The 144,179-nt window shown below is 42.2% G+C and overlaps 1 protein-coding gene across 1 annotated transcript; it reads right to left on the bottom strand.

Moving 5' to 3' along the window:
- Positions 1–14,454: 14,454 nt before the first annotated feature.
- Positions 14,455–113,742, bottom strand: LOC113175545 (protein transport protein Sec24D-like). Its single transcript, XM_077803116.1, is given in 4 exon segments — positions 14,455–15,504; positions 49,048–49,253; positions 49,380–49,513; positions 113,624–113,742. Coding segments are annotated over 4 exon segments (1,509 nt in total).
- Between the last annotated feature and the right edge of the window lie 30,437 nt (positions 113,743–144,179).

Raw genomic sequence — 144,179 nt, forward strand, 5'->3', positions numbered from 1 at the left:
CACCAACAAGGCCCAAACTTGGTGAGTATAATTACTCTAGAAAAACAATGAATCCTGTCTGGTATCAAAGAAATTAGCCCAAAATTAAATTTAACCATAAAACTATCTCTAACCCTAGCCATAACCCCAACCCAAAACCTAGATCTTTCCCTAAATTGTTTAGAGAACCGTGGTTAATACATGTCCCAAAAATGTCAAGCATAGTGGGGCCAGCAAACAGATGAATCCTGTGCAGTATCAAAGGCATCTGACTAAAAAATTTGGTTAGATATTTCAGTAAACAGGTATTTTCCTGATTTTTCATAGATTGCTCTTGGATTAAGATGAATTTTATGCTTCAGCTTAGGGCTATTTCAACAAGAAAGAAAAAATAAACCATAGACTGAGACCTGATTGAGTGTGTGAAGTTTCAAGCAGGAAGCACAAACCCTGTTCAATTTCCAGCTCGATTTCCTTTAACCCATATAGGTCAAAATGCAGTGAAACGTGAAAATACAAACTGTTCCTGCCAGACGGCCCAAATTTGGCAAGCATAGTTAGACTACGAAAAAGATGAATCATACCTTGTTTCAAAGAAACTAGACAAAAACTAACTCTAACCATAACACTACCTGTGACCCTATTCATTATACCAACACAATCCCCTGACACTAACCCTAACCTTTTTAGAAAACCATTGATACTTGGAGTCCCCAACATGGGGAGCATACTGGGCTAGCAAAGAGATGAATTTCTGTGCATTATTAAAGAAATCTGACAAAACAATTGCGGTAGGGAATTCAATAATAGGATATTTCCCTGTTTTCTTCTAGAGTGCTCTTGGATAAACTTGATTTTATTCTGTTTCAGCTTTGGGCCTCTACTAAAAGAAACAAATCAGACAATGCTAACTGAGAACTGATTGAGTATGTGAAGTTTCAAGTGGTTAGCACAAACCCAGTTTGATTTCCATCTGGATTTCCATTCACCCATATAGATCAAAATGCATTTATACCTTAAAATACAAATTGTTCCTGACAGTGAAAACTTGCACCTAGAAGGTCCAAATATGGTGAGCACATTTAGGCTAGATGATAGATGAATCCTGCCCAGTAGGAAAGAAATTGGCCCCAAACTAACTCTAACCCTAACACTATCTCTAAACCTAACCCTAACTATAACCTAACCCTAATGCTATCTATAAACTGATTAGAGAACCGTTGATTCTTGGAGTCCCAAAATTGTGGAGCTTGGTGAGGCCAGCAAACAGATGATTCCTGTGCAGTATCAAAGATATCTGACTAAATAATTTGGTTAGGTATTGCAGTAAATGGATTTTTTCCTTTTTTTTTAATACAGTGCTCTTGGAAATATTTATTTATGCATTCTTCATCTGAGGGTTATTTCAACAAGAAAGAAATAAGACAATGTGTACTGACACCTGATTGAGTTTGTGAAGTATCAAGTAGCAAGCAAAAACTCTGTTTGATTTCCAGCTTGATTTCCCTTCACCTGTATAAGTCAAAATGTGGTGAAAACTGAAAAAAAAAAAACACAATGTTTTTGACAGAGAACAGTTGCACCTAGAAGTACCAAACTTGATGAGCATAGTTATTTTAGGGAAAAGATGTATCCTGCCCAGTATCAAAGAAACCAGAAAAACTAACTCTAAACATAACACGAGCTTGTAACCCTAGTCCTAAAACTAAAAGAAAACCTGAAACTAAACCTAACCTGTTTAGAGACCCAGTGATTTTTGGAGTCTCCAACATGGAGAGACTAGTGGGCTAGCAAACAGAATAATTTCTGTGCCTTATCAAAGAAATCAGATTATAAAATTGGGGGAGAAATTTCAGTAACTGGGTATTTCCCTGTTTTCAAATAAAAAGCTCTGGAATAAACTTCTTTTTGTGTGCTTCACTTTTGGGCCTCTTCTAAGAGGAAAAAGTAGACAATGTGCATGGATAACTGATTGAGTGTGTGATGTTTTGATCAGTTAGCAAAAACCACGTTTGATTTCCAGTTGGATTTCATTAACCCAGATAGGTCAAAAGGCAGTGATACCAGATAATACAAACTGTTCCTGACATCAAACATTTGTACGTAGAAGGCTTGGCTTGCATAGTTATGATATGTAAAATTTTATTCCTGGCCAGTATCAAAGAAATTGGTCCAAAACTAACTATAACCATATGACTAGATCTAACCATAGCCTTAATCCTATCCCTATCCCTAAACTCTTTAGAAAACCATTGATCCTTGGAGGTAGAAAAATGTAGAACAGTGTGGGGCCAGCAAATAGATGAAGGATGTGCAGTATCAAAAAATCTTACCCTAGCCCTAACCCTAACCCTAACCCTAAGACTATCCCTAATTTTTTTAGAGAACCATTGATCCTAGGAATCCCAAAAGTGTGGAGCAGAGTGGGGCCAGCAAATATAGGAATCCTATTCAGTTTCAAAGAAATATGACTAAATAATTTGGTTAGGTATTTCAGTAAATGGGTATTTTTCTCTTTTTTTCTTAGAGTGTTCTCAGGTTAAGTTGTCTCTGCATGCTTCAGCTTAGGGCTACATCAACAAGAAATAAACAAGTCAAGGAATTCTGAAAACTGATTGAGTGTGTGAATTTCAAGCATCAAGCACAAGTCCTGTTCGGTTTCCATCTTGATTTCCATCATCTGCATAGGTAATAATGCAGTGAAACTGATAATACAAATCTGTTCCTGACAGCGAAAAATTGCACCTAGATTGCTTAAACATGGCAAGCATAGTTTGGATAGGTAAATGATGAATCCTACCCAATATCAAAAAACTAGAGTAAAACTAACTCTAACCATAACACAAGCTTTTGTAAGCTTAGCCCTAAATCTAACAGAAACCCTGACACTAACCCTAACTTCTTTAGAGAACCATTGACACTTGGAGTCCAAAACTTGGGGAACATAGTGGACTAGAAAAGAGATGAATTCATGCTCCATATCAAAGAAATCTGAGAAAAACAATTGGTTAGGAATTTCAGTAACTGTGTATTTCTAAGTTTTCTTATAGAGTGCTCTTGGATAAATTTGTATTTGTGTGCTTCAGCTTTGGGACTCTTCTAAAAGAAACAAACAAGACAAAGCTCATGGAAAACTGACTTAGTGTGTTAAATTTCAAGCAGCTAGCACAAACACTGTTTTGCAGCTCGATTTCCATTCACCCATATAGATCAAAATGCAGAAAATAAAAACTGTTCCTGCCAGTAAACAGATGCACCTAGAAGGCCTAAATTTGGTGAGCAGAGATAGGCTAGTTATAATTTGAATCCTGCACAATATCAAAGAAATTGGTCAAAAACAAACTCTAAACCTAACATTAGTTCTACCCCTAGTACTAACCCTAACCCTAAACCTAACACTATCCCTAAACTGTTTTGAGAACTATTGATCCTAGTACTCCAAAAAGTGTGAAGCTGAGTGGGGACAGCACACCAATGAATCATGTGCAGTATCAAAGACATCTGAAAAAAATAATTTGGTTAGGTATTTCAGTAAATGGGTATTTTCCTGTTTTTTCATAGAGTGCTCTCAGATTAGGTTATTTTTGTATGCTTAAGGTTAGGGCTACTTCAATGAGAAAGAAAAAAGACAATGCATTCTGAGACCTGATTAAGTGGGTGTAGTTTCAATCAGCAAGCACAAACCCTGTTCAATTTGCATCTTTATTTCCATTGACTCATATATGTCAAAATGCTGTGAAACCTGAAAATAGAAACTGTTCCTGACAGCAAAAAAAAGAAATTGAATCTGCTGCTATATTAGTAAATAGGTATTTTCCTGTTTTATTTTTTTTTCATAGAGTGCTCTCAGATTAAGTTTTTTTTTTTCATTCTTCAGCTTAGGTGTGCTTAAAAAAGAATGAAACAAGATAATGTATTCTGAGACCTGATTCAGTTTGTGAAATTTCAAGCAGCAATCACAAACCCTGTTCAAATTCCAGATGGAATTCCATTTCACTCATGTAGGTCAAAATGCTGTGAAACCTGAAAATACTGTTTCTGACAGCAAACACTTGCACCTGGATGGCCCAAACTTGGCAAACATAGTTAAGATAGATAAATGATGAATTCAGGCCAGTATCAAAGAAACTAGACAAAACTAACTCTAACCATAATACAAGATTGTAACCCTAGCCCTAAATCTAACAGAAACACTGACACTAACCCTAACCTACCTAGAGAACCATTGATTCTTGGAGTACCAAAATTGGGGAGCATAGTTTACTAACAAAGAGACAACTTCCTGTGCATTATCAATAAATCTTACCAAATAATTATGGGAGGAATTTCAGTAACTGGGTATTTTCCTGTTTCATTATAGAGTCCTCTTGGATCAAGTAGTTTTTGTGTGCTTTAGCTTTGGGCTTCCTCTACAAGAATGATACCAGACAATGCTCATGGAGAACTTATTGAGTGTGTAAAGTTTCAAGAAGCTAGGACAAATCCTTTTTTTTTAATTTTCAGCTGGATTTCTTAACACTCATATAGTTCAAAATGCAGTGGTACATGAAAATACAAACTGTTCCTGACAGTGAACAGTTTCACCTGGAAGACCCAAGCTAGGCAAGCATAGTTAGGTTAGGTAAATGATGACTCTTGCCCAATATAAAAAAAAAATTATCCCAAAACTAACTTTAATCCTAACACTAGACCTAAACATGTCCCTAAACCTACCCCTAACTCTAAAACTATCCCTAACACTATCCCTAATCTCTTTAGAGAACTGTTGATCGTAGGAGTCCAAAAAGTGTGGAGCACAGTTGTTCCAGCAAACAGATGAATCCTTTGAAGCATGAAAAACACGTAACTAAATAATTTGGTTAGGTATTTCAGTAAATGCGTATTTTTCTGTTTTTCATATAGTGCCCTCAGATTAAGTTGTTTTAACAGGCTTCAGCATAGTGCTACTTAAAAAAGAAAGAAAGAAGACAATGTATACTGAGACCTGATGGAGTGTGTGAAGTTTCAAATAGCAAGCACAAACCCTGTTTGATATCCAGCTCAATTTCCCTTCACTCTAATAGGTCAAAATGTAGTGAAACCTGAAAATAAAAACTGTTGCTGAGAGTGAACACTTGCACCTAGATGCCCTAAACTTGGAGAGCATATTTAGTATAGGAAAAAGATAAATACTGCCTAGTATCAAAGAAAGTAGACAAAAACTAACTCTAACCACAACACAAGATTGTAATCCTAGCCCTAAAACTAACACAAACACTGACCTTTACCATAACCTGTTTAGAGAACCATTGATCCTTGGATTTTCAATCTTGGGAAACCTAGTGGGCTAGGAAACAGTGGAATTCCTGTGCTTATCAAAGAAATATAAATAAACAATTGGGGAAGAAATTTCAGTAACTGTGTAATTCCCAGTTTTCTAATACAGTGCTCTTGGATAAACTTGGTTTTGTGTGCTTCAGCTTTGAGCCTCTTCTACAAGAAAAAAAGGCAATGTTGATTGAGAACTGATTGAGTGTGTGAAGTTTCAAGCACTTAGCACAAATCTGGTTTTATTTCCAACTGGATTTCCATTCACCCATATAGGTAAAAATGTAGTGATACCTAAAAGTACAAACTGTTCCTGACAGTGAACATTTGAACCCAGAATGCCCAAACTTTTTGAGCATACTTAGGCAAAAAACTTATGTAACAGCCCTGTATCAAAGAAATTGGCCTCAAACTAACTCTAACCCTAATACTATCTCTAACCCAAGCCAGAACCAAAACCTAACCCTACTACTACCCCTAAACTGTTTAGATAACTATTAATTCTAGAAGTTACAAAAGTGTGGAGCATAGTGGGGCCTGCAAAAAGATGAATCTTGTGCAGTAACAAAGACAACTGACTAAATTATTTGTTTAGGTTATTTCAGTGAATGTGTATTTTTCTGTTTTTTTTTTTCATATACTGTTCTTGAATTAAGTTGTTTTTGGATGCTTCAGCTTAGGGCTACTTCAACAAGAAACAAACAACACAATACATTCTGAGACCTGATTGAGTGTTTAAAGTTTCAAGCAGCAAGCACAAACCCTCTTTGATTTCCAGTTCAATTTCCATTCCCTCTTATATTAAAAAGGCAGTAAAAACTGAAAATATAAACTGTTCCAGAAGGTGAAGTCTTGAACTCTATGGCCTAAACTTGTCAAACATAGTTAGGATAGGTAAAAGATGAATCCTTCCCACTATCAAAAAAACTAGACAACAACTAACTCTAACCATAACACAAGCTTTTCCCTGGAGCCCTAAAACAAACACAAACCCTGAAATTAACCCTAAACCGTTTAGAGAACATTTGACCCTTGGAGTATCAAACTTGAGGAGACAAGTGTGATATCAAACAAATGAATTCCTGTGCCTTTTCAAAGAAATATGACCAAAGAGTTGAGGGAGGAAATTCAGTAACTATATATTTCCCTGTTTTCTTATAGAGTGCTCTTGAATAAACTGGTTTTTGTGTGCTTCACCTTTGGGCCTCTTCTACAAGAAACAAAGCAGACAATGAACATGGAGAATTGATTGAGTATGTAAAGTTTCAAGCATCTAGCAGAAACCCTGTTTGATTTCCAGGTAAATTCCCATTCACCCATATATGTCAAAAAGCAGTGATTACTGAAAACACAAACTTTTCCTGACAGGGAAGAGTTGAACATAGAAGACCCAAACATGATGAGCAAAGTTTATTTTGGTAAACATTGAATCCTGCCCAGTATAAAAGAAACTGGCTCCAAACCAACTCCAACCCTATCACTAGCTCTAACTACAGACCTAAACCTAACCATACCTCTAACCCTATCAATAAACTGTTTAGAGAACCATTGATTTTAGAAGTACCAAAAGTGTGAAGCAGAGTGGATCCAGAAAAATGATAAATCCTGAGCTGAATCAAACACATCTGACTAAATAATTTGGTTAGGTATTTCAGTAAATAGGTATGTTTCTGTTTTTTTTTTTTTTTCTTTTTTCCACAGAGAGTTCTAAGATTATTGTGTTTGCACGCTTCATCTTAGGGCTACTTCAATAGGAAAGAAACAAGACAATGCATTCTGAGACCTGATTGAATGTCTGAAGTTTCAAGCAGTATGCACAAATCCTGTTCAATATTCAGTTCAATTTCTATCACCTTTATAGGTCAAAATGCAGGGAAACCTGAAAATACACAGTTCTTGACAGCAAACACTTGCACCTAGATGGATCAAACTTTGCAAGCATAGTTTGGGTAGGTTAAAGATGATTCCTGCCAATTATCAGAGAAACTGGACAAAAACTGAATTTAACCATAACACAAGCTTGTAACATTAGCCTTAAAGTAACACAAACCCTGAAACTAACCCTAACCTATTTAGAGAACTATTAATTGGAGTCCCAAACGTGGGGAGCCTAGTGAGCTAGCTAACAGATGAATTCCTGCACCCTATAAAAAACTGACCAAACAATTGGGGGAGAAATTTCAGTAACTGGACATTTCTCTGTTTTCTTATAGAGTGCTATTGGATTAAACTTGTTTTTGTGTGCTTCAGCTTTGGGCCTCTTCTACAAAAAGCAAACCAGACAATATTCATGGAGAACTGACTGAGTGTTTAAAGTTTCAATCAGCTAGAACAAACCCTGTTAGATTTCCAGGTGAATTTCCATTAATTCATGTAAGTCAAAATGCAGGGATATCTGAAAATATACACTGTTCCTGACAGTGAACAGTTTTACCTCGAAGGCCAAAACTTAGTGAGCATTGTTAGGCTACGGAAAAAATGAACCTGACCAGTATAAAACGAATTAGAAAACCTAACTCTCAGACTCATGCTTATCTCTAACCCTAGCCCTAATCCTAAACCTATCACTAATTATCTCTAAACATTTTAGAGAACCATTGAACCAAGAAGTTCCAAAATTATGGAGCAGAGTGCAGTCAGTGAACAGCTGAATTCTGTGCAGTAGCAAAGACATCTGACTAAATAATTTGGTTAGGTATTTCAGAAAATATGTATTTCTCTGTATTTCATAGACTGTTCTTTGATTAATTTGTTTATGCATGCTTCAGCATAGAGCTACTTCAACAAGAAACAAAATGTATACTGAGACATGTATACTGAGTCAATGTATACTGAGACATGATTGAATGTGTGATGTTCCAAGCAGCAAGCACAAACAATGTTCGGAGCTAGTGTTAGGGTTAGAAATAATTTTGAGCTAATTTCTGAGCAGGATTCATCTTTTGCTTATGCTAAGTATGCTCGCCATGTTTGGGCCTTCTAGGTGCAACTGTTCACTCTCAGAAACCATTTGTATTTTCAGGTTTCACTGCATTTGGAACTCTATGCGTGAATGGGAATTAAACCTGAAGTAAAACAGGGTTTGTCTTAGCTACATAAAACTTCACACACTCAATAAATTCTCTGTGAGCATTGTCTGGTTTGATTCTTGTAGAAGAACCCCAAAAAGCACATATTAACAAGTTTATCCAAGAGCACTATATATATAAACTTGGAAATACCAATTTAATTATATTGCTTCCACAATTCTTTAGAGAGATTTCTTTGATAAAGTACAGGAATTCATCTATTTGCTATCCCATTAGACTCTCCAATTTTGGGACTCCAAGGATGAATGGTTCCCAAAACAAGTTTGGGTTATTGTCAGGGTTTGTGTTAGTTTTAGGACTAGGGTGAAAGTTTTGTAATGGTTAGAGGCAGTTTTTGTCTTGTTTCTTTGATACTGTGCAGGATTAATTTTTTCCTAAGCTAACTATGCTCTCCAATTTTGGACCTTCTAGGTGCAAATGTTCACTGTCAGAAAAAAATTTGAATTTTTAAGTTTCAGTGCATTTTGACTTATAAGCATTAATTGAAATCAAGCTGAAAATCAAATAGGTTCTGTATTTGCTGCTTGAAAGTTTACACTTTCAATCAGGTCTCAGTATGCATTGTCTTGTTTCTTTCTTGTTGAAGTAGCTCTAAGCTAAAGCACACAAAAACAACTATTTCCTGAGAGCAATCTATGAAAAAAGAGGAAAATACAAAATTAATGGAATACCTTACCAAATTATTTAGTCAGATATCTTTAATACATCACAGGATTAATCTGTTCTCTGGCCCCACTACGCTTCACACTTTTGGGACTCCTAGGGTCAATGGTTCCTTAAACAGCGTAGGGAGAGTGTTAGGGTTAAGTTCAGGATAAGGTTTAGGGTTAGAGCTAGTGTTAGGTTTAGAGTTAGATTTGGCTAATTTCCTTGACACTGGGCTGGATTCACATTTTACCTAGCCTAAATATGCTCGCAAAGTTTGGACATTCTAGGTGCAATGGTTTACTGTCACTAACAGTTTGTATGTTCAGGTATCACTGCATTATGACTGGAATGGCTGAATGGATATGTAGCTGGAAATCAAACAAGGTGTGAGCTAGCTGTTTGAAGCTTCACACACTCAAGTATAACTCATTGATCTGGTAGTCCCAAAAGTGTAGAACATAGTGAGGTCAGCAAACAGATGAATCCTTTGCAGTATCAAAGACATTTGATTACATAATTTGGTGAGTTATTTCAGTAAATTTGTATATGTTTGCTGTTATCATAGAGTGTACTCAGATTAAGTTATTTTTGCATGCTTCAGCTCTTTGGTACTTCAACAAAAAAGAATAATGAAAATGCATTATGAGACTTGATTGAGTGTGTGCAGTTTCAAGGAGTAAGCACAAACTCTGTTGATTTCCATCTTGGTATCCATCACCCATATAGACCAAATTGCAGTGAAACAAACAAACAAAAAAATACAAACTGTTCCTGACAGAGAGCACTTGAATCTACATGGGCCTAACTTGGCAAACATAATTAAGATAGGTAAAAAGTAAATCCTGTCCCGTATCAAAGAAACTAGACAAAAACTAACTCTAAACACAACACAAGCTAGTAACCTTAGACTTAAAACTAACACAAACCCTGATGCTAACCTCAACCTGTTTAGAGAACCATTGATCCTTGGAGTCCCAATATTGGGGAATCTAGTTGGCTACCAAACAGATGAACTCCTGCACCTTATCAAAAAAATCTGACCAAACAATAGAGGGAGGAATTTCAGTAACTTCTTTTTTTCTTCTTATCTTATATAGAGCTCTTGGATAAAATTGGTTTTGTGTGCTTCAGCTTTTGGCTTCTTCTACAAGAAAAAAAAAAAAAGATAATGCTTATGAAAAACTGATTGTGTGCATGGAGTTTCAAGCAGCTAGCACAAACCCTGCTTGATTGCCACCTCGATTTCCATTCACCCATATAGGTCAAAATGCATTGATACCTGAAAATACAAACTGTTCCTGAGAGCAAAGAGTTGCACCTGGAATGCCTGAACTTGGCGGGCAGAGTTACGCAATGGAAAAATGTGAAACCTGCCCAGTATCAACAAAATTAGGCCAAAATTAACTCTAACACTAATGATAAATCTACCCATCACACTAACCCTAATCCTAACACTACCTCTAAACTGTTTAGAGAAATGTTGATATGAACAGTTCCAAAAGTGTGGAGCATGTTGGGGTCTGCGAACATTTGAATCCTGTGCAATATCAAAAACATCTGACTAAATAAATTTGTTAGGTATTTCAGTAAATGAATATTTTCATCATTTTTTTCATAGAGTATTCTAGGATTATGTTGTTTTTGCATGTATCAGTTTAGGGCTGCTTCAACATGGAAGACAATGCAACCTGAGACCTGATTGAGTGTGTGAAGTTTCAAGCAGCAATCACAAATCATGTTCAATTTCCATATCCTGTATGGGTCATATTCCATATCCTGTATGGTGCTGTGAAACCTGAAAATACAAACTGTTCCTGATAGGAAACACTTGCACCTTGATGGCCCAACTTGGTGAGCGTAGTTAGGGTAGGTAACAGATGAATTCTGTCCACTATCAATGAGACTAGACAAAAACTAACTGTAACCATAATACAAGCTTATAACCTTAGCTCTAAAACTAACAAATCCTGACACTAACCCTAACCTTTTTAGAGAACCAGTTATCATTGGAGTTTCAAACATTGGGAAGCTTATGATATATGAAACAGATGAATTCCTGCCCTTTATTAAAGTAATCTGACCAAAAAATAAGGAGAGGAATTTCAGTAACTGGGTATATTCAGTTTTCTTGAAGGGTGTTCTTGGATAAACTTGTTTTGTGTGCTTCAGCTTTAGGCCTCTTGTACATAAAACAACTCAGACAATGCTCATTGACAACTGATTGAGTGTGTAAAGTTTCAAGCATCTAGAAACAAAACTTTTCAAATTCCAGCTCAATTTCCTTGACTCATATAGGCCAAATTGCAGTGAAACCTAAAAATACAACTGTTCCTGACAGCGAAGAGTTGCCCGTAGAAGGCATAATCCTGGTTAGCCTATTTAGGCTAGATACAAGTTGAATATTGCCCATTGTTAAAGAAATTGTTCCAAAACAAATACTAACCCTAACATTAGCTGTAAATCTTGCCCTAACGTTAACCATAATTCTTACCCTATTACTAAACTGTTGAACAAAACATTGATCCTAGTAGTTCCAAAAACATAGAGCATAGTGGGTTTAGCAAACAGATGAATCATTTGCAGTATCAAAGACATCTGACTAAATAATTTGGTTAGATATTTCAGTAAGTGTATATTTTTTCTGCTTTTATCATAGAGTCTTCTCAGATTAAGTTATTTTTGTATGCTTCATCTGTTTAGTACTTCAACAAGATAGAATCACAAAAATACATTCTGAGACATGATTGAGTGTGTGAATTTTCAAGGAATAAGCACAAACTCTGTTCGATTTCCATCTTGATATCCATCACCCTTATAGACCCAACTGCAATGAAACCTAAAAATACAAACTGTTCCTGACAGTGAACACTTGCACCTAGAGGGGCCTAACTTAGCAAGCATAATTAGGATAGGTAAAAGGTAAATCCTGCTCAGTAATAAAGAAACTAGGCAAAAACTCACTCTAACCATAACACAAGTCTATAACCTTAGACCAAAACTAAAACAAACCCTGACACTAAATGTAAACTGTTTAGAGAACCATTGACCCTTGGAGTCCCAATCTTGGGGAACCTAGTGGGCTATTAAACAGATGAACTCCTTTACCTTATCACAAAAATCTTACCAAAAAATAGAGGGAAGAATTACAATAATTGCTTATTTCCCTGTTTTCTTATACAGTGCTCTTGGATAAACTTGTTTTTGTGTGCTTCCGGTTTGGGCTTCTTCTACAAGAAAAAAAAAAAAAAAAAACAGACAATGCTTATGGAGATCTGAGTGTGTGTGTGTGTGTGTGTGTGTGTGTGTGTGTGTGTGTAGTTTCAAACAGAGAGAAAAAAAACCCTGTTTGATTTCCACCTGGTTTCCATTCCCCCATATGGGTCAAAGTGCATTGATAACTGAAAATAAAAACTGTTCCTGACAGTGAACAGTTTCACCTAGAATGCTTAAACATGGCATGAATAGTTAGGCTAGGTAAACTATGAAACTTGCCCATTATCAAAGAAATTAGCCCAAAACTAACACTAACCCTAATACTACATCTAACCCTAGCCTTAACAGTAATGGCAATCCTAATCCTATCTTTAAACTGTTTATAGAACCATTTATCCTAGGAGTTCTAAAAGGATGGAACATAGTTGGGCCAGAAAACAGATGAATCTTGTGCAGTATCAAACACATCTGACTAAATAATTTTATTAGGTATTACAGTAAGTGTATTTTTCTGCTTTTATCATACAGTGTTCTCAGATTAAGTTGTCTTTGCATGCTTCAGATTTTTTATACTTCAACAAGAAAGAAACAAGACAATGCTTTCTGAGACCTGATTGAGTGTGTAAAGTTTCAAGCAGGAAACACAAACCCTATTGGATTTCCATATTTATTTCCATCATCTGTATTTGTCAAAATGCAGTGAAACTTGAAAATACAAACTTTTCCTGACAGTGAATACTGGCACATAGATGGCCAAACTTGGTGAGCAGAATTAGGATAGGTAAAAGAAGAATCTTGCCCATTATCAAAGAAACTAGATAAAAACTAGTTCTCACCATAACACAAGATTGTAACCTCTGCCATAAAAATAACACAAATCTGAAACTAACCCTAACCTGTTTAGATAATAATTAACCCTTGGAATCACAAGCATGGAGAACCTTGTGGGCTAACAAGCAGATGTATTCCTTCCCCTTATCAAAATAATTTGACCAAACAATTGGGGAAGGAATTTCAGTAGCTTGGTATTTCCATATTGGCTTAGAGAGTGCTCTTGGAAAATCTTGTTTCTGTGTGCTTCTGCTTTTGTTCTCTTCTACAAGAAAAAAAAAAACAGACAATGATTATGGAGAACTGATAGAGTGTGTAAAATTTCAAGCAGCTAGCACAAACCCTGTTTGATTTCCAGCTTGAATTCCATTCACCCACATAGGTTAAAATGCATTGATACCTGAAAATACAAACTGTTCCTGACAGAAAAGAGTTGCACCTAGAAGGCCCAAACTTGGCGAGCATAGTTAGGCAAGGGAAAAGGTGAAACCTCTCCAGTATCAAAGAAGTTAGGCCAAAAGGAACTCTAACCCTAACACTAAATCTACCCGTAGCTCTAACCATAACCCTAACCCTATACCTAAACTGTTTAGAGATATGTTGATTCGAGCAGTGCCAAAAGTGTGGACCATAGTGGGGCCATCAAACAGATGAATCCTGTGAAATATCAAAAATATCTGACTAAATAATTTTGTTAGGTATTTCAGTAAATGAATATTTTCTTGTTTTTTAATAGAATATTGTTGGATTTAGTTGTTTTGCATGCATCAGTTTAGGGCTGCTTAAAAATGAAAGAAACAAAGCAATGCATGCTGAGACCTGATTGAGTCTGTGATGTTTCAATCAGCAAGCACAGACCCTGTTGGATTTCCATCACGTGTATGGGTTAAAATCCTGTGAAACCTGAAAATACAACCTGTTCCTGACAGGAAACCCTTGCACCTAGGTGGCCCAAATTTGACAAGCATAAACTTGTTTTGAGGGGGCACAGAGCACCAGGATTGAACTTCCCCTGCTCCAGCCCAGAGGCTCTGCAAAGGTGAACTGCCCATTCTTGTGTGGGTTCAGGAAGTGGTGGGTGGGCTCCTCAAGGGCTCACCCCCACAACAAGGGGCAACACCCATTGTTTTTCCTTCCTTGTGAGTCTACTGGGGTACATGGTCTTATGGAGTGGGACAGAATGTGGAAATGGTCACACGGGCCTCCCCAGCTTCCCAGGTGCCCTCTCAGTAGAAGGCATGGCTCGCTCAAGTCGCCCATATGTGACCACATCAGCCACCTCCAGGTCCTGTCCTTAAAATAAACCACAGTAGGTGCGATGGGCCAGTGTTCACCCAGATGCACGCTGGAGGCAGCAGGCTGTTCATTAGTTCAGTTTACCTCAGTTTCACGCCTTCATGGAATACGGCCTCTTCTGCTGGATAACACCCATGATCATCCAGAGCTGTTGAGAGTGTGGGCTTCCCACCTCAGGCAGCACAGTCATATCTGTACTGACATGTGCAAAAGATGGCACATTAAAAATCCCTTGGATCAGCTATAGTGGGCTGCTCACTCCCAACCACAAGAACATGTTCACAGCGTTGGCCAGAAGGAAGATCCCTCCTTCTGAGAGGCGGGACTCGGAGCAGCGGACAGCAGCAGGTAAGGCTGTGCTCTTGACATCCAAGGTGTGGATTGGCAGGAACTGTGGGTAGAAGAAGAGCTGGGAGTCGGCCACTCCCATGGTCATGACCACCTGCCTCTGGAAGGCCCGCTCTTCCGTAGGGGTGTCTGGTCTGCTGAGCAGCACACAGCTTTTCAACAGGGAGTTCATGTACACCGGCAATATCTTCATGGAGTCTGGTAGAATGAGCTGGCACTCTGCAGACGGGCTGGCACAGTTCTTGCGATAACACACCAACATGTGTGCAGTCTGATTAACTAGGATTTCCTGGATGACTTTCAAAGGCTGGTGTAGAACTTCTTTAAAAGCTGACTTGGCAAAGAAGTTGATGAGGGCATCCGTCTCACAGCTCTTGTAAAGATCTGCTAGCTGGGAGCTGCAGTTTAAGCCGAGGTTGTGAATCCGAAGTCTCCGCTGACCCCCGATGGTGGTGTAAAGCACAGCACACTGGATCAGGGCACCACTGTCCTCACTGAGTCTGTCGTCATGCTTGAACTCCACCGTCACAGCCTTGTCACAGTCCAGGGCAGCCATCTCCACGTCTGTGGTGTTGTTCATGAAGACCCCACCAAAGAAGTCTGTGGCTCTGAAACCTGTGCTGGTCCACACCCACATGATGGCATCAAAGCCTATTTTCTTCTCCACGTCACTTCTGAGGTCATTCAGGAACTGCTGGCTATCCAAGTGCATCTGGAAATTGCTGTACTTGTAAAGAGTTCTCCCGGTGAGCAGAGGAACAAGGCCCAAGGAGGCCACATCCACATGGATAAACTTGTTTTATGTGCTTCAGCTTTAGGCCTCTTGTACATAAAACAAATCAGAAAATGCTCATGGACAACTGATTGAGTGTGTGAAGTTTCAAGCAGCTAGAACAAAAACTTTTCAAATTCCAGATCTATTCTCACCTCCCATATAGGTCAAATTGCAGTGAAACCTGAAAATACAACTGTTCCTCACAGTGAAGAGTTTCACGTTGAAGGCACAATTATGGCGAGCATATTTAGTCTAGGTACAAGTTGAATATTACCCAGTGTCAAAGAAAATGGCCAGAAACAAACTATAACCCTAACATTAGCTGTAAACCTTGCCCTAACCCTAACTGTAATTCTTATCCTATTACTAAACTGTTGAAAGAAAACATTGATTCAAGTAGTTCCAAAAACGTAGAGCATAGTTAGGCAGCAAACAGATGAATCCATTGCAGTATCAATGACATCTGAAAAAATAATTTGGTTAGGTATTTCAGCAAATGTGTATTTTGCTGCTTTTATCATAGAGGGATCTCAGATTAACTTATTTTGCATGCTTCAGCTCTTTGGTACTTCAACAAGAAAGAATCACGAAAATGCATTCTGAAACCTGATTGAGTGTATAAAATTTTAAGGAGTAAGCACAAACTCTTCCATCTTGATATCCATCACTTTTATAGGCCCAATTGCAGTGAAACCTAAAAATACAAACTGTTCCTGACAGCAAACACTTGCACCTAGATGGGCCTAACTTTGCAAGCATAAATACGAAAGGTAAAAGGTAAATTCTTCCCAAATATCAAGGAAACTAGACAAAAACTAACTCTATCCATAATTCAAGCATGTTACCTTAGATCTAAAACTAACACATACCCTGACACTAAACATAACCTGTTTAGAGACACATTGGTCCTTGGAGTCCCAATCTTTGGGAACCTAGTGGGCTATCAAATAGATGAACTCCTGCACCTTATCAAAAAAAAAAAAAACCTGACCAAATAATACAGGGAAAAATTTCAATAACTGCTTATTTCCCTGTTTTCTTATACAGTACTCTTGGATAAACTTGTTTTTTGTGTGCTTCAGGTTTTGGCCCTTTCTATAAGGTAAACAACAAACAAACAAACAAACAAAAAACAGACAATGCTTATGGGGAACTGATTGTGTGTGTGTGTGTGTAGTTTCAAGCAGGTAGCAGAAACCCTGTTTGATTTCCACCTGGATTTCCATTCACCCATGTAGGTCATGGTGAATTGTGAAAATACAAACTGTTCCTGACAGCGAACAGTTTCACCTAGAATGACTAAACATGGCAAGAATAGTTAGGCTAGGTAAATGATGAAACCTGCCCATAATCAAAGAAATTAGCCTAAAACTAATAGTAACCTGAACACTAAATCCAACCCTAGCCCTAATTCTAACCCCAACCTTAACCCTATCCCTAAACTGTTTAGGGAACTGTTGATCCTAGGAGTTCCAAAATGGTGGAGCATAGCGGGTCCAGCAAACAGATGAATCCTGTGTAGTATCTAAGACATCTGACTAAATAATTTGGTTAGGCGTTTCAGTAAATGTGTATTTTCCTGCTTTTATCATAGAGTGTTCTCAGATTAAGCTGCTTTCAATGCTTCAACTTTTTTCTACTTTAACCAGAAAGAAACAAGTCAATGCTTTCTGAGATATGATTGAATGTGTGAAGTTTCATGCAGCAACCATAAACACTATTGGATTTCCATCTCTATTTCCATCACCTGTATTTGTCAAAATGCAATTAATCCTGAAAATACAAACTTTTCCTGACTGTGAATACTGGCACATAGATGTCCCAAACTTGGTGAGCATAGTTAGAATATGGAAAAGATGGATCCTTCCCAGTATCAAAGAAACTAGGAAAAAAAAAACTAACTCTAACCATAACACAAGTTTTTAACCTTTGCCCTAATACTAACACAAACCTGACACTAACTCTAACCAGTTTAGAGAATCATTGACCCTTGGAATCCCAAACTTGGGGAACTTAGTGGGATAACAAGCAGATGTATTCCTGCCCCTTATCAAAAAAAATCTGACAAAACAACTGGGGGAGGAATTTCAGTAACTTGGTATTTCCATGTTGTCTTAGAGAGTGCTCTTGAAAAAATCTTGTTTCTGTGTGCTTCCACTTTGGGTCTCTTCTACAAGAAAAAAAAATACAGACAATGATTACAGAGAACTGACAGAGTGTGTGAACTTTCAAGCAGCTAGCAGAAATCATGTTTGATTTCCAACTGTATTTGCATTCACCCATATAGGTCAAAATGCATTGATACCTGAAAATACAAATTATTCCTGAGAGTGAAGTGTTACACACAGAAGGCCCAATGTTGTCGAGTATAGTTAGGCAAGGGAAAATGTGAAACCTGTTGAGTATCAAAGAAATTAGGCCAAAACTAACTATAACACTAACCATAAATCTACCCATAGCCCTAAACCTAAACCTAACCCTAACACTATCCCTAAAATATTTAGACAACTGTTGATACGAGCACTCTCAATAGTTTGGAGCATAGTGAGGCCAGCAAACACATAAAACCTGTGCAATATCAAAAACATTCTACTAAGTAATTTTGTTAGGTATATCAGTAAATGAATATTTTCCTGTTTTTTTTTTTTCATAGAGTATTCTCAAATTAAGTTGTTTTTGCATGCATCAGCTTAGGGGTGTTTCATATGAAAGTAACAAGGCAATGCATCCTGAGACCTGTTTGAGTCTGTGAAGTTTCAAGCAGGATGCACAAACACTGTTCAATTTCCATCATCTGTATGGGTCAAAATGCTGTGAAACCTGAAAATACAAACTGTTCCTGATAGAAAAACAAACTTGCACCTAGATGGCCCAAACTTGGTAAGCATAGTTAGAATAGGTAACAAATAAATCCTGCCCAGTATCAAAGACACTAGACCAAAACTTACTCTAATCATAACCCAAGCTTGTACCTTATCTCTAAAACTAACACAAATCCTGACACTACCCCTAACCTGTTTAGAGAAGCATTTATCATTGGAGGTTCAAACTTTGGGGAGCTAGTGATCTATCAAATAGCTGAATTCTTGTGCTTTATTAAAGAAATCTGACAAAAAATTATGGGAAGAATGTCAGTAACTGGGAATTTTCTGTTTTCTTGTAGAGCGTTCTTAGATAAACTTGTTTTGTGTGCTTTAGCTTTAGGCCTCTTCTACATTAAACAAATCAGACAATGCTCAAAGACAACTTATTGAGTGTGTGAAGTTTCAAGCAGCTAGAACAAACACTTTTCAATTTCCAGCTCAGTTTCCATCACCCATATAGGTCAAATTGCAGTGAAACCTAAAAATAAACTGTTCCTGACATTGAAGAGTTGCATGTAGAAGGAACAATCTTGGTAAGCATATTTAGCCTAGGTACAAGTTGAATATTACCCAGTGTCCAAAAAAGGCTCAAAAAAAAAAAAAAAAAAAAAAAACCTCTAACCCTAACTTTAGCTGTAAACCTTGCCCTAACCCTAATGGTAACTCTTACCCTATTAGTAAACTGTTGAAACAAATATTGATCCTAGTGTGATAGTAGGAGCAAATGTGACTCTATGTTGTTTTATGATTTCATCGTGTAAAACAACCATGCCAAGTAGAAGAGTCATGGCTGGGGCAAGATATTCTTTTCCTTTTGCTATAGAAACCTTAAAGAACACAAAATTACCTAATGGGATATTTTTTCTGTAACTAGGGTAATGGTGCCCTATTTCTGTAACTGGGGTGTCTGGGCTAACTCTCATTGGTTAGGCTTCCCTCTGCTTGACTGCACTGTCTCACAACCTGGCTTGCTTGCATTGGCTAGACCCCCTGAACATCCTTTTGTGATTTTCAGGCTTATAATGAGTGCCCTTGCAATTGTTCAGGGCTGATCAGGGGAATAGCTTTATGTTCTGGTCAGTGGCTACTGGTGTGCTTCAAAAAAGTCTTGATTGATTATACGTGAGTGGTCTGGAAGTCAGTTTATGAAACCCTGGGAGGAAGTTTTAACTATAACATCTGGGGGCTCACCCTGGATTCATTTATTCCCTACCCTCAACCCAAATTAGCCTCTAACAACGGTCCTTTGGATCTTGTTCCTGGAGTAGAGGGGAGCTCCTGAGAGACATTCCTCAGCCTCACTCTGAGGATGCCTCCAATCCATTCTAGGACGCTCTGGAAAGACTCCTGCTGGCCTGTCAGTTCTGTTGAGTGGACTCTTCGTGAGGAAAAAGGTCATATTGGATGCAGTCACTTACATCTTCCCCAGGACAGGACGAGACGTTGTCACTGTCTCCCTGGAGGTCTCCCTGTGTGACCTCATCTCTCTGTATCTGAGGCCCACTGGAGGATTCCCTGGGAGGCCTCATCTGTCTGGGTGCAGGACAAGATGTGGTCTGTGCCCCATAAGAGGTCTTCTTGTGTGACCTCAGCGATTGTTGCTTGTCCTGTGTCTGTTCTGCTGTTTGTCATTTCTCCAGTGTCTTCTGCTTTTTGTCATTTGTCCAGTGTCAGTTCACCAGCCTTTTGTTCTGTTTGCGTGGTCTCTGCCCCATTAGAGGTCTCCCTTTGTGGTCTCAGCGATTGTTGCTTGTCCTGTATCTGTTCTGCTGTTTGTCGTTTCTCCAGAGTCTTCTTGCTGTTTGTCATTTGTTCTGTGTCTGTTTGCTGGCCGTTTGTCTTGTGTTAATCTGTCCATGTATTGTGTGTGGGCCCTTTTCTTGTTCTCATAACTGCTCTTCTTTCACCAGGACTCCTTTGCTCCACTGACATCATGGGACAAGAAAGCGCTACAGAGATCTCTACCTGGACACCTTTAATTGTTTTCTTAACAATTTTCAGGACTTTCTCTGTTGGTTTGTTTTGTGTTCTATGTTAATTTCTACCTCAGTTTGTTTCTATTGGGTAAAAATGGTTAAAACAGTTATAACTGTGCTCACTATAGCTTGCATTAAAATGTAAAGTGCTGCCAACTGGACTAAAAGAATTGTCAAAAGTAAAAGCTAAAGGTAAAAAGAAAAAAGCATTCTAGAGATTGTCTTCATTTAGGAACTGGGTCAGGTGGCCAACTGGGTAAATCATGTCAGTTCCTATACAGGATAGATTAAAACTAAAGTGTTTTATAAGATTACTATTCCTAAATTGTATAACAAAAAGCATAATTTTGTCTAGAAAATTTAGCTTTTGCCTCTCAGTATTTGCAAGCATGTATAACTCCCAACTATTAAAAAAAATCTAAAGATTTTTCAATGTCAAGATAAAAGTTGGTGGCTGCTATCCAAGAAACCAGAAAAACCAGTTGAGAATGGTACCCGAACCTGGGGGACTCTCCCAAGGAGACCATTGAAGCTGCATCTTTGGGAAGTTCCTCCAGGGAGAAATAAGCCCCCTTCATTTGTCTATGTTCCCTCAACTATTTTCAGTTTTCATGAACAGGACCACCTCAGGAAAAAGGTCAGAAACCTTTTAAAATTCTATATTTGTTAAACTTCTAATTTTGATCCATTATTCCTAGGTTAATATGCTTTTCTGATTACACTCTGCTTTATTCTAAGGCCAATTTACAAGGGTTAACTCTCAATCTAATAGGTTTTTTTTAAAAAATAAGCTACAAGGCTTTTGTTTGTCTGTTTGCTTTGTGTGGGTGCACCTGTGTACTGTCTGTCTACATGTATTGCCATGTTTACATATATTTGGTAGAGAAAAATGACATATGAGCCCATAAATTAACATTTTTAAAAAATGGATCCAAATATATTGGTTAATATAATTTAAAAGGTTCAATTTAAATTGGGAAATAAATAAAAGTACAAATGTCTTTAAAGTTACTAATGCACAGTTTTGTTTCCAGATGATTAAACAGCTATTAAAATGTTAATGTCTATAAAGTGTCTGACATCCATTGTCTCTAAAATTTTTATTGAACAACACACAAAAGATTACTAATACTATTCAATGCACTTGTCTGATACATTGTTTTTTAAAATAAGATATGTAAATTTTATCTAAACGTATATGAAACTAATCAAGGATGTGTTTGTTAGAGACATCTAATTAGTTTACAAAGCTAAAATGCTAACTGTTAAATATAATATCAAGTACTCTTAACTCCTCAAATTCCATAAGGTAAAAGAGTTAAACAATGTTGGTGTTTTCATAAATTGGTAAACTAAAACAAATTTGAAATTATTTTGTGTTATTATAAAAACAGGGTTATTATAAATTACAAAGTCCCAAAAGGTATAATTCTACATACAAAAGTCAAGCGATTTCAACTGTATTTCAACTAAAGTACTGTAAATAACAAATATTTCATCTTATTAAAATGGTAATTTATCTAAATTCAAAAATTTATAAGGGTTATTTCAAGGTACAAACAAAAAAGGATCTATGGTTTAAAAATTATTAAACAGTTCTAAAAATAAAAATATATTTAATAAAAAACGTTTCCAGGTAAAAAAGCCTTTATGTGGTAAAATATCTAAGTAAATAACAAAAGTGTCTAATTAAGTAATATAAAGGTCTATAAATAAAAGACAAATATTAATAGGTTTATATGTAACTAAGTTGGTTATATATGTAACACAAATATTTAAAACTATTCAAGGTAGTTTCCTAAGGACAAATAATAATGTACTGATATATTTATATGTTACAATGACACAAACTTCGAAAAATATTAATTACATTATTTCTGCTAAATTTTATTCCCTAGAACAAGTAATCTTGGAGAAATTAAGGTTTGTCCTTCTGTGGCCAAACAACAACTGTTATTTTAAAGTATTGTCCTACATTACAAAGTCTAGATTTTCCTTTAAATGCTAACCTTGGTTAATAAAAAAAATCAATAAAAGTGTGGTACATTACTCTTCTTTACAGTTCAAATTTGTTCTTATCTTTCAGGTATAAAAGTCTTTAAGGTAAAAGGTTTAAATAAACATTTTATCAAGCTTGTATTATCCAAACTAAAGTTGTCTGAAATGGTAATTTAAACTTATAAAGATAATAAATTTTACTGGGGATTTATTTATATTATTTTATGTTTTGTAACAAAATTTTATGTTACCTTTTACACTAAAATATAAAATTTTATTTTATTTTTTTTTAAAGAGAGAGTGAGAGAGGAGAGAGAGAGAGAGAGAGAGAGAGAGAGAGAGAGAGAGAGAGAGAATTTTTTAATATTTATTTTTTAGTTCTCGGCAGACACAACATCTTTGTTGGTATGTGGTGCTGAGGATCGAACCCGAGCCGCACGCATGCCAGGCGAGCGCGCTACCGCTGAGCCACATCTCCAGCCCCTAAAATATAAAATTTAAAAAAAAATATTTTAAAAAGTAATGGGAGACTTATCTATTTGATTTAAAAAATCACGGATAAAAAAATGTTAAGGGCTCTCAGCCTTTCCTTAATTACTGTTTCAGATGCATGTCATATTGTGATAGCTAACATTCATACTGAGTCAGAAAACAATATATGTAAACTTTATAAAATGAGATCTAAAAAGAAAGACACAGATTATCTTTAGAACTAAAACACTTTACCTAAGATTGTGAAGAGCATTGCATTACCTGAGAGAAGGCTGTGCCTCCCACCTTTCAGCATGTCAAATTAACTTCAAGTAGGCCAGATTTCAGTTAATTTAAAGTTACATTCAAAGATTAATTTATTGGAAAGATTACTGTGATCTCCAATAGAAAATATAATGTATTACTCAGGCAAGGATCAAAATTATATACAACCAAAATATGTTTTTACTACTGTTAATTTCACTTTGTATTTTCATTATAACTAAAAATAGTTACCACTACACTTAGAGCAACCAAGAGACCTTTACCCTGACAGTGTTTGATAAAACACAAAGAGAGAGAGAGAGAGAGAGAGAGAGAGAGAGAGAGAGAGAGAGAGAGAGGAAAAAAGAGGGAAAAAGTGAGAGGGTGAATGAGAGAAAGTGAAAGAAAAAGGAGAGAGCAAGAGAGAAGGAACTGGAAAGAGAGAGATTTGATAGCCAAAATCTAATGGGGTCTCTGGGTCTGCAAGCTGCCTTGTTGGTGTACAGTGATTGCATCAAACAGTAGATGCTAAGATGTCATATTCTGCCTTCAGGCAGATCTTCAGCATTACATAAATTAATAAATAAAATAAGAAATTTTTTGTCTTCTTTTTTTTTATTGGTTGTTCAAAACATTAGAAAGATTGCAGAATCACATTGGTTACACATCCACATTTTTACATAATGCCATATTAGTAACTGTTGTATTCTGCTACCTTTCCTATCCTCTACTATCCCCCCTCCCCTCCCCACACATCTTCTCTCTCTAACCCATCTACATTAAAGTTAAAGCCCAGCATTCTTTCTTTAAATCTGGTAAAACTGACTTTCTGGATGTTTAAGGCCAAATTTAATTATTAAGTTTATAATAAAGGGGCCAAAGAAACCAATATTTGGCTCTTGCCCTCTAAGTCAGCCTGAACCCAGGACAGGGGAAAAAGCTTTGAAACTCCAGGCCACATAACCTCCCGATAAGGGAGATTAATGAGACCTCTGGAGAACAGAAAATCAATGAGTGTACATGCTGCAAAAGAGGAGGGTCATTGAAAAAGCTAGACATGCCTGATGCTTCCAAGGGAAGCCGTATGGTCATCAAGACCTTGACCCATCCTAATGCAGATGACACAAACAGAGCTAAAATTCTGCTCACAAGTTCCCCAAGAGTGTTCTCCAAGGAAACTCAGCTGACTCTTACCAATAGATAGGAACAAGGTCAGTTTTACCAGCTTGGTCTTAAACAACTAACAAAAACAGTTAAAACCAAAGCACAGTCATTCCTGGATATTTAAAAAGAAAAAAAAAAGTTATTTTAATGTAACTTAAAATGTACACTAGTGTTAGCATACCCCAAAATAAGTAAGTGGAAACAACAAAAGAAAAATTCTTAGGCAAAATGCCTGATAACTATCAATAAAAAACTGCCAGAAGTTTTGTCAGTTTAAGGCCTACAGATCTTCCTAACTTCCTACACAGGTAGATGTAATCAATGTTTATTAATATAATTATCTATCCCTAAGTAACAAAGGAATCTTTACTGAACACAGAGGTCATGCCAAAAAGGTATTTTTACCAAAGTCAGATGACATTAACTTATTTAACTAAATGTTGTGTCTACATTCCTGAAAATTCTGACAATGTTAAAGATTTATGTTCCCTAAAAAAAGTGCCTTATTAGGCTTTGTTAGGCCTTGTTATGGGGACAATTTCTCAGGTATTCCACCTCCTGGTAAACCATTATTAATTTCTTACATTTTCATGATATTCATGGACAGATTCCAGATGCTAAAACTGATATTTTTTATTAATCTTAGTTCAGCACTCATGTCTTTTTGTTTCTCTCATAGAAGTTCCCACCCAGGTGAATTTACATCCTGTTCTTCCTGAACCAGATTTTTTACCATGGACTTCTTGACCCACTCAGTTTCTAAAAAGGGACTCCAAACTGCTTGCCCACTGCACTTCACCCCCTTTCAGCTGGAAGTGTCAAGAACGGTCATCACCCTTTTCCCTTATGGCAATTGGAGTTCCCTAATATTAGAGGAAAACTTATGGTCAATATAGATGTTCGCCAATATGTCTATCTCAGAAGGACATAACTGAAAAACGACTCCCAAGATTACACTGGGTGATCTCCCAGAAAGAGACACTTGCTTCCACAACCCAGATTTTAAAAGGAACAACTCCCTGTTCACCAAAAATTGTGCTTCCCGGGTCCCACTTTGAACTCCTTGATTAAATCTCCAAACTGTCAATAACTCTAAACTATGTAACCTACTATTTTGATGGAGTAAAGGAAATAGAACACCTGGACTTACTAAAACGTCAGGCCCCACTGATTTATCAACATAGACTGGCTACCCCCATTTTAGTTCCCCTCCTGGCTGGTATCTACAGCTTTGGGAAACTTTATTACAGGCTCTAAAAATTTTAAGTCCCTCAGACGTCAAATAGATATAAATTTAAACTTCAGGTAATTGGTTCTAAAACCTATTTCTTGGTCCCTTTCTTTGACTACCATCATTTCACTGGGGTTGGGCCCCAAGTTCTTCTCCTCATTGGTATTACTCTAGGACCCTGCCACTTAAAAACCCTCCTAAATCATACAAAAGATTGTAGGTGAGGTCAGATTTATGGTCTTGCGAGCACAATAAAGTCCCTTAGACACAGGAGGACAAAAAAGAAACTGAGGCCTAATGATGTGCAAGATTGACATCAAACCTACTAAGACCAGTGGGGAATGTGATAGTAGGAGCAAATGAGACTCCATTTTGTTTCATAATTTCATCCTGTGAAACAGCCATGCCAAGTAGAAGAGACATGGCTGGGGCAAGATGTTCTTTTTCTTTTGCTATGGAAACCTTTAAGAACACAAAACTACCTAATGGGGTATTGTTTCTGTAACTAGGATAACGGGGCTCTGTTTCTGTAACTGGGGTGATTGGGATAACTGTGATTGGTTAGGCTTCCCTCCACTTGACTGCTCTGTCCAGCTTCTGGAACCTGACTTGCTTGCATTGGCTAGAACCCCTGAACTTCCCTTTTATGGTTTTCAGGCTTATCAGGAGTGCCCTTGCAATTGATCAGGGCTAATCAGGGGAACAGATTTAAGTTCTGGTCAGCCGCCACCGGAGTGCTTCAATAAAGCTTGATTCGATTATACATGAGTGGTCTGGGAGTCAGTTTATAAAATCCTGGAATGAAGCTTTAACTATAACACTAGTAGCTCCAAAAATATAAAGCATAGTGGCATTAGTAAACATATGAATCCTTTGCAGTATCAAAGACATCTGACTAAATAATTTGGTTATGTATTTCAGTAAATGTGTATTTTCCTGCTTTTATCATAGAGTATTCTCAGATTAAGTTGTTTTTGCATGCTTCAGCTCTTTGGTACTTCAACAAGAAAGAATCACAAAAAAGGATTGTGAGACCAGATTGAGTGTGTGAAGTTTCAAGGAATAAGAACAAACTCTGTTCAATGTCCATCTTCATATCCATCACCTGTATAGACCAAATTGCAGTGAAATCTAAAAATGCAAACTGTTCCTGACAGTGAACACTTGCACCTAGATGGGAATAACTTACCAAGAATAACTAGGATAGGTAAAAGGTAAATCCTACCCAGTATCAAATAAACTGGACAAAAATTAACTCTAACCATAACACAAGCCTCTAACCTTAGACCTAAAACTAACACAAACCCTGACAGAAACCCTAACCTGGGTTTAGAGAACAATTGACCCATGGAGTCCCAATCTTGGGAAACTTATTGGGCTATCATAAAGATGAACTCCTGCACCTTATCAAAAAATCTGATCAAACAATAGAGGAAGGAATTTCAATAACTCCTTATTTTCCTCTTTTCTTATACAATGCTCTTGGATAAACTTGTTTTTGTGTGCTTCAAGTTGTGGCTTCCTCTACAAGAAAAAAAAAAAAAAAAAACAGACAATGCTTATGGAGATCTGAGTGTGTGTGTGTAGTTTCAAGCAGGTAGGAAAAACCCTGTTTGATTTTCACCTGGATTTCCATTCACCTATATAGGTCAAAATGCATTGCTACCTGAAAATAAAAACTGTTCCTGACAGAGAACAGTTTTACCTAGAATGCCTAAACATGGCAAGAATAGTTAGGCTAGGTAAATTATGAAACCTGCCCATAGTCAAAGAAATTAGCCTCAAACTAACACTAACCCTAACAGTATATCTAACCCTAGCCCTAACACTAACTGCAATCCTAACCCTAACCCTAAACTATTTAGAGAACTGTTGATTCTAGGAGTTCCAAAAGGGTGGAGCAGAGTGGGGCCAGCAAACTGATGAATCCTGTGCAGTGTCAAAGACATCTGACTAAATAATTTGGTTAGGTATTTCAGTAATTGTGTATTTTCCTGCTTTTATCATACAGTGATAAAATTTATGATATTTTATCATACTTAGATTAAGTTGTTTTCCATTCTTCAGCTTTTTTCTACTTTAACAAGAAAGAAACAAGACAATGAATTCTGAGACCTGATTGAGTGTGTAAAGTTTCAAGCAGCAACCATAAACAATATTGGATTTTCATCTCTACTTCCATCACCTGTATTTGTCAAAATGCAGTTAAACCTGAAAATACAAACTTTTCCTGACAGGGAATACTTGCACATAGATAGCCGAAACTTGGCAAGCATAGTTAGGATAGGTAAAAGATGAATCCTGCCAAGTATCAAAAGAACTAGAAAAAAATCAACTCTAACCATAACACAAGTTTTTAACCTTTGCCCTAAAACTAACACAAACCTGACACTAACCCTAACTTGTCTAGAGATTCATTGACCCTTGTAATTCCAAACATGGGGAACCTAGTGAGCTAACAAGCAGATATATTCCTTCCCTTATAAAAAAAAAAAAAATCTGACCAAACCATTGTGGGAGGAATTTCAGTAATTTGGTATTTCCATGTTGTCTTAAAGAGTGCTCTTGGAAAAACTTGTTTCTGTATGCTTCCACTTTGGCCCTCTTCTACAAGAAAACAACAGACAATGATGACAGAGAACTGATAGAGTTTGTGAATTTTCAAGCAGCTAGCACAAACCATGTTTGATTTCCAGCTGGATTTGCATTCACCCATACAGATCAAAATGCATTAATACCTGAAAATACAAACTGTTTCTGACAGTGAAAAGTTGCACCTAGGGCTGGGGATGTGGCTCAAGCGGTAGCGCGCTCGCCTGGCATGCGTGCGGCCCGGGTTCGATCCTCAGCACCACATACTAACAAAGATGTTGTGTCCGCCGAGAACTAAAAAATAAATATTAAAAAGTCTCTCTGTCTGTCTCTCTCTCCTCTCTCACTCTCTCTTTAAAAAAAAAAAAAGTTGCACCTAGAAGGCCCAAACTTGGCGAGCATATTAGACAAGGGAAAAGGTGAAATCTGCCCAGTACCAAAGAAATTAGGCTAAAACTAACTCTAACCCTAACACTAAATCTACCCATACACCTAACCCTAAACATAACCCTATCTGTAAACTGTTTACAGAAATGTAGATGTGAGCAGACCCAAAATTGTGGAGCATAATGGAGCCATCAAACAGATGAATCATGTGCAATATCAAAAAACAACTGATTAAATAATTTTGTTAGGTATTTTGGTGAATGAATATTTTCCTGTTTTTTCACAGAATATTCTCAGATTAAGTTGTTTTTGCATGCATCAGCATAGGGCTACTTAAACATGAATGAAATAAGGCAATGCATCCTGAGAACTAATTGAGTGAGTGAAGTTTCAATCACAAGCCAGTTTCAATCAGGAAGCTTAAACCCTGTTGGATTTCTGTCATGTGTATAGGTCAAAATCCTGTGAAACCTGAAAATACAAACTGTTTCTGACAGGAAACACTTGCACCTAGATGGCCTAAAGTTGGCAAGCAGAGTTAGGATACGTAAGAGATTAATCCTGCCCAGTATCAAGGAAACTAGACAAAAACTAACTCTAACCATAACACAAGCTTGTACCTTAGCTCTAAAACTAACACAAATCCTGACACTATCCCTAAGCTGTTGAGTGAACTATTTATCATTGGAGTTTAAAAATTTGGGATGATGAATTCCTGTGTTTATCAAAGAAATTTGACCAAAAAAATAGGGAAGAATTTCAGTAACTGGGTATTTTATGTTTTTTTTTTTTCTTGGTAGAGTGTTCTTAGGTAAATTTGTGATTCAGCTTTGAGCCTCTTCTAGTGGAAACAAATCAGACAATGCTCATGGAGAACTGATTGAATGTGTGAAGTTTCAAGCAGCTACCACAAACCCTGTTTGATTTTCAGGTGGATTTCCATTCACCCAAAAGTCAAAATGCAGTGATAACTAAAAATACAAACTGTTCCTGACATTGAACATTTGCACCGAGAAGGCCCATACCTGATGAGCATATTTAGGATAGGTAAAACATGAATCCTGCCCAGTATCAAAGAAAGTAGCCCAAAACTAACTCAAACGCTAACACTAGCTGTAACCCTGGCCTTAACCCTAACCCTAACCATAAGGCTATCCCTAAACTGTTGAGAGAATCATTGATTCTAGGAACCTCAAAAGTATGGAGCATAGTGGGGCCAGTAAACAGATGGTTTCTCTGCAGAATCAAAGAAATCTGACTAAATATTTTGGTTACATATTTCATTTTTTTTTAAATAAAGAGAGAGTGAGAGAGGAGAGAGAGAGAATTTTTAATAATTATTTTTTAGTTCTCGGTGGACACAACATCTTTGTTAGTATTGGTTACATATTTCAATAAATGGATTTTTTTCCTTGCTTTTTCAAAGAGTGATCTCAGATACAGTCGTTTTTTCATGCTTTAGCTTGGGGGCTACTTCAACAAGAAAGAAACAATACAATACATTCTGAGAACTGATTTAGGGTGTGACGTTTCAAGAAACAAGCTAAAACCCTGTTTGATTTTGAGCTCAATTTCCATTCACCTATAAAAGTCAAAATGCAGGGAAACCTGAAAATGCAAACTGTTCCTGACAGTGAATAATTGCACATAGATGGCATAAACTTGGTCAGCATAGTTAGGATAGGTAAAAGTTGAATCCTGCCCAGTATCAACGAAGGTATATAAAAACTAACTCTAACTATAAAACCAGTTTGTAACCCTAGCCCTCAAACTAACACACAGTCTGACACTAAACCTAACCTGTTTTGAGAACAATTGATACTTGGCATTCCGAATACGGGGAGCATAGTGAGCTAGTACAAGATAAATTCCTGTGCCAAATCAAAGAATTCTGACCAAACAATTGAAGGAGGAATTCAACAACTGGGTATTTCCCTGTTTTCTTATAGACTGCTCTTGGATAAACTTTTTATTATGTGCTTCAGCTTTTGGCATTTTCTGCAAGAAACAATCCATACAATGCTAATGAAGAACTGATAGAGTGTGTGAAGTTTCAAGCTGCCAGCATAAATTTTTTGCTTTCCATCTAGATTTCCATTCACCCACATAAGTCAAAATGCAGTGATACCTGAAAATACAAACTGTTCCTGATAGGGAACAGTTGGACCTAGAAGGACCAAAATTGACAACCATATTTAGGCTATGTACAAGTTGAATTCTGCCTAGTATCAAAGAAATTGGCTCAAAAATAACTCTAACCCTAACACTAGTTCTAACCCTAATCCTAACCCTAAATCTATCCCTAAACTGTTTAGAGAATCATTGATCCTAGGAGACCCAAAAGTGTGAAGCAGAGCTGGGCCAGCAAACAGATGCATCCTGTGAAATATCAAGGACATCTGACTAGATAATTTGGTTAGATATTTTATTAAATTGGTATTTCCTCTTTTTATATTCATAGAGGGTTTAGATTAATTTTTTTTTCATTATTCAGTTCTTTGCTACTTTAATAAGAAAGAATAAAGACAATGCATTCTGAGACTTGATGAGTGTGTGAAGTTTCAAGCAGCAAGCACAAACCCTGTTTGATTTCCATTCACCCATATAGGTCATAATGCAGTGAAACCTGAAAATACAAATTGTTTCTGAAAGCGAACACTTGCATGTAGATTCTCCAAACTTGGAGAGTATAGTAAAGATAGGTAAACAATGAATGTTGCCTAGTATCAAAGAAATTAGACAAAAACTAATTCTAACCATAACAAAAGCTTGTCACCCTAGCCCTAGAGCTAACACAAACCCTGAAAGTATCCCTAACCTGTTTAGAGTACCATTGATCCTTGGAATCAAAATTGGTGCAACTAGTGTGCTAGAGAACAAATGAATTCCTGTGCCTATCAAAGAAATCTAACTGAACAATTGAAGAAGCAATTTCAGTAACTGGGTATTTCCCTGTTTTCTTGTAGAGAGTTCTTGTGTGTTTTTTTGTGCTTCAAATTTGGGCTTCTTCTACAAGAAACAAACTCAATTACTGAGAACTGATTGAGTGTATGATCTTTCAAGCTACTAGCACAAACCCTGTTAGATTTTCAGGTGAATAACAATTCACCCATATATGTGAAAATGCATTGATAACTGAGAATACAAACTGTTCCTGAGAGTGAACAGTTGAACCTAGAAGGCCAAAATTTGGTTAGCATAGTTAGGCTAGGGAAAAGATGAATCCTGCCTAGTATCAAAGAAATTAAAGCAAAACTAGCTCTAAAACTAAAACTCACTCTAACCCTAACCCTAAAACTAACACTATCTCTAATTTGTTTAGAGAACCATGGATCCTAGGAAACCCAAAAGTGTGGATCAGAGTGGGGCCAGCAAACAGATGACACCTATGCATTATCAAAGACATCTGACTAAATAATTAGGTTAGGTCTTTCAGTAAATGTGTATTTTCCTCTTTTTTCATAGAGTGTTTTCTGATTAAGTTGTTTTTCCATGTTTTACCTTAGGGCCACTTCAACAAAAAAGAAAAAAATAAACAATGCATTCTGAGACCTGATTTCGTGTTTGAAGTTTCAAGAAGCAAGCTAAAACCCTGTTCGATTTCAAGATTTCAAGCTCAATTTCCATTCACTGATATAGGTCAAAATGCAAGGAAACCTAAAAATACAAACTGTTCCTGACAGTGAATATTTGCACCTGTATTGCATAAACTTGACAAGCATAGTTAGGTTAGGTAAAAGTTGAATCCTGCCCAGTATCAAAGAAACTATACACAAACTAACTCTGACCATAAAACCAGTTTTTAACCGTAGCCCTAAAATTAACACACAACTTGACACTAAACCTAACCTGTTTAGAGAATAAATGATACTTGGTGTCCCAAATATGGGGAGTATAGTTACCAGCACACAGATGAATTCCTGTGCTGAATCAAAGAATTCTGACCAAACAATGAGGGAGGAATTCGATAACTGTGTATTTCCCTATATTGATATAGAGTGCTCGTGGATAAACTTGTTTTTATGTGCTTCAGCTTTAGGCTTCTTCCACCAAAACAAACCATACAATGCTAATAAAGAAGTGATAGAGCCTGTGAAGTTTCAAGCAGCCAGCATAAACCCTGTTTAATTTCCATTCACCCAAATAGGTCAAAATGCAGTGATACCTGAAAATACAAACTGTTTCTGACAGTGAACACTTGCAGCTACATGGCTCAAACTTGGCAAGCATAGTTTGGATAGGGAAAAGATGAATCCTACCCAGTATCAAAGAAACTAGACACAAACTAACTCTAACCATAACACAATATTTTCACCCTAGCAATAAACCTAACACAAACCCTGGTACAAACCCTAACCTATTCAGAGAACCATTGATCCTTGGAGTCCCAAAATTGGGGAGACAAGTGGCCTAGCAAACAGATGAATTCCTGCACCATATCAAAGATATCTGATTAAAAATTGGGGTAGGAATTTCAATAACTGGGTATTTTCTTGTTTTCTTATAGAGTGCTCTTGGATAAACTTATTTTTGTGTGCTTCAGCTTTGGACCTCTTCAACTAGAAAGAAACCATACAATTCTCATGGAGAAGTGATTGAGTGTATGAAGTTTCAAGCAGTTAGCCAAAAACCCTGTTTAATATCCAGGTGGATTTCCATTCACCCATATAGGTTAAAAATCAGTGATTCCTGAAAACACAAACTGTCCCTGATAGCAAACAGTTCACTTAGAAGTCCCAAACATTGTGAGCATATTTAGGCTAGGTAAAAGATGAAACTTGCCTAGTATCAAAGAAGTTATCCCAAAACTAACTTTAACCCTACCACTATCTCTAACCCCAGACCTAACCCTACTCTTAACCTTAACACTTAATCTTAAATCTTTAGGGAACCATTGATTCTCAGAGTCCACAAAGTGTGGAGCAGAGTCCGGCCCACAAACAGATGAATTCTGTGCAGTATGAAAGACATCTGACTAAATAATAAGGTTAGGTATTTCAGTAAGTGGGTACTTATCTGTTTTTTAATAGAGTGCTCATGGAAAAGGTCGTTTATGCATGCTTCAGCTTAGGACTACTTCAACAAGAAAGAAAGAACACAATGCTTTCGGAGACCTGATTGAGTTTATGGAGTTTCAAGCAGCAAGCACAAACCTTTTTCGATTTCCAGCTCAATTTCCATTCATGCGTATAGGTCATAATGCAGTGAAACCTGAAAATACAAACTGTTCTAACTGGGAACACTCTCACCTAGATGGCTGTAAATTGGCAAGCATAGTTAGGATATATAAAATATTAACCCTGATCTTTATCATCAAAACTAGACAAAAACTAACTCTAAGCATAACACAAGCTTGTAACCGTACCCCTAAAAATAACACAAACCCAGACACTAAAATGGTTCTCAAAACAGGTTAAACCTTAATCTGTTTAGAGAACCATTGATCCTTGGAGTCCCAAACATGGGGAGACTAGTGGGCTATCAAACACCTGAATTCCTGCATCTGGTCAAAAAAATTTTACCAAACAATTGGGGGAGGAATTTTAGTAACTGGGTATTTTCCTGTTTTCTTATAGAGTGCTCTTGTATAAACTTTTTTTTGTGTGCTCCAGCTTTGGGTCTCTTCCACAAGAAACATCCAGAACAATGCACATGGAGAACTGATTGAGTGTGTGAAGTTTCAAACAGCTAGTGCAAACACTGTTTGAGTTCCAGCTGGATTTTCATTCATTAATATAGGTCAAAATGATACCTAAAAAGACAAACCATTCCTGACATATAACAGTTGCACCCAGAAAGACCAAACTGGGTGAGCATAGTTAGGCTAGGTACAAGTTGAATCTTGTCCAGTATCCAAGAAATTATCCCAAAACTAGCTGTAACCCTAACTCTAGATCTAACCCTAACACTAACCCTATCCCTATACCTAAACTCTTTAGAGAACCATTGATCCTAGGAATGCAGAAAGTGTGGAGCAGAGTGGAGCCAGCAAACAGATAAATGCTGTGCAGTATGAAAGACATCTGACTAAATAATATGGTTAAGTATTTCATTAAATTGCTACTTTTCTGTTTTTCATAGAGTGCTCTCTGATTAAGTTGTTTTTGCATGCTTCAGCTTAGGGCTACTTCAACAAGAAAGAAGAAAGAATGAATTCTGATACCTCAATGAGTGTGTGAAGTTTCAAGCAACAATCACAAACCCTGTTTAATTTCCAGCTCGATTTTCATTCATCCATATAAGTAAAAATGCAGTGAAACATGAAAATACAAACTGTTCCTGACAGCAAAATCTTGCATCTAGATGGCCCAAATTGTCAAGCATAGTAAGGATAGTTAAAATATGAATCCAGCCCAGTATCAAAGAAACCAGACTAAAACTAACTCTTACGATAACACAAGCTTTCACCCTAGACCTAAATCTAAAACAAACTCTGACACTAACCATAACCTGTTTAAAGAACAATTGTTCCTTGGAGTCCCAACCTTGGGGAACCTAATGTGATAGAATACACATGAATTTCTATGCTTGATAAAAGAAATCGGACCAAACAATTGGGGTAGGAATATCAGTAACTGCATATTTTTCTGTTTTCTTAAACTCTTTCTTTGTGTTCTTAAGCTTTGGGTTTCTTCTATTAGAAAAAAGAAAACAGACAAAGCTCATGAAACATGGATTGAGTGTGTGAAGTTTCAATCAGGTAGCACAAACCTTGTTAGATTTCCAGGTAGATTTCCATTCTCCCATATAGGTCAAAATGCAGTGACACCTGAAATTACAAACTGAACCTGATAAGGAACAATTGCACCTAGAAGGTGCAAACGTGGTGATCATATTTAGGAGAGGTAAAATTCAAATCCTGCCCAGTATCAAAGAAATTATCCCAAAACTCACTATAACCCTAACACTAGTTTTAACCCAAGTCTTAATCCTAACCCTATCCTGAAAGTGTTTAGAAAACCGTTGATCTTAATAGTCCCAAAAGTTTGGAGCTTAGTGGGGACAGCAAACAGATGAATCCTGTGCAGTATCAAAGACTTCTTACTAACCAATTTGGTTATATATTTGAGTAAATGGGTATTTTTCTGTTTTTTCATAGACTGCTTTTGCAAAAAGTTGTTTCTGCATACGTCAGTGTAGGGATATTTTAAAAAGAAAGAAGCAAGACAATGAATATTGAGACATGATTGAGTGTGTTAAGTTTCAATCAACAAGCACAAACCGTCATTGATGTCCAGCTCAATTTTCATTCACCCATAGAGGTCATACTGCAATGAAACTGAAAATACAACTATTCCTGACAGAGTACACTTGAACCTAGAAGACCCAAACATGGCGACCATAGTTAGGCTAGATAAAAGACGAATCTTTCCCAGTATCAAAGGATCTAGAAAAAAACTAACTCTAAGAATAACATTAAATATCACTGTAGCTCTAAAACTAACACAAACCCTGACACTTACCCTAAACTGTATAGAGAACCATTGTTCCATGGACTCGCAAACTTGGGGAGGCTAGTGGGCTAGAGAACACATGAATTTCTGCACTTTATCAAAGAATTATGATAAAAAAAATGGGGGAGAAATTTCAGTAGCTGGGTATTTCCCTGTTTTCTTAAAGATTGTTCTTGGAAAGACATGTTTTTTGTGCTTCAGCTTTGGGCTTCTTCTACAAGAAACAAACCACACAATGCTCATAGACAACTGATTGAATGTGAGAAGTTTTAAGCAACTACCACAAACCCTGTTTGATTTTCAGGTGGATTTCCATTCACCCAAAAGTCAAAATGCAGTGATAACTAAAAATACAAACTGTTCCTGACATTGAACATTTGCACCGAGAAGGCCCATACCTGATGAGCATATTTAGGATAGGTAAAACATGAATCCTGCCCAGTATCAAGGAAAGTAGCCCAAAACTAACTCAAACGCTAACACTAGCTGTAACCCTTGCACTAACCCTAAGCCTTACCCTAAAGCTATCCCTAAACTGTTTAGAGAACCATTGATCAACCCCAAAAGTATGGAGCATAGTGGGGCCAGTAAACAGATGGTTTCTCTGCAGAATCAAAGAAATCTGACTAAATATTTCGGTTACATATTTCAGTAAATGGATATTTTCCTGGCTTTTTCAAAGAGTGATCTCAGATACAGTTGTTTTTGCATGCTTTATCTTGGGGCTACATCAACAAGAAAGAAATAATACAATGCATTCTGAGACCTTATTTAGGGTGTGTAGTTTCTAGAAGCAAGCTAAAATACTGTTTGATTTCGAGCTCAATTTCCATTAACCCATAAAAGTCAAAATGCAGGGAAACCTGAAAATGCAAACTGTTCCTGACAGTGAAAACTTGCACCTAGATGGCCTAAGCTTGGCCAGCATAATTAGGATAGGTAAAAGTTAAATCCTGCCCAGTATCAAAGAAAATATACAAAAACTAACTCTAACCATAAAGCCAGTTTGTAACACTAGCCCTAAAACTAACACACAACCTAACACTAAACCTAACCTGTTTTGACAAAAATTGACACTTGGCATCCCAAATATGGGGACCATAGTGAGCTAGCAAACAGATGAATTCCTGTGCAGAATCAAAAAATTCTATCCAAACATTTAGGGGAGAAATACAATAACTGGGTATTTCCCTGTTGTCTTATAGACTGCTCTTGGATAAACTTGGTTTTATGTGCTTCAGCTTTGGGCCTTTTCTACAAGATACAATCCATAAAATACTAATGAAGAACTCATAAAATGTGTGAAGTTTCAAGAAGCCAGCATAAACAATTTTTGATTTCCATCTAAATTTCCATTCACCCATATAGGTCAAAATGCAGTGATACCTGAAAATACAAACTGTTCCTGACAGTGAACACTTGCTCCTAAATGGTTAAAACTTGGCGAGCATAGTTTGGATAGGAAAAAGATGAATCCTACCCAGTATCAAAGAAACTAGATGCAAACTAACTCAACCATAATACAAGATTTTCACATTAGCAATAAACGTAAGACAAACCCTGACACAAACCCTAACCTCTTCAGAGAACCATTGATCCTTGGAGTCCCAAACTTGGGGAGACTAATGGCCTAGCAAACAGATAAATTTCTGCACCATATCAAAGATATCTGATTAAAAATTGGGAGAGGAATTTCAGTAACTGGTATATTCTTGTTTTCTTATAGAGTGCTCTTGGATAAATTTATTTTTGTGTGCTTCAGCTTTGGACCTCTTCAACAAGAAATAAACCAGACAATTCTCATGGAGAAGTGATTGTGTTTGTGAAGTGTCAATCAGCTAGCACAAACCCTGTTTGATGTCCAAATGGATTTCCATTCTCCCATGTAGGGTAAAAATCAGTGATGCATGGAAATACAAACTGTTCCTGATAGGAAACACTTGCATTTATAAGTCCCAAATGTGGCGACCACAGTTAGGCTAGGGGAAAGATGAAACCTGCTCAGTATCAAAAAAATTAGCCCAAAATCAACTTTAACCCTACCACTCGCTCTTACCATAGAACTAACCCTACCCTCAACCCTAACACTATATCTAAACTATTTAGAGAACCTTTGATTCTCAGAGTCCAACATTTGTAAAGCATAATCTGGCCCACAAACAGATGAATCCTCTCTAGTGTCAAAGACTTCTGACAAAATAATTTAGTTAGGTATTGCAGTGTGTATTTATCTGTTTTTTAATAGAGTGCTCATGGAAAAAGTTATTTTTGCATGCTTTAGCTTAGGGCTACTTCAATAAGAAAGAAACAACACAATGCATTTCGAGACCTGATTGAGTGTGTGAAGTTTCAAGCAGCAAGCAAAAACCCTTTTCAATTTCAGATTGATTTCTTTTCACCCATGAGAGTCAAAATGCAGTGATATCTGAAAATACAAACTGTTCTTGACAGCGAACACTTGCACCTAGAAGGCCAAAACTTGGTGATCATAGTTAGGCTAGGTTAAAGATGAATCCTTCCCAGTACGATAGAAACAAGCCAAATTGAACTCTAACCATGACTCAAACTGTCACCCTAGCCTATATAGAGAAACATTTTTCCTTGGAGTCCTAATCTTAGGTAGCCTAGTGTGCTGGGAAACCAATCAATTCCTGCACATTATCAAAGAAATATGACGAAAAATTTTGGATACTTTTCAGTAACTATGTATTTCCCTGTTTTCTTATAGACTGCTCTTTAATAAACTTGTGTTTGTGTGCTTTAGCTTTGAACTTCTTCTACAAGAAACAAACCAGAGAATGCTCATTGAGAATAGCTTAATTGTGTGAAGTTTCAAGCAGCTTGCACAAACTCTGTTTGATTTCAGGCTTGATTTCCATTAACCTGTATATTTCCAAATGCATTGAAACCTGAAAATACAAAATGTTCCTGAAAGCTAACACTGACACCCAGAAGGCCCTAACTTAGTGAACATAGTTATCCTACGTAAAAGTGGAACCATTCCCATTAACACAGAAACTAGACAAATACTAACTCTAAGCATAACACAAGCTGTCACCCTAGCTGTAAAATTACCACAAATGCTGACAGTAACCCTAACCTTTTTAGAGAACCATTGATCCTTCGAGTCAATACTTTGGAAGCCTAGTAAGCTACCAAGAATATGAAATCCTGCACATTATCAAAGACATCTGACCAAACATTGGGGGCAAAATTTCAGTAACTGGGCATTTCCCTTTTTTCTTATAGAGTGCTCTTGTTTAAACTTTTTTGTGTGCTTCATCTTTGGCCTTCATCTTCAAGAAAAGTACCAGGCAATGCTCATGGAGAACTGATTGAGTGTGTCAAGTTTCAAATAGCTAGCACAAACACTGTTTGAATTCAAGCTCAATTCCCATTCACCCATATATTTCCAAATGCAATGAAACTTGAAAATTCAAATTGTTCCTGACAGTGAATGCTTGCACCTAGAAGGCTCAAACATGGCAAGCATAGTTAAGCTAGGTAAATGATGAAACTTGTCAAGTATCCAGGAAATTAGCCAAAAAGTAACTCTAACCTTAACACTAGATCTAACCCAGCAATACAACTATTAATAACCATACAACTAAATAACCATACAACTATTCCTAAACTATTTAGAGAACCACTGATCCTAGGAGTCTCAAAAGTGTGGAGCATAATGGGGCCAGCAAACTGATAAATCCTGTGCAGTATAAAAGAAATATTAATAAATAATTTTGTTAGGTATTTCAGTAAATGGGTATTTTTCTGATTTTTTATAGAGAGCTCTCAAATAACATTGTTTTTTAATACTTCATCTGAGGGCTGCTTCAACAAGAAGAAAACAATATCATGCATACTGAGACCTGATTAAGTGTGTGAAATTTCAAGCAGCTATCAAAAACCTTTTTTGATTTCAGTCTGGTTTCCAATTCATCCATATAGGTCCAAATGCAGTGAAACCTGAAAATACAAAAAGGTCCTGACAGCGAACACTTGGGCCTAGAAGTCCCAAACTTGTCGAGCATAATTAGGCTAGATAAAAGAAGAATCATGCCCAGTATCAAGGAAACTAGACAAAAACTAAATCTAACCATAACACAAGTTTGTAATCCTAGTTGTAAAACTAACACAAACCCTGACACTCACTGTAACCTGTTTAGAGAACCATTATCCTTGGAGTACCAAACTTGGATAGCCTATTGAGATAGAAAACAGATGAATTTGTGCTCCTTGCCAAAGAAATCTTGCCAAACAATTGGGTGATGAATTTCCATAATTGGTTATTTTCTTGTTTTCATATAGAGTGCTCTTGGATAAACTCGTTTTCATGTGCTTCAGCCTTGGGCATCTTCTACAAGAAACAAACCACACAATGATCATGGAAAAGTGATTGAATGTGCGAAGTTTCAAACATCTAGCACAGACCCTGTTTGATTTCCAGCTACATTTCCATTCACCTATATAGGTCAAAATGAAGTGATAACTGAAAATACAAACTGTTCCTGACAGTGAACACTTGTATCTACAAGGACCAAACTTGGTGAGAATAGTTAGGAAATGTAAAAGTTGAAATCTGCCCAGTATCCAAGATTTTGGCCCAAAACCAACTCTAACCCAAACAATAGCTCTTACCCTAACCCTAACCCTAACAGTAACCCTAACCCTATCCATAAACTGTTGAGAGAACCGTTGATACTAGGAGTCCAAAAAGTTTGGAGTAGAGTGGAGCTATCAAACAGATGAAGGCTGTGCACTATCAAAGATACCTGACTAAATAATTTGGTTAGGTATTTCAGTAATGTATATTTTCCTATTTTTTTCATAGAGGGCTCTCAGAGTAAGTGGTATATTCTTGGTTCAGCTTAGGGATACTTCAACAAGAATGAAATAAGACAATGCACTCTGAGACCTGATTGAGTGTGTGAAGTTTCAGCAGCAATCACAAACACTGTTCAATGACCAGCTCGAATTCCATCACCCTTATAGGTCAAAATGCAGTGAAACATGAAAGTACAAACTGTTCCTCACAGTGATCACTTGAACCTCTATAACCCAAATTTGGGGAGCATCCTTAGGATAGGTAATAAATCAATCCTTCCCAATATCAATGAAACTTTGTAAAAACCAACTCTAACCATAACACAAGTTTGTAACACTAGCCCTAAAACTAACACAAACCCTGAACCTCACACTAACCTATTTAGAGAATCTTTGGTCCTTGGAGTCTCAAGCTCCAGGAGGCAGGTATTTTACTATCAAACAGATGAATTCCTGTGCCTTATCAAAGAAATCTGAGGAAACGATTGGCTGAGGAATTTCAGTAACTGGTTATTTCCCTGTTTTCCTATACAGTGCTTTTGGACAAAGTTATTTTTGTGTGATTCAACTTTGGGACTCTTCAAAAAGGAAAAAAAAAACAGACAAAATGCATGGAGAATTCATTGAGTCTGTGAAGTTTCAAGCAGCTAGCACAAACCCTGTTTGATGTCCAGCTGGATTTCCATTCACCAAATAAGTCAAAATGCAGTGATACCTGAAAATTCAAACTATTCCTGGCAATGAAGAGTTGCACCTACAATTCAAAATTTGGAGAGCATCGTTAGGCTAGGAAAACTATGAAACCTACCAAGTATCAAAGAAATTATCCCAAAACTAACTGTAACTCTAACACTAGATCTAACCAAAGCCTGAAAACTAACTCTAACCCTAACACTATAGGTATACTCCTTAGAGAACCATTGATTCTAGGAGTCCGAAAAGTGTGGAACATAGTGCGGCCAGTAAACAGATGAATCCTGTGCTGTATAAAAAATATCTGACTAAATAATTAGGTTAGGCATTTCAGTAAATATGTATGTCCTGTTTTTCATAGAGTGTTCTTGGATTAACTTGTTTTTGCATTTTTCAGCTTAGGGCTACTTCAACAAGAAAGAAACAAGGCAATGCATACTGAGACATGATTGAGTGTGTAAAGTCACAATGATCAAGCATAAACCCTGTTTGATTTCCAGCTTGATTTACATTCACCTGTATAGGTCAAAATGCAGTGAAAGTTGAAAATACAAACTGTTTCTGACAGCCAACACTTGCACCTAGTAGGCCCAAACTTTGCGAGCATTGTTAGGCAATAAAAAAGTGGAATCCTACCCAGTACCCCAAAAATTGGCCCAAAACTAACTCTAACCCTAACACTATCTCTATCCCAAGCCCTATCCCTAACACTAACCGTAACCGTATCCCTAAACTCTTTAGAGAACTGTTGATCCTAGGAGTCCGGAAAGTGTGGAATTGTGTTGGGCCATCAATCAGATGAATCCTGTGCAGTATCAAAGACATCTGACTAAATAATTTGATTAGGTATTCCAATAAATTGGTATTTTTTGGTTTTTCCATAGAGTGCTTTCATATTAACTTGTTTTTGCACTAAAACCTGAAAAAAAACAAACTGTTCCTGAAAGCAAACACTTGCATCTACTTGGCCCTGACTTGGCGAGCATAGTTACAAAAGGTAAAAAATGAATACTGTCCAGTATCAAAGAAATTGGTCCAAAACTAAATCAAAACCTAACACTAGCTCTAAACTTAGCCATAACCCCAACCCAAACCAAAACCATAGCTATAACTCTAAGCCTAACCCAAACACTCTCTATAACCTGTTGAGAGACTCATTGATCCGAGGAGTCTGAAAAGAGTGGAGCAGTGTGGGGACAGCAAACAGATGAATCCTGTATAGTATCAAAGACATCTGACTTAATAATTTACTTAGGTATTTCAATAAATGGTTTTTCTCCAGCTTTTTATAGATTGTTCGTGGTGTAAGTTGTTTTTGCATGCTTCATCTTAGGACTACTTCAACAATAAAGAAAGAAGGAAATGCATTCTGAGACCTGATTTAGTGTGTGAAGTTTCAAGAAGCAAGCAAAAACTCTATTTGATTTGCTGCTCAATTTCCATTCACCCGTATACGTCAAAATGCAGTGAAACCCTAAAATTCAAACTGTTCCTAACTGCAAATACTTACACCTAGATGGCCCTAAATTGGCGAGCATAGTAGGGAAAATAAAAAAGTGAATCCTGCACAGTATCAAAGAAACTAGACAAAAACTAACTCTAAGCATAACTGAAGTTTTAACCCTAGCCCTGAAACTAACACAAACCCTGACCAAACCAAAACCTGTGTACAGAATCATTGATACTTGGATTTGCAAACATGAGGAGCATAGTGGGCTAGCAAACAGATGAATTCCTGTGTCCATCTTATGAAGGAAATCCGACAAAATAATTGGTGGAGGAATTTCAGTAAATGGTTATTTTCATGTTTTCTTGTAGAGTGCTCTTGGATAACCTTTTTTTTTTTTTCTGTGTGTGTGTGCTTCTGCTTTGGGCCTCTTCTAAAAAAATAAACCAGAAAATGCTCACAAAGAACTAATTGAGTGTATGAAGCGAGCATTGTTAGGCAAGAAAACAGTGGAATCCTACCTAGTACCCAAAAAATTGGCCCAAAACTAACTCTAACCCTAACACTATCTCTATCCCAAGCCCTATCCCTAACACTAACCCTAACTGTATCCCTAAACTCTTTAGAGAACTGTTGATCCTAGGAGTCCGGAAAGTGTGGAATCGTTTTGGGCCAGCAATCAGATGAATCCAGCTGGATTTACATTCACCTATATAGGTCAAAATGCACTGATATCTGAAAATACAAATTGTTCCTGACATTAAAAGTTGCACCTGGAAGGCCCAAATTAAGTGAGCCTGGTTAGAACAGGCAAAAGTTTAATCCTGTCCAGTATCAAAAAAATTGGTCCAAAACTAACTCTAACTCTAACACGAGCTCTCACCCTAGCTGTAACCCTAACCCTAACCCTAACCATGTCCATAAACTGTTTAGAGCACCATTTATTCTAGGAGTCCAAAAAGTGTGGAGCAGAGTGGGGCCATCAAACAGATGAATCCTGTGCAGTATCAAACACATCTGACTAAATAATTTGTTTAGGTATTTCAGTAAATGGGTATTTTCCAGTTTTTTTTTTTTTTAACAGAGTGTTCTCAGATTAAGTTGTTTTTGCATGCTTCAGCTTAGGACTACTTCAACAACAAAAAACAAGAAAATGCATTCTGAGACCCGATTTGGTGTTTGAAATTTCAAGAAGCAAACAAAAACCCTGCTCGATTTGCTGCTCGATTTCCATTAACCCATATAGGTCAAAATGCAGAGAAACCTGAAATGTCAAACTGTTCTGGACTGCAAACACTTTCACCTAGATGGCCCTAACTTGGCGAGCATAGTTAGGATAGGTACAAAATGAATTCTGCCCAGTATCAAAAAAAAAAAAAAAAAAAAAAAAAAGCTAGACAAAAACCAACTCTAAGCATAAGAGATGGTTTTAACCTTAGCCCTAAAACTAACACAAACCCTGACCCTAACCCTAACCTGTGTAGAGAACCATTGATACTTGGAGTCCCAAACATGGGGATCATACTGGGCTATAAAATACATGAATTCCTGCACCTTATCAAAGAAATGTGAACAAACAATTAGGGGAGAAACTTCAGTAACTTGTTATTTCCCTGTTTTCTTATTCAGTTCTCTTGGATAAACCTGTTTTTGTGTGCTTCAGCTTTGGGTATCTTCTACAAGAAACAAACCACACAATGCTCATGAAGAGGTGACTGAATGTTTGAAGTATCAAGTAGCTAGTAAAAATTCTGTTTGATTTCTAGTTGAATTTCCATTCACCTATAGATGTCAAAATGCAGTGATACCTGAAAATATAAGTGTTCCTGAAAGCGAACAATAGCATCTAGAAGGCCCAAACTTGGCAAGCACAGTTAATCTAGGTAAAACTTGAATCCCACCCAACATCAAAGAAATTGGCCCCAAACTAAATCTAACCTTCACACTGGCTCTAACCCTAGCCCAAACCCTAACCCTACCTCTATCCCTAAACTGTATAGAGAAACATTGATTCTAGGAGTGTGAAAACTGTGGAGTAGAGTGGGTCCAGCGAACAGATGAATGCTGCGAAATATCAAAGACATCTGACTTAATAACTTGGTTAGGTATTTCATTAAATGATTGTTTTCCTGTTTTTTTTTTTTTTTCATAGAGTGCTCTCAGATTAAGTTGTTTTGCATGCTTCAGGTTAGGGCTACTACAAGAAGAAAGAAAAAAGAAAATGCATTCTGACACCTGATTTAGTGTGTGAAGTTTCAAGCAGCAAACACATAACATGTTATATTTTCTAGCTTGATTTCCATTCACCAGTATAGGTCAAAATGCAGTGAAATGCGAAAATACAAAGTGGTCCAGCAGCAAACAATTGCACATAGATGGCCCAAAATTGGCGAGAATAATTAGGAAAAGAAAAAGATGAATCCTTCCCCATATCAAAGAAACTAGAAAAAAACTATCTCTACCCACAACAAAACTTAGTAACCCCAGCCCTAAAACTAACACAAACCCTTACTCTAACCCTCTTGTGTTTAAAGAACCATTGATACTCGGAGTCCCAAACATAGGGACCACAGGGGGAAAGCAAACAGATGAATTCCTGAACCTTATCAAAGATCTGATCAAACAATTGGTGGGGGAATTTCAGTAAATGGTTATTTCCCTGATTTTTTATAGTGTGCTCTTGGATAAACTTTTTTTTGTGTATGCTTCAGCTTTGGGTGTCATCTAAAAGAAACAAACCAGACAATGCTCATGGAAAACCTATTGATGGTGTGAAGTTTCAATTAGCTAACACAAACCCTGTTTGATTTCCATCTTGATTTTCATTCACACGTATAGTTCTAAATGTAGTGAAACTTGAAAATACAAACTCTTCATGACAGGAAAAAGTTGCACCTAGAAGGCCCAACTTGGTGAGCATCATTAGGCTAGGTAAAAGATGAATCCTGCGCAGTAGCAAAGAAATTAGCCCCAAATGAATGCTAACCCTAACACTAGCCCTAACCCTAGCCCTCACCCTAAACCTAACACTAAAACTATCCCTTAACTGTTTAGAGAACTGTTAACTTTAGGAGTACAAAAAGTGTGGAGCAGAGTTGGGCCAGCAAACCGATTAATCCTGTGCAGTATCAAAGACATCTGACTAAATAATTTGGTTGGTATTTCAGTAAATGGGTATTTTTTTTTTTCATGGAGTGCTCTCGGATTACGTTGATTTTGCATGCTTCACCTCAGGGCTACTTCAACAAGAAAGAAACAAGAAAATGCAAACTGAGACCTCATTGACTGAGAATTTTCAAGTGGCAAGAGAAGACCCTGTTTTATTTCCAGCTTGATTTCCATTCACCAGAATAGGTCAAAATGCAGTGAAACCTGAAAATATAAACTGTTCCTGAGAGTGAACAATTGCACCTAGTTTGCCCAAACTTGGCAAGCGTAGTAAGGATAAGTAAAAGATAAATCCTGCCGAGTAACAAAGAAACTATACAAAAACTAACTGTAAGCATAACACAGGCTTGTAATGCTATCCTTAAAACTAACGCAAACCCTGACAGTAACCCTAATCTGTTTAGAGAACTATTTATACTTGGATTCCCATACTTGGGGAGACTAGTGGACCATCAAACAGATGAAATCGTGTGCCTTATCAAAGAAATCTGACAAAACGATTGGAGGAGGTATTTCAGAAACTGGGTATTTCCCTGTTTTCTTATATAGTGTTCTTGGATAAAGTTGTTCTTGTGTGCTTTAGCATTGGGCTTCTTCTAAAGAAACAAAGAAGACAATGCTCATGGCGTACTGATTGAGTGTGTGAAGTTTGAAATAGCTAGCACAAACCCTGTTTGATTTCTAGCAGGATTTCCATTCACTCATATAGGTGAAAATGCAGTGATGCCTGAAAATACAAACTGTTCATGAGAGCGAACAGTTGTACCCAGAATGCCCAAACTTGGCGAGAACAGCTAAGCTGGGGAAAAGAAGAAACCTGCTCAGTATCAAACAAATTAGCCCCCAACTAACTATAAACCTAACACTAGCTCTGACCCTCGCCCTAACCATATCACTAATCCCAACCCTATCTCTAAACTGTTGAGAGAACCTGTGATCCTAGGAGTCCCAAAAGTGTGGAGAATAGTGGGGTCAGCAAACAGATGAATCCTGTGCTGTATCAAAGACATCTGACTAAATAATTTTGTTTAGTATTTTAGTAAATGGGGATTTTCCTGTTTTTTCATAGAGTGTTCTCAGATTAAGTTGTTTTTGCATCCTTCAGCTTAGGGCTACTTCAACAAGAAAGAAACAAGACAATGCATTCTGAGGTTGATTGAGTGTGTGAAGTTTCAAGCACCAGTCACAAAACCTGTTAGATTTCCATCTCAATTTCCATTCAGCCCTATCTGTAACAATGCAGTGAAACCTGAAAATACAAAATTTTTGAAAAAAAAAAAAAAAAAAAACACTTTCACCTAGAAGGTCCAAATTTGGTGAGCACAATTAGGCTAGGTAAGTGTTGAATCCTGCCGAGTATCAAAGAAAATAGAGAAAAAAAAGATACTAACTCTAACCATAACATAAGCTGTAACCCTATCCCTAAAACTTATACAAACCCTGACACTTACCCTAACCTCTTTAGAGAACCAATGATCCTTGGAGTTCCAAAATTGGGGGAGACTTGTGGCTAGCAAACAGATAAATTCCTTTGCATTATCAAAGAAATCTGACAAAAGATTAGGGGAGAAATTACAATAACTGTGTATTTCCCTGTTTTCTTACAGAGTGCTCTTGGATAAATTCGTTTTTTTTTGTGCTTCAGCTTTGGGCTTCTTGGACAAGAAAAAAAAAAAAAACAGATACTTCTCACAGAGAACTGATTGAGTGTTTGAAATTTCAAGCACCTAGCATAAAACTGTTTTATTTCCAACTGGATTTCAATTCACCCATGTAAGTCAAAATGCAGTTATAAATGAAAATATAAACTGTTACTGACAGCAAACACTTGCACATAAAAGCCCCAAACTTGGAGAGCATAATTAGGCTAGGTAAAAGATAAATCCTGCACAGTATCCAAGAAATTTTCCCAAAACTATCTATAACCCTAAGCCTAGTTCTAACCCTAGACATAACCCTAAAACTGTCTTTAAACTATTTCGAGAACCTTTGATCCTAGGAGTCCCAAAATTGTGGAGAATATTTGGGACAGAAAACAGATAAATTCTGTGCAGTGTCAAAGACATCTGATGAACTTGTTTTTGTGTGCTTCAGTTTTTTGTCTCTTTTCCAAGAAAGAAGTGAGAAAATGCTCGCAGAAAACTGATTGAGTATATTAAATTTCAAGAAGCATGCACAAAGTGTGTTTGATTTCCAGATGGATTTCCATTTACCCATATAAGGAAAAATGCAGTGATACCTGAAAATAAAAACTGTTCCTGATAGGAAAGAGTTGCACCTAGAAGGCCCAAACTTGGTGAGCATAGTTAGGCTATGTACAATTATATCCTGCACAGTATCAAAGAAATAGGCTCAAAAATATCTCTAACCATAACATTAGCTCTAACTCCAACCCTCATCCTAACCCTAACCATAATACTATTCCTAAACTGTTTAGAGAATCATTGATAGTAGGAGTCCCAAAAGTGTGGAGCAGAGTTGGGCCAGCAAAAGATAAATCCTTTGCATTATAAAAGACATCAGACGAGACCCAACATGGCCGCTGGCGAAGAGGCAGCACATTCAATGCCTCCGTGGTAAGGGGATCAGAGAGACTCATTAATACACCCACATGCGTCAGGCTGAGAAACTTCAAGCAAAATTCCACTGTAAGGAGACCTACCGGGAACTAGTAAGTTTAATTGGAGGTGTCAGCTTGTCACAGACTACTGAATCTCGGCAACGCAGAGCAGGGGCACAGCCCCGCCAGCCGCTGCCAAATGGCTGCTGCTCACACGTAGCAGCAATCTTAGGAACAGACGCTGCCTGCCTGGGCCCACACCTGCCCGGCTCCATGATCCACCACCGGCTGCTGCCAGGTGGCTGCAGCCCACACATTGCAGCGAACGTAGGAGCGGACACTGACCACCTGGGCCCCCGCCGCCCGGCTCTGTGAACCACAGCCGGCCGTGGCTCACACGTAGCAGAAATCTTAGGAACAGGCCCTGCCTGCCTGGGCCCACACCGGCCCGGCTCCGTGATCCACCACCGGCCGCTGCCAGCTGGCTGCAGCCCACACGTTGTAGTGAACGTAGGAGCAGACATTGACTGCCTGGGCCACGCCGCCCGGCTCTGTGAACCGCCGCCGACCGCCGCCCACATGCTGCAATAAACTTAGGAACGGGCGCTGCCTGCCAGGGCCCACGCCCGCCGCGGCTCTGTGAACCGCCTCCACTGGCGCCAAGAAGCCACTGCCTACACCCTTGCAGTGAGTAGGGGAGCGGGCACTGCCTGCTCAGCCCCAGCTTGCCCGACGACTCTGTGAACCTCCTCTGGTGGTTTGGAGCTGCCAGCCCAGTGCTGCAAACGACCCCTGACCACCTCTGTGAAAGGCCCCGCCCACGCGGCGAACAGCAGGAGTGGAGAATCGCCCAGTCCAGGAGGAAGAACTGCTGAACAGTGATTGACTCCCGCCTACTGAGATGAGAAACTTGGCCCGGTAGGCGTAGCTCCATCTACTGGAAGAGCAGTTAATCAAACTCTAGGACTACATTCATAATTCTTTTTTTTGCTGTTTTTTAAATGTTTTTTTAATCCATCTTATTTTATTTTATTCTATTTTTATTCATTTTTCATTTCTACTGTTATTATTATTTTTCTTTAAATTCTTTTAAATTTTCTATTTTTTCTTTCCTACTTTTCTCCTGCCTTTACATTTCTTTTCAATTTCTTATTCCCCCTTCCTTGAATTCTACCTGCTTACTCTCATTCTCTTTAGTGACTTCTTCCCATCCCTTCTAATACCTTTCCTCCCAAGCATCAAAAAATTTATAGGAGTAAACAGTAACTCAGCAGTCAAACAGAACAAGAAACAATATGAACAGCATGAAAAAGCAAGGAAGAAAAGGAGTGCAAACAATGCAGGGCAGCCTAAATATTCAGGAGGATATAGAGTCACCAGAAAAATGGTCATATAAAGAAGTCATGGAACTCCTGAGACAGATGGAACGGAACCTTAAAGAGGATACGAGACAGCAAATTCAAGCAGCGAAAGAACACATTGAGAATGAATTACATAAACAGATAAAAGAAGAAGTTAAGCATCTTTATCAGGAGATAGAGATTATAAAAAAGAATCAAACAATGATCTTAGAAATGAGGATAATTATAAACCAAATTATAAACTCAAATGAGAGTATCATTAATAGAGTGGAGCAAGTAGAAGCCAGAACGTCAGATAATGAAGACAAAATATATCATCTGGAAAAGAGTCTAGCCAACTCAGATAGGCTGGTTAAAAATCACGAGAGAAACCTACAAGAGATATGTGATAATATAAAAAAAACAAATTTAAGAGTCATTGGGATAGAGGAAGGGATAGAGATTCAAACCAGGGGAATGAGTAATCTACTAGATGAAATAATTGCAGAAAATGTTCCAGAAATAAAAAAGGAAACAGATATACAAATTGTAGATGCATACAGGACACCGAGCATACAAAATCACAGTAGACCAACGCCAAGACACATTGTTATGAAGATATCCAATATACAGAACAAAGAGAAAATATTAAAAGCCACAAGAGAAAAGAGAAAGATTACATTCAGGGGTAAACTAATAAGGTTAACAACGGACTTTTCAACTCAGACGCTGAAAGCGAGAAGATCCTGGAACAACATATTTCAAACACTGAAAGACAATGGATGCCAACCAAGAATTCTGTACCCAGCAAAATTAAGCTTCAGATATGACAACGAAATAAAAATCTTTCACGATAAACAAAAACTAAAAGAATTTGTAGCCAGAAAACCAGCGTTTCAAAGCATCTTGAGCAAAACACTTCACGAGAAAGAAATGGAAAACAATAACCAAAGCCAACAGTGGGAAGTACCTCGGTAAAGACAGACGGAGGGGGGAAAGCTAATCATGGAGAAAAAAACCAAATTTAAAAAAAAAAAGAGAGATAAATAATCAAACATGGCTGGAAATACAAACCACATATCAATAGTAACTCTAAACATTAATGGCTTAAACACTCCAATAAAGCGACATAGGCTATTAACATGGATTAAAAAAACAAATCCAACAATATGCTGCCTCCAAGAGACACACCTGACTGGAAAAGACATACACAGGCTGAAGGTGAAAGGATGAGAAAAAATATACCACGCACATGGTCCTTGTAAGCAAGCAGGGGTGGCCATCCTCATATCGAATAAAATTGACTTCAAGACTAAGTTAATCGAAAGGGATAAGGAAGGACATTATATACTGTTAAAAGGAACCATTAAACAACAAGATATAATAATTATCAATATTTATGCACCAAATAATGGTGCTGTGAAGTACATAAGACAAATTCTCCTCAAGTTCAAGAATCAAATAGATCACAACACAATAATTATGGGTGACTTCAACACACCTCTCTCACCATTGGACAGATCCTCCAAGCAAAAGTTGAATAAAGAAACTATAGAACTCAATACCACAATTAATAACCTAGACTTAACTGACATATATAGAATATACCAACCATCATCGAATGGATATACTTTTTTCTCAGCAGCACATGGATCCTTCTCAAAAATAGACTATATATTATGCCATAGGGCAACCCTAAATAAATATAAATGGGTGGAGATTATAGAATGCATTTTATCTGATCATAATAGATTGAAACTGGAAATTAATGATAAAAGAAGGAAGGGAAAATCCAATATCACATGGAAAATGAACAATATGTTAATGAATGATCAAGGGGTTACAGAAGACATAAAGGAGGAAATCAAAAAATTCTTAGAGATAAATGAAAATTCAGACACAACCTATTGGAATCTATGGGACACAATGAAAGCAGTTTTAAGAGGGAAATTCATCGCCTGGAGGTCATTCCTCAAAAAAAGAAAAAAACCAACAAATAAATGAGCTCACAATTCATCTCAAAGCCGTAGAAAAGGAAGAGCAAAACAACAGCAAATGTAGCAGAAGGCAAGAAATAATTAAAATCAGAGTGGAAATCAACGAAATTGAAACAAAAGAAAGTATTGAAAAAATTAACAAAACTAAAAGTTGGTTCTTTGAAAAAATAAACAAGATTGACAGACCCTTAGACATGCTAACGAAGAGAAGAAGAGAGAGAACTCAAATTACTAACATAAGGGATGAAAAAAGCAATATCACAACAGACGCCACAGAAATACAGAAGACAATTAGAAATTATTTTGAAAACCTATATTCCAATAAAATAGAAGATAGTGAAGACATCGATAACTTTCTTAAGACATATGACTTCCCCAGACTGAGTCAGGAGGACACACAAGATTTGAACAGACCAATATCAATGGATGAAATTGAAGAAGTAATCAAAAGACTACCAACCAAGAAAAGCCCAGGACCAGATGGGTATACAGCGGAGTTTTACAAAACCTTTAAAGAAGAATTAATACCAATACTTTTCAAGTTATTTCAGGAAATAGAAAAAGAGGGAGTTCTTCCAAATTCATTCTATGAGGCCAACATCACATTGATTCTGAAACCAGACAAAGACACTTCAAAGAAAGAAAACTACAGACCAATATCTCTGATGAACCTAGATGCAAAAATCCTCAATAAAATTCTGGCGAATCGGATACAAAGACACATCAAAAAAATTGTGCACTATGATCAAGTAGGATTCATCCCTGGGATGCAGGGATGGTTCAATATATGGAAATCAATAAATGTTATTCACCATATCAATAGACTTAAAGATAAGAACCATATGATCATCTCGATAGATGCAGAAAAAGCATTCGACAAAGTACAGCATCCCTTCATGTTCAAAACATTAGAAAAACTAGGGATAACAGGAACTTACCTTGATATTGTAAAAGCTATCTTGCTAAGCACCAGGCTAGCATCATTCTGAATGGAGAAAAATTGGAGGCATTCCCTCTAAAATCTGGAACAAGATAGGGATGCCCTTTATCAACACTTCTATTCAATATAGTTCTCAAAACACTGGCCAGAGCAATTAGACAAACTAAAGAAATTAAAGGCATAAAAATTGGAAAAGAAGAACTTAAATTATCACTATTTGCAGATGACATGATTCTATACATAGAAGACCCAAAAGGGTCTACAAAAAAACTACTAGAACTAATAAATTAATTTGGCAAAGTGGCAGGATATAAAATCAACACGTACAAATCAAAGGCATTTCTGTATATCAGTGACAAAACTTCTGAAACAGAAATGAGGAAAAACACTCCATTCACAATATCCTCAAAAAAAAAAATAGTTGGGAATCAACCTAACAAAAGAGGTGAAAGATTTATACAATGAAAACTACAGAACCCTAAAAAGAGAAGTTGAAGAAGATCTTAGAAGATGGAAAGATATACCCTGTTCATGGATAGGCAGAACTAACATCATCAAAATGGCGATATTACCAAAAGTCCTCTGTAGGTTAAATGCAATGCCAATCAAAATTCAATGGCATTTCTTGTAGAAATAGATAAAGCAATCATGAAATTCATATGGAAAAATAAAAGACCCAGAATAGCAAAAGCAATTCTGATCAGGAAGTGTGAATCAGGTGGTATAGCAATACCAGATTTTAAACTATACTACAGAGCAATAGTAGCAAAAACAGCATGGTACTGGTACCAAAACAGGCGGGTGGACCAATGGTACAGAATAGAGGATACAGAGACTAATCCACAAAGTTAAAGGGGCTAAAAGCTTGCAATGGAGGAAGGATAGCATCTTCAACAAATGCTGTTGGGAAAACTGGAAATCCATATGGAACAAAATGAAACTGAATCCCCTCCTCTCACCTTGTACAAAAGTGAGCTCAAAATGGATCAAGGACCTTGATATCAAATCAGAGACTCTGCTTATGATAGAAGAAAAAGTTGGCTACGATCTACATATTGTGGGATCAGTCTCCAAATTCCTTAACAGGACACCCATAGCACAAGAGTTAACAGCAAGAATCAACAAATGGGACTTACTTAAACTAAAAAGTTTTTTCACAGCAAGAGAAACAATAAGAGAAGTAAATCGGGAGCCTACATCATGGGAACAAATTTTTACTCCTCACACTTCAGACAGAGCCTTAATATCCAGAGTATACAAAGAACTCAAAAAATTAGACAATAAGACAACAAATACCCCAATCAACAAATGGGCCAAGGACCTGAACAGACACTTCTCAGAGGAGGACATACAATCAATCAACAAATACATGAAAAAATGCTCACCATCTCTAGCAGTCAGAGAAATGCAAATCAAAACTACCCTAAGATACCATCTCACTCCAGTAAGATTGGCAGCCATTATGAAGTCAAACAATAACAAGTGCTGGAGAGGATGTGGGGAAAGGGGTACTCTTGTACATTGCTGGTGGGACTTCAAATTGGTTCAGCCAATTTGGAAAGCAGTATGGAGATTCCTGGGAAAGCTGGGAATGGAACCACCATTTGACCCAGTTATTGCCCTTCTTGGTCTATTCCCTGAAGACCTTAAGAGAGCGTACTACAGGGATACTGCCACATCGATGTTCACAGCAGCACAATTCACAATAGCTAGACTGTGGAACCAACCCAGATGCCCTTCAATGGATGAATGGATTGAAAAAATGTGGCAGTTATACACCATGGAGTATTACGCAGCACTAAAAAATGACAGAATCATGGAATTTGCAGGGAAATGGATGGCACTAGAGCAGATTATGCTTAGTGAAGCCAGCCAATCCCTAAAAAACAAATACCAAATGTCTTCTTTGATATAATGAGAGCAACTAAGAATAGAGCAGGGAGGAAGAGCAGGAAGAAAAGATTGATATTAAACAGAGACACGAGATGGGAGGGAAAGAGAGAGAAAAGGGGAATTGCAGGGAAATGGAAAGAGACCCTCATTGTTATAAAAAACTACATAAAAGAGGTTGTGAGGGGAATTGGAAGAAAAAACAAGGAGAGAAATGAATTACAGTAGATGGGATAGAAAGAGAAGATGGGGCAGGGGAGGGGGATAGTAGAGGATAGGAAAGGTAGCAGAATACAACAGTTACTAGTATGGCATTATGTAAAAAGGTGAATGTGTAACGGATGTGATTCTGCAATCTGTATTTGGGGTAAAAATGGGAGTTCATAACTCACTTGAAACTAATGTTTGAAATATGATATGTCAAGAGCTTTGTAAGGTTTTGAACAACCAATAATTTTTTTTAAAAGAAAACTTTTAATTTTAATTTTGATAAAAGTTTCATACAAAGCAAGAAATATACAAATAGGAAAAGTTGTATATATATGGGTGTATTGGCAGAGGTTTATACAAATCACAATCACTTGATAATAAATTCCAGAATTTAGAATACCATTCATAATCTTGTTTCTTTGAGAACAATTCTGTGAACTTTCAATTATTTTCACAATTAAAACATTTTACTAAAAAAAAAGACATCAGACTATATAATATAGTTAGGTATTTCAGTAAGTGGGTATTATCTTGTTTTATCATATAATGCTCTTAGGTAAAGCTATTTTGCATGGTTCAGCTAAGGGCTACTTCAACAAGAAAGATATAAGATAATGCATAATAAAATCTGATTCAATGTGTGAGGTTTCAGGCAGTAAGCAAAAACCCTGTTCATATTTCACCTCAATTTTCATTTACCTGTATAAGTCAAAAGGAAGTGAAACCTGAAAATACAAATTGTTCCTGACAGCAAACAGTGGCACCTAGAAGGCCCATGCTTGGTGAGCATAGTAAGGCTAGGTAAAAGATAAATCCTGCCCAGTATCAAAGAACCTAGACAAAAACTAAGTCTAACCATAACACAAGTATTCATCCCAGCCTTAAAACTAACACAAATCATTATGCTAACACTAACCTGTTTAGAAAAGCAGTGATTCTTAGGAGACACAAATATGGGGAGCCTAGTGGTCGAGCAAACAGTTGAATTCCTGGGCATTATCAAAGAAATCTGACAAAAGATTTGGGGGAGAAATTTCAGTAGCTGGGTATTTCCCAGTTTCTATAGAGTGCTCTTGGATAAACTTGATTTTGTGTGCTTCTGCTTTTGTATTCATCTACAAGACACAAACCAGACAATGCTCATAGACATCTGATTGCATGCGTAAAGTTTCAAGCAGCTAGGACAAATGCTGTTTGATTTCCATTCACCCATAAAGGTCATAATGCAGTGATACCTGAAAACACAAACTGTTCCTGATAGAGAACAGTTTCACTTAATAGGCCCAAAATTGGCAAGCATAGTAAGACTAGGTAAAAGATGAATCCTGCCCAGCATCAATGAAATTAGCTACAAACTAACTATAACCATAACATTAGTTCTAACTCTAGCCCTGACCCTAACCCTATGCCTGAACTCTTTAGAGAATCTTTGATACTAGGAGTCACAAAAATGTAGAGCATAATAGGGCCAGCACACAGTTGAATCCTGTGCAGTGTCAAAGAGATCTGACGAAATAATTTTTGTTATGTATTAAAGTAAATGGGTATTTTGCTGTTTTTACATAGAGTGCTCTTGGATAAAGTTGTTTATGCATACTTTAGCTAAGAGCTATTTCACGAAGAAAGAAACAAGACAATGCATACTAAGACCTGATTGAGTATGTGAAGTTTCAAGCAGCAAGTCCAAACCCTGTTCATATTTAGTCTCAATTTCCATTCAAAAATATCAGTCAAAATGCTGTGAACCTGAAAATACAAACTGTTCTTGACAGACAACATGTGCACCTAGAAGGCTCAAACTTGTCACGTATAATTATGCTAGAGAAAAGATGAATCTTTTTCAGTTTCAAAGAAACTAATCAAAAACTAATTCTAACCATAACAAAATCTCTAATCCTAGCCCTAATACTAACACAAACCTGACACTAACCCTAACCTTTTAGAGAACCATTGATCCTTGGAATCCCAAACTTGAGGAGACTAATGGGCTAGCAAACAGATGAATTCCTCGACATTATCAAAGAAATCTGCCCAAAGAATTAGGGGAGGAATTTCATAAACTTTGTATTTCCCTGTTTTCTTACAGAGTGTTCTTGGATAAACTTGTTTTGTGTGCTTCAGCTTTGGGCTTCTTCAACAAAAAACAATATGGACAATGCTCACAAAGTACTGATTGAGTGTGTATAGTTTCAAGTAGGAAGCACAAACCCTGTTCTAATTCTACCTTGATTTTTATTCACCAGTGTAGGTCAAAATGCAGTGAAACCTGAAAATACAAACTGTTACTGATAGAGAACAATTGCACTTAGAAGGCCCAATAGTGGCAAGCATAGTTGTACTAGGTAAATAATAAATCTTGCACAGTATCAAAGAAACTAGAAAAAACTAACTCTAACTAAAACACAAGCTGTCAGCCTTGCCCTAAAACTAACACAAATGCTGACACTAACCCTAACCTGTTTAGAGAACCATTGATCCTTGGATTACCAAATTTGGGGAGCCTAGTGGGCTAGCAAACAGATGAATTCCTTCAAATTATCAAAGAAATCTGACCAAAGAATTAGGGGAGAACTTACAGTAACTGGGTATTTTCCTGTTTTCTTATAGTGTGCACTTGGATACACTTGTTTTTGTGTGTTTCTGCTGTGTGCCACAGATACAAGAAACAATCCAGACAATGCTGATTGATAACTGAGTGTGTGAAGTTTTAAGCAGGTAGCAAAAGACCTCTATTATTTCCAGCTGGATTTCCATTAATTCATATAAGTCAAATGCAGTGGTACCTAAAAATAAAAATTCTTGCTGACATGGAACAATTGCACCTATAAGGCCCAAAATTGGCAAACATCCTTAGGCAAGAAAAAATATGAATTATGCCTTGTATCAAAGAAATTAGCCTAAAACTAACTCTAAATCTAACACTAGATCTACCCCTAAACCCAACCCTAACACTAACCCTAACCCTAAACTTATCCCTAAATTGTTTAGAGAACCATTGACCAAGGAGTCTTAAAATTGTGGAGCATAGTGGGGCCAGCAAACAAGAAACCTATGCTGTATCAAAGACATCTGACTAGATAATTAGGTCATGTATTTCAGTAAATGGGTACTTTTCTGTTTTTTCATAGAGTTCTCTCAGATTAAGTTGTTTCTGCATGCTTCAGATTAGGGCTACTTCAACAAGAAGGAAACAATACAACTCATACTGAGACCTGATTCAGTGTGTGAAGTTTCAAGCAGCAACTACAATCCCTGTTAAATTTCAAGCTCGATTTTCATTCACACATATAAGTCAAAAGGCAGAGGAAACTGAATATTTAATCTGTTCCTGACAGCGAACACTTGCACCTAGAAGGTCCAAATTGGAAAGCATATTTCACATAGGTAAAAGATGAATTCTACTCAGTACCAAAGGAACAAGAATATAACTAAATCTAACCATAGCATAAGATGTCACCCTAGACCTAAAACAAGCACACACCCTGACACTAACCCTAACTTCTTTTGAGAATCATTGATACTTTTATTACCAAAAATTGGGAGGCTAGTGGGCTAGCAAAAAGATGAATTCCTTCACATTATCAAAGAAATCTGACCAAAGAATTAGGGGAGGAATTACAGTAACTGGGTATTTCCATGTTAACTTGTTGAGTGGTATTAGATAAACTTGTTTTAGTGTGCTTCAACTTTTGGCTTCTTTTACAAGAAAAAAAAATAGACAATGCTCATGAAGAACTGATGGAGTGTGTGAAGTTTCCAGAAGCTAGCACAAACTCTAAATTCCAGCTGGATTTCCACTCACTTATATAGGTCAAAATTCAATGATATCTGAAAATAAAAAATGTTCCTGACAGTGAACAGTTGCACTTAGAAGGCCCAAACTTGGCGATCACAGTTAGACTAGATAAGTGATGAATCCTGCCCAATATCAAAGAAATTACCTCAAAACTAATTCTGACCCTAACACTAGCTATATCCCTAGCTCTAACCCTAACCTGGCTAGAGAAGTTTTGATCCTAGGAGTCCCAAAAGTCTGGAGCATAGTGGCGCCTGCAAACACATGAATCCTGTGTAGTATCAAAGACATCTGACTAAATAATTTGTTTAGGTATTTTAATAAATTGGTATTTTCCTGTTTTTTTTTTCACAGAGTGCCCTCAGAGAACATAATTTTGCATGCTTCAGCTTAGGACTACTTCAACAAGAAAGAAAAAAGACAATGAGAACTGATTGAGTGTGTGAAGTATCAAGCCACAAGCACAAACCCGGTTTAATTTCCAGCTCTATTTCCATTCACTCATATAGGTCAAAATGAAATGAAACCTGAAAGTACAAACTAATCTTTACATCAAACACTTGCACCGTGAAGGCCCAAATTGGTGAGCATAGTTAGGCTAGGTAAAATGTAAATCCTGCCCAGTATAAAAGAAACTAGAGAAAAATTAACTCTAACCATAACACAAGCTCTCACCCTAGCACTGAAACTAACACAAACCCTGACACTAACCCTAACCTGTTCAGAGAACCATTAATCCTTGGAGTCCAAAATTTGAGGAGCCTAGTGGGCTAGCTGACAGATCAATTCTTGTGCATTATCAAAGATATCTAACCAAAGATTTAGTGAAGGAATTATAGAAACTGGGTATTTCCCTGTTTTCTTATGGAGTGCTCTTGGATAAACTTTTTTTTTGTGTGTGTGTGTGTGTGTGTGCGCGCTTCAGCTTTAGCTTTTTCTACAAGAAATGAAGCCTAAAATTCTCAAGGAGAATTGTTCGAGTGTGTGAAGTTTCAAGGAGCTAGCCCAAACCCTGTTTGATATCCAGCTCTATTTCCATATTTCCCATATATGTCAAAATGTAGTGAAACCTGAAAATAGAAACTGTTCCTGACAGCAAACACTTGCACCTAGGAGTGTCTGAACATAGTTAGGATAGGTAAAATGTGAATCCTGCCCAGTATCAAGGAAACTAGACAAAAACTAACTCTAACCATAACACAAGCTGTCACCCTAGCCATAAAACTAACACAAACCCTAACACTATCACTAACCTGTTTATAGAACCATTGGTCCTTGAAGTCCCAAAGTTAGAGAGTCTAGTGAGATAACAAACAGATGATTTCCTGTGTCTTATCAAAGAAATATGAGCAAACAATTGGGGGTGAAATTTAAGTAACTGGGTATTTCCCTGTTTTCTTTTTTTTTTTTTTCTTTTATTATTTTTTTTTATTGGTCGTTCATAACATTACATAGTTCTTAATACATCATATTACACGGTTTGATTCAAGTGGATTATGAACTCCCGCTTTTACCCCATATACAAATTGCTGTATCACATCAGTTACCCTTCCATTGATTGACATATTGCCTTTCTAGTGTCTGATGTATTCTGCTGTCTGTCCTATTGTCTACTATTCCCCCTCCCCTCCCTTCCCCTCCCCTCCCCTTTTCTCTCTCTACCCCTTCTACTGTAAATCATTTCTTCCATTTGTATTCTCTTGTTTTACCCCTCCTTTCCTCTTATATGACATTTTGTATAACCCTGAGGATCGCCTTCCATTTCCATGCAATTTCCCTTCTCACTCCCTTTCCCTCCCACCTCTCATCCCTGTTTACTGTAAATATTCTTCTCAAGCTCTTCGTCCCTACCCTGTCCTTGTTTACACCCCTTATATCAAAGGAGTCATTTGGTATTTGTTTTTTAAAGATTGACTAGCTTCACTTAGCATAATCTGCTCTAATGCCATCCATTTCCCTCCAAATTCTATGATTTTGTCATTTTTTAATGCAGAGTAATACTCCATAGTGTATAAATGCCACATTTTTTTATCCATTCATCTATTGAAGGGCATCTAGGCTGGTTCCACAGTCTTGCTATCGTGAATTGAGCTGCTATGAACATCGATGTAGCAGTGTCCCTGTAGCATGCTCTTGTTAGGGCTTTAGGGAATAGACCGAGAAGGGGAATAGCTGGGTCAAATGGTGGTTCCATTCCCAGCTTTCCGAGAAATCTCCATACTGCTTTCCAAATTGGCTGAACCAATTTGCAGTCCCACCAGCAATGAACAAGAGTGCCCTTTTCCCCACATCCTCGCCAGCACTTACTGTTGTCTGACTTCCTAATGGCTGCCAGTCTTACTGGAGTGAGATGGTATCTTAGGGTAGTTTTGATTTGCATTTCTCTGACTGCTAGCGATGGTGAGCACTTTTTCATGTACTTGTTGATTGATTGTATGTCCTCCTCTGAGAAGTGTCTGTTCAGGTCCTTGGCCCATTTATTGATTGGGTTATTTGTTATCTTATTGTCTAATTTTTTGAGTTCTTTGTATATTCTGGTTATTAGGGCTCTATCTGAAGTGTGTGGAGTAAAGATTTGTTCCCAGGATGTAGGCTCCCTGTTTATCTCTCTTATTGTTTCTTTTGCTGAGAAAAAACTTTTTAGTTTCAGTAAGTCCCATTTGTTGATTCTATTTGTTAACTCTAGCGCTATGGGTGTCCTATTGAGGAATTTGGAGCCCGATCCCACAGCATGTAGATCATAACCAACTTTTTCTTCTATCAGATGCCGTGTCTCTGATTTAATATCAAGCTCCTTGATCCATTTTGAGTTAACTTTTGTGCACGGCGAAAGATAGGGATTCAGATTCATTTTGGTGAAAATGGATTTCCAGTTTTCCCAGCACCATTTGTTGAAGATGCTATCCTTCCTCCATTGCATGCTTTTAGCCCCTTTATCAAATATAAGATAGTTGTAGTTTTGTGGATTGGTTACTGTGTCCTCTATTCTGTACCATTGGTCCACCCACCTGTTTTGGTACCAGTACCATGCTGTTTTTGTTACTATTGCTCTGTAGTATAGTTTGAAGTCTGGTATTGCTATACCGCCTGATTCACACTTCCTGCTTAGTATTGTTTTTGCTATTCTGGGTCTTTTATTATTCCATATGAATTTCATGATTCTTTTATCGATTTCTACAAGATATGCTGTTGGGATTTTGATTGGCATTGCATTGAACTTATAGAGAACTTTTGGTAATATCGCCATTTTGATGATGTTAGTTCTGCCTATCCATGAGCAGGGTATGTTTTTCCATCTTCTAAGGTCTTCTTCTATGTCTTTCTTTAGGGTTCTGTAATTTTCATTGTATAAATCTTTCACCTCTTTTGTTAGGTTGATTCCCAAGTATTTTATTTTTTGGGGTGATATTGTGAATGGAGTAGTTGTCCTCATTTCCGTTTCAGAGGATTTGTCGCTGATATACAGGAATGCCTTTGATTTATGCGTGTTGATCTTATATCCTGCCACTTTGCTGAATTCATTTATTAGCTCTAATAGCTTCTTTGTAGACACTTTTGGGTCTGCTAGGTATAGAATCATATCTGCAAATAGTGATAATTTAAGTTCTTCTTTTCCTATTTTTATGCCTTTAATTTCTTTTGACTGTCTAATTGCTCTGGCCAGTGTTTCGAGGACTATGTTGAACAGAAGTGGTGAGAGAGGGCATCCCTGTCTTGTACCAGATCTTAGAGGGAATGCCTTCAATTTTTCTCCATTCAAAATGATGCTGGCCTGTAGTTTATCATAGATTGCTTTTACAATGTTGAGGTATGATCCTGTTATCCCTAATTTTTCTAGCGTTTTGAACATAAAGGGATGCTGTACTTTGTCGAATGCTTTTTCTGCATCTATTGAGATGATCATATGGTTCTTATTTTTAAGTTTATTGATGTGGTGAATAACATTTATTGATTTCCGTATATTAAACCAGCCTTGCATCCCAGGGATGAATCCTACTTGATCATGGTGTATAATTTTTTTGATATGTATTTGAATCCGATTCGCCAGAATTTTATTTGAGGATTTTTGCGTCAAGGTTCATTAGAGATATTGGTCTGTAGTTTTCCTTCTTTGATGTGTCTTTGTCTGGTTTCGGAATCAGGGTGATGTTGGCCTCGTAGAATGAATTTGGAAGTTCTCCCTCTTTTTCTATTTCCTGAAATAGCTTGAAAAGTATTGGTGTTAGTTCCTCTTTAAAGGTTTTGTAAAACTCTGCTGTATACCCATCCGGTCCTGGGCTTTTCTTAGTTGGTAGTCTTTTGATGGTTTCTTCTATTTCCTCTATTGTTATTGGTCTGTTTAGGTTGTCTATATCCTCCTGGCTCAATCTGGGCAGATCATAGGACTCAAGGAATTTATCTATGCCTTCACTATCTTCTATTTTATTGGAGTATAAGGATTCAAAGTAATTTCTGATTATCTTCTGTATTTCTGAAGTGTCTGTTGTGATATTGCCTTTTTCATCCCGTATGCTAGTAATTTGGGTTCTCTCTCTTCTTCTCTTTGTTAGCATGGCTAAGGGTCTGTCAATTTTATTTATTTTTTCAAAGAACCAGCTTTTAGTTTTGTCAATTTTTTCAATTGTTTCTTTTGTTTCAATTTCATTAATTTCAGCTCTGATTTTAATTATTTCTTGCCTTCTACTTCTTTTGCTGTTGTTTTGCTCTCCTTTTTCTAGGATTTTGAGATGAAGTATGAGATCATTTATTTGTTGGTTTTATCTTTTTTTGAGGAATGAACTCCAAGCAATGAATTTTCCTCTTAGAACTGCTTTCAATGTCTCCCATAGATTCCGATATGTTGTGTCTGTGTTTTCATTTAACTCTAGGAATTTTTTAATTTCCTCCTTGATGTCTTCTAAAACCCATTGATCACTCAGCAACCTATTGTTCATTCTCCAGGTGATGCTTGCTTTTTCCTTTCTTCTTTTATCATTGATTTTCAGTTTCATTCCATTATGATCAGATAAGATGCATGGTATTATCTCTAGCCCTTTGTATTGTCTAAGAGTTGCCCTGTGACATAGTATATGGTCTATTCTTGAGAAGGTTCCATGTGCTGCTGAGAAAAAAGTGTAGCTACTTGATGTTGGGTGGTATAGTCTATATATGTCAATTAAGTCTAGGTTTTTAATTGTGTTATTGAGTTCTATAGTTTCCTTATTTAACTTTTGTTTGGAAGATCTGTCCAGTGGTGAGAGAGGTGTGTTGAAGTCTCCCATGATTATTGTATGTTGGTCTATTAGACTCTTGAACTTGAGAAGAGTTTGCTTGATGAATACAGCTGCACCATTATTTGGGGCATATATATTTATGATTGTTATGTCTTGTTGGTGTATGGTTCCCTTGAGCAGTATGAAGTGTCCTTCTATATCCCTTTTGATTAGCTTTGGCTTGAAATCTACTTTATTAGATATGAGTATGGACACTCCTGCTTGTTTCCGCGGTCCATATGAGTGATATGATTTTTCCCAACCTTTCACCTTCAGTCTATGTATATCTTTTCCTATCAAATGCGTCTCCTGTAGACAGCATATTGTTGGGTCTTGTTTTTTGATCCATTCTACTAGCCTGTGTCTCTTAATTGGTGAGTTTAAGCCATTAATATTTAGGGTTATTATTGTGATATGGTTTGTTCTTCTATCCATATTTGATTATTGATGTTACTAAACCTGATTTGTTATCCTCTTTGACTACTTTCCCCCCTTTACTGTCCTACCTCCCATTGTTGGTTTTCAATGTTATTTTCCATTTCCTCTTCCTGTAATGTTTTGCCAAGGATTTTTTGAAGAGATGGTTTTCTAGCTGCGAATTCTTTTAACTTTTGTTTATTGTGGAAGGTTTTAATTTCATCTTCTAACCTGAAGCTTAATTTCGCCGGATACACGATTCTTGGTTGGAGCCCATTATCTTTCAGTGTTTGAAATATGTTATTCCAGGATCTTCTAGCTTTCAGAGTCTGTGTTGAGAGATCAGCTGTTATCCTGATTGGTTTACCCCTAAATGTAATCTGCTTTCTTTCTCTTGCAGCTTTTAAAATTCTCTCCTTATTCTGTATGTTGGACATCTTCATTATAATGTGTCTAGGTGTGGATCTCTTATGATTTTGCACATTTGGCGTCCTGTAGGCTTCTAGGATTTGGGATTCTGTCTCAATCTTCAATTCTGGGAAGTTTTCTCGTATTATTTCACTGAATAGACTGTTTATTCCTTTGGAATGGAGCTCTGTGCCTTCCTGTATCCCAATGACTCTTAAATTTGGTCTTTTGATATTGTCCCATAATTCTTGGATGTTCTGCTCATGGTTTCTTAGCAGACTTGCTGAGCTGTCTATGTTCTTTTCCAGTTGAAATACTTTGTCTTCATTGTCTGATGTTCTATCTTCTAAGTGATCTACTCTGCTGGTAGTATTCTCAATTGAGTTTTTAAGTTGGTTTATTGTTTCCTGCATTTCTAGAATTTCAATTTGTTTGTTTTTTATTACCTCTATCTCCCTGTGAAATTGATCTTTTACTTCCTGGATTTGTTTGTCAATGTGATCTTTCATTGTCTGATTTTGCTGTCTCATGTCTTCCTTGAGACTCCAGATCATCTGAAGCATATATATCCTGAACTCTTTATCTGATATTCCATCTGTTGCAGCTATTACCTCTTCTAAAGTTGAGTTGACCTGCATTGCTTGTGGTCCTTTCTTTCCTTGTCTTTTCATACTGCTCGCGTTTCTTTCTGCTTGGTGCAACTGTTGTGTTTTGAAATTTACCCCCTATTTATTTATGTTGCTCTTGTATACTTGAAAAGTCTCCCTTGCAGGTGCGGGTGGCGGCTGTGCCCCTACTCCAATTGGGGTGACGTGTCTACCACGCTGGCGGCTCTCTGGGCCTGTTCCGGGAGTGGAAGGCGGCTCTGCTCTGTCCCTATTCCAATTGGGGTGTCGTGACTACAATGCTGGCAGGTCGCTGGTCCTGTTCTGGGCGTGGGCGGTGGGCTTGGCTGGCGGGATTCCACCTAATGGCAGTCCCTAACCTCCCTGCTTGCTAATTAATGGCTTCTCTGAGGCGCCACGCCTTCTGTAGCTGCGGGGCAGGCCGCGCAAATCAGTTGGCCTGGATCTCCGGGGTCCTGCTGCTGGCTGTTTTGATGTTGCAAGCTGTTGCAGAGTGGTGGTGTATTCTTCAGCTTTCCCGGATGGTGTCCGCTGACTGCCTGGATGGAGTGTCCGCTGTTTTGATGTTGCACTCTGAAGGAGAGTGGCGGTATATCCTTCAGCTTTCCCGGATGGTGGCCGCTGACTGCCTCGGTGGAGTGTCCGCTGTGGGGGATGGGACTGTACCGCTTCCTTCCCCTTCTGAGATCCCGTGCTCGGCCCAAGGGTCCGTGTGGGCTTGGCTGGTGGGATTCCACCTAATGGCCTTCCCTAACCTCCCTGCTTGCCAATTAATGGCTTCACTGAGGCGCCACGCCTTCTGTAGCCGCAGGGCAGGCCACGCGAATCAGTTGGCCTGGATCTCCGGGGCCCTGCTGCAGGCTGCTGGGATCCCTGGCACTCTATCACTTTGATTTTTTCTGCTTGCCCCTCCCCCAGCGCTGGCTAGCCAAGTTTCGTTTTGGCTGCTACTGGGAGGAGGGGTTGGAGGTCAGGTGTGTCTGGTTTCCCCCTAGTCTTTATGGAGGCTCAGCTTGATACTCCCTCTCCCGGCAAGCCTAGGAGAGATTTTATGCGAATTCCCGCTGTCTGGGGGGTGAGCTGAATGACACCAACCTGTTTTGATGTCGCACTCTGAAGGAGAGTGGCGGTGTATCCTTCAGCTTTCCCGGATGGTGGCCGCTGACTGCCTCGGTGGAGTGTCCGCTGTGGGGGATGGGACTGTACCGCTTCCTTCCCCTTCTGAGATCCCGTGCTCAGCCCAAGGGTCCGTGTGGGCTTGGCTGGTGGGATTCCACCTAATCTCCCTGTTTTCTTATAGAATGCTCTTGGAAAAACTTGTTTTTCTGTGTTTCAGCTTTAGGCTATTCTGCAAGAAACAATTCAGACAATGCTCATGGATAACTGATTGAGTGTATTTTAAGCAGGTATCAAAAGACCTGTATAATTTCCAGCTGGATTTTCATTCACCCATATAGGTCAAATACAGTGGTACCTAACAATAAAATTGTTCCTGATATGGAACCATTGCACCTAGATGGCCCAAATTTGGTGAACGTCCTCAGGCTAGGAAAAACATGAATTATGCCCAGTATCAAAAAAATTATCCCCAAACTAACTCTAAACTTAACACTAGATCTAAGCCTAACCCTATCCCTAACCCTAACCCTAACCCTATCCCTAAACTGTTTATAGAACTGTTGACCAAGAAGTCCCAAAACTGTGGTGCATAGTGGGCCAGGCAAGCAGATGAATCCAGTGCTCTATCAAAGACATCTGACTAAATAATTTGATTAGGTATTTCAGTAAATGGGTATTTTATGATTTTTTTTTTCATAGAGTGGTGTCAGATTAAGTTGTTTTTGCATGCTTCAGATTATGGATACTTCATCAAGAAAGAAATAATACAATGCATACTGAGACCTGATTCAGTGTGTGAAGATTCAAACATCAAACACAAATTTTGTTCAATTTCTAGCTTGATTTCCATTCACCCATTTAGGTAAAAAATGCAGTGATACCTGAAAATACAAACGGTTCCTGACAGCGAAGAGTCGCACCTAGAAGACTCAAACTTGGTGTGCATAGATAGGCTAGGAAAAGTTTAATTCTGCCTAGTATCAAGAAAACTAGACAAAAACTATCTCTATCCATAATACAAGCTTTAACCCTAGCCCTAAAACAAAGACAAACGCTGACAATTACCCTTACCTGTATAGAGAACCATTGTTCCATGGAGTCCCAAACTTGGGGAGACTTTTGGGCTAGTGAATAGACAAATTATCCCAAAACAAACACTAATCCTAAAATTAGATCTAATGCTAGCCCTAAGCCTAAGCCTAACTCTAACCCTATCCCTAAACTCATTAGAGAACCATTGATCATCAGAGTCCCCAAAGTATGGAACACAGTGAGTCCTGCAAACAGATGAATCCAGTGCTGCATCAAAGACATCTGACTAAATAATTTTTATAACTATTTCATTAAATGGGTATTTTCTTCTGTTATCATAGAGTACTCTTAGAACAAGTTGTTTTGCGTGCTTCAGCTTAGGGCTACTTCAAGAAGAAAGAAACAATACAATGTATACAGAAACCTGATTGAGTGTGTGAAGTTTCAAACAGCAAGAACAAACCCTGTTTGATTTCTAGATGATGTCCATTCACCCATATAGGTCAAAATGCAGTGAAACCCGAAAACACAAACCCTTCCTGACAGCAAACAGTTAAACCTAGAGGGATAAAACTTGGTGAGCAGATTTAGGCTAGGGAGTAGATGAATTCTGACAAGTATCACAGAAATTAGCCCCAAACTAACTCTAATTTTAACACTACTTTTAACCTAGCCCTAAGCCTAAGTGTAAATCTAACCCTATCCCTAAACATTTTAGAGACCATTGTTACAAGGATTCCCAAAAGTGTGGAGCATAGTAGGGCCAACAAACAGATGAATCCTGTGCTGTAACAAAGACATTTGACTAAGTAATTTGGTTAGATATTTCAGTACATGGGTATTTTCCTATTTTTTTCCTAGAGTGCTCTCGGATTACTGCTTTTTTTTTTTTTTTTTTTTTTGCATGCTTCAGCTTTGGGCTACATCAACAAGAAAGAAACAAGATAATGAATACAGAGAAATAATTAAGGGTGAAGTTTCAATCAGCAAGCACAAACCATGTTTGATTTCCAGCACAATTTCCATTCACCCACATAAGTCAAATTGCAGTGAAACCTGAAAATACAAGATGTTACTGACAGTGAAAACTTGCACCTAGAAGGCTCAAAATGGCGAGCATATTTAGGCTTGGCAATAGATAAATCCTGTCTAGTATTAAAGAAAATAGACAAAAAGTACTTCTAACCATAACACAAGATGTAACCCAAGCCCAAAATCTAACACACACCCTGACACTAAAACTAACCTGTATAGAGAACCTTTGATTCTTGGAATCCCAAACGTGAGGAGCCTAGTGGACTTGCAAAAAGATGAATGTCTGTGTGCTGTCAAAATAAACTGAATAAAGAATTAGAGGAGTAATTACAGTAACTTGGTATTTTCTTGTTTTCTTATAGAGTGCCCTTGGATATACTTATTTTTGTGTACTTCAGCTTTGTGCTTCTTCTACAAGAAACAAACAAGACAATGCTCATAGAGAACTGATTGAGGTATGTGAAGTTTCAAGCGGCTATGGCAAATCCTATTTGATTTACACCTAGATTTACATTCACCCATATAGGTCAAAATGTAGTGATACCTGAAAATACAAACTGTTCTTGACAGTGAACAGTTGCACTAAGAAGGACCAAATTTGGTGAACATAGTTAGGATAGGTAAAATATGAATCATTTCCAGTATAAAATAAATTTGCCCCAAACTAACTCTAAACATAACACTAGCTCTAACCCTAGCCCTTACCCTAACCTTAACCCTAACACTATCCCTAAACTGATTAGAGAACAATTGATCCTAGGAGTCCCCAAAGTGTGGAGCATAGTGGGGCCAGCAAACAGATGAATGCTGTGCTGTATCAAAGACATTTGACTAAATAATGTGTTTAGGTATTTCAGTAAATTGGTATGTCCTTTTTTTTTTTTTCATAGAGTGCTCTAGGATTAACTTGTTTATGCATGCTTCCCCTTGGCCTACTCAATAAGAAAGAAACAAGACAATGCATCCTGACTCCTGATTGAGTGTATGAAGTATCAAACAGCAAGCACAAAAACTGTTCAATTTCAGGCTCAATTTTCCTTCACCTGTACAAGTCAAAATGCAGTGAACCCTGAAAATACAAACTGTGCCTGATAGTGAACACTTACACATAGAAGGTTGAAATGTGGTGAGCATAGTTAGGTTATGTAAAAGATCAATCCTACCCAGTACCACAGAAATTAGTGAAAAATGAACTCTAACACTAAAACTACTTTTAACCCTAACTCTATCCCTAAACTCTTTAGAGAACCATTGATCTTAGGAGTCCCAAAAGTGTGCAATATAGTGGGGCCAGCAAAGAGATGAATCCTGTGATATAACAAAGACATCTGACTAAATAATTTGCTTATGTATTTCAGTAAATTGATATTTTCTTGTTTTTTCATAAAGTGCTCTCGAATTAAGGTGTTCTTTGCATGCTTCAGCTTGGCTACTTCAACAAGAATAAAACAAGACAGTTCAAATGAGACCTAATTGAGTGTGTGAAGTATCAAGCAACAAGCACACACCCTGTTTGATTTCCATCTCGATTTCCATACACCGATATAGGTCAAAGTGCAGTGAAACCTGAAAATACAAAATGTTCCATCTACTCGTGCATGGATGGTTCAAACATGTTGAGCATAGTTAGGATAGGTAAAAGATGAATTCTACTCAGAATCAAAAACCTAGAGAAAAACTAACACTAACGATAACACAAGATGTCACCCTAGCCCGAAAATAACATAAACCCTGACACTAACGATAAAGTTTTTAGAGAACCATTGATATTTGGAATGCCAAAATTGAAGAGCCTAGAAAGCTAGCAAACAGATGAATTGAATTGCCTTATAATAGAAATATGACCAAACAATTGGGGCAGGAATTTCAGAAACTGGGAATTTTCCTGTGTTCTTATACAGTGCCCTTGGATAAACTTTTTTTGTGTGTGCTTCAGCTTTGGGCTTCTTCTACAAGAAACAAACCAGACAATGCTCACAGAGAACTGATTGAATGGGTGATGTTTCAAGTGGCTAGCACAAACCCTCTTTCATTTCCAGCTGTATTTTCATTCCCCCATAGTGGTCAAAATGCAGTAATACCTGAAAACACAAACTGTTCCTGACAGTGAGCAGTTGCACCTAGAAAGACCAAACTTGGCTATCATAGTTAGGCTAGGTAACAGATCAATTCTGCCCAAAGAAATTAGCTTAAAACTAACTCTAACACTAATACTAGCTCTAAGCCTAGCCCTAACCCTAACCATAACCATAATCCTATTCCTAAACTGAATAGAGATATGTTGATCCTAAGAGTCTGAAAAGTTTGGAGCATACTGGGGCCAGGAAACAGTTGAATTCTGTGCAGTATCCAAGACCTCTGACTAAATAATTTGATTAGGTATTTCAGTAAATGGATATTTTGCTTTTTTTCATGATGGACTCTCAGAAAAAAAAAATGTTTTTGCATGCTTCAGCTTAGGGTAACTTCAACAAGAAAGAAACAAGAAAACGTATATGGAGATCTGATTGAGTGTGTCAAGTTGCAAGCAGCAAGCACAAACCCTGTTCAACTCCCAGCCCAATTTTCCTAACCCATGTACATCAAAATGCATTAAAACCTGAAAATACAAACTATTCCTAACAATGAATACTTGCATCTAGAAGGCGCAAACTTGGACAACATAGTTAGACTAGGAAAAATATGAATGCTGCCCAGTATAAAAGAAACTAGACAGAAACTAACTCTTTAGATACAAAAGCTCTCACTCTAGCTTTAAAACTAAAAAAAAAAAAAAAAACCCTTAAATTAACCTTAACCCCTTTAGAGAACAATTGCTCCTTAGAATCACAAACTTTGTGAGCCTATTTGGCTAGCAAACAGATGAATTCCTCCACATTATCATAGAAATCTGACCAAAAAATTAGGAAATGAATTAGAGTAACTGGTTATGTCCCTGCTTTCTTATAGAGTGCTCTTGAATAAATTTGTTTTTGTGTGCTTCAGTTTTGAGCTTCTCCCACTAAAAACAAACCAGACAATTCTCATGGAGAACTGATTTAATGTGTGAATTTTCAAGTGGCTAGCACAAACACTGTTTGATTTTCAGCTGGCTTTTCATTCACCCACATAGGTCAAAATTCAGTGATACCTGAAAATACAAATACAAATGGTTCCTGACAGTGAACAGTTTCACCTAGAATTACCAAACATAGTGACAATAGTTAGGCAAGTTGAATGATGAATCCTGCGCAGTATCAAAAAATTAGCAGAAAATTAACTGTAACCCTAACACTATCTCTAACCCTGGACCTAACCCTAACCCTAACAGTAATTGTATCCCTAAACTGATCAAAGAACCATTGATCCTAGGAGTCCCAAAGTGTAGAGCTTAGTAAACCCAGCAAATAGATGAAACCTGTGCAGTACCAATATTGGGGAACCAAATATGACTTGAGTACCGATCATTACTGCCAAGTATCAACAACATTGGGTAAAAAAAAAAAAAAATGTTTGCTGTGATTTCAGTAAACTCAAAGTTCTGTGGAAGCTAAGCAAACACCTTCAAATAAAAGTTTTTTTTTTTTTTTTTTTTTTTTTTTTTTTTTTTTTTTCTCTTGGCTGAGAAGTGCCTCTGATTAGGGCTATTTCAACAGGGAAAAAAACATAGATATCACACTGAGAATTAATTGAGTGTGTCAAGTTTCAAGAAGCTAGAAGAAAACGTGTTTGATTTAGATTTACAACTGCATCTATCTCTATATGGGAAAAGGAAGTGAAACCTAAAAATTCAAAGTATTCCTGCAAAAGGACGGTCCAACCTAGAAGAATGAAATTTGGGGGCAAGTGAGACTGGAGTACCGATCATTCCTTCCAAATGTCAACAAGATTGGGTGAAAAAATATTGGCTGATATTTGAGAAAACTAGAAGTTTTTTGGAAGGTTGGCAAACACTTTCAAATGAAAGTTTTTTCTTTCTTTCCTTCTATTAGATCTATTTCAACATGGAACAAAGCAGATAGAGCACACTGAGAACTAATTGAATGTGTCAAGGTTGAAGCAGCTAGCCCAAACCATGTATGATTTAGAGTTTCAACTGTATCTATCCCTATAGATGGGAGCCATGTGCGACTGGAGTACAGATCATTTTAGAAATGTATCAACAAGATCAAGTGAAAGAATATTTGCTGAGATTTCAGTAAAATCAGAGTTCTGTGGAAGCTTGGAAAATGCTTTATAATGAAAGTTTTTATTCCATGGCTGACAAGTGCCTCTGCTTAGGGCTACTTCAACAGGAAGATAGCATAGAGAGCACACTGAGAATTAATTGAATGTGTCAGGCTTCAAGCAGATAGCACAAAATTTGTTTGATTTCGAGTTCCAATTCCCAAAGAGAAAAATAAAGTGACACATAAAAATTCAATGTGATCCTACAAATGAACACGTCAACCTAGAAGAAAGAAATTTGGGGAGCCAAGTGCTACTGGAGTAGCATTCATTACTGCCAAATATTAATGAGATCGGGTGAAAAAATATTTGCTGAGTTTTCAGTAAACTCAGAGATCTGTGGATGATTGGCAAAAGCTTTCAAATGAAAGTGTTTTTTTTTTTTCCCTTGGCTGCCAATTGCCTCTGCTTAAGGCTAGTGCAATAGGAACAAAGCATAGAGAGTACACTGAGAAAAAATTGAGTGTGTCATGTTTCAAGCAGGTACAACAAACCATGTTTGATTTAGAATTCCAACTGCATCTATCCCTTTAGGGGAAAATGAAGAGAAACCTAAAAATTTAAAGTGTTCCTGAAAACGAATGTTTCAACCTAGAAGAATGAATTTTGGGAGGCCAAGTGCAAATGGAGTTCCAATATTTCCTGCCATGTATCAACAGGATCGGGTGAAAAAATATTTGCTGAGAAATAAGTAATCTCCGAGTTCTGAGGACTTGGCAAATGCTTTCAAATAAATGTTTTTATTTCTTGGCTGACCACTGCCTCTAATTAAGGCTACTTCAACAGGGAACAAAGCATAGAGAACACACTGAGAACTAATTGATTTTGTCAGGTTTCAAGCAGATAGCAAAATCTGTGTTTGATTTTGAGATTCAATCCCTATAGGGAAATACGAAGTGAAACCTAAAAATTCAATGTGTTCCTGCAAATGAAAGCTTCAACCTAGAATGAAATTTGGGGGGACAGTGCTACTGGAGTACCAAGCATTTCTTCCAAATATCAACAAGATTGAGTGAAAAAATATTTTCTGAGTTTTCAGTAAACTCATAGATCTGTGGAAGCTTGGCAAACACTTTCAAATGAAAGTGTTTTTTCCTCCCTATTCTTAGGGCTACTTCCACAGGGAGCAAAGCAGAGAGAGTACACTGAGAACTAATTTACTGTGTCAAGTTTCAATCAGTTTGCACAAAGCGTGTTTGATTTAGAGTTCCAAATTCATCTATCCCTATAGGGGAAATGGAAGTGAAACCTGAAAATTCATAGAGTTCCTGCAAATGAATGCTTCAACATAGAAGAACGAAATTTGAGGGGCCAAGTGCGACTGGAGTACTGATCATTACTGCCTAGTACCAAGAAGATTGAGTGAAAAAAAATATTTGCTGAGATTTCAGTAACCTCAGAGTTTTGTGGAAGCTTGGAAAATGCTTTCAAATGAAAGTGATTTTTCCTTGGCTTACAAGTGCCTCTGCTTAGTGCTATTTAAACAGGGAACACTGAGAATTAATTAATGAACACTGAGAATTAATTGAGTGTGTCTATTTTAAGCAGCTAGCACAAACCATATTTGATTTAGAGTTCCAAATGCATTTATCCGTATAGAGGAAAATGAAATGAAACCTAAAAATTCAACATATTCCTGGAAACGATCACTTCAACCTAAAAAAAAAAATTGGGGGACAAAATGAGACTGGACTACCAATCATTTCTGCCATGTATCCACAATATTGGGATAAAAAAAATATTTGCTGAGATTTCAGTAAACTCATAGATCTGTGGAAGCGTGTGAAATGCTTTCAAATGAGAGTGTTTTTATTTTTTATTTTTTTTTGCCTCCCCTTAGATATACTTCTACAGGGAAAAAGCATAGAGAGCATTCTGAGAACTAATTGAGTGTGTTCAAATTCCAAGCAGCTAACAAAACCTTGTTTGATTTAGAGGTCCAACTGCATCTCTCCGTACAAAGAAAAATGAAGTGATACCTAAAAATTCAAAGTGTTCCTAAAAACAAATGCTTCAACCTAGTTGAACAAAATTTGGGGGGCCAAGTGAGACTGGAGTACTGATAATTCCTGCCAAGTATAAACAATATTGGATGAAAAAATATTTGCTGAGATTTCAGTAAACTCGGAGTTCTGTAGAAGCTTGACAAATGTTTTCAAATGAAAGTTTATTTTTCTTGGCTGAAAATTGCCTCTTCTTATGGATATTTCAACAGGGAATAAAGCATAGAGAACACAGTGAGAATTGATTCAGTGTGTCAAGTTTCAAGTAGGTTGCACAAACCGTGTTTATTTCCAACTGCATCTATCCCTATATGGGAAGAGGAAGTGAAACCTAAAAATTCAAAGTGTTCCTGCAAATGTACTCTTCAACCCAGAAGATCAAATTTTGGGGGCCAAGTGCGACTGGTGTACTGATCATTCTATCCAAGTATCAACAAGTTCAGGTGAAAAAATATTTGCTGAGCTCTCAGTAATGTCAGAGTTCTGTGGAAGGTGGGCAAAAGCTTTCAAATGAAAGTATTTATTCTTGCCTCTGCTTAGGGCAACTTCAAGAGGGAACAAAGTAGAGAGAGTGCACTGAGAGCTAATTGAGTGTGTCAAGTTTCTTCCAGCTAGCCCAAACCGTGTTTGATTTAGAGTTCCAAATGTATCTATCCCTATATAGGAAAATGAGTGAAACCTAAAAATTCAACGTGTTCCTCCAAACGAACAGTTCAACCTAGTAGAAAGAAATTTGGTAGGCCAAGTGCTACTTGAGTATGGATCATTCCTCCCACAGATTAACAAGTTCTGGTGAAAAAATTAATTGCTGAGATTTCAGTAAATTCGAAGTTGTGTGGAAGCTTGGCAATTGCTTTCAAATGAAAGTGTTTTTTCCTTGCCTCAGCTTATGGCTACTTCAACAGGGTCCAAAGCATAGTGAGGACACTGAGATCTAATTGATTGTATCAAGTTTCAAGCAGCTAGTTAAAACCCTGTTTGATTTAGAGTTCGTACTTCATATATCCCTAAAGGGGAAAACGAAGTGAAACCTAAAAATTGAAAGTGGTCCTGCAAATGAACGTTTCAACCTAGAAGAACAAAATTTGGGGGCCAAGAGTGACTGGACTACCGATCCTTCCTGCCAAGTATCAACAATAACAGATTAAAAAATATTTACTGAGATTTCATTAAACTCAGAGTTCTGTGGAAGCTTGGCAAAAGCTTTCATATGAAATTTTTTTTCCCTTGGCTGACAATTGACTGCTTAGGGCTATTTCAACAAGAACAAATGTATAGAGAGTGCACTAGAATTAACTGAATGTGTCAAATTTCAAGGAGGTAGCACAACCATGTTTGATTTAGTGTTCCAATTACATCTATCCCTATAGGGAAAATGAAATGAAACCTAAAAATTGAAAGTGTTCCTGTAAATGAATGCTTCAACCTAGAAGAATAAAATTTGGGGGCCCAAGAGCGACTGGAATACCAATAATTCCTGCCAAGTACCAACAAGATGGGGTAAAAAGAAATATTTGCTGATTTATCAGTAAACTCTGCAGATTCTTGGTAAATGCTTTCATATTAATATTTTCTTTTTCTGTGCCTCTATTTAGGGCTACTTCAAAAGAGAACAAAGCATATAGAGTACACTGAGAACTAATTGAGTGTGTCAAGTTTACATCAGCTAGTACAAACCGTGTTGGATTTAGATCCCTATATGGGATAACAAAGTGAAACCTAAAAGTTCAAAGTGTTCCTGCAAATGAACACTTCGAACTAGAAGTACGAAATTTGGGTGTCCATGTGTGACTGGATTACCGATCATTCCTGCCAAGTATCAACAAGATCATGTCAGAAAATATTTGCTCAGATTTCAGAAAACTGAGAGTTCTGTGGAAGCTTGGCAAACACTTTCAAATGAATGTGTTTGTTGTTGTTGTTGTTGTTGTTTGTTTTTCCTCAGCTTAGGGCTACTTAAAGGATGCAAAGCATAGAGAGCACACTAACTACTAATTGAATGTGTCCAGTTTCACGCATCTAGCACAAATGGTGTTTGATTTATAGTTCCAACTGCATCATTTCTATATGGAAAAATGAAATGAAACCTAAAAATTATCAGTGTTCTTGCAAAAGAATGCTTGAACCTAGAAGAACAAAATTTCGTGGGCCTAGTGTGACTTGAGTACCAATCATTCCTGCTAAGTATCAGCAAGATCAGGTGAAAAAATATTTGCTGAGATTTCTGTAAACATGGAGTTCTGTGGAAGGTTGGCAAATGCTTTCAAATGAAAGTGTTTTTTTTTTTCTTGCCTCTGTTTATGGCTACTACAACAGTGAACAAAGCAGAGAGAGTGCACTGAGAACTAATTGAGTGTGTTAAGTTTTAAGCAGCTCGCACCAACCGTGTTTGATTTAGAGTTCCAGCTGCATCTATCCCTATAGGGGAAAATGAAGTGTAACCGAAAAAATTATATTTTTTTCTGCAAAACGATGCTTCAACCTAGAAGAAAGAAATTTGAAGGGCCATTGGTGACTGGATTACAGATAATTCCTGCCAAGAATCAGCAAGATCCAGTGAAATATATTTGCTGAGAATTCAGTAAATCTGAGTTCTGTGTTAGCTTGGCAAAGGCTTTCAAATGAAAGTGTTTTTCCCCTGGCTGACAAGTGCCTCTGCTTATGGCTATTTTATCAGAAAACAAAGCTTAGAGAGTGCACTGAGAACTAATTGAGTGTATTGAGTTTCAAGCATCTAGCACAAACTGTGTTTTATTTAGTGTTCCAACTGCATCTATACGTATAGGGAAAAACGAAATGAAACCTAAAAATTCAAAGAGTTCCTGAAAATGAATGCTTCAACCTAGAAGAATGAAATTTGGGGTGGCCAAGTGCAACTAGAGTACAGATCATTACTCATACAAATCAACAATATCAACTTGGAGTTCTGTAGAAGCTTGGCAATCACTTTCAATGTAAGTGTTTTTTTTTTTCTTTTTTTCCTTTCCTCAGCTTAGGGATACTTCAACAGGGAACAAAACGTAAAGAGGACACTGAGAACTAATTGAGTTTGTTAAGTTTCAAGCAGCAGCTAAAACCTGTTTAATTTAGAGTACCAACTGCATCTATCCCTAAAGCAAAAAAAGGAGTGAAACCTAAAAATTCAAAGTGTTAACTGCAAACGAACGCTTCAACCTAGAAGAACGAAATTTGGGGGAACAAGTGTGATGGGAGTACTGATGATTGCTGCCAAGTATCAACAAGTTCAGGTGAAAAAATATTTGCTGAGATTTCAGTAAACTCAGAGTTCTGTGGAAGCTTGGCAAATGCTTTCAAATGAAAGTTTATTTTTTTTCTTTTGCTGACAATTGCCTCTGCTTAGGGCTATTTCAACAGGGAAGAAAGCATAGAGAGCTCACTGAGAATTAATTGAGGGTGTCATATTTCAAAGAGCTAGAACAACAATGTTTGATTTAAAGTTCCAACAGCATCTATCCCTATAGGAAAAAAAGAAGTGAAACTTAAAAATTTAAAGTGTTCCTGCAAACAAATGCTTCAACCTAGAAGAATGAAATTTGGGGGACCAAGTGAAACTGGAGGACTGATCATTCCTGCCAAGTATCAACAAATTCAGTAAAGAAATATTTGCTGAGATTTAAGTAAAATCGGTGTTCTGTGGAATCTTGGTAAAGTTTTTCAAGTGAAAGTGTTTTTTATGCTTGCCTCTGCTTAGGGCTTCTTCATCAGGCACAAAGCTTAGAAATCTCACTGATAACTAATTTAGGGTGTCAAGTTTCAGGCAGTTAGAACAAACCATGTTCCATAGGAGTTCCAACTGCATCTGTTCCTACAGGGGAAAAAAATTGAAACCTAATAATTCAAAGTGTTCCTGCAAACAAATGCTTCAAAAGGGGAAACCTATTCCTAGATGGGAAAATAAATTTAAACCTAATAATTCAAAGTGTTCCTGCAAACAAATGCTTCAACATAGAAGAATGAAATTTGGGATTCCAAGTGACACTGGAGTACCAATCACTCCTGCCAAGTGTCAACGAGATTAGGTTATATATATATATATATATATATATATATATATATATACACTGAGATTTCAGTAAACCCCGACTTCTGTGGAAGCTAGGCAAACACCTTCAAATTAAAGGTTTTTTTTTTCCTTTCTTCTGCTTAGGGCTACTTCAACAGAGAACAAAGTACAGAGAGTGCTCTGAGAACTAATTGAATGTGTCAAGTTTCAAGCACCTAGTACAAATAGTGTTTGACTTAGATTTCAAACTGCATGTATTCCTATAGGGGATAAGGAAGTAAAACCTAAAAATTCAAAGTGTTCCTGCAAACAAATGCTTCAACATAGAATAATAAAATTTGGGGGCCAAGTGCGACTGGAGTACCAATCATTCCTGCCAAGTATTAACAGGATTAGGTGAAAAAGTTTTGCTGAGGTTTCTGTAAACTCAGAATTCTGTGGAAGCTTGGCAAAGGCTTTCAAGTGAAAATGTTTTTTCCTTGCATCTTCTTAGGGCTACTTTACCAGAAAACAAAGCATAGAGAGGACACTTAGAAAAAAATGAGTATGTCAAGTTTCAAGCAGCTAGCACAAAATGTGTTTGACTTACAGTTTAAAAAGAATCTATCTCTATAGAGGAAAATGAAGAGAAACCCCTAAAAGTTAAAACTCTTTCTGCATAGGAATGCTTCAACTTAGAAGAATGAAATTTGGGGTGCCAAGTGAGACTGGAACACTTATCATTCCTGCCAAGTAGCAACAAGTTCTGGTGAAAAAATATTTGCTAAGAATTCACTAAACTTTGAGTTACCTGGAAGATTGGAAATCACTTTCAAAATAAAGTGTTTTTGTCTTGCCTCAGCTTAGGGCTACCTCAACAGGGAATGACATAGAGAGAGTACACTGAGACCTTATTGACTGTGTCAAGTTTCAAGTAGGTAGCACAAACTGATTTTGATTTAGAGTCCCAAATGAATGTATTCCTATAGGAGAAAACAAATTGAAACCTAAAAAATCAAAGGAAGGCTTCATCTTAGAAGAACAAAATTTGGGCCAACAAGGGCGACTGGAGTAATAAATATTCCTGCCATGTATCAACAAATATGGTGAAAAAAAATATTTGCTGATATATCAGTAAACTCGGAATTCTGTGGATGCTTGGAAAACTTTTCAAATGAAACTTTTGTTTTCTTCTCTGACAAATCCCTCTGCTGAGGGCTATTTCAAGAGGGAAAAATGCATAAAGAGCACATGAAGAATTAATTGAGTGCATCAATTTTTTTTATTGGTTGTTCAAAACCTTACACGGCTCTTGACATATCATATTTCAGACATTAGTTTCAAGTGAGTTATGAACTCCCATTTTTACCCCAAATACAGATTGCAGAATCACATCAGTTACACATTCACCTTTTTACATAATGCCCTATTAGTAACTGTTGTATTCTGCTACCTTTCCTATCCTCTACTATCCCCCCTCCCCTCCCCTCCCATCTTCTCTCTCTATCCCATCTACTGTAATTCATTTCTCTCCTTGTTTTTTCTTCCAATTCCCCTCACAACCTCTTTTATGTAGTTTTTTTTTTTTTTAACAATGAGTGTCTCTTTCCATTTCCATGCAATTCCCCTTTTCTCTCTCTCTCCCTCCCATCTCGTGTCTCTGTTTAATATCAATCTTTTCTTCCTGCTCTTTCTCCCTGCTCTATTCTTAGTTGCTCTCATAATCGGGAGCCTACATCATAGGAACAAATTTTTACTCCTCACACTTCAGACAGAGCCTTAATATCCAGAGTATACAAAGAACTCAAAAAATTAGACAATAAGACAACAAATACCCCAATCAACAAATGGGCCAAGGACCTGAACAGACACTTCTCAGAGGAGGACATACAATCAATCAACAAATACATGAAAAAATGCTCACCATCTCTAGCAGTCAGAGAAATGCAAATCAAAACTACCCTAAGATACCATCTCACTCCAGTAAGATTGGCAGCCATTATGAAGTCAAACAATAACAAGTGCTGGAGAGGATGTGGGGAAAAGGGTACTCTTGTACATTGCTGGTGGGACTGCAAATTGGTTCAGCCAATTTGGAAAGCAGTATGGAGATTCCTGGGAAAGCTGGGAATGGAAACACCATTTGACCCAGTTATTGCCCTTCTTGGTCTATTCCCTGAAGACCTTAAGAGAGGGTACTACAGGGATACTGCCACATCGATGTTCATAGCAGCACAATTCACAATAGCTAGACTGTGGAACCAACCCAGATGCCCTTCAATGGATGAATGGATTAAAAAAATGTGGCAGTTATACACCATGGAGTATTACGCAGCTCTAAAGAATGACAAATTCATGGAATTTGCAGGGAAATGGATGGCACTAGAGCAGATTATGCTTAGTGAAGCCAGCCAATCCCTAAAAAACAAATACCAAATGTCTTCTTTGAGTGCATCAATTTTTAAGCAGCTAGCACAAACAGTGATTGACTTAGAGTAAACCTGCATCTATCCCTATAGGCGAAAATGAAGTGAAACCTAAATATTCAGTCTTCTTACAAAGGAAGGCTTCAACTTAGAAGAAAAGAATTTGGGAAGCAGAGGGCAACTGGATTACTCATCATTCCTGCCAAGTATCAACAAGATCAGGTGAAAAAATATTTGCTGAGATTTCAGTAAACTCGGAGTTCTATGGAAGCTTGGCAAACACTTTCAAATGAAAATGTTTTTGCCATGCCTCTGCTCCAGGCTATTTCAAAAGAGAACAAAGCATAGAGAGGGCACTGATAACTAATTTAGTGTGTCAAGTTCAAAGCATGTGTCACAAACCGTGTTTGATTTAGATTTCCAACTTCATCTATCCCTATAGGGGAAAATGAAGTGAAACCTAAAAATGAAAACTGTTTCTGCAAAGGAACGCCTCAACTTAGAAGAATAAAATTAGGGGGTCCAAGTGTGAGTGGAGCACTGATATTCCTGCCAAATATCAACAAGGTTGGGTGAAAAAAATATTTGCTGAGATTTCAGTATACTTGGAGTTCTGTGGAAACTTGAAAAAAACGTTCAAATGAAAGTAATTTTTCCTTGACTCTGCTTAGGGCTGCTTCAATAGGGAATAAAGTAGAGAGAGTGCAATTAGAACTAATTGACTGTGTCACGCTTCATGCAGCTAGCACAAACCATGTTTTATTTAGAGTTCCATCTACATCTATCTGTATAAGGGAAAAAGAAGTGAAACCTAAAAAATCAACATGTTCCTGCAAACGAACGCTTCAACCTAGAAGAATGAACTTTGAGGGGCCAAGTGTGACTGAAGTACTGATCATTCCTGCCATGTATCAACAAGGATGGTAAAAAAAAATGCTGAGATTCATTCAATTCAGAGTTCTATGGAAGCTTCCCAAATGCTTTCAAATTAAAGTTTTTTTTTTTTTTTCCTTTTCTCTCCTTATGGCTACTTCAACAGGGAACAAAGCATTGAGAGCACACTGAGATAAAATTGAGTTTGTCAAGTTTTAAGCAGCTAGCAAAAATTATGTTTAAATTAGAGTTCCAAATGCATGTATCCCTATAGGGGAAAACAAAGTGAAACCTAAAATTTCAAAGTGTTCATGCAAACGAATGCTAAAACCTAGAAGGACAAAATTTGGGGTTCCAAGCATGACTTGAGTACCAACCATTCCTGCCAAGTATCAAGAAGACTGGATGAAAAATATTTGCTGAAATTTCAGTAAACTCGGAGTTCAGTGGAAGCTTGGCAAACACTTTCAAATGAAAGTGTTTTTTCCTGGCCTCTGCTTAGGGCTACATCAAAAGGAAACAAAGCATAGAGAGTGCACTGAGAAATAACTGAGTGTGTCAACTTTCAAGCAGTTAGCAAAAACCATGTTTGATTTAGACTTCCAACCACATATATCCCTATAGGTGAAATCTAAAAATTAAAACTCTTTCTGTAAAGGAATGTTTCAGCCTAGAAGAACGAAATTGGGGGTGGGGGGAGTGCAACTGGAGCACTGATCATTCCTGCCAAGTATCAACAAGATCGGGTGAAAAAATATTTGCTGAGATTTCAAGAAACTTGGAGTTCTGTTGAAGCTTAGAAAACGCTTTAAAATTAAATTTTTTCCTTGCCTCTGCTTAGGGCCACTTTAACAGGGAACAAACTATAGTGAGCACACTGAGAACTTATTGACTGTGTCAAGTTTCAAGCAGCTATCACAAACCGTGTTTTATTTGGAGTTCCAGGTGAATCTATCCTTATTGGGGAAAACGAAATGAAACCTAAAAAAAATCAAAGTGTTCCTTCCAACAAATGCTTCAACCTAGAAGAACAAAATGTGGTGGGCCAAGTGCAACTGGAGTATGGATCATTCATGCCACATATCAACAAGATTGGGTGAAAAAATTTGCTGAGATTGAAGTAAACTCAGAATGTTGTGGAAGCTTGGCAAATGCTTTGAAATTAAAGTGTTTTTTTCCTGGACTCTGCTTTGGGCTACATCAACAAGAAAAAAAAAAGTATAGAGAGTACAAAAAGAACTAATTTAGTGTGTCAACTTTCAAGCAGCTAGTACAAACCATGTTTTATTTAGAGTTCCAAATTCATCTATCCCTATAGGGGAAAACAAAGTGAAATCTAAAAATTAAAACTCTTTCTGCAAAGGAATGCTGCAACCTAGAAGAATGAAATTGGATAGCCAAGTGCAATTAGAACACTAATCATTCCTGCCAAGTATCAACAAGATCGGGTGAAAAAATATTTGCTGAGATTTCAGTAAACTTGGAGTTCTGTGGAAGCTTGTGAAAGGATTTCAAATGAAAATATTTTTTTCTTGTGTCTGCTTAGGGCTACTTCACCAGGAAAAAAAGCATAGAGAGGGCACTTAGAAAAAAAATGAGTGTGTCAAATCTCAAGCAGCTAGCACAAACCATGTTTGATTTTGAATTTGAATTGCTTCTATCCCTATTGGGGAAAACAAAGTGACACCTAAAAATTAAAACTGTTTCTGCAATGAAATGCTTCAACCTAGGAGAATGAAATTTGGAGTTCCAAGTGGGACTGGAACACTTACCATTTCTGCCAAGTAGCAACAACATCAGGTGAAAAAATATTTGCTGAGAATTTGCTAAACTTTGAGTTCTCTGGAAGCATGGAAATTATTTTCAAATTAAAGTGTTTTTTTTCTTGCCTCTGCTTAGGGCTACTTCAACAGGGAACAAAGCATAGAGAGTGCACTCTGAACTTATTGACTGTGTCAAGTTTCAAGGAGCTAGCACAAACTGGGTTTTATTTAGAGTTCTAACTGAATCTATCCCTATTGAGGAAAAGAAATTGAAACCTAAAAAAATAAAATGATCCTGGAAATGAATGCTTCATCCTAGAAGAAAAAAGTTTTGGGGGACAAGTGCGACTGGAGTACCGAACATTCCTGCCACATATCAACAAATACAGTGAAAAAATATTTGCTGATATATAAGTAAACTCGGAATTCTGTGGATGCTTGGAAAACCTTTTAAATGAAACTGTTTTTTCCTTGTCTGAAAAGTGCCTCTACTTAGGGATATTTCAACAGGGAATAATGCATGAAGAGCCCACAAATAATTAATTGAGTGTGTCAAGTTTCAAGCAGCAAGCACAAACCGTGTTTGAATTAGAATTCTAAATGCATGTATCCCTATAGGGTAAAACAAAGTGAAACCTAAAAGTTCAAAATGTTTGTGAAAATGAACGCTACAATCTAAATGAACAAAATTTGGGTTACCAAGTGGGACTGGTGAAAATATTTGCTGAGATTTCAGTAAACTCGAAGTTCTGTGGAAGCTTGGCAAATTCTTTCTAATTAAAGTGTTTTTCCTTCCCTCTACTCAGGGCTTCTTCAACAGTGACCAGAGCATAGAGAGTGCACTGGGAAAAAATTGAGTGTTTCAAGTTTCAAGCAGCTAGCAGAAATTGTGATTGATTTAGAGTAAAAACTGCATCTATCCCTATAGGGGAAAATGACGTGAAACCTAAAAATTCAAAGTCTTCCTGCAAAGAAATGTTTGAACTTAGAAGAAAAAAAAATTAGGAGCCCAAGGGTGACTGGAATACCAATCATTCCTGCCAAGTATCAACAAGATAAGATGAAAAAAATATTTGCTGAGATCTTAGTAAACTTGGATTTCTGTGTAAGCTTGATAAACACTTTCAAATGAAAGTGTTTTTTTCCATGCCTCTGCTCCAGGCAGAACAAAGTATAGAGAGGGCACTGAGAACTAATTTAGAGTGTCAAGTTCCAAGCAGAAATCACAAACCATGTTTGATTTAAAGTTCCAAATGCATCTATTTATACATGGGAAAATAAATTGAAACCTAATAATTGAAAGTGTTCCTGCAACTGAGTGCTACAACCTATAAAATGAAATTTGGGGGGCCAAGTGCAACTGGAGTACCAATCATTCCTGCTAAGTATCAACATGATCAGGTGAAAATATGTTTGCTGAGATTTCAGTAAACTCAGAATTCTGTGGAAGCTCTGCAAATGTTTTCAAATGACAGTGTTTTTTCTTGCCTCTGCTTAGGGATACTTTAAAAGGGAACAAAGTAGACAAAGCCGACTGAGAATTAATTCAGTGTGTCAAGTTTGAAGCAGTTATAAAAAAAAAAAACTGTGTTTGATTTAGTGTTTCAAGTCCATCTATCCCTATAGGGGAAAAACCATTGAAACCTAAAAATTCAAAGTGTTCCTAAAAATGAATGCTTCAACATTAGAAGAACAAAATATGGGGGGCCAAGTGTGACTGGAATACTGATCATTCCTGCCAAGTATCAACAAACTTAGTTGAAAAGATATTTGCTGAAGATTTCAGTAAACTCACAGTTCTGAGAAGCATGGCAAACACTGTCAAATCAAATTGTTTTTTCCTTGTCTCTTCTTAGGGAAACTTCAACAGAGAACAAAGCATGGAGAACACAGTGAGAAAAAATTGACTGTGTCAAATTATAAGCAGCTAGCAAAAACGTATTTCATTTAGACATCCAACTGCATCTTTCCCTATATGGAAAAAAGAAGTGAAACATGAAAATTCAAAGTGTTTCTCCAAAGAAATGCTTCAACTAAGAAGAACAAAATTTAGCAGCCAAGAGTTACTGGAGTCTCAATCATTCCTCACACGTATCAACAAGAATGGATGAAAAAATATTTGCTGAGATTTCAGTAAACTCTGAGTTCTGTGGAAGGATGGCAAACGCTTTCAAATGAAAATGTTCTTACCTTTCCTCTGCTTATGATACTTCAACAGGGAACAAAGTAGAGAGAGCACACTGAGAACTAATTGAGTGTGTCAAGTTTCAAGCAGCTAGCACAAACTGTGTTTGATTTAGAGTCCCAACTGCATCTATCCCTATAGGGGAAAATGATGTGAAACCTAAATATTCAAAGTGTTCCTACAAACGAACACTTCCACCTAGAAGAACATAAGTTGGGGGGCAAGTGCCAATGAGGTACTGATTATCTTGCTAAGTATCAACAAGATTGAAAGAAAAAAATATTTGCAGAGATTTCAGTAAACATGGAGTTCTGTGGAAGCTTCACAAACGCTTTAAAATGAAAGTTATTTTCTTCTTGCCTCTTCTTTGAGCTACTTTAACAAGAAAGAAAGCATTTAGAGTGCACTGAATTAATTGAATGTGTCAAATTTCAAGCAGCTAGCAAAAACTGTGTTTGATATAGAGTTCCAACTGCATCTATCCCTATACGGTAAAACGAACAAAGTGCTCCTGCGAATGAACGCTTCAACCTAGAAGAAAGAAATTTGGGGGGCCAAGTGAGACTTGATTACCGATCATTCTTGCCAAGTATCAACAAGTACAGGTGAAAAAATGTTTGCTGAGATTTCAGTAAACTCAGAGTTCTGTGGATGCTTGGCAAATGCTTTCAAATGAAAGTGTATATATATATTATTTTTTTGGCTGAGAAGTGCCACTGCTTAGGGCTACTTTATCATAGAACAAAGCATAGAGAGCACACTTAGAACTAATTGAGTGTGTCAAGTTTCAAGAAGCTAGTACAAATCCTGTTTGATTTAGAGTTCCAAATGCATCTATCTCTATATGGGAAGACGAAGTGAAACCTAAAAATTCAAAGAGTTCCAGCAAACCAATGCTTCAACCTAATAAAATGAAATTTGGAGGGCCAAGTGCAACTGGAGTACAGATCCTTCCTGCCATGTGTCAACAAGATTGGGTGACAAAATATTTGTTGAGATTCCTGTAAACTCAGAGTTTGTGGAAGATTGGCAAACGCTTTCAAATGAAAGTGTTTTTTTCTTGCCTCTGATTAGGGCTAATTCAGCAGGGAACAAAGCATAGAAAGAGCAATGTGAAATAATTAAGTGTGTCAAGTTTGAAGCAGCTAGCACAAACTGTGTTTGATTTAGAGTCCCAAATGCATCTATCCCTACAGAGGAAAACAAAGTGAAACCTAAAATTTTGAAGTGCTCCTGCAAACAAATGCTACAACCTAGATGAAAAAAAAATTAGTGTGGGCGGGCTAATTTTGACTGGAGAACCAATCATTCCTTCCAAGTATCACGTGATGGGGTGAAAAAGTATTTACTGAGATTCCAATTAACTAGGATATCTGTGGAAGCCTTGCAAATGCTGTCAAATAAAAGTATTTTTTCCCTGCATGTTCTTCAGGCTACTTCAACAAGGAACAAAGCACAGACAGCACTAAGGACTAATTGAGTGTGTCAAGTTTCAAGAAAGTAGCACAAACCATATTGATTTAGAGTTTCAAATGCATGTATCCCTATACAAATAAATGAAGTGAAACCTAACAATTCAAAGTGTTCGTAGAAACAACTGCATTAACGTAGAAAAACGCAATTTCATGGGCGTAGTGCGACTGGAGTGCCAATATTTGCCAAGTCTCCAAAAGATCCAGTGAAATAATATATGCTGAGATTCCAGTAAATTCAGAGTTCTGTGGAAGCTTCACAAATGCTTTCAAATGAAAGTGTTTTCTCCTTGCCTCTGCTTAGGGCTACTTAAACAGGGAAAATAGCATAGAGGGCACACTGAGAACTAATTGAGTAGGTCAAGTTTCAAGCAGGTAGCACAAACCGTGTTTGATTTAGAGTTCCAACTGCAACTATACTTATAGGAGAAAATGAAGTGAAACCTAAAAATTAAAAGTGCTTCTGCAAACGAACTTTTCAACCTAGAAGAACAAAATTTGGTGGGCCAAGTGCGACTGATGTATCAATCATTCCTTCCAAGTATCAACAAGATCACGTGAAGAAATATTTGCTGAGATTCCAGTAACCTCAGAGTTCTATGGAATCATGGCAAACTCTTTCAAATGAAAGTGGTTTTTTCTTGCCACTAATTAGGGTTAATGAAAATGGAACAAAACATTTAGAGTGCACTAAGAACTAATTGAGTGTGTCAATTTCAAGCAGCTAGCACAAACTGTGTTTGATTAGAGTACAACTCCATGCATTCCTAGGGGCAATAAAAGTGAATGTAAAAATTCAAAGTGTTCCTGCAAATGAACACTTCAACCTAGAAAAAATGTAATTTGGGGGACCAAGTGCAAGTGGAGTACCAATCATTCCTGACAAGTCTCAACAAGATCGGGTAAAACAATATTTGCTGAGATTCCAGTAAAGTCAGATTTCTGTGGAAGCTTGGCAAATGATTTCAAATGAAAGTGTTTTTTTCTTGCATCTACTTAGTGCTACTTCAACCGGAACAGAACATACAGAGTGCACTGAAAACTAATTGAGTGTATCAACTTTCAAAAATCTAGCACAAACCAAGTTTGGTTAGAGTTCCAACTGCATCTATTCCTATAAGGGAAAATGAAGTGAAACCTATGTATTTAAAGTGTTCCTACAAACGAACGCTTCAACTTAGAAAAAGAAAATTTGGGGGACCAAGTGCGACTGGAGTAACAATATTTCCTGCAAAGTATCAAGAAGATAAGGGAAGAAAAATATTTGCTGATATTCCAGTAAACTCGGAGTTCTGTGGAAGCTAGGCAAATTGATTAAAATGAAAGCATTTATTCTTTACCTCTTCGTAGGGCTATTTCAAAAGGGATCAAATCATAGAGAGCACAGTGAGAACAAATTAATTGTGCTTGATTAGAGTTCCAAATGAATCTATCCCTATAAGAGAAAATAAAGTGAAACTAAAAATTCAACGTGTTCCTTCAAATGAACACTTCAACCTAGAGTAACATAATTTGGGAGGCCAAGGGTAAGTGGAGTCCCAATCATTCCTGCCAAGTGTCAACAAGATCTGGTGAAAAAATATTTGCTGACAATCCAGTAAGCTCAGATTTCTGTGGAAGCTTGGCAAACAATTTCAAATGAAAGTTTTTTTTTTCTTGATTCTACTTAGTGCTACTTCAACAGAAACAAAACATACAGAGTACACTGAGAACTAATTGAGTGTATCAAGTTTCAAGAAGCTAGGACAATCTGAGTTTGATTAGAGATCCAACTGCATCTATTCCTATAGAGGAAAATGAAGTGACACCTATATATTTAAAGTGTTCCTGCAAACGAACACTTCAACATAAAAGAACAAAGTTTGGGGGGCAAAGTGAGACTGCAGTACCGATCATTGCTGCCATAATCAACAATATCAGGTAAAAAAATGTTTGCTGAGATTCCAGAAAACTCAGATTTCTGTGGAAGCTAGGCAAAATTATTTCAAATGAAAGTGTTTTTTCCCTGCATGTACTTAAGGCTACTTCAACAGGGAATTAAGCATACAGAGGGCACTGAGAACTAATTAAGTGTGTCAAGATTCAAGAAGCTAGCAAAAACCATGTTTGATTTAGAGATCCAACTGCATGTATCCCTGTTGGAGAAAACACAGTGAAACACAGAAAAAAAAAAGTATTCCTGCAAATGAACGCTTCAACTGAGAAAAACAAAATTTGGGTGACCAAGTGGGACTGGAGTAACAATACTTCCTGCTAAGTATCAACAAGACAAAGAAGAAAAAAATATTTGCTGAGATTCCAGTAAACTCATAGTTCTGTGGAAGTTAGGCAAATGGTTTCAAATGAAAGTGTTTATTCCTTGCCTCTATTTAGCACTACTTCAACAAAAACAAAACACACAGAGTGCACTAAGAACTAATTAAGTGTGTCAAGTTTCAAGCAGCTAGCACAAACCGTGTTTGATTAGAGTTGAAATTGCATCTATTCCTAGAGGGGAAAATGAAGTGAAACCTAAAATTTCAAAGTGTTCCTGCAAACAAATGCTTCAACCTAGAAGAATGAAATTTGGTGGGCCAAGTGCGACTGAGGTATGGATCACTCCTGCCAAATATCAACAGGATTTGGTGAAAAAATATTTATCGAGAATCCAGTAAACTCAGAGTTCTTTGGAAGCTGGTAAATGCTTTCAAATGAAAGTATTTTTTCTTTGTCTCTGCTTTGGGCTACTTCAAAAATTAACAAAGCATAGAGAGTGCACTGAGAACTAATTGATTGTGTCCAGTTTCAAGCAGCTAGTACAAACCATTTTGATTTAGAGTTCCAACTGCATCTATCCCTATAGGGGAAAATGAAGTGAAACCTAAAATGTCAAGCGTTCCTGAAAACGAATGCTTCAACATAGAAGAAGGAAATTTGTGTGGCCAAGTGTGACTTGATCACCAATCACTTCTGCCAAGGATCAACAAGATCAGATGAAAAGATATTTAGTGAGATTCCAGTCACTCGGAGTTCTCTGGAATCTTCGCAAATGCTTCCAAATGAAAGTATCTTTCCTTGCCTCTACTTAGGGCTACCTCAATAGTGAAAAAACATTGAGAACTCAGTGAGAACTAATTGAATATGTCAATTTCAAGAAGCTAGCACAAACTGTGTTTCATTAGAGTTCAAATGCAGTTAACCCTATAGGGAAAAACAAAGTGAAACTGAAAATTCAAAGTTTTTATTCAAACGAACACTTCAACCTAGAATAACATAATTTGGGGGGCCAGGTGTAAGTGGAGTACCAATCATTCCTGCCACATATCAACAAGATTGGGTGAACAAATATTTGCTGAGATTCCAGAGAACTTGGATTTCTAGAAAGCCTGGTGAACAATGTCAAATGAAAGTGTTTTTTCCTTGCCTCTACTTAGCGCTACTTCAACAGGAACAAAACATACAGAGTGCAAAGAGATCTAATTGAGTATGTCAAGTTTCAAACAGCTAGCACAAACTGTGTTTGATTAGAGTTCCAAATGAATCTATCCCTATAGAGAAAAACGAAGTGAAACCTAAAAATTAAAAGTGTTTCTGCAAACGAATGCTACAAACTAGAATAACATAATTTGGGAGGTCAAGTGTAAGTGGAGTACCATTCATTTCTGCCAAGTATCAAAAAGAAAAGATGAAACAATATTTGCTGAGATTCCAGTAAACTCAGAGTTCTGAGGAATCTTGGCAAACACTTTCAAATGAAATTATTTTTTCCTTGCCTCTTGTTAGGGGTACTTCATCAGGAAAGAAAGGATAGAGAGTGCAATGATAAGTAATTGAGTGTGTCAAGTTTCAAACAGAGAGTACAAACCGTGTTTGATTTAGAGTTCCAACTGCATCTATCCCTATAGGAGAAAATGAAGTGAAATATAAAAATTCAAACTTTTCTTGATAATAAATGCTTCAACCTAGAAGAACAAAATTTGGGGGGACAAGTGAGACTGGAGTATTGCTCATTGCTGCCATTATCAGCAAGATCGGGTGAAAAAATATTACCTAAGTTTCCAGTAAATTCTGATTTCTGTGGATGCTATGCAATGATTTCAAATGAAAGTGTTTTTTTCCTTACTGAACTTAGGGATACTTCAACTAGGAACAAAGCATAGAGAGAGCATTGATAACTAATTGAGTGTGTCAAGATTCAAGCAGCTAGCACAAACTGTGTTTGATTTAGAGTTCAGTAGCAGAAAACAAAGTGAAACCTAAAAATTTAAAGTATTTATGAAAATGAACCTTCAACTTTGAATACCGAAATTTGGGGCGCCAAGTGTGCCTGTAGTACCAATCATTCCTGCCAAGTATCAACAAGGTATGGGAAGAAAAATATGTGTTGAGATTCCAGTATACTTGGAGTTTTGTGGAAGCTTGGCAAATGCTTTCCACTGAAAGTGTTATTTCCTTGCCTCTGCTTAGGGCTAATTCTTCAGGGAACAACCAATAGAGAGCACAATGAGGACTAATTGAGTTTGTCGAGTTTCAACCAGCTAGCATAAGCCGTGTTTGATTTAACATTCCAAATCCATCTGTCCCAATAGGGGAAAATGAAGTGAAATCTAAAAATTCAAAGGGTTCCTGCAAATGAACGTTTCAACCTAGAAGAACGAAATTTGGGGGGCAAAGTGCAATTGGAGTACTGGTCATTCCTGCCATCATCAACAAGATCAAGTGAAAAAATATTTGCTGTGATTCCAGTAAAATCAGAGTTCTATGGAAAATAGGCAAACGGTTTTTAATTGAAGGTATTTATTCCTTGCCTGTACTTAGGGCTACTTCAACAGGGAACAAGCCATAAAGAGTGCAATGAGGACTAATTCAGTGTGTCAAGTTTCAAACAGCTAGCACAAACCATGTTGATTTAGAGTTCCAACTGCATCTATTTCTATAGGGGAAAATTTAGTGAAACCGAAAATTTAAAGGTGTTCCTGCAAATGAATGCTTAAACTTAAAAGAACAAAATATGGTGGGCCAAGTGCAACTGGTGTACCAATCATTCCTTCCAAGTATCAAGAAAATTGGGTGAAAAAGTATTTACTAAGATTTCAGTAAATTCAGTGTTATGTGAAATCTTGGCAAACACTTTCAAATGAAAGTTTTTTTTTCCTTACCTCTGCTTTGCCGCAGTCTGGCTGGGCACAAAATAACCGAGCCGCCACACAGCCTTGTAGGTTCAAAACAGTAACTACTTTATTTTACACACTCCTGAGAATGCCACACACGCGGCCTTCTCCTTGGACACACTACAAACCAACCGGAAATACCTCCTCCAAAAATACCTTCTTCCTCACTTCCCAAACTAATGGGAATTCTCCAGGGATCCTCATGAGAACTCCAAAGTAGTGTGAGAATTCCAAAGTAGCCAGCAGAGGTGAACAGCAAGGGTCTAATATACAACTGAATAAACAGTTTAACATAACCATTATCCACTCAATGGCTTGCTGGTGTCACCTCTCAACCACTCCATTCTGGCAAAAATGCCATGTTTCATTCCAACTCAGCTATGGCTCTCAGCACTGCTTAGGGTTACTTCAAGATGGAATAAAACATAGAGAGCACAATGAGAAATAGTTGAATGGGTCAAGTTTCAAGCACAAACCATGTTTGATTTAGAGTTCCTAATTTATTTATCCCTACAGGAACACAAAGTGAAACCTAAAAATTCAAAGTGTTCCTGCAAAAGAATGCATGAACCTAGAAGAATGAAATTGGGGGAGAGGGGCAATTGCAACTGGAGTACCAATCATTGCTACAATGTTTTAACAAGATTGGGTGAAAAAATACTTGCTGAGATTCCAGTAATTTCTGAGTTCTGTGGAAAATAGGCAAATGGTTTTAAAATGAAAGTATTTATTCCATGCCTGTACTTAGGGCTACTTCAACAGGGAACAAGCCATAGAGAGTGCAATGAGAACTAATTCTGTGTGTCAAGTTTCAAACAGCTAGCACAAACCATGTTGATTTAGAGTTCCAACTGCCTCTATCCCTATAGGCAGAAATTAAGTGAAACTGAAAATTTCAAATTGTTCCTGCAAATGAATGCTTAAACTTAGAAGAACAAAATATGGTGGGCCAAGTGCAACTGGTGTACCAATCATTCCTTCCAAGTATCAAGAAAATCTGGTGAAAAAATATTTACTGAGATTACAGTAAACTCAGTGTTATGTGAAATTGTTGCAAAAGCTTTTAAATGAAAGTATTTTTTCCTTACCTCTGCTTAGGGTTTCTTAAAGAGGGAATAAAGCATAGAGAGCACAATGAGAAGTAATTGAATGTGTCAAGTTTCAAGCAGGTACCACAAACCATGTTTGATTTAGAGTTCCAACTTTATGTATCCCTATAGGGGAACACAAAGTGAAACCTAAAAATTCAAAGTGTTGGGCTGGGGATGTGGCTCAAGTGGTAGCGCGCTTGCCTGGCATGCATGCGGCCCGGGTTTGATCCTCAGCACCACATACAAACATAGATGTTGAGTCCACCGAAAACTAAAAAATAAATAATAAATATTAAAAAAAAATCAAAGTGTTCAGGCAAAAGAACGCATGGACCTAGAAGAATGAAATTTGGGGGGCCAAGTGTGACTGGAGTACTGATCATTCCTACCGATTTTCAACAAGATTGGGTGAAAAAATATTTGCTGAGATTCCAATAAACTCTGATTTCTGTGGAAGCTTGGAAAATGCTTTCAAATTAACTGAATTTTCTTTGCCTTTTCTTAGGGCTACTTCCACAGGGAACAAAGCATAGAGAGTGCACTGAGAAGTAAGTGAGTGTGTCAAATTTCTAGCAGGTTGCACAAACCGTGTTTGATTTAGAGTTTCAAATGCCTCTATCTCTTTAGGGGAAAATGAAGTGAAACATAAAAATTGAAGGTGTTCCTGCAAATGAATGCTTCAACATAGAAGAACGAAATTTGGGGGCCAAGTGACACTATAGTATCAATAATTCCTGCCATTTCAACAAGATTGGGTGACATATATTTGTTGAGATTACAATAAACTTGGAGTTCTTTGGAAGATAGGCTACTGGTTTCAAATGAAAGTTTTTTTTTCCTTATCTCTACTTAGGGCTACTTCAACAGGGAAAAAAGCATAAAGAGTGCACTGAGAACTCATTGAGTGTGTCAAGTTTCTCGAAGCTAGCACAAACCATGTTTGATGTAGATTTCCACCTTCATCTCTCCCTCTGGGGGAAAACAATGTGAAACCAAAAAATTCAAAGTGTTCCTGCAAATGAATGCTTAAACCTAGAAAAATGAATTTTGGGTGTCTAAGGGCAACTGTTGTATGGATCACTCCTGCCATGTAACAACAAGTTTGGGTGAAAAATATTTGCAGAAATTCCAATAAACTTGGATTTCTATTGAAGCTTGGCCAAAGCTGGTTCATCCTTGCCTCTGCTTAGGGCTACTTTAACAGGGATCAAAGCATAGAGAGAGCAATGTGAACTAATAGAATGTCAATTTTCAAGTAGGTAGCACAAACCATGTTTGATTTAGATTTCCAACTGCATCTATCCATATAGAGGAAAATGAAGTGAACCAAAAAATTCAAAGTGTTCTTGCAAACAAACGCTTCAACCTAGAACAAAATGTGGGGGACTAAGTGTGACTGTAGTACCAATCATTCCTGCCATTTATCAAAAAGATTGGGTGCAAAAATATTTGCTGATATTCCAGTAAACTCTGAGTTCTGTGGAAGTTTGCCAAACGCTTTCAAATGAAAGTGTTTTCCACTTGCTGCTGCTTAGTGCTATTTAAACAGAAAATAAAGAATAGAGAACACACTGAGAAATAATTGACTGTGTCAAGTTTCAAGCACCTGGCACAAACCATGTTTGATTTAGAGTACAAGAGCATCTATCCATATTGGAAAAAATGATGTGAAACCTAAATATTCAAAGTGTTCCTGCAAACAAACGCTTTAACCTAGAAGAAGGAAATTTTAGGGGCCACATGCAAATGGAGTATGGATCATTGCTGCCATTATCAACAAGTTGGATGTCAAAATATTTGTTGAGATTCCAGTAAACTCATAGTTTTGTGGAGGCTAGGCAAACGATTTCAAATGAAAATATTAATTCCTTGCCTCTACTTAGTGATACTTCAACAAGAACAAAACACACAGAGTGCACTGAGAACTAATTGAGTGTGTCAAGTTTCAAGCAGCTAGCACAAACCGTGTTTTATTACAGTTAAAACTGCATCTATTCCTAGAGGGGAAACTGAAGTGAAACCTAAAATTTCAAAGTGTTCCGACAAACATAGGCTTCAACCTAGAAAAACCAAATTTTGGAGGCCAAGAACGACTGATGTATGGATCACTCCAGCCAAGTATCAACAGGATTTGGTGAAAAAAATATTTACAGAGAATCCAGTAAACTCAGAGTTCTTTGGAAGTTGACAACTGCTTTCAAATAAAAGTATTTTTTTTTCTTTGTCTCTGCTTTGGGCTACTTCAAAAGTTAACAAAATATAGAGGGTGCACTGAGAACTAATTAATTGTGTCAAGTTGCAAGCAGCTAGTACAAGCCATTTTGATTTACAGTTCCAACTGCATCTATCCCTGTAGGGGAAAATGAAGTGAAACCTAAAATGTCAAGTCGTCCTGCAAACAAATGCTTCAATATAGAAGAACGAAATTTGGATGGGCAAGTGTGAGATGATTACCAACCATTTCTGCCAAGTATCAACAAGATCAGTTAAAAAAAAATATTTGCTGAGATTCCATTAATCTCGGGGTTCTGTGGAATATTGGCAAACCCTTCCAAATGAAAGTATTATTCCTTCCCTCTATTTAGGGCTACTTCAACAGTAAAAAAAAAAAAAAAAAAAAAAAAAAAAAAAAAAAAAAAAAAAAAAAAAAAAAAAAAATGAATGAAAAGGGACATTCAACCACAGGTGCTAATACTTGGATCTCCATTACTGGGCTCAGTTCCTTGCTTGAGGCACTGGCTGCCCATCTTTACAGGACCTTTTCCCTTCTTTTATTTTCAGGCCTGTTTTTACAGGCCCTAACCTGTGCCTCTCCTCTGTTCCACTGACGCTATGGTATCCTGGCACCACCGGGCCCCTTCATTTTCATTTCTTTTCCTAGCCTGGGCTCCTGGACTTGGTCCTGGGTGCCAACTGACCACACCCAAAACATCCATATGCTAGATATTCCCTCACAGTGCCCTATTTTGATCCTCCTCTGGTTTAGGTCCCCCTCGGAGGATCTACTCACCTGGGCAGAGAAGCCAAATTGGCGGCATCTTTGCCCTTAGGTTTCCGTAAGGGAAACACAGCCTTGCCTCTTGCCTGAGTCCCCTTTTCTTTCTGAATCTTGAGGTCTGGCAATTAACAAGTGACTTGCTCAAACACAGCACTGAGATATCCTGTCCCTTCCCTGCCCTGCCTTCTCACCTTGCAAGCTGCCCCTACCCCAACTCAGCCCTCCCTAACACTGAACATGTGTGCTTCATTCCCCAGGCCTGGAGTCCCTGACAGTGTTCCTCATGTCACTTGGCATAGCATGGAGTCTCATTCTGTTGGGTCTGACCTGGGGGCCCCTTGCTTGGGAGTGCTGTCTTGTTTCCCTATGTGCTCATTGTGCTTTTCTCTGTCTTCTGGCCCTTTGAAGCCCATCTTCCCCTTCCCCTTGAGGTTTCCCCAGGCACTTTCCTGCTCCTTGTGTCCTTCATTAACAGATGGTCAGGTGGGTCCTTTGCCTGGGCACTTGGCTTGGATCCTGGATCTTGCTTCCCCACGCACCCATGGAGACCTCTCTACGTGCACTCCCCTCGCCCTCCTCCTGCCCAGGCCTCCTTTGTCAGGTCCGTGTCCCTGTATTCTCACCTGGGCAAGGGTGACTTATGGGAACAGAGTGCTGGCCCTCACCTAAGTCCCTTGCTCTTTCTGGGCCTTTGGTCCTGCACTTGGAACCCTGACACCTGGCAGTCACCCTGGGCCAGGAACCTGCCTGCCCCCTGCTGGAAAACCTGTAATCCTTCCAAAGTCTTGTCCACTATCCTGATCCCCCTGCCCAAGCCCTGGCTCTTAGCTCTCCTTTCCCTGGCCTGCCTCCTCACTTGAGCTTCTGGGGGCCTTTATTGCTCTGTGCTTCCCTGGGCTTGGACTGTGGTCCTCGCTGAGGACAGTACCCTGCTCCCCTTGTCTTCCCTGAACCTCAGAGCCCTACTGTCATCCATCTGCCTGGACATGCCCTTCACTGTCCTTTCCTGGTCTGCGCCTTCCTATTGGTCCCTAGCGTGGGCTCCTTTTGGAAGTCCTGGCCTGCACCCTATCAACACCCTTCCTTCATCCCTCTTCTTCTCCCTGTCCCTGCTGGGCCCATTTTCAAGATCCTTTTCCCATGTTGCTCACCATGTCCAGGGGACTGGAACTGGGCTTTTGGCACTGTGGGCTCCCTTTGGGAAAGAAGAGTTGTAGCCCTTGCCTGCGCTCTTTCGACTCTCTCAGCCCGAGCCCTGCTCCTCGATCCTGACACCCAGTAGTGAACCTAAGAATTGAGCCCTCCTCTCCCTGAGCCAACCACTACCTTTGCTCCCCTTTCTCCACTCCCCATCCCTGTATCTTTTCATGGGACCCAGGACCAGGTCCTGGTACTTGGCACCCAATTCTTGGGCCTGGCTCTTTGCTTGAGCCCCCAGTCATCCTTCTCCAGGACCCTGTTCCTGTCCCTTGATTTCAGGCGCCTTGATGGGCCAAACTCCTGTGCCTCCCCTCTGTTCCTCTTGTAGTGTCTTATATTGTCATTGCCAGTACCCTCTCCTTCTCCTTCTCCCTAAGTTACTGGCTCCCGACTGACACCCCCCGAATCCTGCACCAAAGGTATCATTCACATTGCATCTTTGGTCCTGGTCTCTCTCTGAGGATCTACTCAAATAAGGCAGAGGAGTTGAACTGGCTGGCTTCTGGGCCCTGAAGGATCTCTATGGACAACACAGCCCTGACTCTAGTCTGGGCCCCCATTGCCACCCAAACTTGACAACTGATAGTAGACTTGGACCTAGTGATGACATTGCCCTGGGTGATCCCCTGCCTTCCCTCTCCTGTCCTCTAGCCTTGCCCTATGCCAACCCAGTCCTTCTTCACTCTGACCCTTCACCCTACACTCCCCTGGCCTGGCTGCCAGCCTGAGCTTCTTATCCATTACTTGGGTTGTGTTCCTTTCTCATGTGTCTCTTCCTGTTGTGTCTGACCTGGGCACCCCTTGATTTGGCCACCCTAGCTTGCTCCCCTCCGTGCCCTTTGTGCAGCCCTGGGTCTTCTCATTCTAGTGATGACCCTACCTCTCCTTCCCCTAGCACTTTCTCCTGGAGCAGTGGCCTCATGATCATTGTGTTGCTAATACCTTTTTTGGAGGGTTGGCCCCTTACCTGGGCATCTTGATTGGGTCCTGACACTTGCCCCTCTCTGCACACACAGTGACCCCCCAGTGTGCACTCACATTGTACTCCTCCTGGCCCCTGTCCCTTACCAGGCCCTTTGGATTGGTTCCTTGCCCTTGATCCTCATATGGGCCAGGGCACCTTCTGGGAAACCGAACCCTGACCCTCAACTTCGCTACTTGCTCTCCCTAGACCCTTGGGCAGCACCAGGAACCCTGACACCTGGCAGTGGCACTGGGCCTCGAGCCTCCCCCCCCCCCATTGCTGGATCCCCTACCTTCCCTCCCTAGCACTGTCCACTGTCCTCAGCTGCCTTCCCCATCCCTGGCCCTTGGCTCTCCATTCCCAGAACTGGTCCCTCTCTTGAGCTTCCCGGGCTCCTTCTTGCTCCATAATTCCCTGGGCTTGAACTGTGCGCATTCCTGGGACCACTTCCCCACTTCCCTTGGCTTTCCTGCATCTCACAAACCTAGTGCAGCCTCTTCCTGTATGGCCCCACCCTTCTCTGCTCTCCCCTATCCTGGGCCTTCCTCTAGGTCACTAGTCTGAGCTGTTTTCTGCATTTCTGGCCCACACCCCACAAACATCCTTGATCCAGCACTTCACGCTGTACCCCCCTTCAACCCTCCTATTGTCTTTGTCCCTGCTGGGCTCCTTATCCAGATCCCTTTGCCAGGATGCTCACCCGAGTCAGGGGCTGAAACTGAGATGTTTTCCTCTACAGTCTTCCTTTGGAAAAAGGTAGCAATGCCCCTTGCTTGGGGGCTTTGGCCTCCTTCAGCCTGCAACCTCCTCTTGAGTCCTAACATTCTGTAGTTAAACTAGGCCTTGAGCCATCCTCTCGCTGTGCCACGCATTCCTATTTCTCCCCTTCCTCCCCATATACTGCTATAACCAGGATAGAGGGGACTCGCCCTTCCATATTGGAGATCACTCCCTCCTGGGTGTTGGGAGAGCTCCTAAAGCCCAGCAGCCAGGGTAGAGGGGACTCCTCTTCCATGGGGGAGACCCCTCCCATCTGGGTGTCTGGGGAAGCTCAAAACATCCATATCCAGGGTAGAGGTAACTTGCACCTCCAGTCTCCTCTACCCTGGCTAACTTGGTATACAAGCTCCCTGCAACACCCAGTTGGGAGGGGTGGCCCTCCTGGTGGGGCAAGTTTCCTCTACCCTGGCAGCAGTTGTGTAGGTGCTCTCCTAACACCCAGGAGAAAGGGCTCTTCTGACTAGAGGGGTGATTCCCCTCTACCCTGGCTAGTGTAGTATACAAGCCCCCACCACTGGATACCTAGGATGGAGGGGTTATTCACTTGGAGGGGCAATTTTCATCTACTCTGGCTGCTGTGGTTCAAGAGCTCCCCATTACACCCTGGTGGGAGTGGCCTCCTGTCTGGAGGGGTGAGTCTTCTCTACCCTGGCTAAAATGGTATACAACCCCCCTGTGACACCCAGGTGTGTGTGGGGGTTCTGTCTGGAGGAGTGAGTCCCCACTACCCTGGCTGCAGTGGTATAAGATCCCCCCAACCCTTACAGCCAAGTGTGAGGGGTCTCCATCCTGGAGGGGCAAGTTATCTTTACCCTGGCTGCGTAGGTACACTAGATCCCTCTAAGACCCAGGTGGGTGGCATCTCCAGCCTGAAGGGGCGAGTCTCTTGTACCCTGGCTGCAGCTGTATAAGAGCTCCCTTTAACAGCCAGGTGGGATGGATCTCCCAACTGGAGTGGCATATACCTTATACCCTGGCTTCGATGTTATAGGAGTTTCCCAAAGACACTCTGGTGGGAGAGGTCTCCCACCTAGAGTGGCAAGTCCTCTCTATCCTGGCTAAAGATTTATACAAGCTCCAGCCTGACACCCAGGTGGGAGAGGTTTCCTGTCTGGAGGGCTGAGTCCCCACTACCCTGACTATAGTGGTATAAGAGCTCCCCCCACACACACACGGGTGTGAGGGGTCTCTCACCTAGAATGGCGAGTCTCTTGTTCCCTGCCTCTGCCAGTATATAAGATCCCCTGACAACCAGGGTTTAGGGGTCTCCCGCCTAGTGGGGTAAGTCCTCTCTCTTCTGGATGCAGTGGTATACAAGTCCCCTTTCATAGAAAGATAAGAGGGGTCTCCTGCCTGGAGCACAGGGTACTCTTGACCCTGGATAATACATTATAGAAGTTCCCAGACACCCAGGAGGAAGGGGTCTCCCACCTGGAGGCATGAGTTTCCTCTACACTAGGTATAGTTGTATAGGAGCTCCCTCATTCATCCAGGTGGCATGGTCTCTGGCCTAGAGGTGTGAGTTCCCTCTACCTTGGCTGGGGAGGTATATGAACTCCCCCTGACAATAAGGTGGGAGGGGACTCTTGCCTGGAAGGGCGAGTCCCCTCTACCATGGCTGCTGCAGGATAGGCACTCACCTGGACAACCAGGTGAAAGTAGTGTTCTGCCTGGGGTTTGGAGTCCCTGCTACCCTGCCTGCAGCTGTGTAGGAGATCCCCCCAGGATACCCAGGTGCGAGGGGTCTCTCACCTTTAGGAACGAGTCACCTCTACCCTGTCTGGGAGGGTATATGAGCTCCCCCTGAAATCCATGTGGGAAGGGTCTCCTGCCTGAATGGGCAAGTCCACTCTACCCTGACTACACTGGTATAGGAACTTCCCCTGACACCGAGGTTGGAGGGGTCTTCCACCTGGAAGTACGATTCCCCTTTATCATGGCTGCTGTGTTATATTACCTCCCCCTCATACCCAGATAGAGGGGTCTCCTGCCTGGAGGGAGGCATCCCCATTACCCTGGCTGCAGCAGTGTACGAGCTCCTTCCTACCACACACAGGTGGATGGGTCTCCCATTTGAAATGGCATGTCCACTCTACCCTGGCTGCACTTGTGTACCAGCTTTGCCTGACAAAGACGTTTGATGGGTCTCTCCCTGGACGGGTGAGTCCCCTCAAGCCTTGCTGTGGCTGTTAAAGGTTCTTCCCCTGACACCTAGGTGAGAGGGTCTCCGGCCTGCAGAAGTAAATCCCCTTGACCCTGGCTGTAGTGGTATAGGGGCTCCCTCCTACACCCAGGTGGGAGTGTTCTCCCACCTCTTGTGGTGAGCTCCCTCTACCCTGTCGGTGGCAGTATATGAACTCTCCTTACAAAATGGTGGAAGGGATCTTCCACCTGGAGGGTCAAGTCCCTCCCCCTGGCTCTAACAGTATAGGAGCTTCCCCCAAAATCCAGGTTATGGGGTCTTCTGACTAGAGGGGTGAGTCCCCTCTACATTGGCTTCCAGGTATAGGAGCTCCCCTGAACAAACAGGTGTCAGTGATCTTTTGCCTGGAAAAATGAGTCCCCTCTAATCTGGCTGTGGCAGTGTACAAGCTCTCCCAGACACCAAGATGGGAAGGTTCTCCCACCTGGAGGGGTAAGGCTTCTCTACCCTGGCTAAGGAAATATATAAGCACCCCCCTACACACCAGTGGGAGTGGTCTTCCACAAAACAGGTGAGTCTCCTCTACCCTGGCTTTGGTAGTATATAAGCCTCACCAACAGGTATCACACCTGGAAGGGTGAGTCCTCTCTACTTTAGCTCTTGACATATAAGAATTCCCAGAACACCAGGGTAGGAGGGTCTCCCACTTGCAGGGACATGTTCCATCTACCCTAGCTGTAGCAGTATAGAATCTTCCCCCCACACACATCCAGGTTTGGGGGGGTTACCACCTGGAGGGGCATTTTCCCTCTAGCCTGGCTGCTGGAGTAATCAAGCTCCCCAGGTCACCCAGGAGGGAGGGCTCTCATGCATGGAGGGGCCAGTCTCCTCTATCTTGACAGTGGTGGTGTATGGGCTCTCCCTTGTTAGGTGCAGGACAGGCTTAACAGAGAAAAAATCTGCTTTTATGTGACCTTCTGCAGACAGTAAACTTCTGAGCCCCACCTTTTACATACTTGTTACAAATTTATGAAACTACCTAAACTTGGGGTTCATGGGATTAATTGATTACAGCAGAAGCTGTGCCCTCTGAATCTGGATGCAATGAAATAAATCTGTTTCCTATTTTTTGTACTATCTTAGGTGCCTTGCCTCTTGTCCATCCCTACAACAGTATTATTCTATATACTTAAACATCGTTTATGTTTTCATGAAATGATAAACAGATGTGATTAATTGTATACTGCAAATAACAAAATATCTCTTATTAAAATGGAATATATTGCCTAAATTTAGAAATATACAAGGACTGTTTCAAAATGTGAATAAAGGGGTTAACAGATAGGACAGATAAATGATAAGGTTCCATACTTATATGGATTTAATAGATGGAAAAAAGATTTACGGATAAGAAAGTCTATATGATTAAGTAAATAAGAGAGTTTAAGCAAGTGATAAAGAAGGTTGGTATACATTAGCTATATAGTTTTAAGTAAGTGATAAAGAAGGTTTGTGTAAGTGGATTATATATGTAAATATTTTGAGCAAGTAGTCTTGAAAGAATTAAACATTATACAACTATGGTTAAATAACAGTTGTTATTTTGCAATATTGTAATATGTTATTTCTTTGAGAGATAAACTTTATTAATGTAAAAACATCAATAGTAATTGTGGGACTATTGCTCTTCTTTGTATATTAAATGTATTAATATTTTCCAGGTATATAAATCTTTAAGATATAAGCTTTAAAAAAACATTATATCAAGCTGGTGTTCTCCAAAAGGTTACATGGTAATTTTAGGCTTATAAAAATAAAATATTGGAGATGTAATTATATCATTTAATTTTCTATAACTGGACCTATTATCAATAAGATTAATATAAAGTTCTATACACTGAGGTACAATTTAAATGTAATATCATATTGTGTTAGCTAAAATTCATGTGTCCTCGAACAACAATATATGTAAACTTTATAAAATGATATTTAAAAGTAAAGATCAGCTTCAATACTAGAACACTTTTCCTAAGATTTATAAAAAGCCCCACCTTACCTGAAATAAGGCTCTGTCTCTCATCTTACTAATGATAGATTGACTCCATAGTAGGCCAGACTTCAGCTAAAGCCCAGTAGTCTTAATTTAAGACTGGTGAAATTGACTTTGCTGGATGTTTAAGATCAAGACTTAAAGTTAAATTAAAATGCCCAAGAAAACAAATATTTGGCTCTTACCCTCTGAGTCAGTCTGAATGCAGGTAACAGAGAACTTCTCTAAAGAGCTTTTCAACTCTGGGCCATATAAACTCCTGATCAGGGAGATTAATGATACCACTAGAGAATGAAAAGTTAATCAGTACACTTAATGTGAATAGGAGAGTCATTGGAGATAAGAGACATCCCTGATGCTTCCAAGGGAAGCCACATGGTGAAGCAAAACCTGGACCCATCCTAGTGCAAATGGCACTAGAAGAACTAAGAAGCTGCTCTAAAGTTCCTCCACAAGTGACCCATATGAAAACTTGGCTGACTTTTAACAATAGATAGAAGCAAAGTCAATTTTGACTAGCATGATCTTAAACACTTACCAAAAACAATTAATCCAAAACATAGTCATTCCTGGGAGTAATGAAGGAGAGAAGAGCTAAAATAGAGGAGACAGCAACTAGGCCAACAGGCTTCATGGGGAATGTTAAGTCAAGTATGGCCTTGGCTCCTCCCCCTTGGACGACCCCTATTAGTTAAATGTATGTTTCTCCTAGTAGGACCATGACAGTTAAATTGCCTACAGAAGTTCCTGCCAAATCACACATGAATTCACCAACCAACCAGCAATAATGCCCAAGATGGAGAATTATGACTCATGAACAACTAATCTGGCTCCAGAGATTCTGTGCACATCTAAAATCCTCTCTAACCCCTTTTCCAGTTTCTACAACCCCTCTTTCACTTACTAGGAATGATAACTACTCTCCAGCAGGTCCACTCTGCTTGTTCTGTCTGCTCTACATTATCCCCACAAGGAAGCATCAAATCTAAACTTCCCACACATCAGATGAGAAGCCACCAGCCAGACGAAGACTGGTAGATCAATTTCACTCACATGCTTAGGTACAAAAAGATTCACTTCCTACTTGCTTTGGTTGATACTTTTTCAGGTTGGATAGAAGCCTTCCCTACATCCAGGGAAATTACTGACACCATCGCCTCCATCCTCATTGAGGAGATCATTTCCAGGTTTAGAATTCTTGCCACCATCCAGTCAGACAATGATCCAGCTTTCACTTCTCAGGTTTTTCAACCAGTCTCCAAAGGCTTCAACATCACTTAGAGCCTCCACTTGCCCCACCAACCCCAAACCTTATTTTCTATCCCAACAACATATGGTGCTTTAACATACAAGCAACTTGGCACCAGGATAATACCACCCACTCTCAATTTATGAGTCAAGGCGATTGATCTTCCATTGGCTGCAATTGGGCAGTCACCCTTAACATTTCTGAATTCAACCAAGCCACCTCCAATACTTCCTAGAGTTCCTATGACAGGACAAACGGCTGATACCAAGGATCTCCTCCACTCAAAAATGGTTTGATGCCGTTGACAACCTATGGCTTCAAGGAAACTTTCTGAAATTTGCCATTCTGAGACAACTGTCTATAGACACTGGATGTTATCTCTAGGTGCCCTGGACTTCCCAAGCCTGTCCCTGAAAATACCCCTGCTCTCCCAGGTAGGCCCCACTCCACCCCCTCTCAGCAGGAAGTAGCCAAATGATTTTGTGCCAACCCCACCCCCCTTAACTTAGAAAAATAAAAAGGGAGGAATGTTAGGTGCAGAACAGGCTGAACTAAGTTTTCTGCAGAATAACCCATGCACTCAAACACCCCTCTCTCTGGTCCTTTATCACCTGTTTGGATCAAGTCTGAATACTCAACCCCACTCAAGGCTGAACAGTTGATCCCCACCTGTCTGGTCCAGCAGAAACCAACATCTGACCCCTGCCCCATCTGTCTGAAGGCAGAAGATGACACCCTTAGCAACTATAGTGTGGTCAAAACATTGTCCGCCAACAAGGCAGCTTGCAGAACCAGAGACTCCATTAGAATTTGGCTATAAAAACTCCCGCTTGCCAGGCCCCCTCTCTTGCTCTGTCTCCCTCTCTTGCTTTTGCTCTCCCTGCAATAAAGAAGTGGTCACTGCGAGTGTTGTGCTCACTTTTCTTTCAACCCTGGTGGGTTTCAGGGAAAGTGCTTTCTACCCTGAGTGTGGTGATACATGGGCTCCCACTGAAAGACAGGTTGGAGGGGTCTTATGCCTGGATGGGCGAGTCTCCTCTATCCTGGCTAAGGTGGTATACAAGTTCCCCTGGACAACAAGGTAGGAGGGATATCCTGCCAGGAGGCGAGTCCCCACTAACATAGCTCCAGTGGTATATGAACTAACGCCCCACACCCAGATGGGAGGGTCTTTCACCTGAAGAGTGGAGTTCCCACAACACTGCCTGTGTGGGTTTAAGAGCCCCTTGATATCCCCAGGAGGGAGAGGTCTCCCACATGTAGGAGCTAGTCACTGCTACCCCAGCTGCAGCTGCATAAGGACACTCCCTAGGCCAGACACCCAGGTGGGGAGGGGTATGCCCCTGGAAGCGCAAGTCCCCTCTACTTTAGCTCTTGCCATAAAAGTGTTCCCAGTACAGCCAGGTGGGAGGGGTCTTCTACATTCAGGGTCGTGTTCCCTCTACTCTGGCTGTGGTAGTATAGGAGTTCCCCCCCTACAACCAAGTGGGAGGGGTCACCCACCTGGAGGGGCGAGTCCCCTCTACCCTGGCTGCTGCAGTAATCAAACTCACGAGGACACCCAGTTGTGATTGGTTTTCCTATTGGAGGAGCGAGTCCTCTCTACCCTGGCTGTGGAGGTGTAGGAGATCACCCAGACACCAAGGTGGGAGGGGTCTCATGACTGGAAGGGTAAGTCAGCTCTACCCTGCCTGAAGCAGTGTAGAAACTTCCCCTGACATCCAGGTGGTATGGGTCTCCCGCCTAGAGGTGCAAGTCTCCTCTACCCTGGCTTCAGCAGTTTAAAAGCTCCCCAAGACACAAAGGTGGAAGGGGTCTCCTTCCTGGAGTGGCAAGTCCCCTCTACACTGGCTGCAGTTGTATAGGAGCTCCCCCTGAAACCCAGGTGGGAGGGGTCTCCTGCCTGTAGGGGCAAGTCTGCTCTACCCTGACTGTGGCCATATGCGAGATCCCCCTGACACACAGATGGGAAATGTCTCCCAACTGGAGCAGCGAGTCCTTGCTACACTGGCTGTAGAGGTATACATGCTCCCCCAGACACCCAGGTGAGAGGGCTCTTCCGCATGGGCGGGCGAGTTTTCGAGTTTTCTCTATCCTGGCTGTGGCAATATATAAGCTCCCACTGACACCCTGGTGAGAGGGGTCTCCTGTCAGGAGGGGCAAGTGCTTTATAACCCTGGCTGTGATGGTATATGAGCTACTACTGACAGCCTGGATGGAGTGGTCTCCTGCCTGGATGGAGGAGTCTCCTCTACCCTGGCTAAGGTGATATACAAGTTCCCCTTGACACCCAAGCTCCCCCCCACACACCAAGGTGGAAGGGTCTCTTGCTTGGAGAGATGAGTAGCTGCTACCCATTTGCAGCTGTATATGAACCTACCCTCACCAGAAACCATTGTGTTGGGGGTCTTCTGCCTGGAAGGGTGAGTTTCTTCTACCCTGCCTAAGGCGGTATAGGAGTTACCCCTATTCCTAGGTGGGAGGTGTCTCTCACCTGGAGGTCTGAGTCACTTCTAACCTGGATGCTGGGGTATATGAGCTCCATCTGACAACCAGGTGGGAAGGGTCTTCCACCTGGAGGGGCAAGTCCCCTCTACCCTGGCTAAGGTGGTATCAGAGTTACTCCCATTCCCAGAAGGGAGCATGGTCGTGCAAGTTGCCTCTACCCTGGCTGCTGGGATATTTGAACTCCACCTTACACTCAGGTGGAAGGGGTCTTCAGCCTGGAGGGGCGAGTCCACTCTACCCTGGGTGCAGCAGTTAAGGAGCTTCCAGGATACCCAAGTGGGAGGGGCCTAGAGGGGTGACTTCCCTCTACACTGGCCGAAGGGGTTTACCAGCTCTCCCAGACACCAGGTGGGAAGGGTCTCCTGCTTGCAGGGGTGAGTCTCCACTATTCTGGCTGCTGTGATAAATGAGCTACACACACATTCTTAGATGGGAGGCATCTCCTGCCTAAAGAAGCAAGTCCCCTCTATCCTTGCTGCAGTGGCTTACTAGCTTTCCCTGACACCCAGGTTAGATGGGTCTCTCACCTGTAGGGTTGAGTCCCCTCTACCCTGGCTGCAGTGGTAAAGAAGATTCCCCCACACCCAGGTGGGAGAGGTCTCCCAACTCGTGTGGGAGTCCCCTCTACCCTGCCTGTGGCAGTATATGAACTCCCCTGACAAACAGGTGGAAGGGATCTTCTGCTTGCTCTGGCAGTATAGTAGCTCCCCTGGCTCTGGCAGTATAGTAGCTGCCCCCGACACCCTGATTAGGGGTCTCCGTACTGGAGGGGTGATTCCCCTCTACCTTGGCTATGACAGTATAGTATCTCACCTCCACACACCCAGGTGGGAGGGGTCTCCCTCCTGGAGGGGCAAGTCCCCTCTACCCTTGCTGCAAAGGTATACAAGCTCCCCCAGACACCCAGGTGGGAGGGGTCTCCTGCCTAGAGGTGTGAGTCCCCTCTACCTGGCATCAGCAGTACAGGAGCACCCCAGGACACCCAGGTGGAAGGAGTCTCCCTCCTGGAGTGGCGAGTCCCCTTTACCCTGGCTGCAGTGGTATAAGAGCCCCCACCGAAGCCCAGGTGGGAGGGGTATACTACCTGGAAGTCCGAGTCCCCTGTACTTTAGCTCTTGCCATATAAGTGGTACCAGTACACCCAGGAAGGAGGCGTCTTCTGCCTGCCAGTGCATGTTCACTCTACCCTGGCTTTAGCAGCATAGGAGCTCCACCCCCCAAAACCCAGGTGTGAGGGGTCTCCATATTGGAGGGATGAGTCCCCTCTACCCTGATTGCGGAGGTATAGGAATTCACCCAGACACCCAGGTGGGAGGGGATCTCCAAACTGGAAGGGCGTGTCCATTCTACCCTGGCTGCAGCAGTATAGGAACTCCCCACAGACACCCAGGTGAAAGGGATCTCCCGCCTAGAGGTGCAAGTCACCTCTATTCTGGCTCCTTTGTTATTTGAGATCCTTCACTTACCTTGATGGGAGGGGTCTCCTGCCTGAAAGGGTGAGTCCCCTCTACCATGGCTGCAGTGGTAAAGTATCTGCCCCTGATACCCAAGTGGGAGGGTCTTCTGCCTTGAGTGGCGAGTCCCCTCTACCCTCCCTGTGGCAGTATATGAAGTTCCATGACAACCAGGCCGAAGGGATCTTTGGCCTGCAGGGGTGAGTCCCCTCTACACTGGAAGAGGCCAGAATACAATTTACCCCCCAAACCGAGGTTTAAGGCGTCTTATTGCTGGAGACAGGAGTCCCCTCTACCTTGACTACAGTATTAAAGGAGCTCTCGCCTACACCCAGGTGGGAGGGGTCTTCCGTCTGAAGTGGCTTGTCCCCTCTACCCTGCCTGTGGCAGTACATGAACTCCCCTGACAACCAGGTGGAAGGGATCTTCTGCCTGGAGGGTCGAGTCCCCTCTGCCCTGTATCTGGTGGTATAAGAGTTCCCCCCGACACCCAGGTTATGGGGTCTTCTGACCGGATAGGTGAGTCCCCTCTACACTGTCTGCGGGGTATATGAGCTCCCCTACACCCAGGTGGGAGGGGTCACCCGCCTGGAGCAATGACTTCCTTCTACCCTTGCTGTGATGGTATACAAACTCTCCCAGACACCCAGGTGGGAGGGTTCTACCGCCTGGAGTGACACGTCTTCGCTTCCCTGGCTATGTGGTATAAAAGTGCCCCCTTACACACAGGTTGGAGTGGTTTTCCGCATGGACAGGCGAGTCCCCTCTATCCTGGCTTTGGCGATAAACAAGCTCCCCTGACACCAAGTGGGAGGGGTATTCCCCCTGAAAGGGCGAGTCCTCTCTACTTTAGCTCTTGCCATATAAGTGCTCCCAGTACATCCAGGTGGGAGGGATCTTCTGCCTGCAGGGGCGTGTTTCTTCTACTCTGGCTGTGGCAGTATAGGAGTTTCCCCTTACACCCAGATGGGAAGGTCACCCGCCCACATGGGCGAGTCCCCTCTACCCTGTCTGCTGCAGTAATCAAACTCCCCAGGACACCCAGTTGGGATTGGTTCCTCTATTGGAGGTGTGATTCCCCTCTACCCTGCTTGTGGATGTATAGAAGATCACCTAGACACCAAGGTGTGAGGGCTCTCCCAATTGGAAGGGCAAGTCCACTCTACCCTAGCTGAAGTGGTGTAGGAACTCCCCGTGACACCCAGGTGAAAGGGGTCTCAGTCTAGAGGTACAAGTACCTTCTACCTGGGCTAAGGGGGTATAGGAGTTACTACCATTCCAGGTGGGAGGTGATTCTCGCCTGGATGTGCACTTTGCCTCTACCCTGGCTGCTGGGGTATATGAATTCCACCTGACACCATGGTGGGAGGGGTGTTCCACCTGGTTGGGCGAGTCCACTCTACCCTGGCTGGAGAGGTTACAAAACTTCCCCTGACCCCCAGGGTGGAGGGTCTCAGGCCTAGTGGGGTGACTTCCCCCTAACCTGGCTTCACGGGTTTACCAGCTTTCCCAGACACCCACGTGGGAGGGATCTCCTGATGGAGGGGCGAGTTTCCTCTATTCTGGCTGCTGTGGTATACAAGCCCCCCCCCCATACCCTGATGGGAGAGGTCTCCTGCTTTAAAGGGCGAGTCCCCTTTACCCTGGCTGCAGTAATTTATTAGATTTCCCTGACACCCAAGAGGGAGGTGTCTCTTGCCTGGAGTGATGAGTCTCCTCTTCCCTGGCTGCAGTGGTATAGGAGGTACCCCCTATACCCAGGTGGGAGGAGTCTCCCACCATTAGGGGTCAATCCCCTCTACAATGGCTGCTGCAGTAATCAAGCTCCCTCATACACTCAGGTGTGAATGGTCTCCCGATTGGATGGGTGAGTCCCCTCTATCCTTGCTGTGGAGGTAGAGGAGCTCACCCAGACAACCAGGTGGGAGGGGTCTTCCGACTGGAAGGCAAGTCCTCTATAACCTGGCTGTAGCAGTGTAGGAACTCCCTCTGACACCAAGGTGGGATGGGTCTCCTGGCTGGAGAGGAGAGTCCCCTCTATACTAGCTGCAGCTGAATAATAGTTCCACCTGAAATGAAGGTGAATGGGGTCTCCCACCTGGCAGGGCGTGTCTCCTCTGCCCTTGCTGCTGCTGTAAATTATCTCCCCATGACACCCATGTGGGAGGGTCTCTGGCATGGAGAGGCAAGGCCCATCTACCCTGGCTGCAGTGGTATAGGAGGTCCCTCCTACACCCATGTGGGAGGGGTCCCTAGACATCAGTGGCAAGTCCCCTCTACCCTGCTTGTGGGAGTATATGAACTCCCTTGAAAACCAGGTGGAGGGGATATTCTGCCTGGATGGTAGAGTCCCCTGTCCCTGTCTCTGATGGTATACTAGCTCCCCCGACACCCAGATTATGGGGTCACAAGCCTGGAGGGGGTGTACCAGTTCTCCCAGATACCCAGGTGGGAAGGGTCTCCTGCTTGGATGGGCGAGTCCCTTCTATCCTGTTTGCTGTGGTATAGGAGCTCTCCACCATACCCTGATGGGAGGGGTCTCCCGCCTACAGGAGTGAGTCCCCTCTACCCTGACTACATTGGTTTTCTAGCTTTCCCTGTCACCCAGGTTGGATGGGTCTCTCAGCTGGAGGGTCGAGTCCTCTTCACCCTGGCTGCAGTGGTAAATGATTTCCCCCTGACACTCAGGTGGGTGGGTCTCAAGCCTGGGGAGGCGAGTCCACTTTATCCTGGATGTAGTGGTATAGGAGGTTCCCCCTACACCCAGGTGGGAGGGGTATCCCACCTCCAGTGACAAGTCACTTCTACGTTGCCTGTGGCAGGTGGAATGATCTTCCCCTGGCTCTTGTGGTGTAGGAACTCCCCCCAGGCAGATGGAATGATCCTCCCCTGGCTCTTGTGGTATAGGAACTCCCCCCCAAAACCCAGGTTATTGGGTCTCATTATTGAAGGGGCGAGTCCCCTAAATACTGGCGTGGGGGTATACAAGCTCCCCCAGACTCCCGTTTTTAGGGATCTCCTGCCAGGATAAATGAGTCCCTTTTACCCTGGCTATGGCTGTATAAAATCCCTCTCAGACACCCAGTTGGTAGGGTTATCTCGCCTGGAAGTATGAGTACCATGTATCCTGGATGCTGAAGTAATCTAGCTCCCCCAAAAACCCAGGATGTAGGGTCTCCGATTGGAGGTGCGAGTCCCCACTATTGTGGCTGCAGAGGTATAGGAGATCTCCTAGACATCCAGGTGGAAGGAGTCTCCCAACTGAAAGGGCAAATCCAGTCTACCCTGGCTGCAGTGGTGTAGGAACTCCCCCTGACACCCAGGTGGAAGGGGTCTCCCGCCTAAAGGTGGGAGTCCCCTCTACCCTGACTGCTGTGGTATAGGAGCTCCCTGACAATCAACTGGAAGGAGTCTTCGACCAGGAGTCTAGATACCCCTTTAACCTGCTGCAGCTGTATAGGAGCTCCTCATGACACCCAGGTGGAAGAGATCTTCCATATGAGGGTTGAGTTCTGTCTACCCCGTCTACAGCAGTATAGGAGCTCCACAGAACCCAGGTAGGAGGGGTATCCCACCTGGATGGGTGAGTCCCCTCTTCCTTGGATGCAGTGGTATAGGAGCTCCCCCCGACACCCAAATGGGAGGGTTCTCCCACCTGAAGGAGAAAGTACCCTCTACCATGGCTGCAGTGGTATGAGAGCTCCCCCTGACACCCAGGTGGGAGGGGTCTCCTACCTGGAGGGGCGAGTCACCTTTTTCCTGGCTGTGGTGGTATATGAGCTCCCACTGACACCCTGATTGGAGGGATCTCCTGCCAGGAGGGGCAAGTATTTTCTTCCATGGCTGTGGAGGTATATGAGCTCCCATTGAAAGCCAGGTTGGAGGGTCTCCCGCCTGGATTGGTGTGTATCCTGTACCCTGGCTAAGTTGGTATGCAAGTTCCCAGCGACACCCAGGTGGGAAGGTCTCCAGTCTGAAGGGGCGAGTCCCCTCAACACTGGCTGTTGGGTATAGGAGGCCTGTCCTATCCTAAGTAGGGAGGGGTCTCCTTCTTGTATGTCAAGCTGCTGCTTCCCCAGATGCAGCTTTATACAACCCCCCCCCTCCAGACACCCATGTGGAAGACATCTCTCAACTGGAGGGGTGAATTCCCTCTACCCTGGCTAATGCAGTATAGGAGTTACTCCCATTTCCAGGTGGGAGGTTTCTCTCTCATGAGGTGTGAGTTGCCTCTACCCTGGCTGCTGGAGTATACGAGCTCCACCTGACACAGGTGGGAGGGATCTTCCACCTGGAGGTGTGAGTCCCCTCTAACCAGGCTAAGGGGATACAGGAGTTACTCCCATTCCCCTGTGGGAGGGGTTTCTCGCCTGGATGTACAAGTTGCCTCTACCCTGGCTGCTGGGGTAGAAATCCACCTGACACCCAGGTGGGAGGGGTCTTCCTCCTAGAGGGGTGACTTACCTCTGTCTTTGCCGAGGGTGTGTAGCAGCTATCCCAGACACCCAGGTGGGAGAGGTCTCCTGCGTGGAGGGTAGAGTACCCTCTAATCTGGCTGCTGTGGTATAGGAGCTCCCCGCCATACCCAGATTGGAGGGGTCTTCCACCTGAAGGGGTGAGTCCCCTCTACTCTGGCTGCAGTGGTTTACAAGCTTTCCCTGACAACCAGCATGGATGTGTCTCTCGCCTGAAGTGGCAAGTCCACTCTACGTGGCTGCTGCAGTAAAGAATCTCCCCGTGACAACCAAGTGGGGGGGACTTCGGCCTGGAGAGGCAACTCCCCTCTGTCCTGACTGCAGTGGTATAGGAGGTATCTCTACACCCAGGTGGGAGGGTTCTCCTGCATCTACTGGCATGTTCCCCTCTACCCTGCTTGTGGAAGTAAATGAACTCCCCTGACAACTGGGTGGACTGGATCTTCTGCCTAGAGTTTCAAGTCCCCTCTCCACTGGCTCTGGTGGTATAGAAGCTCTCCCGACACCCAGATTATGGGGTCACCCGACTGGATGGGCATATTCCCACTTGTTGGGAGCCAGCGACTGCACCCTGAATATGGCGCTGGTCTCTGCTTCCGCTTCGTTAGCGGTTAGAGTTGTTAGAAGTAAACAACTCCTTGTAAGGCTGTGGGGCTGGGCTCTGGCCTGCTTCCACTGCGCTGTACCTATTAGACTTTTCCACGTGGCGCTAGTTCATTGGCGGGGCTGGGTACTTAAGCTAGGGCAGACCGACCGCTCGCTCTCTTGTTCCTGTTTTCTTATCATGCTTCAAGGGTCCTGAATAAACTGCTGAAAGAAGAATCCTGTGTCATGTATCCCTTGCTGGCGAGGGGTCGCGACACCCTCTACCCGGACTAAGGCGTTATAGGAGTTACCCCCATCCCGAAGTGGTAGGTGTCTTTCTCCTGGAGGTGGGAGTTGCCTCTACCCTGGCTGCTTGTATATATGAGCTCTCCTGACACCCATGTGGTATGGGTCTTCTGCCTGGAGGGGCAAGTGCCCTCTACTGGGTTAAGGCGGTATAGGAGTTACTCCCATTCCCAGTTGGGAGGTGATTTGGTCCTCAGGTGCAAGTTGCCTCTACCCTGGCTGCTGGGGTATATGAGCTCCATCTGAAACCCAGGTAGGAATGGTCTTCCACCTGAAGGATGGAGTCCACTTTGCCCTCACTGCAGCAGTTAAGGAACTTTCCCTCACACCCAGCTGTGAGGGGTCTCCCACCTAGACGGTTGACTTCCCTCTACCCTGGATGAGAGGGTGTACCAGCTCTCACAGACACCAAGGTAGGAGGAATCTCCTGCTTGGAGGAGTGAGTCCTTCTCTTCTGGCTCCTGTTGTATATGAGCCCCCCTATACCCAGATGTTAGGGGTGTCACGCCTGAAAGGGCGAGTTTCCTCTACCCTGGCTGCAGTGGTTTACTAGCTTTCCCTGACACCCAAGTTGGATGGGTCTCTTGCCTGGAGGATTGAGTCCCCTCAACCCTACCTTAAATAGGAATGGGTCTTCTGCCTGGAATGGCCAGTCCCTGCTTATCCAGCTGCAGCTGTATACGAACGCCCCACCCCCACCAGACACACAAGTTGGAGGCGTCTCTAGACTTGAGGGGCGAGTCCCCTCTACCCTGGCTAAGGCCATATAGGAGTTATCCCATTCCCAGGTGGGAGGTATCTCTTGCGTGGAGGTGCAAATTGCGTCTACCTTGGCTGCTGGGATATATGAGCTCCCACCTGCCACACAGGTGTGAGATGCCTTCCACCTAGAGGTGTGGGTCCACGTTTCCCTGGATGCAGTCATTAAGGAGCTTTTCCTGATACCCAGGGAACGGGTCGCCCACCTAGAGATGTGATTTCCCTCCACCCCGGCTGAGTGGGTGTGCCGCCTCTCCCAGACACCAAAGTGGGAGAGGTCTCCTGCTTTGAGGGAAGATTCCCCTCTATTCTGGCTGCTTTGGTATACAAGCACCCCCATACCCAGAGAAGAGGTGTGTTCTGCCTGAAGGGGCAAGTCCCCTTTACCCTGAGCGCAGTGGTTTACTAGCTTTCCCTGACACACAGGTTTGATGGGTCTCTAGCCTTGAGGGGCAAGTTCCCTGTAAACTGGATTGGCAGTAAAGGACCCTCCAGGACACCCAGCTGGGAGAGTCTCCAGCCTGCAGAGGTGATTCCCCTCTACCCTGGCTGCAGTGGTATAGGTGGTCCCCACTACACCCAGGTGGGAGGGGTCTCCCACGTCCAGAGGGAGTCCCTTCTACTCTGCTTGTGGCACTATATGTGCTGCCCATACAACCTGGTGATCAAGATATTCCACCTGGAGGGTTGAATCCACTCTCCCCTGTCTCTTTATAAGAGTGGTATAGAATTTTCCCTCAAAACAATACCCAGGTTATGGGATCTCCTGACTGGAGAGGCGAATCCCCTCTACATTGGCTGCAGGGGTATAGGAGCTCCACCTGACACCCAGGTGGGAGGGGTATCCAACCTGGAAGGGCAAGTCCCCTCTACTTTAGCTCTTGCCACATGAGAGCTCCCAGTACACTCAGGTAGGAGGCATCTTGTGCCTGCAGGGGTGTGTTTCCTCTACCCTGACTGTGGCACTATAGGAGCTCCCACTGACACCCAGGTAGGAAGAATCTCCCGCCTGTAGGGGTGAGTCCTCTCTACATTGGCTGCTGCAGTAATCAAATTCCCTCAGACATCCAGTGCTGAGAGCCACAGTCAAGTTGGAATGGCCCCTGGCATTTTGACAACAGTATTGGTTAATAGGCAAGGCATTAGTATCCGCCTCCACAGCTACTTTGGAGTTCTCATGGGGATTCCCGGGGATTCCCGGAGAGAATCTCCATTGGTTGAGGAAGTGCAGGAGGAGGGATTTCCGTAGGAGAGAGTTCTGGTTGTTGGATCCTGGAGGAGCTGCATGGCATTCAGGAGAATTCCCGGGGAGCATGTGTGGAGTGTGCTGATGGAGTTTAGAAATAAAGTTTGTTTCTGCTTCAGTGGCTGGTGATTTGTGTCCTGCCAGACTGCGGCAATTGGCGGCCCGGGCAGGAAATGCCTAAAGCTCTGAGGTAAGTGAAATTGCTCACCCCTGAGGGAAGGCAAGAGAATGGGTGACCATTGCAAAAAACAATGTGTTCTTGTTTTGATTTGTTTTGTTTTTGTTTCAAGATACCTATCCCTAGAACTTTCTCAGGCAAACTGAGAAAAATGGTTGGCTCAATGTTTGAAGTTGTTCACCCCTGAGGAAGAGATAGAAATAGATCACAAATGCACATGTCAAGAAAATAGAAAAAATTGATACAACGGGTTTTTGTTCCGTTTTTGTTTCATTCTGTTTCGGTTTTGTTTTGTGTTATCTTGTTGGGTTGCATTATCTTTATACTACATTCAAAATTAGAAAAAAAGAACTGAAAGAGTGTTAAGTAAATTGTTAGAGGTTCAGACCATGGAGAAAGACATTTCAGATCAAGCAAAAGAGAAGGTCTCTTGAGCTAGTAACACAGAGGAAGAAAATTTAAAGGAAAAGGGGCAATTAGGGAAAAAGCTACAACAGGAGGCTGCTACTAACACTGTTCTATCACCAGAGGGCGTAATTCAACCAACAACTCCACCTATGGAGACACCTGAGTGGCCCTCAACCCCCATAGTTGATAGATGGGATCCTGAGCAGAACCTCAAAGATTAGCATGCCCTGTACTTGAGAAGGCAAGAGGGCAGAGAATTCACCATGCTCTAGATTCCAAAACAGTGAAGCAGATAAAGGAGGCTGTAACAACATATGGCCCTCAAGAACCCTTCACTGTAAGCATGGTCGAATCCATTACCAACTTGGACATGAAGGCACCAAACTGGGCTAACGTGTAAATCTGTGCTAAATGGAGGACAATATTTGTTAAGGAAGGTTGCAATGAAAAATTTTGCACGGAGACAGCTAGGCAACATGCAGCAGCCATTTACCCTCAAAGAAATCTAGATATGTTGTTAGGAAAAGTACCTTATGAGGGTCAATGACAACAAATTGAATATGATCCTGCCATATATTCACAAATTGCTGCAGATGCACTTAGGGCATGGAAGACTTTACAAGGAAATGGAGATTTACAAGGTCAATTATCTAAGATAATACAGGGAGCTAATGAAACTTACGCTGAATTTGTAGATAGGCTTATTCAAACAGCTACCAGAATTTTTGGGAATGCAGAACAAACAATACCATTAAAAAAAAAAAAAAACAACTGGCTTATGAGCAAGCAAATCGTTGGTGAAGAGAGGTCATTAGACCATGGAAACATGGAGATTTAAACACATATATTAAATTATGTAGAGACATTAATGAACAAGGGCCAGTCTTGGCAGCTGTAGTACAACAGGCTTTAGATGCCAGGCCAAAAACACGCTACAGTAGTGAACAAACAGAACATTTTAAAAGGAATTGCTCCATAGGAGGAGGGTTTAAGAAAACTAGATATCAAAGGAGTACAATACTGGGCACTTGCCCACGATTCTCTAGAGGAAGACATTGGGTTAATGAATGCCATTCTCAAACCACCATAAAGGGTATTCTGTATCAAAAAAAATGGACAAGGACCAGGTGTTTACCCACGATATTGTGGAGAAAGGCATGGGGCCAAAAAACGGACAGCGGGGGCCCAGTGCTCCTGGGCCCATGACCATAATATATACGGGGCACTGGAGGAACCCAGAAACACCATGGAGGAACCCAGCAACACCATCAGGGTAGTGCCCAGGACATATTATCCATCCGGTCTCTCATCAGACGAACCAGAGGGAACACAGTTTGGACATCTGCCCCTCCACCAGAGCAGTACTAACTCCAGAGATGGGAGTTCAAATCATTCCCACAGGAGTAAAAGGACCTCTTCCCCAAGGAACAGTAGGCTTATTCTTTGGATGCACTTCTTCTACTCTAAAAGGACTTATGATAAGTCCTGGGGTAATTGATCCCAATTATGAAGGTGAAATAAAAATTATAGCTAGTTCTCCAAAGGGTATATCAGTAAATTCACCAGGAGATAGAATAGCTGTTATTAATAATACCCAGCCTGCATGATAAATTTTCCAGCCATACTATAGAAAGAGGTTGCAGGGGATTAGGCTTCATATGTGTAGATTGGGCTATGCTGTCTTTAAATTTAGATTCTCGAAAAATGCTAAAGCTAAATATTCAAGGATGTGAATTTAATGGTCTACTGGACACAGGTACAGATGTTAGCATCAATTCTTGTCAAGAATGTCTGAAACATTGGCCATTACAACAAGCCACACAAATGCTTCGAGGCTTAGGAGTGGTGTCTAATACCCATAGAAGTAAAATCATATTAGATTGGAAGGATCCTGAAGGATGTGAAGGAACACTAGAGTCATATGTATTGGATCATCTTCCTATAAATTTGTGGGGCGAGATGTCATAGATCAATTAAGTTTGACATTAACAAATAACATCAATCCAAATGCCCCCACTATTACGGTAGTCAAGGTTTTAGGAAAGAAAAAAAGATTAGGAGAACAAGAACAAGGTATAGCAGCACCAATTCAAATAGCTCAAGGAATAAATAGACATTGATTGGGTTTTCAGAAGGGGTCACAGAGACAATAAAAATCACTTGGAAATCAGAAAGACAAGTATGGGTTCCTCAGTGGCCCCTGACTAAAGTAAAGATACAAGCAGCCCATGGCCTGGTCAAACAACAATTAGTGGAGGGACATAGACAACTTTCTGTATCTCCATATAATACCCCCATTTTTGTAATTAAAAGGAAATCTGGAAAATGGAGATTATTGCAAGATTTAAGAGGCATTAAAAATGAGATGGTTATTATGGGACCTGCTCAATCGGGGATTCCTCAATTATCTGCTTTTCAAAAAACCTGGTATGTTTTAGCTATAGATATTAAAGTTTGTTTGTTTTTTTCAATTCCAATTCATCCTGAATCAAATTGATGAGTTAGCTAATGAGTTAAATACTTGGGCGATAATCATATGTAAATCTAATGTTTCCTTTGATAACCATTTACCATCTAATCCTTTGCTGTCTTTTGGGTTTTTGCATCTTTTAGTTTTTCCAAAAATGACAAGAAAAACACCGATCATGAATGCTCCAAATATATTCAGTGAAGGGTACAATAATGGTACAGCAGCAGTAGTTACCCCTGATCAAACTTTTACATTTTTAGTACCTAAACAATTAGCTCAAAATGTAGAGCTTAATGCAGTATCACAAGCTTTTGTGATGTTTAAAGATTCTGTATTTAATTTATTTTCCTGATAGTCAGTATATAGTTAATGCTGTAGTATCCCTTGAAGATGCTGTTAGGATTTCCCCTTCCTGCACTGTTTTCTCTTTTTTTTTTTTCCAATATACAAAGTCTAATCTGTGACAGAAAAGATCCATTCTTTATAGGACATATCAGAGCACATACAGGATTGCCTGGAGCCCTTAGTTTGGGCAAAGATTTAGCAGATAAAACTACACATCACATACTTATTTTCTCTACACTAGAAGAAGCTACAAATTTTCATATAAAGTTCCATGTCAATGCTAATACTTTACAAAAGTGCTTTAAAATAACTAAGGAACAAGCTAGACAAATAATAAAACAATGTCAAAATTGTGTGACCTTTTTACCACAAGTTAATCTTTGAGTCAATCCTAGAGGCTTGATACCTAACCATATTTGGCAGATGGACATCACACACTTGCCAGAAATTGGAAAATTAAAATATTTGCATGTTACAGTTGATACTTCTTCTGGATTTTTTATGGGCTCCCTTCATGCTGGAGAAAAAACTAAAGATATTATAGCTCATTGCTTACAAAATTTTGCCACTGTGGGTGTTCCAAAACAGTTAAAAACAGATAATGGTCCCGGTTATACCTCTACCTCTTTTAAACAATTTTTCTCATCTTTTGGCATTACTCACATAACAGGAATCCCATACAATCCACAGGGACAAGGCTTAGTTGAAAGATCTCATCAAACTATTATAATGTACTTATTAAAGCAAAAAGAGGGAATTGGAAAGGGGTATATATCCCCCAAAGATAAACTTAAAATAACCCTTTTTACTCTAAACTTTTTAAATTTGGATTTATCAGGGCTTAGTGCTGCGGAAAGACATATGTGCCCAAAAAATGTCCATAAGCCTAAGGTACTTTGGAAGGATATTCTAACAGGACAATGGAAAGGTCCTGATCCAGTGATTGTCTGTAGTTGGGGGTCTGTTTTTGTGTTTCCACAGGGAGAACAGCAGCCGATTTGGATTTCAGAGATATTATCCAAAGCGATTTCTACAGATCAAAAAGAAGATGATTTGACTCAAATCCATAACAGCTGATATCCTGAGCTCCATTTTGGCTATTCTTACATCTGCAACAGTGATTCTCCCACACCTGGAGGCTAATGAATACTGAACACCATTAAGGCCTATTTCAAATGTAAAAAACCTTGAGGCTTGCTTGTGGGAATTCTTCAGACCAATATGCAAGTTACAGAAAAAAGGATGGGATATCCAAAAGAGAGTCAAACCTAGGTGGTAACCAGGATAGCTTTTTTCCAATATCTATTTTATTATTGCCCTTTCCCACATCATAACTTTCTATTTTATTTTTTGAGCTCATACAGACCTAGGATAATATTTTTCTGATCAGTTTTATTTTTTGACTGTGGAGTTTTTAAACATTGCAATGGAGATTTCACCTGTGAAATGGTACAAGGCCTTTACTATTATGCTATATGTTGTATGTATTATGTTATGTGTGCACACTTCTGTTTTGTGTTGTATGTCTGTATGTGTCTATGTCCATATAACATATACGAGAAGCACTCATGAAAACATGGATCCGAATTTTTTTCTATTCACGTGATTTAAATGGTTTAATTTAAATTGGGTAAACAGCTGTTGAGGATTGTTTTAATATGGAAAAAAAGGAGGTTAACAGATCTGTTTGTTTACTTTCACCTTTCCTTTTCAATATATTTAATAATTCTGTTCAGGATAATGTAAATTTTTCAGATAATTTTTTTCTTAGTACCTGTTGGAATGTTGCATAATTTTCTTTTTAGTCATCATTGCCAGAATTCCTATCTTCCTCCCACTGCAGGTGAAGACAAAGATAAAACCAAACTACAGCTTCTTTGATAGCTATCACAGTAAACTGTATAAACTGATGCATCAATGAATAATAACTCAACAAGTAATGCTCAATTCAGGAGTTGATTTACTTTGGGAGGAAATGAACATATTGGTAGATTGCTCTGCTTTGAACTGCTTGCAGAACTTGCCTGGACTACGTATCACTTGTATACATTGTGAACTATCTTTTGGTGCAGCGAATTGTGGTAGTGGTGGAGTATCTTTGCTGATGGTGTCACTGGTGATACAATTTTTCCAAAGTAGCAGTCAATTGGCTGGTGTCCTGGCATTTTTTGTATCCTCCTCCCTTCTGCTAGTGATGGTCTAAAATTTGGGGTCAACAGAGGTGAGTCAAAGAACCTCACCCCCCCACTGGCACCAAGGCAAAATTTGGGGGCCACCAGGTGTGAGGCAAAGAACCCCACGCCCCCCCCCCACCACTAGTGCTTAGGCCTATCCAAAAGTATGGCTGTATGCTGGACCAGTAGTCAGTGACGGGTATGTTCCAATTGCAGTGGTACCAACCTAAGACATGAGGCTGACGCCTTGAGGTCAGCTCCTCAGATGACTGGTAAGGACCATATATAGTATTGGACAACCTAACAAGCACGGTCCCTAAGCCACATTGCTTGTTGTTTAATTAAACAGAAGGGGGGAGATGCTAAGAGCCACATCTGAGAGTTAGAATGGCCCCTGACATTTTGACAACAGTATTGGTTGACAGGCGAGGCATTACTATCCGTCTCCACTGCTACTTTGGATTTCTCATGCTACTTTGTAGTTCTCGTGGCAATTCCTGGAGAGTTCCCATTAGTTGGGAAAGTGCAGTAGGAGGGATTTCCAAAGGAGAGAGTTCTGGTTGTTGGTTCCTGGAGGAGCCGTGTGCTGTTCAGCAGAATTCCTGGGGAGCGTGTGTGGAGTGTGCTGTTGGAGTTCAGAAATAAAGTTTGTTCCTGCTTCAGTGGTTCGTGATTTGTGCCCAGCCAGACTGAAGCAATCCAGGTACAAAGGGTCTCCCAATTGGACGAGTGATTCCACTCTACCTTTGCTTCAGAGGTAGAGGAGCTCACCCAGACACCCAGGTGGGAGGGGTCTCCCAACTGGAAGTTCAAATCTTCTGTACTCTGGCTGCAGCAGTGTAGGAACTCCCCCTGACCCCCAGAAGGGTGATGTCTTCCGCCTGGCGTTGCGAGTCCTCTCTATCCTGGCTCAGGTGTATAGGAGCTCCCCAGGAAAACCAGGTGGAAGGGGTCTCCCTCCTGGAGGCTCCTGTCCCCTCTACCCTGGTTGCAGTGAATAATAGCACCCCCTGAAATCAAGGTGGGAGGGGTCTCTCACCTGGAGGGGCAAGATTTTCTACCATGCCTGTGGCAGTATATTATCTCCATTCACACACCCTGGTGGGAGGGGTCCTCAGTTGGAGCGGCTAGTCCCCTTTACCCTGCTGTGGAGGGACAGGAGCTAAACCAGACACCCACGTGTGAGGGGTCTACTAACTGAAAGAGCAAGTCCACTCTACCCTGGCTACAACTGTTTAGGAACTCCCTCTAAAACCACAGTGGGAGGGGTGTCCCACCTAGAGGGGTGACTCCCCACTACCCTGGGTGAGGGGGTGTACCAGCACTCCCAGACACCCAGGTGGAGGGGTCTCCTGCTTCGAGGGGTGGGTCCACTGTATTCTGCCTGCTGTGGTATATGATCTTCCTCATATCAAGATGGGAGGTGTCTCTGTCCTAAAGGGGCGAGTCCCCTCTACCCTGGCTGCAGAGGTATTCAATCTTTCCCTGAAACCCAGATTGGATGGATCTCTCACCTGGAGGGGCAAGTCCCCTCTACCCTGGATGCTATGGTACAGGATCACCCCCTGACACCCAGTTGGGAGGGTCTCTGTACTGGAGAGGTGAGTTCCTCTACCTTGCTACAGTGGTATAGGTGCTTCACGCTACACCAAGGTGGGAAGGGTCTCCTGCCTGGAGTGTTGAATCTTCTCTACTCTACCTGTGGCAGTATATGAACTCCCCTGACAACCAGGTGGAAGGGATCTTCCACCTGGAGGGTGGACTACACTCTCACCTGGCCCTGGCGATATAGAACTTCCCAACACCCAGGTTTTGGGTCTCCAGACAGGAGGGCGAGTACCCTCTGCCCTAGCTGTGGAGTATAGACCTCCCACTGACACCCAGGTGGAAGGGTCTCCTGCCTGGAGCAATGAGTCCCCTGTACCCGGGCAGCGGCAGTATACAAGCTCCCCCAGACACCCAGGTGGGAGTGGTCTCCCTCCTGGAGGGGCATGTTTTCTCTACCCTGGCTAAGGCGGTATACAAGCACTCACCTACACAGAGGTGGCAGTGGTCTTCCACATGTATGATCAAGTTTCCAGTACCCTGGCTTTGGCGGTATACACGCTCCCCTGACAAAGAGGAGGGAGGGGTTTCCCGCCTTGAAAGGTGAGTCCCCTATACTTTATCTCTTGCCATATAAGAAGTCCCAGTACACACAGGTGGGATGGGTCTCCCGCCTAGATCAATGAGTCCCCTCTACCCTGGCTGTGGCGGTATACAAGCTCTCCAAGACACCCAGGTGTGATGCGTCTCCCGCCTGGAGGGGTAAGTCTTCTCTCGCCTGGCTAAGGAGGTATTCAAGCACCAACTACACACAGGTGGGTGTAGTCTTCCGCATGGACAGGCAAGTTCCCTTTATCCTGGCTGAGGAGGTATAGGATCTCCCGCCACACACCCAGGTGGGAGGGCTTTCCCACCAGCAGGAGCCAGTCTCTTCTTCCTTGGCTGAACTGGTATACTAGCTGTCCCTGACACCCAGGTTGGAAAGGTCTCTTGCCTGGAGGGGCAAGTCCGCTCTCTTCTGGCTGCTGTGGTATAAGTGCTCCCTACCCCATACCAAGATGGGAGGGGTCTCCTAACTTAAGTCGAGTCCCCTCTACCATGGCTGCAGTGGTATACTATCTCTCCCTGACACCTAGGTTGGATGGGTCTTTCATCTGGAGGGGTGGGTCCACTCTACCCTGACTGCTGTGGTAAAGGATCTCCCTCTTCCACCCAGGTGAGAGAGTCTCTGACCTGGAGAGGCTAGTTCCCTCTACCCTTGCTGCAGTGATATAGGAGTTCCCCCCTACACCCAGGTGGGAGGGGCCTCATGCCTGGAGGGGCAAGACTTCTCTAGCCTGGCTAAGGCGGTATACAAGCGCCCCACTACATGGAGGTGGGAGTGGTCTTCCACATGCATGGGTGGTCCCCTCTACCCTGGCTTTGGAGGTATAGGAGCTCACCCAGATACACATGTGGGAGGGGTCTCCAAACTGAAAATGCAAGTCCACTCTACCCTGGCTACAATGATATAGGAACTCCACCTGACACCTAAGTGGGAGGGGTCTCCTGCCTAGAGGTGGGAATCCCTACTACCCTGGCTTCAGCAGTATAAGAGCTCCCCAGGAAACCCCGGTGGAAGGGGTCTCCCTCCTGGGGAAGCAAGTCCACTTTGCCCTTGCTGAAGAGGTATGCAAGCTCCCCCAGATACCTCGGTGGGAGAGGTCTCTTGCCTGGAGTGGTGAGTCTTCAATACCCTGGATGCAGTGGTATACGAGTTCCACCCCCACACCTAGGTGGGAGGGTCTCCCATCTGAAGGGGTGAGTCCTTTCAACCCTGGCTGCAGGGGTATGAGAGCCCCCTCCTACCTCCAGGAGGAAGGGATCTCCAGCCTGGAGGGGTGATTCGCTGCTACTACATCTACAGGTGTATAAGATCCCTTCCTCGCCAGACACCCATGTGAGAGTTGTCTTCCGCTTGGAGAGGCGATCCCCCTCTATCTTGGCTAAGGCAGTATAGGAGTTACCCCCATAACAGGTGGGAGGTGTCTCTGGTCTGAAAGTGCGAGTCTCCTCTACTGTGGCTGCTGGGGTATATGAGCTCCACCTGACAACCAGGTGGGAGGGGTCTTCTTTCTGGAGTATCCAGTCCACTCTACCCTGGCTAAGGCAGTAAAGGAGTTATTCCCATTCCCAAGTGGGAGATGTCTCGCATGGAGGAGGTGCCAGTCACTTCTACCCTGGCTGCTGAGTTATATGAGCTCCACCTGATACCCTGGTGGGAGGGATCTTCTGCCTGGAGAGGTGAGTACTCTCTACTCTGGCTGCAGTGTTTAAGGAGCTTCCCCTGACAGCCAGGTGGGAGGGGTCTCCAACCTAGAGGGGTGACTTCCTTCTGTCCTAGCTGAGAGGGTGTACCGAATCTCCCAGACACCCAGGCGGGAGGGGTCTCCTGCTTTGAGGGCCGAGTCCCCTCTATACTGGCTGCTGTGGTATAGGAGCTCCCCTACCATTCCAAGATGGGAGGGGTTGCCTGACTGTAGGGGTGAGTCCACTCTACCCTGGCTGCAGTGGTTTACTAGCTTTCCCTGACACCCAGGTTGGATGGGTTTCTCCACTGGAGGGGCCAGTTCCCTGTACCATCGCTGCTGTGGTAAAGGATCTCACCCTGACACCCAGATAGTGTGGGTCTCATGTCATCTGGAGCACTGAGTCCCCTCTACCCTGGATTTTGTGGTATATAAGCTCTCTGGACACCCAGGTGGGAAGGGTCTCCCACCTGGAAGGGCAAATCCCCTATATTTTACCTCTTGCTATATAAAAGTTCCCAGTACACCCAGGAGGGATGGGTCTTCTGCCTGCAGGTGCATGTTTCTTCTACCTTTGTTATGCCACCATAGGAGCAGCCCCGGACACTCAGGTGAAAGGTGTCTTCCACCTGTAGGGGCGAGTCCCCTCTACCTTGGCTGCTGGGTAATCAAGCTTCCCCAGACACCCAGGTGTGTGGGGTCCCAGGATTGGAGGGGCAAGTCCCTTCTTTCCTGACTCCAGAGGTGTAAGAGCTCAACCAGACACTCAAGTGGGAAAGTTCTATCGACTGGAAGGGCAAGTTTACTCTACCCTGGCTGCAGCAGTATAGGACATCCAGGTGGGTGGGTTCTCCCATCTAGAGGAGTGAGTCCCCTCTACCCAGGCTTCAGGGGTATAGGAGCTCCCAAGGACACCCAGGAGGAAGGGGTCTCTCTCCTGGAGGGGCGAGTCTCCTCTTCCCTAGCTTCAGCAGTATAATACCTCCCCCTGAAACCCAGATGGGAGAGGTCTCCTCCCTGGAGGGGAGAGTCCTTTCTACCCTGGCTGTGGTGGTATAGGATCTCCCACACACACACAAAGGTGGGAGGGGTCTCCCGACTGGATAAGCAAGTCGCCTCTACCCTTGCTGTGGCGGTAAATGATATCTCCCAAATACACAGGTGGGAAGGATCTCCCAACTGGAGCAGCGAGTCCTCTCTACCCTGGTTGTGGTAAACAAGCTGCCCCAGACACCCAGGTGGAAGGGTTCTCCTGCATGGAGGAACAAGTCCCCTCTATCCTGACTGCTGCGGTATATGAGCTCCTACTTACACCCTGGTGGGAGAAATCTTCTGCCAGGAGGGGCAAGTACTTTCTACCATGTTTGGGATGGTATATGAGCTCCAGATGACAGCCAGGTTGGAGGGGTCTCCCACCTGGATGGTCAAGCCTCATCTACACTGTCTAAGGTGGTCTACAAGTTAACCATGACACCCTGGTGGGAGAGGACTCCTTTGTGGAGGGGCGAATCCCCACTACTCTGGCTTCAGTGGTATAGGCACTCCCCCCACTCAGGTGCGAGGCTCTCCCGACTGAACGGGTGAGTCCCCTTAACCCTGGCTTTGAGGGTAAAAGAGTCCCCTCCTACCCCAGTAGGAGGGGTCTCCAGCCTGGAGGGGTGAGTCACTGATACCCAGGGTAGAGGTGTATATGATCCCCCTTCATCAGACACCCATGTGGGAGGGGTCTTCCCCTTGGAGGGGCGAGTCCCCTCTACCATGGCTAAGGGGGGCAAAGGCGGTTTAGGATTTACTCCCATTCCCAGGTGAGATGTCTCTTGCCTGGAGGTGCGAGTTGCCTCTACCATGGCTGCTTGGCTATATGAGCTCCACCTCACACCCAGGTGGGAGGGGTCTTCCAGCTAGAGGGGAGAGTCTCCTCTAACCTAGCTGCAGTGGTTAAGGAGCTGCCCCTGACAGGATGGAGGGGTCTCCCACCTAGAAAGTGACTTCCCCCTACCCTGGCTTCAGGAGTTTAGTTTACCACATTTCACAGAGACCTACATGGGAGGGCATCTCCTGCTTGGAGGGGCGAGTCCCCTCTACTCTGGCTGCTGTGATATAGGAGCTCCTCCCTCCCATACCAAGATGGGAGGTGTATTCCGCTGGAAGGGTCAAGTCCCCTCTACCCTGGCTCTGGAGATACAGGAGATCCCCATCACACCCAGGGGGAAAGGGTCTCTTGCCTTGAGGGGCAAGTCCCATATACAATGGCTGCAGTGGGATAAGAGCTCTCTCTGACAACCAGGTGAAAGTAATCTCTCACCTGGAGTGGCGAGTCCCAGCAGTCCCTGGCTGCAGCTATATACCTGCTCCCCCCAACACCCAGGTGGTGCGTTTCTTCTACTCTGGTTAAGGCGGAATACAATCTCACCCTTGCACCAAGATAGGAGGGGTCTCTCGCCTGGAGGAGCTTATCCACTCACCCTGGCTGCAGCAGTATATGAGTTTCCCCTGACACCCAGGTGGGAGGGTGCTTCCTCCTGGAGGGGCGAGTTGACTCTCACCAGGTTGCTGCTGTATAGGAGCTCCCCCAGACATCCAGGTGCCAGGAGTCTCCTGCCTAGAGGGACAAGTCCCTTCTACCCTGGCTGCAGTGGTGTAGGAGCTCCCCCAGAAACCCAGATGGGAGGGGTCTCCTGCCTAGAAAGGTGAGTTCCTTCTACCCTGGCTACAGTGGCACAGAAGCTCCCCCAGACACCCAGGTGGGAGGGGTCTCCAGCAAGGAGGGGTGAGTCTCCTCTACCCTAGATATGGCAGTAAACAGGTCCCCCACCATACCCACGTGGAGAGGTCTCCAATATAGAGGGGCAAGTCCCTTGTACCTTGGCTGCTGCAGTATATGAGCTCCCCCTGACACCCTGGTGGGAGGGTTCTCCTGCCTTGAGGGGCAAGAACCCTCTACCCTGGCTGCTGTAGTATGTGAGCTCACCTGACACCCAGGTCGGAGGGGTATACTGCCTGGAAGGGCGAATCCCCTCCACCCGGGCTATGGCAGAATAAAAGTCTCTCCCTGACACCGTGGTAGGAAGGGTCTCCCACCTAGATCAGGGAATCCCCTCTTCCCTAACTGTGCATGTATACAAGCTTACCCAGACACCCAGTTGGGTGGGGTCTCCCAACTGGAAGTTCGAGTTTACTCCACCCTGGCTTTGGTGGTATACAAGCTATACAAGACCCCAGCTCGCAGGTGGGAGGGGTCTCCCACCTAGAGGGGGGCAAATACCCTCTACATTGGCTGGTGCCATGTAAGAGCTCCCAGGACACCCACGTGGAAGGCATCTCCCAATTGGAGGAGCGAGTCCCCTCTACCCTGGCTGGGAGGTATAGGAAACTCCCCCAGTCACCCAGATGGTAGGAGTTTCTCCACTGGTGAGTTGAGTGCCTTATAACCTGGCTGCAGTGGTATTGGAGCTCTCCTGACACCAAGGTGGGAGGAGTCTCTGGCCTAGAGGGGCAAGTCCCTGCTACCCTGACTCAGTTGTGTAAGAGCCCCCACAGACATGCAGGTGGGAAGGGTATCCAGACTGGAGGGGCAAGTGCCCTTTACTCTGTCTGCGGTGGTATATGAGCTCCACTCGACACCCAGGTTGGAGGGGTCTTTGCCTGGAGAGGCGAGTCCCCTCTAACCTGGCTGCAACAGTATACAAGATCCCTGCAACACACAGGTGGGATGGTTCTCCCACCTGGATGTGCTAGTCCCCTGAGTCCCCTCTACCCTGGTTGAGGGTGGTGTACCAGCTCCCCCGACACCCAGTTGGGAGGCGTCTCCTGACTGGAGGGCGAGTCCCATCTACCCTGCCTGTGAAGTTTATGAGTCCTTCCCCCCACACCCAGGTGAAAGGGGTCTCCCGCCTGGAGGGGCAAGTCCCTGTTACCCTGGCTGCAGTTCTGTAGGAGCCCCTCTGTAAAAACCCAGGTGAGAGGGTTCTCTTGCCTGGAGGGTCAAGTCCCTGTTATTCTGGCTGCACCTATATACAAACTCCCCGTGACACCTGACTAGAGGGGCAAGTCCCTCCTACCCTGGCTGCAGCTCTACATGAGCCCCTGGCACACACTGGGCACAAAGGTGTAAGTGATCTCTTGAGTTTAGTGGTGGGTTCTCTACAAGGGCTGGTGCAGAATACCAGGTAGCATGGACACCAAGATGGGAGGGGTCTCTCGCATGAAGGATCCAGTCTACTCTACCCAGGCTGCAGAGGTATAAGAGCTACGATAGATACATAAACATGTCTTTTTCATTAACCCAACCCAGGTGCTAGTACTTGACTCGCCACTACTGGAACTGGCTCCTTGCCTGAGCCCCTGAATGCCATTCTCCAGGACCCAGACCATGTAACTTGCTGGAGTCCTGACTCTGACCCCACCCACATCCGTCCTGTGGCCCTTTAGGCTGTGCCATGCTTTGGCCATCTTGTCCTATGTGACTCTGCTAAGCCCAATTTCCTAATCCCCTACCCAGGATGCTCACCAGGGCCAGGTGACTTGATTTGGCCTCTTGGCCCTGGAGGCTCCCTTTGGAAAACGTAGCCCTGCCCCTTGCCTGGGCCCTTTGGCCTCCCTCAGCCTGGACCCTTCTTCCGACCCCTGACATCAGGCAGTGGATCTGGGCCTTGAGCTGTTCTCCCCCTGTGCCACCAATTCCACTTTCTCCCCTCCCGCTGCTCCCCCTCCATGTTTTTTTTGTCATTTACTCAGGACTAGGTGTTAGCACTTGGCTATCCGTTACTAGACCCTTCTCCTTGCTTAAGACCCTGAGCTGTCCTCTGCTTCTTGAGGACCCTTTCCCTGTCCCTTGGTTTCAGGCCTCTATTGCCTTCCCCCTCCAGTGCCTCCCCTCTGATCCGCTCATGCTGTGGTAGGCTGGCAATGCCCAGACCCTCTGCTCCCAGTGCTTCTCTCTATCATGTGCTACTGGAATGGGTTCTGCAGGCAAACCCCACTTCTGCACACCAGGTATACACTCACAGTACTCTCTTTAGCCCTCACTTTTTTGGTCTACATCCCACTCTGAAAATCTATTCACCTGGGGCAGGGGAGCAGAATTGGCTCGCATCTGTACCCTGAATGCTCCCAGTGGGAAACACAGCCCTGCCACTCTCCTGAGTCCCCTTCACTGCTTAGCAGGTAACATGGACTTCCTCCCACCCAGCCCTGATTGATCACCTTTTTCCATCCCCTGCCCTTGGGCCTGCATGCTAGCCCTACTGCAAGTGAGCCCTCCCTAACTCTGATGCTTTTTGCTCCATTCTTTGGGCCTGGGCGCTCGCCTGAGCCCCTGGCCACATTCTTCATGTCCCCTGTCATAGCATGGAGTAACTTGCTGTTGGGGCTTACCTGGAGTCCCCTTACTTGTCCCCACCAGTGGGCTCTCTAGGTGCCTCTTGGCTTCTCCTGGGCCTCACACAGCCCCTCCCTCCCCTTCCCCTCGTGCTTTTTTATGGAGCTCGCAGGTCTCCTGATCCTTGGGTCCCCCAACAACATTGATTGGGTGGGTCTCTTGCCTGGGCTACTGGCTTGGGCCCTGGGTCTTACACCTATGTGCATCCAAACTGATCTGCTGCTGTGCCCTCTCATTGCACTCCATCTGGCTCCCTTCATTTTCCTGGCCTCCATGGCCCTGGGTTCTCATCTGATCCAGGTCACCTTATGGGAAACCATGCCTTACACCTTGCCTGGGCCCATTGCCCTCCCTGTGTGCTTGGTCCTGCAACAGGAACTCTTAAACCCGGTGGTGGCAGAGGGCCTGGAGCCTGACTGCCCCCTGCTGGATCCCTTGCCTTCCTTTGCAAATCTTACCCATTGTCCTGAGTCACCTGCCAAAGCCATGGGCTTTGGCTCTCAGTTCCCTGGCCTGGCTCCTTGCTTGAGCTTCTCTTGGCCCTTCTTGCTCACTGCTTCTTTGGGTATTGTCTGAGGGATCCTCGCTGGGGCCACATCCCTGCTCCCATTGGCTTTCCAATACTGTAGTACCCTAGTGGACCCCTGCTTTCCTTTCACTGCATTCCCTGCCCTCCCCTGGCCTGAGTCCTCTTCTAGGTCCTTTGCCTGGGATCTTTTCTGCTGCCCTGGCCCCCAATCCACCCACACCCAACCTGCAGCCCTTCAGGCTGTGCCATGCTTCATACATCCTGTCCTTTCTGTCTCTGCCAAACCCACTTTCCTGATCCGAATCACAGGATGCTCACCTGGGCCAGAGGATATGACCTTAGGGAAAACATAGCCCTGCCCCTTGCCTGGGCGATTTCGCCTCCCTCAGCCCAGGCCATGCTCCTGAACCCTGTCACACTGCAGTGGAGATTGTCTTTGAGCCCTCCACCCCTGTGCCAGCTTTCGCCCCTTTCTTCCCTCCCACTCTTCTCTATCCATGTTTCTTTTCATTCACAAAGGATCAAGTGCTCACACTTGGCTCTCCATTACCAGGACTGATTCCTTGCTTGAGCCCCTGGTTGCCCTTCTCCAGGACCCAGTCCCTGTCTCTTGGTTTCAGGCCCCTTTGGCCAGCCCCTTCCTGTGCTTCTCCTCTGTTTCCCTCATGCTGTGGTATCCTGGCACTACCCAGAGCCCCCACTACATCTGCTTCTCTCTAGCCTAGGCTCCTCAAATGGGAACTGCAGCCCACCAAACCCCAACCTCCTCTGTGCTAGATATACCCTCACCGTACCCATTTTTACCCCTCATTGGTCCAGGTCTCTCTCTGAGGATCTACTCATCTGAGGTAGAGGAGTGGATTTAGCGGGTCTCTGCACCCTGAATGCTTCCTATGGGAAACAGAGTCCTGCCTGGTACCTGAGTCCCCTTCACTGTACATTGAGACCTGCCATTTTTCATGAGACTTGCTCCAAACCAGCCCTGAGAGATCTGCTTCCTTCCCTCTCCTGCCCTCTGGCCTTGCATGTTGCCCCTACCCCAACCCAGCCCTCCCTAATCCTGATTATTTGTGCTCCAGTCTCCTGGCCTGGACGCTTGCCTTGGCCCCTGACCATGTTCCTCATGTCCCTTGATGCCGCAGTCTGACTGGGCACAATTCAGGAGCCACTTGTCAAAAGAAACAAACTTTATTTTTAAAACTACAAACGCCAAACAAAACAGCTCCTCAGGAAAAACCCTCAGAGCCCAACTGCCACCACCGGCTTCCACAAGCCTCCCCCACACACCAACCACCACCTCCCACAATCCTCCTGCTCTTGAGGCCGATTGGCTAGGTCGCGTGGGCGGAGCCAAAGAAGTCCCCCAATGAGCAGTTCCGTAGTCTGAAGGGCAGGGAAACAGCCCAATGAACATGACTGCAGAGGAGCCAATCAGCTAGATGTTGCTGGGGCCACTGTGAGCCAATCATCAGCTGGCAGCTTGAAGGGCAGGGAAACAGCCCAATGAACATCACCGCAGAGGAGCCAATCAGCTAGATGTTGCTGGGGCCACTGTGAGCCAATCATCAGCCGGCAGCTGGAAGTTTGCTGGCAGCTGGAAGTTTGCTGGGGCCCCTTTGGCTGTGGCTCTCAACATCTCCCCCTCTCTGTTTAAACGACAAGCATGTGGCTTAGGGACCGTGCCTGCCTTAGGTTGTCCAATTCTACATATGGTCCTTACCCGTCTTCGGATGAGCTGACCTCAGGGCGTCAGCCTCCTGTCTTAGGTTGGTACCATTGTAATTGGATCTTACCCGTCATTGACTACCGGTCCAGTATACAGCCACACCTGTGGAGAGGTACCAGCTGGGGGGGGGTGAGGTTCTTTGCCTCACCTCTGTTGGCTCCCAAATAGCTGATTGGACACTTATGCCCTCTGGTGATAGAATGCTGTTAGTAGCAGTCTCCTGTAGAGGTGGTGCTGTTGGTTGGAGACTTTCGCTCTCCGATAGAAAGGTGTTATTAGCAGTCTCCTGTTGTAACTTTTCCCCTGATGGCTTTTTCTGCTCTAAACTTCCTTCCTCTGTCTCACTAGCTTGAAAGACCTTCTCTTGTACTTGAATCTTTTCCTCATTCTGACTAACTTGAGAGACCTCTTTTACTTGAATCAATATGTCTTCTCCTTCCTCTACCTTTGTCTGATCTGAAGGCTTTGGACTAAGCAAACCAGATACGTTCGCCCACAATGTCAATGTGCCAACTGGCAGAGTCCCTGGGTTGTACTTTTCTATTCTTTTTAAATCTTCACCATGATGGTTCCATTGTGATATATCTAACAACTCCTCCTTAAAAAGCCATGGGCTGTATTTTTGTATTGTATCAACGTATGCCCTGAGTATTCTTGATTTTACTGAGATGCCTCCTTCGTCTAACAATTTACTTAACACTCTTTCGGTTTGTTTTTTACTAATTGCTGATCCCGTATTTCTACTATAATACAACCCAGCAAGATAACACCAAACCAAACCGAGACAGAATCCAATAAAAATGGAACAACAAAATTTCATTATAGCCTTTCTATCCTCCTGACATGTGCATCCGTCCTTTCTCCCTATCTGTTCCTCAGACGCAAATAGTTTTTCCTCAGTTGTGAGCGGTTTTTCTTCCGTCTCACTCATCTCCAGGGACTGAAATGTCCATCCGACCTTTCTCCCTATCTGTTCCTCAAACGCAAATAGTTTTTCCTCAAATGTGAGCGGTTTTTCTTCCGTCTCACTCATCTCCAGGGATAGGCAACTTAAAACAAAAATGAAGCAAAACAAAAGAGTAAACTTAGAATGGCTACCCATCCTCTCGCCCTGCCCTCAGGGGCGAGCAGTTTACTTACCCTCAGTCGCTCCCCGTGCGAGCCACCAAATGCCGCAGTCTGACTGGGCACAATTCAGGAGCCACTTGTCAAAAGAAACAAACTTTATTTTTAAAACTACAAACGCCAAACAAAACAGCTCCTCAGGAAAAACCCTCAGAGCCCAACTGCCACCACCGGCTTCCACAAGCCTCCCCCACACACCAACCACCACCTCCCACAATCCTCCTGCTCTTGAGGCCGATTGGCTAGGTCGCATGGGCGGAGCCAAAGAAGTCCCCCAATGAGCAGTTCCGTAGTCTGAAGGGCAGGGAAACAGCCCAATGAACATGACTGCAGAGGAGCCAATCAGCTAGATGTTGCTGGGGCCACTGTGAGCCAATCATCAGCTGGCAGCTTGAAGGGCAGGGAAACAGCCCAATGAACATCACCGCAGAGGAGCCAATCAGCTAGATGTTGCTGGGGCCACTGTGAGCCAATCATCAGCCGGCAGCTGGAAGTTTGCTGGCAGCTGGAAGTTTGCTGGGGCCCCTTTGGCTGTGGCTCTCAACACCTTGACAGCATGGAGTCTCCTTGTTTTGGATCTGACCTGGAGGCCCCTTACATGGGCCCCCCAGTGGGCTCACCTAGATGCCCCTTGTGCTTCACTTTGTCTCCTGGTCCTCACCCAGCCCCTACCTCCCTTCCAGGCACTTGCACCTCTCCTGCTCATTGGGTCCATCATCACAATCAGTCAGGTGGGTTCCTTGCCAGCGGGCCTGTTTTGGGTCATGGCTCTTGCTCTAAAGTGAACCCACCAAGAAGCCCCACCATGCCCTTTCATCCCCCTCCTCCAAGCCCCCTTCCCTGGTCTAGCCTTCCTTGCCAGGTCCCTGGCCCTGGATTCAAATATGAGTTAAAGCACCTTATGGGAAACAGAGATCTGCCCCTCGCCTGGGCCCCTTGCTCTCCCTGGGTGCTTGGTCCTCCACCAGGAACTCTGACACCTGGAGGTGGCCCTGGGCCTGGAGCCTGAATGCCCTCTGCTGGATTCCTTGCCTTCCCTCCTAAACGTTTCCCAGTGTCCTGAGCCCCTGCCTAAGCCCTGGCCCTTGGCTCTCTGTTCCCAGGCCTGGCTCCTCCTAGCTTGAGCTTCTGGTAGCCCTTTTTGCTTATTGCTTTTCTGGGCATTGTTTGAGGGTCCCCCGCTAGGGCCACTTCCCTGCACCCCTTTGGCTTTCTTGTTCCTCAGTCCCCTAGTTCAGGCCTGACTTCTCATCCTGATGTTCCCTGCTCTCCCCTGCCTGGTCCCTCTTCTAGGTCCCTTCCTGGGCTTCTTGCTGATGTCCTGACCCACAGCCCACCCACACCCTTCTGGTGGCCCTTCAGGCTGTGCCCTCCTTTGGCTCTCCTGTTCTTTCTGTCTCAGCCACACCCAAATTCCTGATCCCCTTCCCAGGATGCTCACCTGGGCAAGGCAACTTAGCCTGGCGTCTTGGCCCTCAGGGCTCCTTTTGGGAAAACATAGCACTGCCCCTTGCCTGGGACTTTTGGCCTCCCTCAGCCTGGGCACTGCTCTGGACCCCTGTCACCCTGCAGTAAACCTGGGCCCTGATCCTTCTCACCCTGTGCAAGCTGCTCCCCTTTTCCCCCTCCTGGCCCTCCCAATCCATGTTTCTTTCCATTTACCTAGTCCCAGGTACTAGCACTTGGCTCTTCATTACTGGGCCTGGATCCTTGCTTGAACCACTGGCTGCCCTTCTCGAGAATGCTTTCCCTGTCCCTTGGTTTCAGGCCCTTTTTGTCAGCCCCCTCCAGTGCCTCCCCCCTATTCCCCTTATGTTGTGGTATCCGGGCACTACCCATAGCTCCGCTACCCTTGCTTCCTTCTAGCCTAGGCTTCTCAAATGGGTCCTGCAGCCCACCAATGTCCCCAACCTTTGTATGTCAGTTATCCCCTCTCCGTACCCTCTTTTGCCCCTCATTGATCCAGGACCCTCTCTGAGGATCTACACACCTGGGTCAGAGGAGCAGATTTGGCTGCTCTCTGCACCCTGAATGCTCCCTTTGAGAAACACAGCCCTCCCAGTCATCTGAGTCCCTTTTACCGCCCTATGTTGAGGACTGCCATTTAACATGGCACTTGGTCCAACCCAGCTCACTCCTCCCTCCCCCCCCCTGCCTTCAGGAATTGCATGCTGCCTCTACCCCAGCCCAGCCCTCCCTAACCCAGACCCTTTGTGCCCAAAGTCTCTGGGCCTGGGCTCTCTAGGCCACTGACCTTGTGCCTCATGTCCCTTGACATAGCATGCAGTCTCATCGAGTTGGGTCTGACCTGGGGGCCCCTAACCAGGGCCCCCCAGTGGCCTCATCTAGGTGCCCCTTGCACTTCCCTCTGTCTCATGATGCTCTTGCAGCTCCTACCTCCCTTCCCATTGGGTTTTAACCTGTCGTTTGCAGGTCTCTTGCTTCTTGGGTCCCTCAACAATTGGTTGTGTGGTGCCTTGCCTTGGGGCCTTTTTTGGATCATGGCTCTTGCCATACAGTGCACCCACCATGACCCCCATCATGTCCTTTCATTCCACTCCTCCTGGCACCCTTCCCTTGTCTGCCCTCCCTTGCCAGGTCCCTGACCCTGGATTCAAATATGAGCCAGGGAACCTTATGCAAAACAGAGCTCTGCCCCTCACCTGGGCCCCTTGCTCTCCCTGGGTGCTTGGTCCTCCACCAGGAACCCTGACACCTTGAGGTGGCCCTGGGCCTGAAGTCTAACTGCCCCCTGCTGGATCCCCTGCCTTCTCTCCCAAATCTTGTCCAATGTCTGAGCCCCTGCCCAAGCCTCTCGATTCTCTGTTCCCAGGCCTGGTTCCATGCTTGAGCCTCTGGTGGCCCATCTTGCTTACTGCTTTTTGGGGCAATGTCTGAGGGCCCCTCGCTGGGGCTGCTTCCCTGCTACCCTTGGCTTTCCTGTACTTCATTACCCTAGAGCAATACTGCCTTCCTGGCCAGGTGTTCCCTCCTCTCCCCTGGCCTGGACCCTCTTCTAGGTTCCTTCCTGGGCTCCTTGATGGGGTGTGACCCCCAGGCCACCCACACCCATCCTGCAGCCTTTTAGGCTGTGCCCGTCTTTGGCCCTCCAGTCCTTTCTGTCCCTGCCAAGACCACTTTCCTGATCCCCTTCCTAGGATACTCACCTGGACCAGGCAACTTGGCCTGGCCTCTTGGCCCTGGGTGCTCCCTTTGATACAATGTAGCCCGGCCCTTTGCCTGGGTCCTTTGACTGCCCTTAACAGGAGCCCTGCTCCAGACTCCTTACAATTGCAGTGGACCTGGGCCTTGAGCCTTCTCCCCCTGTGCCATCCACTCCCCTTTCTTCCATTCTGTACCTCCCTATCCTTGTTTCTTTTCATTTACCCAGGCCCAGGTGGTAGCACTTGGCTCTCCATTACTGGGATGGCTTCTTGTTTGAGCCCTGGCCGCCCTTCTTGAGGATCCTGTCCCTGTCCTTTGATTTCATGCCCCTTTTGCCAGCCCTGTCCTGTGCTTCCTCTCTGTTCCCCTCATGCTGTGGTACCCTGGCACTGCCCAGAGCCTCTCCTACCCCTGCTTCGCTCTAGTCTAGGCTCCTCAAATGGGTCCTGCAGCCCAGCAACCCCCCCCAACCTTGCATGCCAGGTATCCCCTCACAGTACCCTCTTTTGCACCTCATTGGTCCAGGTCCCTCTCTGAGGAACTATCACTTGGGGCAGAGGAGCAGATTTGGCTGGTCTCTGCACCCTGAATTCTCCCTGTGAGAAACAGCCCTGCCAGTTACCTGAGTCCCCTTCACTTCCTGTACATTGAGGACTGCCAGTTAACTTGGGACTTGCTCAAACCCAGCCCTGAATGATCTCCTACCTTCCTTCCCCTGCCTTCTGGCTTTGCCTGCTGCCCCTATCCCAACCCAGCCCTCCCTATTCCTGACCATTTGAGCTCCAGTCTGCTGGCCTGGTTGCTTGCCTAGGCTCCTAGCTGTATTCCTCATGTCACTGGACATAGCATGGAGTCTCCTCCTGTTGGGTCTGACCTGGGGGCCCCTAACTTGGGCCCCCAATGGGCTCACCTAGGTGTCCCTTGCACTTCCCTCTGTTTCCTAGTCCTCACGCACCCCCTACCTCCCTTCCGATTGCACTTTTTCCTTCCACTTTAAGGTCTCCAGCTCATTAGGATCCTCATCAAAATAGGTTGAATGGGTCCCTTGCCTGGGTGTCTGTCTTGGGTCATGGCTCTTGTCCTACAGTGCACCCACCAAGACACCCTGCCATGCCCTTTTGTACCCCTCGTCCTGGCCCCCTTCCCTTGACTGGCTTCCCATGCCATGTCCCTGGTCCTGGATTCAAATATGAGCCAGGGCACCTTATGGAAAACAGAGCTCTGCCCCTCACCTGGGCCCCTTGCTCTCCCTGGTTGCTTGGTCCTCCACCAGGAACCCTGACACCTTGAGGTGGCCCTGGGCCTGGAGCCTTACTGTCCCTTGCTTTATCCCGTGCCTTCCTACCCAAATCTTGTCCAGTGTCCTTAGCCCCATCCCAAGCCCTGGCCCATGGCTCTCTGTTCTCAGGCCTCTCTCCTCGCCTGACACTCTGGTGGCCCATCTTGCTCACTGCTTTTTCTGAGCATTGTCTGAGGGCCCCTCACTGGGGCCGCTTCCCTGTTCCCCTGGTTTTCCTGTACCTTAGTACCCTAGGGCAGTCCTGCCTTCCCAGCTGGGCCTGAAGCCTAACTGCCCCCTGCTGGATCCCCTGCCTTCTCTCCCAAATCTTGTCCACTAGTTTTCTTCCTGGGCACCCTGCTGGGTACCTGACACCCAGCCCACCCACACCCGTTCTGTGGCCATTTACATTGTGCTTTCTTTCAGCCCTCCAGTGCTTGCTTTCTCTACCATGCCTGCTTTCCTTATGCTCTTCCAAGGATACTCACCAGGGCCAGGCGGATTTGCCTGGCCTCTTGGCCTTGGGGGCTACCTTTGGGAAAACATAGCCTTGTCCCTTGCCTCAGCCCTTTGCCCTCCCTCAGCCTAGGCCCCTGCTTCGGATCCATGACACCCTGCAGTGGACCCATGCCTTGAGGTCTTCTCTCCCTTTGCCAGCTGCTACCCTTTCTCCCCTTCAAACCCTCCCTATCCATGTTTCTTTTCATTCACCCAGGCCCAGGTGCTAGCACTTGGATCTGCATTTGTAGACCGAGTTCCTTGCTTGAGCTCCTGGCTGCCCTTCTCAAGAACCCTGTTCCTTTCCATTGGTTTAAGGCCCCATTTGCCAGCCCCTTCTTGTGCCTCCTTTCTGTTCCCCTCATGCTGTGGTATCCTGGCACTGCCAGGAGCCTCATGTACCCCTGCTTTGCTCTAGCCTAGGCTCTTCAAATGGGTCCTGCAGCCCACAAAATCCCCCAACCTCCACATGCGAGGTATCCCTCACAGTACCCTCTTTTGCCCCTCATTGCTCCATGTCCCTCTCTGAGGATCTACTCACCTGGGGCAGAAGAGCAGATTTGGCTGGTCTCTGCACCCTGAATGCTTCTTATGGGAAACACAGCCCTGCCAGTCACCTGAGTCCCCTTCACTGCCTGTACCTTGAGGCCTGCCAGTTACCATGGGACTTGCTCCAATCCAAGACCATGAGCAATACCCTCCTTTTTATCCCCTGCACTCTAGCCTTGCATGCTGCCCATATCTCAACCTAGCCCTCCCTATCCCTGGCTGTTTGTTCTCCAGTCTCTGGGCCTGGGTGTTCACCTGAGCCCCTGACCACTTTCCTCATGTCCCTTGGCATAGCATGGCATCTCTTCCTGTTGGGTCTGACCTTACTTGTGCTCCACAGTGAACTCTCCTAGGTGTCCAATGTGCTTCCCTCGGTCTCCTGGTCCTGACGCAGCCCCTACCTCCTTTCCCGTCACGCTTTTTTTCTGGATCTTGCAGGTCTCCTCCTTGGGTCCCTCATCACAGTTGGTTTGGTGGGTCCCTTGCCTGAGGGCCTGTCTTGAGTCGTGGCCCCCAAGCCCTACTGTGCAACAACCATGACCCACAGCCATGCCCTCCCTTTGCCCTCCTCCTGTCCCCCTTATTTTTTCTGGCCTCTTTTGCCTGGTCCCTGGCCCTGGATTCAAATATGAGTCAGGGCAACTTATGGGAAACAGAGCTCTGCCCCTCATCTGGGCCCCTTGCTCTCACTGGGTGCTTGGTCCTGCACTAGGAACCCTGACACCTGGAGGTGGCCCTCGGCCTAGAGCCTCACTGCCACCTGCTGAATTCCCTGCCTTCCTTCTCAAATCTTGTCCAGTGTCCTATGCCCCTGCCAAATGTCTGGCCCTTGGCTCTTCGTTCCCTGGCCTTGCTCCTCATTTGAGCCTCTGGTTGCCATTCTTCCTCCATGATTTTCTGGGCTCTTTCTGAGGTCTCCTCACTGGCACTGCCTCCCCACTGCCCTTAGCTTTCCTGTACTACAGTACCCTAGTGCAGCCCTGCCTTCCTGACCCTGCTCTCCCCTGGCCTGGGACCTTCTCTCTAGGACCCTATCAAGGACTTCGTGCTGGGGTGCTGTACCTCACCCCACTCACATCAGTCCTGCGGCCCTTCAGGCTGTGCCCTTGTTTGACCCTCCTGTCTTTTCTGTCTCTGCCACACCTGCTTTCCTTATCCCCTGCCCAGGATGCTTACTCAGGCCAGGCAACATGACCTGGCCTCTTGGCCCTGCAGGTCTCCCTTTGAGAAAACGTAGCCCTGCCCCTTGCCTGGGCCCTTTGGCCTCCCTCAGCCTGGTCCCTTCTCCTGAACCCTGACACCCAGCAGTGGACCTGGGCCTTTAGCCCTTCTCTTCCTGTGCCACCCACTCCATTTTCTCCTCTCCCTCTACTCCCCATCCATGTTTCTTTTCATTCACCCAGGCCCTTTTTGCTCTCCATTACTGTGCGTGGCTCCTTGCTTGAGCCCCTGCTGACCCTTCTTGAGGATTCTGTCTCTGTCCCTTGGTTTCAGGAACTATTTGCAGGCCCCCTTCTGTGCCTCCCCTCTGGCCACTCATATTGTGGTTCCTGGCACTGCCCAGGTCATTTACTACCCCTGCTTCTTTCTAGCCTGGATTCCTGGAATGGGTCCTGGATGCCCACTGACCCAACTCCAACCTCCACACACAAGATATCCCATCACAGTGCCTTCTTTTGCCCCTCATTTTCTCCAGTTTCCTCTCTGAGGATCTACTCACCTGGGGTAGAGGACTGGAATTGGCTAGCCTCTGCTCCCTCAATGTTCCCTATGGGAAACATTGCCCTGATCTCTGCTGCATCCCCTTCACTGACTGATATTTGTGGCCTGACAGTTAATATGTGACTTCCTCCAACCCAGCCCTGAGAGATCCCCTCCCTTCCCTCCCTTTCCTTCTGGCCTTGCATGCAGCCCCTACCCCAACCCAGCCTTCGCTAACCCAGACCCTTGGCACTCTTGTTCCCAGGATGTGTGCTCTTTTGAGCCCCTGTCCACTTTCCTCATGTCCCTTCACATTGCATGGAGTCTCTTCCTGTTAGATCTGAACTGGGGGCCCCTTTCTTGGGACCGACAGGTGGCTCCCCTAGGTGCCCCTTGAGCTTCCCTCTGTCTCATGGTCCTCGTGCAGCTCATCCTCCCCATTCACTTGCTAATTTCCTAGTGATCTTGAGTCTCCTGCTCCTTGGGTCCCTTATCCTAAGTTGGCCAGTTGGGTCCTTTGCCTGGGAACCTGACTTGGGTCCTGAATCTTGCACCTCCATGCAAGCACTGAGACCCCCCGCTGTGGCCTACCATTGGCCTTCTCCTGGCCGCCTTCAATTGCCAGGCTTCCTTTGCCAGGTCTCTGTCACTGGATTCTCATATTGGCCAGGACACCTTATGGGAACTGAGTCCTGCCCCTTGCGTGGACCCCTTGCTCTCTCTGGGCATTTGGTTTTGCACCCAGAACACTAACTCCTGACAAGAACCTGGGCCTTGAGTGTGCCTGCCCCCTGCTGAATCCCCTGCCATCCCTCCAAAGTCTTTTCCACTATCCTGAGCCCCCTGCCCAAACCCTGTCCCTTGGATCTCCATTCCCTGGGCTGCCTCCTCACTTGATCCTCTTGGAGCACTTCTTGCCCCGTGCTTCCCTGGGCTTGGACTACAGGCCTCCTGGGGCCAGTATCCTATTCTCCTTGGTTTCCTGAACCTCAGAACCCTACTGTCACCTACCTGTTCAGCCACGTCCTTCACTGCTCTTTTCTTGCCTGGGCCCTCCTGTTGGCTCCTTTCTGTAGTCCTGGTCCACATCCCATCAACACCCTTAATGTGGCCTTTCATGCTGTACCCTCCTTCATCCCTCCTGTTGTCCCTGTCCCTGCTGGGCCCCTTTTCAAGATCCCTTTCCAGGGATGCTCACCAGGTCCAGGGGACTAGTACTAGGTGTTTGGCACTGTGGAGTCCCTTTGGGAAAACATAGCTGTGCCCCTTGCCTGGGAATTTGGACTCTCTCTGCCTAGGCCCTGCTCCTTGATCCTGACACCCAGCAGTCAACCCAGGCCTTGAGCCCTCCTCTTCCTGCTCCACTGGCTAACCTTGCTCCCCTTTCTCCCCACCCCATCCCTGTCAGTTTTCATAAAACCCAGGACCAGGTCCTGGCACTTGGCTCCCAATTCTTGGGCCTGGCTACTTGATGGAACCCTGGGTCACCCTTCTTGAGGACCCTGTCTCTGTTTCTTGATTTCATGTCCCTGTTTGCCCCCCCCTCCTGTTCCTCCCCTCTGCTCCCCTTGCACTGTGGTATTTTGTCATTGCCAGGACCCTGTCCTCCACCTGCTTCTCCTCCAAGGGTTCCTGGCTTGGAGGAGCAAAAAGGATTCTCCCAATCCTAGAACAAAGGTATCCCTCTAATTTTTCCCCTTTGGTCCTGGTCTCTCTGTGAGGATCTACTCTCCTGGGGCAGAGGAGTGAAATTGGCTGGCCTCTGTTCCTTGAAGGATCCCTATAGGCAACACACCCCTGCCCTCACCTGGGCCCCATTTGCTATCCAAACTTGACAACTGGCAGTGGACTTGGGCCTAGTGATGACCTTACCCTGGGCGATCCTCTGCCTTCCCTCTCCTGCCCTCTAACCTTGCAAGCTGCCCCTAAGCCAACCCAGCCCTTCCTCAGCCTGACCTTCGCCCTTCAATCCCCTAGCCTGGCTGCCAGCCTGAGCTCCTAAATCCATTACTCGGATTGCAAGCCTTTCTGTTGTGTCTCTTCCTTTCCTGTCTGACCTGGGCACCCCTTGATTTTGCCCCCAAGATCACTCCCCAATGTGCCCTCTGCACAACTCTGTCTCCTCATCCTAGCACAGATAATACCTCTCCTTCCACTATCACTTTTTCCTGGAGTAGGGGCCTTCTGCTCATTGAGTCCCTAATACCTTTTGGTGCAGTTGATCTCTTACCTGGGCTTCTTGATTGGGTCCTGGCTCTTGCCCTTCTCTGCACCCAAGGCGACCTCCCA

This window comes from Urocitellus parryii, chromosome 10 (genome assembly GCF_045843805.1).
Source record: "Urocitellus parryii isolate mUroPar1 chromosome 10, mUroPar1.hap1, whole genome shotgun sequence".
Lineage (NCBI taxonomy): Eukaryota > Metazoa > Chordata > Mammalia > Rodentia > Sciuridae > Urocitellus > Urocitellus parryii.